Below are 130,755 nucleotides of genomic sequence, written 5' to 3'. Positions count from 1 at the left end.
TACTATAAAGCAATTATCCTTCAGCTAAAAATAAATAAAAATTTTAAAAGTTTAAGGTAGTAAATTTCATGTTATGTGTATTTTAGTACTATTAAACTTTTCTTAATTAAGAAAAAAATCCACTTGCATTTGAATTGACTATTCCTATTATTCAAATTGAGTTATTTCTACTGTTCTTTTTTCAAGTTCATTGAGTCTTTCCTTTCTCATCTTCATTCTGCTGTTGAGCCCTATATTTACCAGGGCTGCCATAACAAACTACCGTAACCTGGGCAACTTAAAATAACAGAAATTTGTTGGCCTAAGTTTAAAGTTTGGCTAGAAGTTTGAAATCAATGTGTTGATAGTCATACCACCTCTGAAACTTGTAGGGGAGAATTTCTTCCATGTTTCTTTTAGCTTCTGGTGTTTACCAGTAATCCTTGGTGTTGCTTGGCTTGTAAGACGCATCACTCCAATCTCTGCCTGTGGTCACATGGCTGTCTTCTTTGTGTATCTTTGTCCTTTTCTTATAAGTGCATCAGTCATATTGGATTGGGCTTCCCTGGTGGGTCAGTGGTAAAGAAACTGCCTGCCCACACAGGAGACGCAGGTTCGATTCCTGGTTCAGGAAGATCCCCTGGAGAAGGAGACGGCACCCCATTCCAGTATTCTTGCCTAGGAAATGCCATGGACAGAGGAGCCTGGCAGGCTGCAGGCTACAGATTATGGGGTCACAAAAGAGTTGGACACGCCGTAGCAACTAAACAACAACAGCACACTGGATTAGGGGCTCATCCTACTCCAGTCTGATCTCAATCTTAACTAATTATATTTGCAAATACAGTCACATTCTGAGGTGCAATGAGTTAGGACTTCAGATACCTTTTGGGAAGAACATATGTTAACCCATAATAAACCTATACATTGAATCTTATATTTTGGTCATTGTATTTTTATTTATAAAATATCCATTTGGTTCTTCTTTATAACATCTATTTTTTGCTGAGATTTTCCACTTTTTCTTTTGTTTAAATCACTCTTTAAATTACTTGCTTAATTTCTCATCAAAGCAGTTTTATGAAGGCTGCTTCTAGGGTCCTCGTCAGATAATTCCAACATGTTAAGTCATCTCTGTGTTGGTGTCGATTGTCCTTTCTCCTTTAAGTAGAGATTTTCCTGGTTATTGGTATGACAACTGATTTTCAGTTATATCCTGGACATTTTGGTCATTATGAGACTCTGGATCTTATTTAAATCTCTGTCTTAGCAGGTCTTCTCTGACACAGGGCCAGTGGGGGAGGGTGAAAGTGCCCACTTGCTGTTGCAGGTGGAAGTGAAGGGTTCTGTTTTCTGGCTCAGTCTCTGCTGACAGCCTAGGGGAGGAGGATCTCCTAGTGACTGCTGGATAGAGTGGGCGTTCAGGCTCCCCAGTTGGCTTCCACTGACATCATGCTGGTGGACACAGGGAGGGGAATCTTGTAACTCCCTCTTATGTGGCCTCCACCGACACTTCAGAGGGAGGTTTCACTGTCACCTAGCAGGAATGAAAGTCTTGGTTTTCTTTGACACCACCTTCGTGATTGGTGGAGATGACTCATTATAGTTGGGTAGGGGGACAAGTCCAAGCAACCCACATGGCCTCCAGTGACATCGTGGGGAGGGCTGCACCTCAATGCAGCTGGGCAAGAGTGGAAGTCTAAACTCTACTCTGCCTTTGCTGACAGGGGTGAATTGGAGTCAGTTTTTTTCTGTGGTGTTTGAAGTAGAGCTGCTGCTGCTGCTGCTAAGTCATTTCAGTCGTGTCTGACTCTGTGCGACCCCATAGACGGTAGCCCACTAGGCTCCCCCGTCCCTGGGATTCTCTAGGCAAGAACACTGCAGTGGATTGCCATTTCCTTCTCCAATGCATGAAAATGAAAAGTGAAAGTGAAGTCACTCAGTCGTGTCTGACTCTTAGTGACCCCATGGACTGCAGCCTACCAGGCTCCTCCATCCATGGGATTTTCCAGGCAAGAGTACTGGAGTGGGGTGCCATTGCCTTCTCTGTAAAGTAGAGGAGTTTTTGTCTAATAAGAGTTTTCTGTCTTGCTGCCCATTTTTCTGGCCCTTGGCTGGAGAAAAACGACTTTTTGTTCTTTTTTGTCCGTGGCCTTTGATGTCTCTGAATTGCCAGCTTCAGCAGTACCCAGTCTGTTATAGGCAATGTAAAAAGAAAACAAGGGAATTTATTGCTGTGCATTCTTTGGGGTGTGAGGTCCCTAACTGGTCCGGGCTCTTCCCTCCATCTTTTATGTGTAATATCCAGAGTTTTTTTTAAAGCTGTTCAGTTCAGTTCAGTTTCTCAGTCGAGTCCGACTCTTTGCGACCACATGAATCGCAGCATGCCAGGCCTCCCTGTCCATCTTAGTAGTATTCTTGGGCTACCCTGGTGGCTCAGCTGGTAAAGAATCCGCCTGCATGCAAGAGACCTGGGTTCAACCCCTGGGTTGGGAAGATCCCCTGGAGGAGGGCATGGCAACCCACTCCAGTAAGTATTCTTGCCTGGAGAATCCTCATGGACAGAGGAGCCTCGAAGGCTACAGTCCATGGGGTCACAAAGAGCCAGACACAACTGAGCGACTAAGCACAGCACAGTAGGAAGAATAGGCAGGAGTGTGACTACGTCATGTTGTTCCTGCCTCTCCTGATATTTGAAGCACCTATGATAACATAGAATATTTAAGATCCTACCATTACACCTTACAAAATGAGACCAATTATGAAAGAAGGTAAGTATGGTTATTGTGGGAACAAAGCTGGTTGGTTCTTTCCAGGTCATAGCCTTAAGTTCAATGTATTAGTCTTTACCTCTGTCCTCTCTAAGTAGAAATTTAGATTGGAAAATTCACTGGAGACAGACATTATTCTTGCTAATATTTCATGTTCATATTTGATTATACATGTTGTGATTAAAGTAATGAAAATGAAATCATTTGTTAACTTGGAAATTACTGAATCTTATCAAGACCCTGATGAGAATGTTGAAAAGTAGCCATAGGGAAAATTGTGTTTGAAGACCTTCTTCACACTTTCCATGAGTTAATTATAGTCCCTAATTTTCATATGTACACAATGTGTACATCTCTTCAATATTAATGTGTTAGCCGCTCAGTCTTATGTGACCCCATGGACTGTAACGCACCAGGCTCCTCTGTCCATGGAATTCTCCAGGCAAGAATACTGGAGTGGGTAGCCATTCCCTTCTCCAGGGGATCTTCCTGAACCAGGGAGCGAACCCATGTCTCCAGCATTGCAGGCAGATTCTTTACTGTCTGAGCCACAAGGGAAGCAAATAAATTTGCACAAGTTTATATGCTCAGTTCAGTTCAGTTCAGTTGCTCAGTTGTGTCCTACGTTTGTGACCCCATGGACTGCAGCACTCCAGGCTTCCCTGTCCATCACCAACTCCCGGAGCTTACTCAAACTCATGTCCATCACATCAGTGATGCTGTTCAACCACCTCATCTTCTGTCATCCCCTTCTCCCACCTTCAATCTTTCCTAGCATCAGGATCTTTTCCAATAAGTCAGGTTTTCCCTTCAGGTGGCCAAAGTATTGGAGTTTCAGCTTCAGCATCAGTCCTTCCAATGAATATTCAGGACTGATTTCCTTTAGGATGGACTAGTTGGATCTCCTTGCAATCCAAAGGACTCTCAAGAATCTTCTCCAACACCACAGTTCAAATGTAAACACCACAGTTTACATGCTATAAATGGGCAAAGCTGGGATTTGAACCTACGCAATCTGGCTCCAGTCTTTGTGCTTAACTGTAACACTATATGCTGTGCTAAGAAGATGAGATAAACATTTAAAAACAGGTTGTAATGTGATCATGAACAGTGTTCCACCATGTGATAAGGTCACCAGTTGGCCATAGCACTGTGTCACATGGTCACTTTAGCTGAATTCCTGTTGAGGTTGGGGGAGGCATTCTGCATGGTGGAATTGTATCTGATGTTCCAATAATGTAAGTTGATTTTAGAGTTGTATTAGAAAATGGAAAATGTTATAAAAGTGCAAAGTATAAATCAGAATTGCTAACATTGCAAACATTTCAAAGTTACAAGGTAAGGCAGTGATTATCTGAATTTTCATTTCCTGAATGATGTGAAGGATGAAACAGAAGCAGAGAAACAGAATACTGCTGGGTTTACTGCGTTGCGTAAAAAATGTTCAGAAACTAATTATGAATATTTGCTGCCTTAAGCCATATGCTCATAGACTAACTTGTATTTTTCATTACTGATAAATATATTATTTAGAGTCTAGAGTTACTGAAATGCCCTGTGTTTGACTGTAAAATTTAATATGTAAAAGATAATGGGCTGTCTCTAAAATACATTTTAAAAAACATTCTTATTCAGAGAAAGGACTTCATAGATATGGCCTTTTCTCACAATAAGCAAAGAAAAATTGTTTCTTTACTTTTGTAATAATATCACTGAAACCTCCAGGCAAAAGTAATAAGAACATACTGAAGGCAGAGAAATTAATCTGATTATTAAGATTTGCTTAAATGTTGTAAAACCAGTGTTGATTACAAATGATATATTAAATAGATATTATAGCTTCTAAACAAAGCAGGAGGAAATGAAAATCTGATGCTTTGAACTGTGATGGGCGATTGGGGAGGAGCTTTATGCTTTGCCACAGGTGTAATTTCAAAGAACTGCATACTCAAAGAAGGACCAAAGCTCAGCATTCCTTTTTTATTCTCTATTTACTAACATAAAAAAGAGTCGCTGTAAAATTGCCTCACTGAGACTTTGGGATCTTGAAATTTCAATTTTAGCATCAAAAGTGTTTCGTGTATGCACCACACTTCCCTTCTGAGTTTGAAAAATTGACAAAAGAAATGTGATCATTACATGACTACAACAGTCTGCTTGTTTGATGATAACCTGGGGTCAACACTATCAAATATCAGCCTATACAGATTCCTTTACCTACTTTTCAAATGCTTTTGTGACTGATGAGGATATTCAAGAAACTTTAAATGCTGAGATTACAATGAGAAAAAAACAAGTCTTCACGTCTGCTGCTGCTGCTGCTGCTAAGTCGCTTCAGTCGTGTCTGACTCTGTGCGACCCCAGAGACGGCAGCCCACCAGGCTGCCCCGTCCCTGGGATTCTCCAGGCAAGAACACTGGAGAGGGTTGCCATTTCCTTCTCCAATGCATGAAAGTGAAAAAGAAAGTCAAGTCGCTCAGTCGTGTCCGACTCTTCGCAACCCCATGGACTGCAGCCTACCAGGCTCCTCCGCCCATGGGGTTTTCCAGGCAAGAGTACTGGAGTGCGGTGCCATTGCCTTCTCTGAAGTCTTCACTAGTCACAGTTCAATCAGAGAATGGGGCCTGTATTAGTTATCCCATTTTGTGCAACAAATTGTCCCCAAAATTAACTGCTTAAATGACAAATATTTATTATCTCGCACAGTTTCTGAGGATTGGGAATCTGGGAGATGCCTAGAGGGTGTTTCTCATGCAGAGTCGCTCAAACGGATGCAGACAGGCTATCAGTCAGGGCGGCAGTCATCTGAGAGCCCATATGGGGAGGGATCAATTTCGAAGCTTACTTTTGTGACTGTCTACAGGCTTCTGATCCCTGCCAGCTGTGGACTGGAGTCTTGGTTCCTTACCACATGGACCTCTCCATGGGTTGAGTGTTTGACTATCCTCACAACATGACAGCTATCTTCTCCCAAGTGAGTAATCTGAAGGAATCCAAAGATGGAAGCCATAGTCATTTATAATATAATCCTAGAAGTGACGCGTCATTACTTCTGCTTTATTCTATGGGTCACCCAGATGAACTGTGGTAGAGTGTGGGAGGGGCAAACACAAGGTCTTGAATACCAGGAAGTAAGGAATTTTGGGGGCCGTCTTGGAAGCTGGCTATCACAGGTTCAGAGCAGATTTGCAGCCTGGATTCACCTGGAATGTAGGTTAAAGTATATCTCCTCTATTTTATTTTCTTAAAAAAAATTTTTTTTTAATTGAAGGATAATTGCTCTACAGAATTTTGTTGCTTTCTGTCAAACCTCTACATGAATCAGCCATAGGTATACATATATCCTCTCCCTTTTGAGCCTCCCTCCCATCTCCCACCCCATCCCACCCCTCTAGATTGATACAGAGCACCAGTTTGAGTTTCCTGACCCATACGGAAAATTCCCTCTGGCTATCTATTCTACATATGGTGATGTAAGTTTCCATGTTAAAGTATACCTTCTCTAAAAACCATTGTCTACTGTTGGGAAGAAACTACATCTCAGTCTATTAGTGACCAGGCAAACAGACCCTCAGGGGCAAATGGAAAGCTACTGACATCTCTCTGCTAAAGTTACATAACCTCTCTGCAACCTGAGTCCACTAAATATACTAAGAAATAACAGTTCAACATAGTCACTTTTTATGAGGAGCTAAAGTTGAAAGCTTCTATGAAAACCTACGAGACCTTTTAGAACTAACACCCAAAAAAGATGTCCTTTTCATTATAGGGGACTTGAATGCAAAAGTAGGAAGTCAAGAAACATCTGGAGTAACAGGCAAATTTGGCCTTGGAGTACAGAATGGAGCAGGGCAAAGGCTAATAGAGTTTTGCCGAGAGAATGCACTGGTCATAGCAAACACCCTCTTCCAACAACACAAGAACCTACACATGGACATCACCAGATGGTCAACACCGAAATCAGACTGATTATATTCTATGCAGCCAAAGATGGAGACGCTCTATACAGTCAGCAAAAACAAGACCAGGAATAAGACTGTGGCTCAGAGCATGAACTCCTTATTGCCAAATTCAGACTTAAATTGAAGAAAGTAGAGAAAATCACTAGACCATTCAGGTATCAGTTCAGTTCAGTTCAGTCGCTCAGTCATGTATGACTCTTTGCGACCCCATGAACTGCAGCACATCAGGCCTCCCTGTCCATCAACAACTTCAAATCACTTATGATTATACAGTGGAAGTGACAAATATATTTAAGGGACTATATCTGATAGAGTGCCTGATGAACTATGGACGGAGGTTCATGACATTGTACAGGAGACAGGGATCAAGACCATCCCCAAGAAAAAGAAATGCAAAAAGGCAAAATGGTTGTCTGAGGAGGCCTTACAAATAGCTGTGAAAAGAAGAGAAGTGAAAAGCAAAGGAGAAAAGGAAAGAAATACCCATTTGAATGCAGAGTTCCAAAGAATAGCAAGGAGAGATAAGAAAGCCTTCCTCAATGATCAGTGCAAAGAAATAGAGGAAAACAATAGAATGGGAAAGACTAGAGATCTCTTCAAGAAAATTAGAGATACCAAGGGAACATTTCATGCAAAGATAGGCTCGATAAAGGACAGAAATGGTCGGGACCTAACAGAAGCAGAAGATATTAAGAAGAGGTGGCAAGAATACACAGAAGAACTGTACAAAAAAGATCTTCATGACCCAGATAATCACGATGGTGTGATCACTCACCTAAAGCCAGACATCCTGGAATGTGAAGTCAAGTGGGCCTTAGGAAGCATCACTACGAACAAAGCTAGTGGAGGTGATAGAATTCCAGTTGAGCTATTTCAAATCCTAAAAGATGATGCTGTGAAAGTGCTGCACTCAATATGCCAGCAAATTTGGAAAATTCAGCAGTGGCCACGGGACTGGATAAGGTCAGTTTTCATTCCAATACCAAAGAAAGGCAACACCAAAGAATGCTCAAACTACCGCAAATTGTACTCATCTCACATGCTAGCAAAATAATGTTCAAAATTCTCCAAGCCAGGCTTAAGTAATACGTGAACTGTGAACTTCCAGATGTTCAAGCTGGTTTTAGAAAAGGCAGAGGAACCAGAGATCAAATTGCCAACATTTGCTGGATCATGGAAAAAGGAAGAGAGTTTCAGAAAAACATCTATTTCTGCTTTATTGACTATGCCAAAGCCTTTGACTGTGTGGATCACAACAAACTGTGGAAAATTCTGAAAGAGATGGGAATACCAGACCACCTGACCTGCCTCTTGAGAAATCTGTATGCAGGTCAGGAAGCAACAGTTAGAACTGGACATGGAACAACAGACTGGTTCCAAATAGGAAAAGGAGTACATCAAGGCTGTATATTGTCACCCTGCTTATTTAACTTCTATGCAGAGTACATTATGAGAAATGCTGGGCTGGAGGAAGTACAAGCTGGAATCAAGATTGCCAGGAGAAATATCAATAACTTCAGATATGCAGATGACAGCACCCTTATGGGAGAAGGCAATGGCACCCCACTCCAGTACTCTTGCCTGGAAAATCCCAGGGATGGAGGAGCCTGGTAGGCTGCAGTCCATGGGGTCACTGAGTCGGATTCGACTGAGCGGCTTCACTTTCACTTTTCACTTTCATGCTTTGGAGAAGGAAATGGCAACCCTCTCCAGTGTTCTTGCCTGGAGAATCCCAGGGACGGGGGAGCCTGGTAGGCTGCTGTCTCTGGGGTCACACAGAGTCAGACATGACTGAAGCGACTTAGCAGCAGCAGCACCCTTATGACAGAAAGTGAGGAAGAAGTAAAGAGCCTCTTGATGAAAGTGAAAGAGGAGAGTGAAAAAGTTGGTTTAAAGCTCAACATTCAGAAAACTAAGATCATGGCATCCAGTCCTATCATTTCATGGCAAATAGATGGGGAAACAGTGGAAACAGTGGCTGACTTTATATTTTTGGGCTCCAAAATCACTGCATATGGTGACTGCAGCCATGAAATGAAAAAGACACTTACTCCTTGGAAGGAAAGCTATGACCAACCTAGACAGCATAATAAAAAGCAGAGATGTTACTTTGTCAACAAAGGTCCGTCTAGTTAAGGCTATGGTTTTTCCAGTAGTCGTGTATGGATGTGAGAGTTGTACTATAAAGAAAGCTGAGCGCCAAAGAATTGATGCTTTTGAACTGTGGTGTTGGAGAGGACTCTTGAGAGTCCTTGGGTTGTAAGGAGATCCAACCAGTCCATTCTAAAGGAGATTAATCCTGAGTGTTCATTGGAAGGACTGATGCTGAAGCTGAAACTCTAATACTTTGGCCACCTGATGCGAACAACTGACTGCTTGGAAAAGACCCTGATGCTGGGAAAGATTGAAGGCAGGAGGAGAAAGGGATGACAGAGGATGAGATGGTTGGATGGCATCACTGACTCAATGGACATGAATTTGGGTAAACTCTGGGAGTTGGTGATGGACAGGGAGGCCTGGCGTGCTGTGGTCCATGGGGTCGCAAAGAGTCAGACACGACTGAACAACTAAACTGAACTGAACTGATGAGTACCAAGGTCCACATTTAATTTCAAAAGTATGTATGTTCATCTGAGAAGGAGAGAACATATAATGAAGTCTCTTGCATGGTAGGCAGATTCTTTACCTGCTGAACCATCAGGGAAGACCCAATATAAGATTGTATGCTATCACAGAAAGTTAAGTGATTACCAATTCTACGCATTTAGGAATCAAGTTTTAAAATTTGACTGTGAAAAAGATGATAAACAAGAGACCTTTCAGCTTATTTCCCAGGTTGAATAATTTAATTGGATATTTTGATATCAGCAGGAATCAATAACTGCTTCTAGCTTTTCTATTTCAGGTGTAAGATGTCACTTTGAATAATTCTGGTGGTAAATTGCCAGGTAGAGACACAATCATTAAAAATTATTATATAAAATTCTTGACTTTTTGAGAAAGAAATTTCAGATAGTTTTCATTGTAGGAAAATCTTCTAAAGAGCCTCATATAAATCAGCTTCTTGAAACTCCTCCACCATAAGGTACCTGACCCAGGCAAAGCAAATACAGAATGGTTGGGCATAAGTAGCTCTACTGAATTTACATGCACAAATACTCAATTTTAAACCTGATAGGATTTTTAATCATTAACTAATTTAAGTCTTCTGGTTAGGTCAGGACCTATCTGATAGGATAGAAAGTCTTCTTTGAAAGGCAGAGTACTGGCAATAGATGACTTCTTCCTTTATCTAACCCTCCAGGTTATCTGTGCTTACATCTGCCCTCAGCCCCAGGCAAGCTGTGCCCCTGGATGCTTTACCCTTCAAGGGAAGGAGGAAATTATTACAGGTCAAGAGACTGTGATTTCTGCCTGAGGAGGAAAAGGAGCCTGGGTGGTATTGGGATGCTGACTTTATTTTAGCAGTGGTTCTCCACCTTGGCTGCATAAGATAGAATCAGATTCTCTAGGGGAGAGACCCAGGTGCCAAACCTTTAATAATCTCTGCAGGTGATTTCAGTGTACAGACAAAGTTGAGAATCTTAGTTTTGGGACACCAAGTCTTATTTAAGTGCCCATCAGAATCACGTGGAGAGAATGTTAAAGTTACAGAAGGCTAGGTCTCCACCTCTGGAGTTTCAGACTCAGGAAATCTGGCTGTGCTGTGCTGTGCTTAGTCGCTCAGTTGTGTCCAGCTCTTTGTAACCCCATGGACTGTAGCTCGCCAGCCTCCTCTGTCCATGGGGATTCTCCAGGCAAGAATACAGGAGTGGGTTGCCACGCCCTTCTCCAGAGGATCTTCCCAACCCAGGGATTGAACCCAGGTCTCCCGCATCGCAAGCGGATTCTTTACTGTCTGAGCCACCAGGAAAGCCCAAGAATACTGGAGGGGCAGCCCAACTCTTTTCCAGGGGATCTTCCCAACCCAGGAATCGAACTGAGTTCTCCTGCATTGCAGGTGGATTCTTTACCAGCTGAGCTACCAAGGAAGCCCAGTAAAGTCTGGGGTGGGACCCAATAATTTGCATTTTTAACAGCTTCCCAGATGAAGCGGTTGCTGCTGTCCCACACTTTGAGAACCCATCTTAGAAGAGTTAGATTCTTGTTACATACTGGAGTTCAGCTGTGAGTGGGGCCTAAGGAGAGGAATGAAAATTATAGAAGGAGAAGACAGACACCTCTAATTCCTTTCTTTTCAAAGGTAAAGTGAGCTGGGATCTACCACTGCATTGCTCATCCCCTATTTTCGTAGCCTTTATTTTACAACTTGAGAAAATAAAGGCTTTTTAAGGGTCATGTGAACAGCCCAAGGCTAATTACACCGGAATTAACCATCCCACTTTAGCTGGTTTCTTTGTCCCAGCAGACCAACCTCTCCCCTGCATCAGCACCGAATCTCCAGTTAACCCTGATCGATTTATTAACCTTCTCTCCTCCCCTGCCCCGCCCGCAGCGCCCTGACGTAGTTGCACGGACAACGTGCACCCACATTCAAAGCCCACAGGGGGCGGTCCTTGGCGAGGCACCGCGTGCTGCGCAGGCGCAGGCGCAAGCAGCAAGGTGCTGGAGCCGGTGTCATGGATTGCGTCAACGTCAACGGGGTGGTAAGTGAGGACCATCAGCATGGCCTCTTGGCCTGCGCCCCGCGGGGAGGGAGTGTGAGCCTGGGGTCATGGCAGCGGAGCTCCCCACACCACTTTTTTTCCTCCTGGCCCTTCACAGACATTCAGAGGCCCTCTCCCGTAGGGGCTTCGGCTGTTCTTCGCCTCCGTGTTGGAGGACACGGATTAGAGCCAGTAACTCACCTGGAAGTTGGATCTGGCTCCCATCAGAAGAGCAGATGCCCCTCCTCTTCTCCTTCTGGCTTCTCATCCAAACTCAGGTCCTCCAGAATACGGATGTGAGATGGTGGTTAGAGGTGGAATGCACCTGAGCCCTGCCAGTTTCCTGTGTGTTTAGAATTACTAAGTTCAGTTGCACTTTTAATTGTAGCCCTTAATTTTAGTATGGCCGCTGTTGATTCTAAGCTGTATTAGTTACCTGATACAACAGGTAATGTGATACTTTGTTACCCCACCACATATTTTTAGAGGTCTCCCTCGTCCTTCCATTTTCCCATCCATAAGTACAGTTGAAATTGATAAACGGAGACACTGCTCTCCTACTGCTATGGAGTACCTAAACCTCACATGAGAATTGATAGGCTAAATGGCCTTGTGAGACCTTCTATCAATCTTAAAAACCTGAATTAAAGGTAAAGTTAAGGAGTCATGTTGATTTTCAGTTCAAGTTAGAAGTTCACATTTGGTAAAAGGCAATGTAGCTTGTCTAGATGTGTGGTATTTTATGGGTTTCACCTATACATACACAGCATAAAAGGGTTCATGTCTTGAGAAAAGTTATTATCTTAATGTGTATCCATTGTCTGATTTTAGTATGTTTTAAGATATGTAAAGTAATTATACTTGAATTTACCATGTATACCATTTGATTATAATGAAGATAAAATCTAACTGTAGTCCTAGAAGAGAAAGTACGTTCAGCTCCTACTTTGCTTTTGAAATTTTGTGTGGTAATGGGTCATTTTCGATGGCTGCTGTTACATTCTGAGGGTAGATCTTAAAAGATGTGTTTATCCCTAGGAGTTTTTCCCTCTTGCTTTAAATGTGATCACACTAGCTGAGACCAACACTGAAGCCTCAGTTTAGCACCTTTATCAGGGTAAACTGTTTTACAAGAAGCGACTAATCTAGAGCACCTAATCTTACTGTTATACTTGTGAATACATATTACTTAAAATATTACTAATTGGCTTATTTATAGTCTTACTCTTGGTCTTCAAAGGATAAATGTAAAGCCTAACTACTCTTGCCATGAACGTATTTATTTACTGAGTAGTAAGAAAAAGCAGTCCTTGAATAATAGAATTTTCAATTTGGCCTGTTAATTGCTGAAATAAGAGCAATTCAACTACATTCCTATTTTGTCATTTCTTATCAGTCCACTAGGTCAGGTCAGTACTTAGCGTGGCTCTTTTTTTTTTGCATTTAGTAATTTTAAAATTTTATTTATTTTTATATTTTATTTTATTTTTTGGCCACGTCGTATGACTTGCAGTGAATCTTCGTACCTTGACCAGAGATTGAACTCGTGCCCCCAGTAGTGAAAGCATTGAGTCTTAACCACTGGACTTGCCAGGATTATGGTGGAAATGAAGCACAATTTACATAGATTTGAAGGACTGAGTTTATTTCACAGGGCTATTTTTCTATTGATATTGACCAATTTTTAATCTGGTAAAAATCTGCTTTTAGGATGTTACTTACTCTCTGCAGGCTATGGAAGGGTAAGGTTCATTTAGTTTCTTAGTTTCTGTCCTTAGTTTCTCTTAGGAAATCCTTTTTGTTGCAGTTTACTTGACCATGGTTCAAGATATCTTTTGGATTACATGTGCTTTGAAAGTGGGAAGCACTTTGGTGACTATTGTAAATGGCTGCCCCAAACTTATGAGGTGGAATTTATTTACATTAGTGGAAATAATAAACTCTAAAAACGCTCTTTTGATCTGTTTGAGAAAAGAGTAAACTGAAAACAAAAGGTTCATTTCCACCTGCCTTAAATTAGTTTCCTTTTAAAAAGGACTGGGGAGGTTAAATACTGACACAGAAGTCAGGGAACATAAAAACAAGCATACATCTTGATGAGATTTGTATCTCATATTTTCTTGTAGTATTGTGATTCAGGGCTTCCCTGATGGCTCAGCAGGTAAAGAATCTCCTGCAATGCAGGAGACACAGGAGATGCCAGTTTAATCCCTGGGCTGGGAGGAAGAAAGTGGCAGCCCACTCCAGTATTCCTGTCTGAAATATCCCTTGTACAGAGGAACCTGGCAGACTATAGTCCCTGGGGTCACAAAAGAGTCAGACTTGACTGAGCAACCTACACGCTCATTGTGATTCAGCCTTATAGATAGACTGAGACTATGGATCTGAAATTAACACAATTTATGAAAAGCTAAGACTATACTGGGAATAGGATGCATTTAGTGAAAATCCTTGTGGTGGCTTTTCTTTAAATATAAGATTAGAAAAGTGTACATTTCATGTTTTTAAAGGCTGAGCACACTCAAACTTGAATGTAAAACTTTTAACAATTGCTTTTATGTAGGCTAAACTTTACAGATCTGTAATTGAAGATGTGATTGAAGGAGTGAGGGATCTCTTTGCTGAAGAAGGTGTAGAAGAACAAGTCTTAAAAGACTTGAAACAGGTTTGTAGACAGTAAAAGTTTCTCTTTTGTTTTTTCAGCTTAAAAAATGGCTAAACTATAATTCAGACCTCTTAATTAGCATTTAACACTTACCCATTTATTGAGATTTCAGTTGACAATTTAAAAGTTAAAAGAATAGCAGTAACTATCCTAATTTTTTTTTTTTAAAGCAAACATTTTGTTTCTCTCTGCAGCTCTGGGAAACAAAGGTTTTGCAATCTAAAGCCACAGAAGACTTCTTCAGAAATAGTGTTCATTCACCTCTGTTCACACTTCAGTTGCCACACAGCTTGCACCAAACATTGCAATCATCAGCAGGTTGGATACAGTTAGTAAATTAGTAGTATTTGTCTTTGTAACAAATTCTTCTTTGGTGGTGGTTTTGAATTAGGGTAATATTCTTAAGGTAAGAGGGCTTGGACTTCAAAAATTGTTAAATAAATGAATGCAGGATAACTCATCACTGCCATGTAATTATTGATAAGAAAATTAGGTTGTTTAAACTATTTTTTAAAAAAATGCTATAGTCCCAAAAGGTGACAAAGCCATACTTCAGAAGAACAAGTTGTATAGTTCATGGGCTGTTGGGAGTACCCTCTGGTTATTTCAGAAAATTTAATTGGCTGTAGTCAAGGAGTCATCCAACCATTGTTGGTAAAGAAGCAGAGGGAAAGATGGGTACTTGCAAGCTTGTGCACTCTTTCTTCTTGCTGTCTGTATGTATTATAAATTTGTCATTGAATTGGAAGCAAAATGGAGCTTTTGTGAACAATCACTTTTATAAACAGGGATATGGATGTTATTCAGGCTGCTTCACAGTTTTGGATATAAAATGATGGCTAGAAATGGACCTTACATGTATTGTCACTAATCTTGGTCCTACTGAATCTAGATCTCTGCTTTTAAGGGAAATATTTGTCCCTAATATGTCTATTAGTTTACACTGGAAAAGATTAGCGGTTAGCAATACTATTATGTCTTTCTAGCCTTTATTTCTTTTTTCTCCCCTGTATTTCTTTATTTCTTTTATTCTTATGATCATTATGCTGTCCTGATATGTGTATGTGTATACATCTGCTTGTTGATACACAGAGACGCAGGCAGATAGAGACACTGACAGACGCAGAGGCATACACCAGCAGACACATCTAGATACAGACATGCCCAGACAGACAGACAGACAGACACGCACACACACACACACACACACACACACACACACACACACACACACACACACAAAGTAGGTTTTATTTGATTTAGCTGGAATTCAGTAGATTAATGTCTGCAAGGCTAGATTAAATTGTCAATACAAACTGGATCATTCATGGTATACTTGGGAAAATTCACATGAGTATATGTGGGCCAAGGGACAATAGTAAGGAGGCTTGTACCTCCTCTATAATAAGATGAGAGAATTTGTGTGGCAGCAATTGTAACTTATAAAAATGAAACCAACAGAGAATGTTGGGTTACCAAACAGCTTTTATCTAATGCTGTGCTTAAAATGTAGAATATTGCAGTGTAAGAATTAGCCATAGCAGTTTTAATTACTTAGTTGACACACTGAAACATTTTCCATCAAATTTTGTGTTTTTCTGGCTATGCTTTCATTTTTCATTTTGTTGTTTTATTGGGGCATTCCTTTTATTTCTGCATTTAAATAACATTCTTTTACTCTTTTTTTTCATCATTAAAGAACTTTAAAGATTTTTTTCCTTAGGAGTGGCTTGGAGTGTGGTCAATGTGGAGGAGTAAAATACTTGACTGAATTTTATCAAAAGCATAGTTCTTGAAAAAAGAATAGCCAGAACACTTCCACTTTCTGTCATTCAAAATTGCAATACTAGATTTTGCCGCAAGATGGTAATATTACCAATGATTTAAATCACAAAATAGTCTTGCAACTAATATATCTAGCTGACTTTCACTCAACACTTCATTCTAATTTCTTTCTTAGAGGTTAGAATAATAGAAATAATTACATTTAAATAAGATAGTTTTTCTTATTCTCTTCTGCGTCATTCATAATGAAGTGAAGAGGAAGCACGTGTATCCTGTAAAACTGCACTATAGGCCTTATTGCCTTCCATCTTCATTTCTAGGTACTCTAGTACCTAGTAAATAACCTCATAAAATTGGAAGTGCTTTTTATGTCTTCTCATTGTATGCTTTTAAAAGCCTGATTAAGATAACCGAAGCTTATGCAACCTTTTCATCTCTTGATAACAAGTTCTAATTAAATCTACAACGGAATAAGTCATTTTCCTTTGTCTGTTCCACACATTTTATTATGTTTTCTTTGATTGTATTATCCATTTGTTTAATAATTTGCTGTATCTTCAATTGTCAGCTTTTTCTCTTTTTTTGGTGGGGGGCGCCTCAGGACCGCTTTACACTTTAAAATCGAGAACCTCAAAGTACTTTTCTTTTGGGTTATAGATACCTGTCATATTAGAAATTAAAGCTGAGACATTTTTAAAATGTTGATTTATTAATTTAAAAAGTAATTGTATGTTAATATATATTTGTTTAAAATAACTATTTTCTAGAGCAAAAAGTATTTAGTGAGAAGATTGGTATTGTTTCACTTTTCTGCAATTCTAGTTAATATCTGGCTTAATTCAAGACAGCTGGATTCTCATATCTATTTCTAAATTTAATCTGTTGTGATATGTAGTTTTAGCAAAACTGCATATAAGAAGAAAATCTAATATTCCACGGTGAGATAATTGAAAAAGCAGGAGTATTTTAATAGCTTTTTCAGGTAATTTGGTACTAAGCTAAAACTCAACAAGTGGTAGCTTCTGAGAGATTAGGTGCAAAGTAGAATCAATATCCGGAGAAGGCAATGGCATCCCACTCCAGCCAGTACTCTTGCCTGGAAAATCCTATGGACGGAGGAGCCTGGTAGGCTGCAGTCCATGGGATCGCTAAGAGTCGGATACGACTGAGCGACTTCACTTTCACTTTTCACTTTCATGCATTGGAGAAGGAAATGGCAAGTCCCAGGGATGGGGGAGCCTGGTGGGCTGCCGTCTATGGGGTCGCACAGGGTCGGACACGACTGAAGTGACTTAGCAGACAGGCAGGCAGAATCAATATCAGTGGACTTTTTGTTAAAGTTCCCTGGTATATCTTGCACTTTGAATGATTCTCTAACCTATGTGTAATTTTGTAACATATGTTGATGACATGGAAAATGTTGGTTCACTGAGTTAAATATTTGACATGTTGTTCATGATACAGGATGAAAAGTCATTATCATCTCCTCACATCTCATCAGAAAAGTGTTCTAAGTATCAGAAAGCAATGAAGCTCACTGTTGTGGATATAGAGTTTCCAAAATTCTAATTTTTGCTTGAAAACTTGAATTTTATCCTTCCTAAACAAACATTGTCAGTTTGCTTTTCTTTGAAGTGATGGGCGCACTTAGTTCATCTTCAGAAAACTGCCATATACCCAACTTTGAAGAACCATGGTTACTGTCAGTTTTTCTTTCAAGTAAAACTAGTGTTTCTTGAAAAAAAGAAATTAGCTATGTCAGCTCCCAACTTAAAGAACAGCACCATTGCATCTCGTTGCACTTCCTTGTACTTCTGTATGCTCCAGAAATGCTTTATATGTTCTTCCAGTTTCCTCATACAGAATATTAAAAGGAAGTATACTTGAGGGTTGACATTTAGTAAAAATAATTATTTATAGTTACATTAAGGAACGTCTTAAGTGAAACAGTTTTGTTGTTGCTGGTTTTATTATTATTTTTTAGTTGTGAGTAAATAGCAATGGAGAGTAAACACAGTGAACACTAGTAGGGTTTGGTGCTTACAGGCTTAATTCATGTGACGGTGCCTTCAGTTTTAACCATTGTGGCTTTGTGCCACAGTGCAGATGTCAACAATACCCTGCCCCAAATGCTTAGTGAGAAATGAAAAAGGCATAAATTGCCTTGATACCCTGGTGGCTCGGATGGTAAAGAATCTGCCTGCACTGCAGAAGGCCTGAGTTCTATTTCTGGGTTGGGAAGATCCCCTGGAGGAGGGCATGGGAACCCATTCCGGTATTTTTGCCTGGAGAATCTGCATGGACAGGGGAGGCTGGTGGGCTACAGTCCATGGGGTCACAAAAGTCAGACATGACTTAGTGACTAAATGACCACCGTTCTATACTTATATATCATTTATAGTCTTTTTAAAAAATAATTAATTTTAAAGAGCATCTTTAGATTCACAGCAGACTTGAGAGAAATTTCCCATGTACTGCTTGCTCCCTACGCAAGCATAACCTCTTTATTTATCAGCATCCCTCAGGAGGCTGGTGTATTTGTTATAATTTATGAACCTGCATTGATATGTAAAGTCACAGTTTACATGATCACTTTTGGTGTTCTACATTCTGTGGGGTTGGCCAGGTGCATAATGATTTGAATCCATTGTAATAGTTTGATACAGAGTATTTCCATTGCCCCCAGTACTTCTGTGCTCCTTTTTGTCAGTTCCCCTCACACCAGTCCTTGGCAACCTCTGATCTTTTTACTACTAATATCTCTATAGTTTTGCCTTTTCCAGGTTGTCATATGTTTGGGATACTATAGTATATAGCCTTTTCAGGTTGGCTTCTTTCCGTTAGTAATATGACTTTAAGATCGTTCCATGTCTTTTCATGGCTTGATAGCTCCTTTTGTTTCAGCACTAAATAATATCCCATTGTCTGGAGCTACTGCAGTTAATATATCACTCAGCCCCTGAACAATAACTGATTGGGCTCTGAATTTGGCAATTATGAATAAAACTTCGTAACAATGAGTGTGCAGGTTTTTGTGTAAAAGTAAGTTTTCAACTCCTTTGGGTATAAATACCAAAGAATGTGATTGCTGGGTCACATGATAAGAGTATATTTCGTTTGGTAAGAAAGTGCCAAACTTTCCAAAGTGGCTGAACCGTGAGAGTTTGTTGCTCTGCATATTTGTCAGCATATTGGTGTTATGTCTGCCATCTGTATATCTTCTTCGGTGGAGTGTTTATTTAGGTGCTTAATTTATTTTTTAATTTGATTATTTTGTTGTTGTTAAGTTTTAAGAGTTCTTTGTATATTTTTGATAAGTCTCTTATCAGGTATATCTTTTGCAAATATCTTCTCCCACACTGTGGCGTGTCTTCTCATTCTCCTGACTTGTCTTTCACAAAGCAGTTTTTAATTTTAATGAAGTCCAAATTATCAGTTATTTCTTTCATGGATTGTGCTTTTGGTGTTGTATCAAAAAATTCATTGCCATGTTTAAGTCATCTAGATTTTCTCCTGTGTTATTTTATAGGAGTTTTATGGTTTTGCATTTTACATTTAGGTCTATGAGCTATTTTGAGTTAGTCTTTGTGAAGAGTGTAGGGTTTGTATCTAGGTTCCTTTCTCTTTTTTTGCATTGTAGGTTCAGTTTCAGCACTTTTTGTGGAAGAGGCTGTCTTCGCTCCCTCGTATTGCTTATGCTCCTTTTGTCAAGGGTCAACTGATTATATTTATGGGGGCTCTCTCTGGGCTCTTTGTTCTGTTCCACTGGTCTTTTTGTCTATTTTTGTTTTGCCATATGACACTGTCTTGATTACTGTAGCTTTATAGTAAGTCTTGAATTTGGGCAGTATTAGTAGTTCATTTTTTTCTCCTTGAATATCATATTGGCTATTCTGGGTCTTTTGCTTATAATGCACTTTTGAGAGAGAAATGGGATTCTATGGATAATAACCTCAGAATAATAGGTGTGAAGTAGGACTGTCTTGAGCACACTGGGGTGTGTCGTCAGTCTGCCTCTGATTGCCGTATTCCTAGGGCAGTTCCAATCACCATCTGATTTTTGGTCTTCATGTCACATAGTCTTTTTGATGCAACCATCAGTCACTGTGGGAAGAAGATAAGGAAGAACCAGGAACATTGAGAGATTTGTTGGCTTTCAGCTTTGAGCATTGAAACTCTTATTAAACTTCAGGTAAAAACTGTATGTCCAGTTGTTCTTGAACTTGGATCTGTTGAAAGTTTAAACACTGCTGTTGTCTCTTGAGATGATTTGAATTAGAATATTCAGTTTGGTAATCAGGAGACAGCCATGTGCTAAACAGTAGTCACAAAGAAGAAATTTACCAGTCTTTGCACCTCTTGAATAACGTGACTTGGATATTAAAATTTGGAATGGTTCAGAATGGACCCAAGTTTGTTAAGCTGCCTTACTATATTAAGTGCTTCCCTGGTGGCTCAGAGGTTAAAGCGTCTGCCTGCAATGCAGGAGACCTAGTTTCAATCCCTGGGTCGGGAAGATCCCCTGGAGAAGGAAATGGCAACCCACTCCAGAATTCTTGCCTGGAGAATCCCATGGACGGAGGAGCCTGGTGGGCTACAGTCCACGGGGTCGCAAAGAGTCAGACACGACTGAGTGACTTCACTTTCACTTTCAATGTATTAAAGACTTTTTGGTGTGTAGGGAAAAACACACTTATAACTGGGAATGTTGCTATGCTGTATTATATAATTGTATAATATATATTATGCTATCTTTTTATAAAATTCATTAAATTATATTTGGCAGATTTAATTCTGTCTCTATTCTAAAGCTTATTGTTTGTGAAATTTGCTATTTCTAGAGTATGAACGAACATCAAAATTCTGACTCTTCCAGTTCGAGTAAAAACATGTATTCAGTTAAAACTTAATTGGCTATCAAAACTGTCTTGAGTATTTTAAAAAATACGTTTCAGGCACATATAATTTGTGAATGTGTATGAATGGTGAATTTAACTTGTGAATTTAGTATCAAAATTAAGTAGGAACTGCGTGAAACTTTACTATAAAATTTTGTTAGTTCAGTTCTTTTGATGACTATAAAGAAACTCTTAAAACTCTCTTATAGCTCTGTTTGATTTATATGAGTAGAGAGAATTATCCTCTGGGATTTATTTCAGAGTATTTAAAAGGGGAGAATTATTGTTATTTCTCCTCAAGAAATTCTTTTAATTGCTGCAGACAGTATGTTAACAGATTTTTGTTTCCTCTCAGGCTATGACTTAAGCTGTACCAACCTAAGCTTTGCTCACTTCAGCTAATTAAGACTAATACCATTGTGTTCCTGCCACTCCAATTCTTTCTAATTTAGCCTTTCTAAAAGAATGCCTGTTAATAAGCAAAGCCATAGATGGCAGAAGATAAAAATAATTTTGTACCTCATTAACTATCAATCTCTGTAGCTTCACTTCTGTTGTCTTAATGTGACAAGAATGGTTAGTTAAAAAAATTTGCTCTTCTGAGCTGTTTGTTGTATGTGATGGAGCCACTCTAGTGTCAGAAATGGATCTTGGGGAAGTGAAAGGGAAGTCGCTCAGTCATGTCCGACTCTGTGCGACCCCGTGGGCTGCAGCCTACCAGGCTCCTCCGTCCATGGGATTATTCCAGGCAAGAGTACTGGAGTGGGTAGCCATTTCCAAGTCTTCCTTAACACAGTATGTGAAAAAAAATGCCATAAAAATATTGTATTTAATACATACATGCTGCTTAAACATGCAAAAATGTTTTTTATTTCATTAAAGAAAAGAGATGGTCTTCTAACAGTCAGGTTCAAGTAGATAAAATGAACCTTGAGGTAAGGTTTAAGGTTATATTGGTCAACCAGAATCCTTCTAGTAATTATTTGTTTATTAGACTGATGTTTAAATAAATTTTATTGAAGCATAGTAGATTGAAAATGTGTTAGTTTCTGCTGTACAACAAAGTGAATCAGTTATAAATATACATATATCCACTCTTTTTTAGATGCTTTTGCCGTATAGCAGAGAAGGCAATGGCAACCCACTCCAGTACTCTTGCCTGGAAAATCCCATGGACGGAGGGGCCTGGTTGGCTGCAGTCCATGGGGTCGCAAAGAGTTGGACACGACTGAGCGACTTCACTTTGACTTTTCACTTTCATGCACTGGAGAAGGAAATGGCAACCCACTCCAGTGTTCTTGCCTGGAGAATCCCAGGGATGGGGGAGCCTGGTGGGCTGCCATCTATGGGGTTGCACAGAGTCGGACACGACTGAAGCGACAGCAGCACCACCTTTTCCCACCCTAGTAACTGTAAGCTTGTTTTCCCCATCTGTGACTGATTTTGTAAATAAGTTCATTTGTACCATTTTTTTTATTCCATATATAAATATTACATATTTGTTTTTCTCTGACTTCACTCAGTATGACAGTCTCTAGTTTCCACGTTGCTGCAAATGACATTATGTTGTTCTATTTTAGACTTATTTTTAAACAACTGCATTTAAAACCATTTGGGCAACCTTTTAGATGTACAATAACCAAAGGGACAGTTAGCACAGGAAATTGGTGCAAATAAAGATAAATGAGATGATAGGTTTAATGCAGGTTGAGTTGGTGTTCTCCTAAGAATTTATTGTCATATTTTTCTTCGCAGTTTACCTGAAGTCCTGCAGAGACTTCAGGAGACATGTTCTTTTAGATTTACTCTTAAAACTGTGTATCTGTGTTTGCTTAATTACTTGACTAAAGTACTATAAATAAATTTTCATGAAATAAATGAATTGAAATTTATTTTGAACCTATTAAAACTTAGAATGGTTTATAGTAGTTTACATTTTTGTTTTTTTTTTTTTTTTGCTCAAAGTATGCTTGGAAACATGCCATAAAATTACTTTTTTCTGTTATGGAAAGTTGTGATGGAGGTACACTGACTTCCTAAAGATAACCTAGCTGTTTCCTTATGGACTTCTATATTCTATAGTACAATATACTTGATTGCAATGGGATTTTGTTTTGGTACTGAAAATAGTTGTAAAGTCTTTATCTGAAATTGTTGGGAAAAGATATGATTAACCATTTTTACCTCACTTGGAATCAGAAAGTATAGAATTTATCATGGTTGAAATGTTAGTGATGGAAAGCATTAAAAAAAATAAGGTATACTTAGAGCAATTTTACTAAATTGGTAAAATCTAATGACTGTGTGATGTTTATTTTGTTTTCTCTACAGCATCGTTAGTTATTCCTGCTGGTAGAACTCGTCCCAGTTTTAGCGCAGCAGAACTGGTATGTAGCTTATTTAAGATATATTTTTAAAAGAGATGCCCCAGTTTTACTGAATGGTGGCCGAAGGCTGGGCAGAGATGGAATTTGTAAAACTTTAGTTGAATGAGGAAAGATGTCATAAGGGATGGGAAGACAAAAATAGCTTCTATAACATAGGTGTTGGAAAAATTCAGTAGTTTCAGATGTAATATTTTCTCACCAGCTTTTCCTGTCTTCCAGAGCCATTGTTAGCATCTGCCAAGACTGTACCTACAAGATTAGGAAATTTCTAAAGTTACATTGTATGGCGTTTTACTACACGGTTTAATGTTATATGCTTACATGTTGGTTCCTAAGTAGATGATTTTGATATGCTGCATTTTCTGATTTTTTCACCCCTAGCGTTGAGGCACATCGTAGTTCTTCCTTTTATTTAAGTGGAATATTTTGGTTATTTTTTATCTTTGTGTAATAGAGGTCAGTTTTGCCCCTAGGATTTGGGAGCATGAGATAAATTTAAAACTTACATATAGAAAATTGAGTAGTTTTCAGGTGGGGAAAAATAGAACTATTTCTCTCTCTTTTTTTTATAAGGTTTCCCTGGTGGCTTAGTGGTAAGAAATCCACTGTGAAGAAGGCTGAGTGCCGAAGAATTGATGCTTTTGAACTGTGGTGTTGGAGAAGACTCTTGAGAGTCCCTTGGACTGCAAGGAGATCCAACCAGTCCATTCTGAAGGAGATCAGCCCTGGGATTTCTTTGGAAGGAATGATGCTAAAGCTGAAACTCCAATACTTTGGCCACCTCATGAGAAGAGTTGACTCATTGGAAAAGAGTCTGATGCTGGGAGGGATTAGGGGCAGGAGGAGAAGGGGAGGACAGAGGATGAGATGGCTGGATGGCAACACGGACTCGATGGACATGAGTCTGAGTGAACTCCGGGAGTTGGTGATGGACAGGGAGGCCTGGCGTGCTGCGATTCATGGGGTCACAAAGAGTCGGACACGACTGACTGACTGAACTGAATGCAGGAAATGCAGATTCCATCCCTGGATCAGGGACATCCCCTGGGGAAGGAAGTGGCAACCCATTCTAGTATTCTTGCCTGGAGAATCCCATAGACAATGGAGCCTAGTGGGCTACAGTCCACGGGGTCACAGAATTGGACACGACTTAGCAACTGAACAACAACAAAAGATGATATATGATCCACTAACTGTTCTTCCTTTTCTTTCAGCCCATGAGTTACCTTTCTGAGGTACAAGAATTTTGTTGTTTAGTCGCTAAGTTGTGTCTGACTCTTGTGACTCCTTGGACTGTAGCTCTCCAGGCTCCTCTGTCCTTGGGATTCTCCAGGCAAGAATACTGGAGTGGGTTGCCATTTCCTTCTCCAGGGGATCTACCCCACCCAGGTATAGAACCCGTGTCTCCTGCATTGGCAGGCAGGTGCTTTACAGCTGAGTCACTTCGGTTGGTTCGGTTCAGTCGGTCAGTCGTGTCTGACTCTTTGCGACCCCATGAATCGCAGCACGCCAGGCCTCCCTGTCCATCACCAACTCCCGGAGTTCACTCAGACTCACGTCCATCGAGTCCGTGATGCCATCCAGCCATCTCATCCTCGGTCGTCCCCTTCTCCTCCTGCCCCTAATCCCTCCCAGCATCAGACTCTTTTCCAATGAGTCAACTCTTCTCATGAGGTGGCCAAAGTATTGGAGTTTCAGCTTTAGCATCATTCCTTCCAAAGAAATCCCAGGGCTGATCTCCTTCAGAATGGATTGGTTGGATCTCCTTGCAGTCCAAGGGACTCTCAAGAGTCTTCTCCAACACCACAGTTCAAAAGCATCAATTCTTTGGCACTCAGCCTTCTTCACAGTCCAACTCTCACATCCATACATGACCACAGGAAAAACCATAGCCTTGACTAGACGGACCTTAGGTGGCAAAGTAATGTCCCTGCTTTTGAATATACTATCTAGGTTGGTCATAACTTTTCTTCCAAGGAGTAAGTGTCTTTTAATTTCATGGCTGCAGTCACCATCTGCAGTGATTTTGGAGTCACTTAGTGGACCATTTATTTCTGTTTCTTCATTAAAAACAAAAATCATAGTCCTTACCACAATTTTTAGAAAGAATGTTGCTGCTTTTGATAGGAAACCAGTGAAGAAATATTTCTATCTTTGGAATTCTTGGAAATAAGTTCTCATTAATGATGATCTTCCTTGCTGCCTCAAATGGTAAAGAATCTGCCTACAGTGCAGGAGACTCAGGTTCATTCCTTGGATCGGGAATATCCTCTAGAGAAAGGAATGGCTACCCACTCCAGTATTCTTGCCTGAAGAATTCAATGGACAGAGGAGATTGGTGGGCTACAGGCCATAGGGTCACAAAGATTTGGACCTGACTGGAGCAACTAACACACATACAAAAAGTAAAATCAGATTCAGAAAGTAAAAAGTGATAGGGCCCTATAGGATTATATCCCAAAGGTAGCTGTTTTAACTGTATGATATACATCCATTTAGACTTCTTCATTGGAGAAGGCAATGGCACCCCACTCCAGTACTCTTGCCTGGAAAATCCCATGGACGGAGGAGCCTGGTAGGCTGCAGTCCATGGGGTCACTGAGGGTCGGACACAACTGAGCGACTTCACTTTCAGTTTTCACTTTCATTTATTGGAGAAGGAAATGGCAATCCACTCCAGTGTTCTTGCCTGGAGAATCCCAGGGACTGGGGAGCCTGGTGGGCTGCCATCTCTGGGGTTGCACAGAGTCAGACACGACTGAAGTGACTTAGCATAGCAGCAGACTTCATTAAAGAAAGTTATATTAATTTTCACAGTAAAAGTAGGATCATTCTCTGGACTATTTCTGTAATTTCTTTTTCTAAACTTAGTAATATAGATGGCCCTTTTCAATGCTAGGTTAATATTGATTAGCCTTAGTGGATTTATCATAGTTTAATTAACCAGTCTTTTGTTTATGGACATTTAAATTATTGTTAGTCTTTTTCTAATATAGCATTACATTGGTGATACTTGTAGATAATGTTTTGGTGTGTTTGTGATAATCAGGTAATTGGGATAAATTTCTAGAAATAGAATTTCTGGGTCAAAGATAATGCATGTTTTTAGTTTTGGCATATACTGCAAAATTGCCCTCCAAAAGGATTGTACCATATATGCTCATATAAGCGGTGGTGTGAGAGAATAAGATTTTTATCATATTCTTAACAACAGTGGGTAATATTAATAAGTCTTTAAAATTTTTGCATGTCATATAGGCAAACATGTTTCCTTATCTTTTCAAAAATTTTTAAACCCTAAGGTCTAATTATTCTAAAATAAAAGTGATACCACTTTTATCTGCTTTAAAATAATATTAGTGATTAACTTACAGACTAGAGGACTCCTACAAACAACTGTGGTTCTTATATTTGACATCTTGAGGATCAGTGCCCATTTAAAAGCTATGTTGTGGGCAGATTTTATGAGTCAGTCTTCATGTTATTTATGAAGACTTACTGACTTCGTTGCTAATAGCCGTAGGATGAAATTCCTTTTATTTTTAATGAGATGATCTACATCAAATATTAAAAAGCTGTTTACTCAAGAGTACTCAGCCCTAATGCTGGGTTACTATTGTCATGTTGACCTTAATCAGATTTTTTTGTATCCTCTATGAGATCAGGAAAAAAGTTTCAAGTAAAGCCTCTTTCTAAGTTTCTAATATAAAATTTTCATATCTAGGGCACCTCAAACTCCAGTGCAAGCTTCACTTTTCCTGGTTATCCTATTCATGTACCAGTGGGTGTGACACAACAGACTGCATCTGGTAAGAGTATAGTCTTAGGAATATTTTGTTTTTAGCATTGGTACTGACTTCTGGGTATTAACTTCCACAATTGTAAATTAACTATACCACAGGTCATGGAAGTTATAGGCACTTTTGATAAACCTTACTTAAAAGTAATAATAAATAGTAGTTGTTATGAAAGCAGTCTACCACAAAAAACACTAAGCCTCTCTATTAAGACAGGCACTAAGCTTGTCCCCACATTTTACTTCCAGTACTCTTTCCCAACATTGTATAAGATGCTTTGTGTAGGTTTTCTCTAGTTTAAACTGGTTCCCTGAATTGTTATACACAAGTCCCAGCTAGGTCTAATCAAAAAAACCTAAAGATTAGATTTATCAACATTTGCCTCCTTTCGATTGTATCAGAATATTTGAAAAATTTGGAGGTTTAACTTGTGTCTGCTTTTCAGAGAACTGTTTCTTTATTTGAAAGAGAATCATACCTTTTTTTTTTTTTTGGTCATTACAGAGTTTAAGCAAAGCACCTGACTCGGTGCTCAAAAAGTAAATTTCTTTCTTCTTTTTAGTATTATTTTAAGGAAAGAAGGGGAAAATTTGTTAACTTTTGAAATTATTAAACCCTTTTTAGACAGCCTTGTCTTATAGTTGTTCTATGGTATCTTATATCTAAAGTATACATTCTCCAGACTAGGTTTCTTAAAAATCCCAATTTAGGTTATTAACACTGTAATTTATTACACAGTGGGAAAGGCTCATGGAATAAATATTGGTGGCCTGTGTATGTTTCCAAATATGCCATATAAGCAATAGTGGGAAAAGGCTAGAGTTAAAGCAAGATATGTTTAATTTTTCAAAATAAGAGTAATACATTATTATGGTTGACACACAAAAAATACTGAAAAAAAAAAAGAACTCCTAGAGATAACCACTGTTAACCTATTGATATATTTCTTCCTGGCCTCCTGTGCATGAGATTGTTTTTTTTAAAGGAGATTAGGATTCTGTTATACTTACAATTTTGTTTTCTCCTTTTAAAGCTCACCTTTATAAAGTTAGTGTACCATTTATGGTGACACAGACTTCTGAAAGAGCAAGTATTCTTCAGCCTCCAGTTCAGCAAGTGTTTCAGCTGCTTGGGCAGCCGTCAATAATACAGACCAGTATTCCACAATTAAACCCATGTTTTCTTCAAGCAACTACTGAAAAATCACTGAGAATGGAAACTATGCTCCAGCAACCTATAGCTCTTCCTTCTGAGACAGTGGATAGGAAACATTTAGAAAACACTGGAAATGAGCATAAAATCATATCTGAAGCCTTATTGAATCAGCTGGTAAGCTCTCAGTACATCAGCTTTCCAGGTGTTGTATTTACTCCACAAGCCTCTCAAGCAGGTACCAATGTGGAGCCAGTGCTCTGGGTTTCAGCTCGCATGACTCAAAATCTGCATGGGCCCCTTTCCACTAGCCCTCAGGGAGCTCAGCAGCAGCATGTGCCTGAGGCTCAGCCTCGTGTTCTTAAAAACAAGATGTGTGGATGTGATTCTGTAAAGCAGCCAAGAAATACAGAGGAACCCAGCAGCCTACCTGTCTCAGAGAAGTACTGTGTTTAACTTATTGGTATTAACAGATACACAGTAGCCAGTGATTAGATGTCCTGAGTGGCTTTTTTTAAAAAACTGTAACATTACTCAAAAGTATGCTTTACTTTTTCCTTTAGAAGATTGTTTCTTTATTTTCTTTAAACACACCTAACAGTTTTAAAAAGTATTCATGCTCAGCATTTCTAAACTTATAGTTTTCATGAATGAATTAGAATATTTCTTTGGAGAAAATGCATTTGTTTTAAGCTTCCCTGGTGGTTCAGCTGGTAAAGAATCTGCCTGCAGTGTGGGAGATCTAGGTTCGATCCCTGGTTTGGGAAGATCCTCTGGAGAAGAGAACAGCTACCCACTCCAGTATTCTGACCTGGAGAATTCCATGGACTGCATAGTCCATGGGGTCGCAAAGAGCTGGACGTGACTGAGCGACCTTCACTTTTCAGTCTATTTTATGTTTCCCTTACATTGTGAGGATTGTTTTTGTGTGCAGATAAAGTTTAAGATTCAGAAGTGCATCCTAGTAATTAAATGAGTATTTTGAGGTAATTCATTAAATGTTCAAAAGAGATCCAAAGTCTTATTTCTTGTTCTACCTTTGTGCTTAGTCACTCTGTTTACATAATTTTCCTAAATTTCCATATGAAAGTTTTCTCTCCATGAGGAAGTACCTTTCTGGTAGATATTTTGTTTCTCTGTTTGCTAAAATACTAATTTCTTTTAGAATTCAAACCACTAAAAAATAGCTCCTAATTAACTTTCCATATTAAAAATAGGTTCATGTTACTAATTTCCAAGGAATTCATAGTGATTGCAGAAAGATTCATGGAGAATTTTGCATGGTAAAATTAAAAAATCTTGTGTTATCTTTTTACAAATGTAAAATGTCTTACAGCTAATTCCACTTATACAATTTAGTGACATATGACAAATAATTGACAACTTGTGTCTCTGACTAATGATTTAGTAGTCCTTTAGAATTGCTGTACAAATCTGTAGCAATATAGTAGTTAACTGCAACCTTAATACTTTACTAGATAAAAGGGAAGGGTATAGTATAAGGTTTACTATGAAAGAGGAAGTCACTCAGTCATGTCTGACTCTTTGTGACCCCGTGGACTGTAGCCTGCCAGACTCCTTTGTCCATGGAATTCTCCAGCAAGAATATTGGAGTGGGTTCAGTTCAGTTCAGTCGCTCAGTCGCGTCTGAATCACAGCACACTAGGCCTCCCTGTCCATCACCAACTTCCAGAGTTTACCCAAACTCATGTCCATTGAGTCAGTGGTGCCATCCAATCATCTCATCCTCAGTCGTCCCCTTCTCCTCCTGCCCCCAATCCCTCCCAGCATCAGGGTCTTTTCCAAGGAGTCAACTCTTCGCATGAGGTGGCCGAAGTACTGGAGTTTCAGCTTTAGCATCATTCCTTCCAATGAACACCCAGGACTGTTCTCCTTTAGGATGGACTGGTTGGATCTCCTTGCAGTCCGAGGGACTCTCAAGAGTCTTCTCCAACACCACAGTTCAAAAGCATCAATTCTTCGGCGCTCAGCTTTCTTCACAGTCCAACTCTCACATCCATACATGACCACTGGAAAAACCATAGCCTTGACTAGACGGACCTTAGTTGGCAAAGTAATGTCTCTGCTTTTCAATATGCTATCTAGGTTGGTCATAACTTTTCTTCCAAGAAGTGAGCGTCTTTTAATTTCATGGTTGCAGTCACCATCTGCAGTGATTTTGGAGCCCCCCAAAATAAAGTCTGACACTGTTTCCACTGTTTCCCCATTTATTTGCCATGAAGTGATGGGACCAGATGCCATGATCTTAGCTTTCTGAATGTTGAGCTTTAAGCCAACTTTTTCACTCTCCTCTTTCACTTTCATCAAGAGGCTCTTTAGTTCCTCTTCACTTTCTGCCATAAGAGTGGTGTCATCTGTGTATCTGAGATTATTGATGCGTATCTGAGATTATTGATACTTCTCCCGGCAATCTTGATTCCAGCTTGTGCTTCCTCCAGCCCAGCGTTTCTCATGATGTACTCTGCATATAAGTTAAATAAGCAGGGTGACAGTATACAGCCTTGACGTACTCCTTTTCCTATTTGGAACCAGTCTGTTGTTCCATGTCCAGTTCTAACTGTTGCTTCCTGACCTGCATACGGGTTTCTCAAGAGGCAGGTCAGGTGGTCTGGTATTCCCATCTCTTTCAGAATTTTCCAGTTTATTGTGATCCACACAGTCAAAGGCTTTGGCATCGTCAATAAAGCAGATGTTTTTCTGGAACTCTGTTCCTTTTTCTATGATCCAGTGGATGTTGGCCATTTGATCTCTGGTTCCTCTGCCTTTTCTAAAACCAGCTTGAACATCTGGAAGTTCACAGTTCACATATTGCTGAAGCCAGGCTTGGAGAATTCTGAGCATTACTTTACTAACGTGTGAGATGAGTGCAACTGTGAGGTAGTTTGAGCATTCTTTGGCATTGCCTTTCTTTGGGATTGGAATGAAAACTGACCCTTTCCTGTCCTATGGCCACTGCTGAGTTTTCCAAATTTGCTGGCATACTGAGTGCAGCACTTACACAGCATCATCTTTCAGGATTTGAAAGAGCTCAACTGGAATTCCATCCCCTCCTTTAGCTTTGTTCATAGTGATGCTTCCTAAGGCCCACTTGACTTCACATTCCAGGATGTCTGGCTCTAGGTGAGTGATCATACCATCATGATTATCTGGGTCGTGAAGATCTTTTTCATACAGTTCTTCTGTGTGTTCTTGCCACCTCTTCTTATATCTTCTGCTTCTGTTAGGTCCATACCATTTCTGTCCTTTATCGAGCCCATCTTTGCATGAAATGTTCCCTTGATATCTCTAATTTTCTTGAAGATATTTCTAGTCTTTCCCATTCTGTTGTTTTCCTCTATTTCTTTGCATTAATCACTGAGGAAAGCTTTCTTATCTCTCTTTGCTATTCTTTGGAACTCTGCATTCAAATGGGAATATCTTTCCTTTTCTCCTTTGCTTTTCGCTTCTCTTCTTTTCACAGCTATTTGTAAGGCCTCCTCAGACAGCCATTTTGCTTTTTTGCATTTCTTTTCCATGGGGATGGTCTTGATCCCTGTCTCCTGTACAGTGTCACTAACCTCCATCCATAGTTCATCAGGCACTCTGTGTGTCAGATCTAGTCTGGAGTGGGTAGCCGTTCCCTTCTCCAGAGGATCTTCCCAACCCAGGGATCAAACCCAGGTCTCTTGCATTGCAGCCGGATTCTTTATTGTCTGAGCCACCAGGGAAGCCCAAGGTATACTGTAGGGTACAGTGAAGGATAACGAACAAATAACATGTTTATCAGAAACCATTCGACTTATTCAGATGTTTGATGAACCCTGTTTAAAATCTCTTAGCAAGTGTTTTTAGTTTAGTTTGGTATAATGTATTAAGGGCTTCTCTAGTGACTCAGATGGTAAAGAATTCACATGCAATGCAGCAGACCTGAGTTTGATCCCTGGGTTGGGAGGATTCCCTGGAGGAGGGAATGACAACCCGCTCCAGTTTTCTTGCCTGGAGAATCCCCGCGGACAAAGGAATCTGGCGGACTACAGTCCATAGGGTTGCAAAGAGTCATACATAAACTGAGTGACTAAGTACTCACACTAAGGGTAAAATACTTTTTGAGCATTTTTTATCATATTTTCACAAACCATATAAAATTTAAGAAATGTAGGATAAATTCCTAATTATGAAACAGATGATTTTGAGAGAAAATGACTGTAAGTGTTTTCATCACTTATAATTTTAGAGGCATTTTCCTCCTGGACTCTGAACTTTAAAGATTTCTGGAGTGATGATTCAAGGACTTATTCTACTGTCACCTGTTAGATGTCATCTTGTACTTTGTTCTGATATGGAGAAGTAGATCAGTTAAGGAAGATTAAGCGAGGATTGTTTAGAGGGTAGTGGTTAAGAGCTTAAGCTTTAGAGGCACAACAGGTTCAAATTCCAGGTTTGCCTTTTAAAAGCAAACTATGTAATATTGCTCTTTAAAATTCAGTGATTGTCTGTAAACTGGGCATAAAACCAGCCTCATAATTTTTAGAGTTATCAGAGATGTATATGGAGTTTTTAATAGCTTCTGTCACCATAAGATTTAGGTTAGTGCTGTTATGCTTTATGGGCATGTGACATATTGGATAATGGTTCATACAACTTGTTGGTTGATTTAAAAATAGATCTGTATTTAAAACACAAACATTGAAAGGAATTTAATTTATATTAAAAATTTTTTCCATAGGATATCTTAAAATAGTAATCTGGTGAAATTTATACTAATATAATTTTCAAAAAAGTTTATAAATAACTCTTTATAAGTAGCTTTCAGAAATTCTTATTGCTGAAAACAAGTTACAGTTAGCCCTTCGTGTACAATTAGCCTGCTTTTCCTGTGTAGACTACCAAAGATCTTAAGTTTTTATGTAGGTTTAACATCATTACTGTTGCATAAAATATATTCCTGACAGTGTTTGACATGCTCCTATTTTAAGGTGTATATTATTGTATATTACTATGTTAAGTTTTTCCTCAGTGGAAGAATTTTGTTTTCTAATCTTACAATGCTATAGAAAATTAGGAACTCGGATTTTCATTGTAACTCCCAAAAGTAGAAGGAGAGAACTGGGTATGATGGTGTATCTTCCCCAGCTCCTTTTCATCTCTTGCTTCTCTCCCCACCATCTTCATTGTCCCTCTCCCAAATATTATTTCTGCTACCTTCTCTTTAAAATATTTACCTTTCTAACTGCTTCTTCTTATCTCCTTCATGATTCCTCTTTATCTGCCCTTCCTGTTTCCTACAGGTTCTATCCTCAGCTCATTCCTTAGTTCATGTTTTCTGTGGGCAGTCCCATGCAATATCATGGTTTTAACTAGGATCTTTGTATTGATAACTGCATTTCCAATCCTGTTATTCTCTTGAGCTTCAGTCTCCAACTCGATGGACATGAATTTGAGTAAACTCTGGAAGTTGCTGATGGACAGGGAAGCCCGGCATGCTGCAGTCCATGGGGTCGCAGAGTTGGACACGACTGAGTGACTGAACTGAACTAAAAGTATTGAAATCATATAGAGTCTGTTCTCTTATCATACAGTGGACTCTTAAACAGCAGAGGGGTTAGGGACCCTGAGCTCTCTGCAGTGAAAAATCTACGTATAAGTTTATAGTCAGCCCTCTGTATCCGTGAAAGTGAAAGCCACTCAGTTATGTCTGACTCTACTGGAGTGGGTACTCTTTCCCTTCTCCAGGGGATCTTCCCAACCCAGGGATCGAACCCAGATCTCCCTCATTGCAGGCAGATTCTTTACCAGCTGAGCCACAAGGGAAGCCCTCTGTATCCATGGATTCAACCAATCACAGATCTTGTAGTACATATTTATTGAAAAAGATCCATGTGTAATGGACCTGCACATTTCAAACATATATTGGTCAAGGGTCCACTGTATAACACATGATTTACTATCTTAACCATTTTTTAGGTGTACTGTTCAGTGGCATTAAGTATGTTTCATTGTTGTGCGACCGTCACTACTGTGCATCTCTCGAACATTCTCATCATCCCCCAAATGAAGTTCTGTACCCATTAGAAAATAACTACCCATTACCCTCTCCATTCAGCTACTGGTAACTTCTACTTTCTGTTTCTATGAATTTGATTATTCTAGGTACCTTGTGAATGGTATCATACAATATTTGTGCTTTTGTGACAGGTTTATTTTACTTAGCACATTTTTAAGGTTCATTCATGTTGTAGCATATATAGGAATTTCATTCCTTTTAAAGACTGAATCATGATTTTTGACATCTTTTAAAACCAAGTATTTCTGGAATATATTCCCTCTTCTCCATCCATTACCCTAATTGTCTCTCACTTGGGATAATATAGTTTCCAACTAATTACTAGCCTTATAGTCTCTATGGGTTCTTATTCCACTCTTCCCAGTCCACCCATCCTAGAGGTTAAAAGATCCAGGGATGAGAAATGTTTTGGATTCCTTTTATATCCCTTAATAACTATGTGAGTTGGGCAAGTTACTATATCCTCATTTGTAAATAAAGATAATCGTATCTACCATAGAATTGTGATGGTGGGAAGATTATGTGAGAAAATCAGTGTGAAGTGCTCAGCAGCATACTTCCTAGCACATGGTAAGAACTCAGTGCACGTTAGCTATGATCTCTGCTCCTCTTGGCTGCCATAGACTTACCCAGCACACAGCCCGCTTGCCATGTCACTGACTGCCCATCAAGCTACAGGATAAAATTTAAACTCCTTGTGAAAAAATATTAATAGAAACCTCAATTAGATACAGTTGGGAGACCTGCAGGGGGCACTCTTCACACCCAGTGACAATGGCAGAGCCCAGTTAGAAGAAAGACCCCTCATGTTTACTGACAACAACTTAACCAATGAAAAGCAGTGGGATCTCTGTTTACTGTAGCTTTCCCAACTTCCTTCTTTCTGTAAGCTTTCTGCCCTCAGGGGGATGTGCGCATAGCCTCCCATGGTTGCACACCCTACATCTCTGCTGATCCTGAGTAGCCCTGTCTTTGCTGAGAAATATCTGGCAGTCTCCTACTAGGCCAGCACTCAGTGTGGCACATAAGGACCCCCGTGTTGTTGTCTGCGTTTCTTTCTTACTCTTCCTTCATTTCATACCTATTGCTTTACTGGGAGCAACAAACCGCAAGCAAGTAGCTGTGTTGACTTTGTTGTTTCCTACCTCTCTTTGGTTTTGCTGTCCCCTCAGCTTTGTGCCTGGATTTTTCTCCCACCATCCTTTCTTATGGTTAATTCCTACTTAGCCATTTATTACTTTCTCCAGAAATTTTATTTTAATACCTTTCTGTCTCCCAACTCCCCTTTTATTATTAGTTTGGATGTATCTCTTCTGTGTCATTATAGCCCCTTAAGCCTGTATCTGTCATAATGTAGTTAAAAGATATGTTACAATGACCTCTGTGCACTGAGAGGTATATTTGATTAATATCTGTGTACCCAATACCTGAAGGGGAAAAATATATATGTATATTAGAATATAAACTTTAAAAGGGAGGGTCTGTGACTAGTTTATTTGGCTCAATAATTCTCAACTCTGGGTAAATATTAGAATTATTGTGTGCATGCACGCTAAGTTGCTTCAGTCGTGTCTGACTCTTTGTGACCCTCTGGACTGTAGTCTGCCAGGCTCCTCTGTAGTTGGGATTCTCCAGGCAAGAATACTGCAGTGGGTCACCATGCCCTCCTCCTGGGGATCTTCCTGACCCAGGGGTGGAACCCGCGTCTCTTACCTCTCCCACCCTAGTGCCACTTGGGACACCCATTAGAATTACTGGGACATTAAAAAATTCCAAATCCATTCTGATATTCCTCTAAGATAAATTATCATACTGATAGTTATTTGAATTGATGATTTAGTTAATTGAGCACATATTTTTTGAGTTACTATATGATACTTCTAAATGAATATCTCTTAATCAGATTTTAAAACTCAGCAGTGGCCACAGGACTGGGAAAGGTCAGTTTTCATTCCAGTCCCAAAGAAAGGCAATGCCAGAGAATGTTCAAACTACCGCACAATTGCACTCATCTCACACACTAGCAAAATAATGCTCAAAATTCTCCAAGCCAGGCTTCAACAGTACATGAACCATGAACTTCCAGATGTTAAAGCTGGATTTAGGAAAGGCAGAGAAACCAGAGATCAAATTGCCAACATCGAAAAAGCAAGAGAGTTCCAGAAAAATCTCTACTTCTGCTATATAGAGTATGCCAAAGCCTTTGACTGCGTGGATCACAACAAACTGTGGAAAATTCTTTAAAAGATAGGAATACCAGACCACCTGGCCTGTCTCCTGAGAAATCTGTATGCAGGTCAAGAAACAACAGTTACAACTGGACATGGAACAACAGACTGGTTCTAAATAGGAAAAGGAGTACATCAAGGCTGTATGTTGTCACCCTGCTTATTCCACTTCTATGCAGAGTACATCATGAGAAACGCTGGGCTGGAGGAAGCACAAGTTGGAATCAAGATTGCCAGGAGAAATATCAATAATCTCAGATATGCAGATGACACCACCCTTATGGCAGAAAGTGAAGAGGAACTAAAAAGCCTCTTGATGAAAGTGAAAGAGAGTGCAAAAGTTGGCTTAAAGTTCAACATTCAGAAAATGAAGATCATGGCATCTGGTCCCATCACTTCATGGGAAATAGATGGGGAAACAGTGGAAACGGTGACAGACTTTACTTTTGGGGCTCCAAAATCACTGCAGATGGTGACTGCAGCCATGAAATTAAAAGATGCTTACTCCTTGGAAGGAAAGTTATGACCAAACTAGACAGCATATTAAAAAGCAGAGACATTTTTTTGCCAACAAATTTCCATCTAGTCAAGGCTATGGTTTTTCCAGTAGTCATGTATGGATGTGAGAGGTGGATTATAAGGAAAGCTGAGCACTGAAGAATTGATGCTTTTGAACTGAACTGTGATGTTGGAGAAGATTCTTGAGAGTCCCTTGTACAGCAAGGAGATCCAACCAGTCCATCCTAAAGGAGATCAGTCCTGAATATTGATTGGAAGGACTGATGCTGAAGCTCAGACTCCACACTTTGACCACCTGATGTGAAGAACTGACTCATTTGAAAAGATTCTGATGCTGGGAAAGATTGAAGGCGGGAAGAGAAGGTGAGGACAGGATGAGATGGTTGGATGGCATCACCGACTCAACGGACATGAGTTTGAGTAATCTCTGGGGCTGGTGATGGACAGGGAGGCCTGGCATGCTACACTCCATGGGGTTGCAAAGTTGGATATGACTCAGTGACTGAACTGACCGGATGTGATGTTTTTATTTCTTTATAGGAAAAAGCAAATTTAACAAAATATTGTATTTTGTATTTGTCAAAATATGTTGAGATATATTTCACCCCAGCTAAGAGTAGAGTGGCATGGGGTGATCTTTACATAGCTAGGTAATAAATAATCATTGCAGTTGCTTTATGGGAGATACTTAGATTCAATTACTGTTAAGAATTAAAGAAGATGTACCCTGCCATTATGATTATTGTTGTTCAATCGCTAAGTTGTGTCTGACTCTTTGGGACCCCATGAACTCCAGCATGCCAGGCTTCCCTGTTCTTCACTATCTCCTTTGTTCAAACTCATGTCCATTGAGTCAGTGATGCCATCCAACCATCTCATCCTCTGTCGTCCCCTTCTCCTCCCGCCTTCAATCTTTCCCAGCATCAGGATCTTTTCTAATGAGTTGGCTTTTCACATCAGGCAGCCAAAGTATTGGAGTTTGCGCTTCAGCATCAGTCCTTCCAAAGAATATTCAGGACTGATTTCCTTTAGGATGAGTTGGTTGGCTCTCCTTGCTGTCCAAGGAACTCTCAAGAGTCTTCTCCAACACCACAGGTCAAAAGCATCAATTTTTTGGCTCTCAGCTTTGTTTATGGTCTAACTCTCACATTCATACATGACTACTGGAAAAACCATAGCTTTGACTAGACTGACCTTTGTTGGCAAAGTAATGTCTTTGCTTTTTAATATGCTGTCTATGTTGGTTATAGCTTTTCTTCCAAGGACCAAGCGTCTTTTAATTTCATGGCTGCAGTCACTATCTGCGGTGATTTTGGAGCCCCAAAAAATAAAGTCTGGCACTGTTTCCGCTGTTTCCCCATCTATGTGCCATGAAGTGATGGGACCAGATGCCATGATCTTAGTTTTCTGAATGTTGAGTTTTAAGCCAACTTTTTCACTCTCCTCTTTCACTTTCAGCAAGAGGCTCTTCAGTTCCTCTTGCTTTTGACTGTAAGGGTGATGTCATCTGCATATCTGAGGTTATTGATATTTCTCCCAGCAGCTTTGTTTCCAGCTTGTGCTTCATCCAGCCTGTTGTTCAGTGTAGAGTTTTTAAAATATGTTCTGTATATGAAATCTGTTTCAGATACATAATTTGCAAATATTTGCTCCTATTTTGTGGGTTTCTGCTTCACTTTGTTGATAGTATCCTTTGATACACAAAGGTTTTAATTTTGATGAAGTCTGTTTTATCTTTTTTTTCTTTTTGCCTGTGCTTTTGGTATCATATCTAAGAAATCATTCCCAAATTCACTGTCATGAAGATCCTCCTCTGTGATTTTTTTCTGAGTCTTGCGGTTTTAGGTCTTACGTTTTAGTTTTTAATCCATTTTGGGTTAATTTTTGTATATGGTGTAAGGTAAGGGTTCAGCTTCTTTCCTTTGCATGTAGATATTTACTTTTCTTAGCATTTGTTGAAAAGACTGTTGTTTCCTTGTTTAACATTCTTGTTATTTTTATTGAAAATCATTTGACCATACATGTGAGAGTTTATTTCTGGGTTCCCTGTTTCACTGGTCTTTTTTCTGTTTTTATGCAGGTATACCGTTTTTGACTACTGTAGTTTTATATTAAGCTTTGAAGTCAGGATATATGGGACCTCCAGCTTATATTTTCTTTTTCAAGACTGTTTTTCTTATTCAACATCCTTTGAGGTTCCATATGAATTTCAAGATGGATTATTCCATTCACACCAAAAATGTCATTTCGATTTTGATAGGAATCGCATTGAATCTTAACCTTTGCATGCATGCTAAGTCGCTTCAGCTGTGTCCGACTCTGTGCAACCCCATGGACAGCAGCCCACCATGTTCCTCTGTCCCCGGGATTCTCTAGGGAAGAACACTGGAGTGGGTTGCCATTTCCTTTTCCACTTAGATGCCTTTGGGTAATATTCAATATTAACTCTTCTAATCCATGAATGAGGAATTTATTCCCATTTAGTAGTGTCATTTTCGACTTCTTTGCAGTGTTTTGTATTTTTTAGTGACAAGTCATTTTCCTCTTTGGTTGTGTTTACTCCTTAGCATTCTATTTGATGGTATTGTAAATGGAATTGCTTGCTTTGTGTTCAGGTTGTTAATGCATAGAAATGCAACTAATTTTCTTTTTTTTTTTTTTTGTATGCTGTACCTCTTGCTGAATTTGTTCTAACATTGTATGTGTGTGTATATGTGTGTGAGAATGAAACTTTTGGGGTTTTGTACATAATAAGATGTCATCTGCAAACAGAACTGGTTTTACTTCTTCCTTTTCAATTTGGATGCCTTTTATTTCTTTATCCTCCTTGGTTGTCCTAGCTAGAATATATTGAATAGAAGTAGCAAGAGTGGGCAGGGTACCTTGGATGAAAAGGAAAAGCTTTGTGTGTATATTTTCTCTTTCTTCATGATTCAGTCTTGGCAGGTTGTGTGTTTTTAGGAATTAGTTCATTTCATTTAGGATATCCAGCTTGTTGGCATGCAATTAGTCATAGTATTCTGTTATAATTCTTATTATTTCTGTAAAATCAGTAGTAAATTTTCATTACTTCTGATTGTAGTTTTCTTTATCAGTTGAGTCATATATTTATCAATTTTATTGATCTTTTTGAAGAAATAACTCCTGATTTTATCTTCTCTATTGTTTTCTTTTTCTTTATCTTTGCTTTACTTGGTATTATTTCCTTCCTTCTACTAGCTTTGGGCTTTATTTGTTCTTCTTTTTCTCAGTTCATTTCAGTTCAGTTCAGTTGCTCAGTCGTGTCCGACTCTTTGCGACCCCATGAATCGTAGCACGCCAGGCCTCCCTGTTCATCACCATCTCCCAGAGTTCACTCAGACTCAGGTCCATCGAGTCCGTGATGCCATCCAGCCATCTCATCCTCGGTCGTCCCCTTCTCCTCCTGCCCCCAATCCCTCCCAGCATCAGACTCTTTTCCAATGAGTCAACTCTTCTCATGAGGTGGCCAAAGTACTGGAGTTTCAGCTTTAGCATCATTCCATCCAAAGAAATCCCAGGGCTGATCTTCAGAATGGACTGGTTGGATCTCCTTGCAGTCCAAGGGACTCTCAAGAGTCTTCTCCAACACCACAGTTCAAAAGCATCAATTATTTTTGATAATTTGAGATCTTTCTTCTTTTTTTAATGCAAACATTTACAGCTATCAATTTCCCTCTGAGCACTGTTTTGCAGCATCCCATAGGTTTTGGTGTGTTGTGTTTTCATTTGTCTGAAGATATATTTTATCTTTTGCAAAAGATTCTGATTCCTTTGATTTCCTCTTTGATCCATTGATTTTTTTTTTTTTAGACTGTTGTTTAACTTCTGTGTCTTGTAGATTTTCTTGGTTTCCTTCTGCTTTTATTTCTGTTTTCATTCCATTGTGATCAAAAAAGATACTTTGTATGATTTCAGTTTTTTTGTGGCCTAACTTACCAGCCTGTCCTGGAGAATGTTCTGTGTGAACTTAAGAAAAATGTGTGTCCAGCTGTTTTGCAAATTTTGTTTATGTTTGTTAGGTGTAATTAGTCTGTCATGTTCAAGTTTTTTACTTCCTTATTGATATTCTGTCTGGTGTTCTATTCATTATTGAAAGTGGAGTATTGAAATGTCCTACTACTATTGCAGAGCTATTTCTCCCTTTTTGTTGCATACATTTAGGAGCTCTGATGTTTGGTGCATGTATGATGAATTGATCCTTTTGTCATAATTTCTTTGTTCTTAACAGTGTTTGACTTAAAGTCTATTTTGTCTGATATTAGCATAGTTTCCCCAACCCTTGTGGTTACTATTTGCATGGAATATCTTTTTCCATAGTTTTACTTTTGACCTGTGTGTGTCCTTTGATTTAAGGTGAGTCTCTTGTAGACAGCATATTGCTGGGTACTGTTTATCCATTCTGCCAAACTGTTACTTTTGATTAGGGAGTTTAATCTGTGTACATTTAAAGTAATTATGGATAGGGGAGGAGTTATTCTTGCTATTTTGTTACTTTCTGTGTGTCTTTTAGCTTTTTTGACCTTCATTTCTTCCCTTTTTATATTCTTTTGTGTGTAGTTGATTTTTTGTAATGACACGTTTTGATTCTTTTCTCATTTCTCTTGTGTGTATTCCATGTTTTCTTTGTGGTTAAAGTTGTTAACAGCCTGTTTTGAACTGATATCAACTTTAATTTCATGTAAAAACTCTGCTCCTTTTTATTATTTCCCTGTTTGCTATGAGCTTAATTTGGCCTTCTCATTTTAGTTTCTTACAGTGGAATTTTAGGTCACCGATTTGAGACTTGCTTAGGCTGCAGTCCATGGGGTCGTGAAGAGTCGGACATGACTGAGCGACTTCACTTTCACTTTCTTTTCTTATATAATCATTTAATGCTATAAAATTCCCTCTAGGCACTGCTTTAGGTTCAGAAGGCAATGGCAACCCACTCCAGTACTCTTGCCTGGAGAATCCCATGGATGGAGGAGCCTGGTGGGCTGAAGTCCATGGGGTCGCAAAGAGTCGGACGTGACTGAGCAACTTCACTTTCACTTTCAAGTTTTAAAATGTCGTGGTTTTGTTTGCGTTCAGTTAAAATTATGTTTTAATTTTCCTTGTGACTTATTCTTTGACCCATGGGTATTTAGAAGTGTGTTGTTTAGTTTGTAAATATTTGAGGATTTTCCAGATCTTTCTGTTACTGATTTCTGGTATAATTCCTTTTGCTAAGTGAACATATACTTTCTGTGTGTTACATTTGTCAGGATTTGTTTGATGGTTCAGAATATGATACATTTTGTGAACATTCTATGTGCTCTTGGAAAGAATGTGCGTTTAGCTCTTTGGGAGTAGAGTTTTCTGTAAATGCCAGTTAGGTTATGTTGGTTCATTGTGTTGTTCAAGTTTTCTACATTCTTACTGAATTTCATTCTGCTTTTTAAATTGATTACTATGGAGAGAAATGTTGAATTCTCCAACTATGATTGTGGATTTGTCTGTTAATGTTTTCATTTGTGTCAGTTTCTATTTATATTTTCTTTTAGTGGTTGGCTTATTCTAGTTAGTACAGTCCTTTATATTTTTTATTTATCCATTAAACGTGATGTCACTTGTCCTTTCTACTTCATTGTTGTTTAAAGTAAAACAGTTAAAACTTTAGAGATATTATTTAATTTTAAATTAGTTTGTATCAAAGCTGATACTTTTTTTTCTGGGCTTTCTTTTTTTAAAAAATTTATTTTAAATGAAACAAAGATGAATATTTTTAATAATAAAAGGTACAGTTCACTGAGAAGATAGACATCATAAACCACTAGAAAATCAGAAGAAATATAAGGGAAAAGAAAAAAATATATAATCATAGTGAGATATATGAACATTTCTCTGAGAATATTTTATCAAATGCAGAAAAAATAAGAATAAGCATCTTGAAATGATGTCATTTATAATTTAAATGTAATAGATTTATATTTATATTAATCATATCCTATACAAAGTATTTAAAATTTTGTATCTCATAGGTTGTTATTAGATGTCAATAGTACATTTAGAAAAACTGGCAAAAAGAAAGTAGAATTCTTTTTTGTGTATGTGACACATGTTATACGTATAAACATGTTAATTTGAAATTATTTTCCGTTATAGGTTATCATAAGATACTGACTATAGTTCCCTGTGCTATACAGTTAACCTCTGTTGCTTGTTGCGTATCTTTTTTTTAATTAGAAAGGTATAAAAACTGATAAATATTACCTGAAAGCAGACAACTGATTTCTGTCTATGTATGACTGCAAGTTTATTTACAATTTAAATATCAATTTATCCCCATATTACATAGAAATGCTGCTGCTGCTGCTGCTGCTAAGTCGCTTCAGTCGTGTCCGACTCTGTGCAACCCCGGAGACGGCAGCCCACCAGGCTCCCCCTATAGCAGTGTTCTAAAATTCAAAATGAGGGAACATCACCTGACCAGGGAGAAATATATTTTAAGAAGCCACTTATGAAATGTTTAGATAATTTTATATTTTGCTGATTCAGTGTTTTGTATACTTCTTTTGTATTCTTTCCTTTTCTATTGACTTTTGTATTCTTTCCTTTTATACTGATTTACGAAACTTTATTGCATTTCTTTCTGTTTTTAGGATTCCAGTTCTCAGATGGATCTGAGCATTCAGGTAACTGATGGCGACATTAATGAGATAATTCAAATAGGTGGAACTGGAGATACATCTTCCAATGATGAAATAGGAAATACAAGACATGTAGATGAGAATGGATTGCTCGGGATTATTGGTGCAGGAGACCTGAAGGTACCTGAAGAAGAAACTGGCAGTGTATCAAATGAAGATTCAAGTGTGAACAGCAGTGATAATGAAGACCCTGAGATAGACCTTGTGGAAGAAGTAAGGATTATTTTTGAGTTGAAAGTTTTAAAAATTTATAGCATTTGTGCTCTAATATACTTTGGAACCAAGAGGAATAACAGTTCAGATCAATGCTGTCTTTAGTCTTTAAAATGAGACTTTCTTGTGTTTGTACTTGTATTTAAGCTTTTGACCTTAAGCTGCAATGTAAATCAGTATTAAGTATTTAGGAATCAGTTACTATATTTGTTAGTCTTAACTAGAGATAGTGGGAGTTTGAAGGGATGGGAGTGAAGTGAAAGAAGGCATCCAGGCATAATGTATCTGCTCTAATCCTAATTATGCCATTAAATCTTTGTGGACTGTGATAATTAAGAAGCATACGTGTTATTAGCTATCATTTATGGTGGCCTTACATATGTCTCTGGAGAAGGAAATGGCACCCCACTCCAGTACTCTTTTGCCTAGAAAATTCCATGGATGGAGGAGCCTGGTGGGCTACAGTCCATGGGGTCGCAAAGAGTCGGAGACGATGGAGCGACTTCGCCTTCGCCTACATATGTGCCGGGTACTATACTACATTGTATTGCCTTTTGTTATTTAACATTCCACTGCCCTATGGCTCTTATTACTGTTCTCATTTTGCAAATGAGAAAACTGAGATATGAGGAGTTTTAATAGCTTGCCAAAAAGGTCAGTCTTGTGCTTGTTGAGTGGCCAAACTGGGAGTCAAACTGAGGCTGTTTGACTTTTAAGTACAGTACTGTTCTTTGCACTTGGAGAGACAGAATATGTCCCTCTATCTTTAAAAAATTCAGAGTATCATAAAATTCATTAATGTGACTATCTTTCATCTTTAGGACCCTTTAAATTCTGGAGATGATGTTAGTGAGCAAGATGTGCCAGACCTGTTTGATATGGATAATGTAATTGTCTGTCAGTATGATAAGGTACTGTACTCACCTTTTAGACTGTGGATTGATTAATTGCATTTATAGGAGAAAGTAAGCAAAATGATAGGAAATACTATGATGAGTTTTTATTCAGTTAAATTAATCTCAAACAGATAGTTAATTCTATAAATTTGAGGGGTATTTTGAGTCTAACACCGTACTCTGTGGTCTCAGTGATACCAAAAAAGTGATAGTCCTTGTCTTAAAGAGGTGACAATCTTATTGAAGCAAGATGTTTCTGTATGGAATAATAGAATGGCATACAATAAGATGGTAGGTAAATCAAAAGCTAAAATATATGACAGATAAGTCAAATACTAAAATACATGACAGATAAATCAAATACTAAAATACATGGCATATAAATGAAATACCAAGATGAGTGGCATGTAAATCAAATGCTAAGATAAGTGGCACAGACAGTTAAGTCCTAGGAGTGGCTAGGAAATGCAAGAAATCATTTGTAGTTGGAGTTCTCCACAAATCCTTTCTGGGTGATGTGGGGCTTTTAAATAGGTCTTGAATGATTTGTAGGATATAGATAAGTGAGGAGAGTAGGCCTTCAGGAGAGTAGAATAGCCTAATAAAAGGCAGAGAAATGAATGCATGTAGAATTATAAGAAAGAGTGAAGAGACAACTCTGCCTTGAATAAAGTGTTTTCCTTTTCAATATTTTAGGAAATGAGGCTGGGTGGGGGACAGAGGTTGAAGCAGATTGGAAAACCCAGAATCCTGGTAGGGAAAAATTCAAACTTGATTTGGTGGACATTAGCCCTCTAAGGATGATATTGAGAAAATTTCAATTGGGTTCTAAAACTGGCTTTGTTAATTTGGAAGTGGCAAATAGTAAGAAGAACAGGGATAGTACATAAAATAACAGAGCCCAGACTAAAGATGGCAGCATAGAACATAGAAGAATTAGAGATTATGATGGAAGAATCACTGGACTTTCAATACTATGTTGAAGAGAAGTGGTGAGAGTGGGCATCTTTGTCTTGTTCTAGATTTTAGCAGGAAGGATTTCAGCTTTTCACTGTAGAGTATTCTATGGGCTGTGGGTTTGTCATAAATAGCTTTCATTATATTGAGATTTGTTCCCTCTATACCCCCTTTCATAAGGTTTTTTTTTTTTTTTGGTCATGAATGGATGTTGAATTTTATCAGATGCTTTTTCTGCGTCTGTTGAGAGGATCGCATGGTTTTTGTCCTTTCTTTTGTTAATGTGGTATATCGTATTGATTGGTGTGTATTGAACCATCCTTGTGCACCTGGGATGAATCCAGCTTAGTTGTGGTGTATGAACTTTTTTTATGTGTTATTGGATTTTGTTTGCTAATATTTTGTTGAGAATTTTTGTGTCTGCATTCATCTAAAATATTGGCCTGCAGTTTTCCTTTTTTGGTAGTATCTTTGTCTTGTTTTGGTATCAGTGTGATGGTGGCTTCATAGAATGTTTTGGGAAATATTTCTTTCTTTTCAGTCTTTTGGAAGAGTTAGAGAAGGATGGGTGTAAGTTCTTCTTTGTGTGTTTGGTAAAATATACAATAAGGAAAAGACAGTCTCTTCAGCAAGTAGTGCTGGGAAAGTCGGACAGTTGCATGTGTATCCGTGAAGTTAGAACACACCCTCACACCATATACAAAAGTAAATTCAAAATGGATTAAAGGCCTAAATATAAGATAAGACACCATTAAACTCCTAGAAGAGAACAGAGGCAAAGCATTCTCTGACATTAGTTTTCTTAGGTCAGTCTTCCAAGACAATAGAAATGGGGCCTAGTCAAACTTACAAGCTTTTGCACAGCAAAGGAAACCATAAATAAAATGAAAAGCTAAACAACAAGATCCTACTGTATAGGTCAGGGAACTGGTTTCAATATTCTGTCATAAAGCACAGTGGAAAAGAATATTTAAAAAAAAGTCTGTGTGTGCATAACTGAATCACTTTGCTGTACAGCAGAGATTGGCACAACATTGTAAATCTATACTTCAATAAAAATGTAAAATTAAGTAAAAAAAAAAAAAACTAACAAGGGCTTAATTTTCAGAATAACAAAACAGCTCATACAACTGAACAACAACAAAACAATGCAATCCAAAGATGGGCAGAAGACCTAAATAGATATTTCTCCAAAGAAGACATACAGATGGCAGCGAGGAACATGAAAAGATGATCAGCATCACTAATTAAATTAGAGAAATACAAATCAAAGCTATGGTGAGGTACCACCTCACACCAATCAGAATGACCATCATTAAAAAGTCTACAACTAACAATTGCTGGAGAGGATGTGGAGAAAAAAACCCTCCTACCCTGTTGGTGGGAATGTAAATTGGTATAGCCACTATGGAAGACAGTATGGCGGTTCCTCAAAAAACTAAAATTAGAGTTGCCATATGATTCAGCAATCCCACTCTTGGGCCCTTATCTGGACAAAACTAATTTGAAAAGATACATGCACCCCAGTGTTTATAGCAACACTGTTTACAACACAATAGCCCAGCACATGGAAACAAGCTAAATGTGCATCTACCAATGAATGGACAAAGAAGACGTGGTACATATGCACAGTGGAGTCTTACTCAGCCGTAAAAAGATGAAATAATGCCATTGGCAGCAGCATGGATGGACCCCAAGAGTGCCATACTGAGTGAAGTAAGTCAGAGAAAGAAATACCATATAACACCACTTATGTATGGAATCTAAAATACAACACAAATCAACAGACCTGTGAAATGAAAACAGACTCACAGATGCAGAGAGCAGACTTGTTGCCAAGGAGTGGGGGTAGTGGAGGGAAGGATTGGAAGTTTGGGATTAACAGAGATAGAATACTATACATAGGATGGATAAATGACAAGGTCCTATTGTATAGCACAGGGAACCATATTCAGTATCCTGTGACAAACTATAATGGGAAAGAATATGAAAATGAATATATATGTATGTGTGTATAAACTGAGTCACTTTGCTGTACAGAAGAAATTAGCACAGCACTGTAAATGAGCTATACTTCAGTAAAATTAAGAAAAAGAAAAAAGAATCATTGGGATCTAGTAATTAGCTGGATATGAGAGAGGGATTGACAAGGGAGAGTTGAAGATGCCTTATGCTGCTGCTGCTAAGTCGCTTCAGTCGTGTCCGACTCTGTGCGACCCCATAGACGGCAGCCCACCAGGCTCCCCCGTCCCTGGGATTCTCCAGGCAAGAACACCGGAGTGGGTTGCCATTTCCTTCTCCAATGCATGAAAGTGAAAAGTGAAAGTGAAGTCACTCAGTCGTGTCCGACTCTTAGTGACCCCATGGACTGCAGCCTACCAGGCTCCTCCATCCCTGGGATTTTCCAGGCAAGAGTACTGGAGTGGGGTGCCATTGCCTTCTCTGAAGATGCCCTATACACTTTACCTATTTAAAGTGTACAATTCAGTGATTTTTAGTATATTTATGGATATGTGTAACCATTGTTATCGTTGAGTTGCTCAGTTGTGTCTGACATTTTGTGACCCCATGGACTGTAGCACATCAGGCTTCCCTGTCCTTCACTGTCTCCAGAGTTTGCTAAAACTCATGTCCGTTGAGTCAGTGATGCCATCCAACCTTCTTATCCTCTGTCACCCCCTTCTCCTTCTGCCTTCAACCTTTTCCAGCATCAGGGTCTTATTCAGTGAATCAGCTCTTCGCATCAGGTGGTCAAAATATTGGAGCTTCAGCATCAGTCTTTCCAATAAATATTCAGGGTTGATTTCCTTTAGGATTGACTGGTTTGATCTTGCTGTCCAAGGGACTCTCAAGAGTTTTCTCTAGCACCACAGTTTGAAACTGTTAACACAGTCAATTTGAGAAACTTTTCATCACCTGAGAGAGAAAGCCTGTTCCCTTTAGTTCTCACTCCCATAACTGCTCCGTTTCTTCCCGTCCTCAGTAGTAAGGCACTGCTAATGTCACTGTAGATTTCCTCATTCTGGAGTTTTATATGAAAATAGTTTATAATAGGTGATATTTTATAACTCATTTCTCCTACCACACACAGTGTTTCAAGATTGATCCATACCATGGCTTGTGACAGTTCTTCATTCCTTCTGGTTGATGTGTATTGGTTCTTTGAATGGATATACCACAATTTGCTTATCCGTTCATCTGCTGAGTGACATTTGAATTTTTTCTAACTTTTGGCTATTATGAAGAATTTTGCTATAAATAGTCAAGTTTTTTTTTTTTTGTGAATATATATTTTCATTTCTCTTGGTATATACCTAGGAGTGGAATTCCTGGGTCATACAGTAATAATGTAAGGCACTATCAGACTATTTTCCAAGATGGCTGTACTGTTTTTTCATTCCTGTGAATAGTGTATGAGGGTTTAGATTGCTTCACATTCTCACTAACACTTGTTATCTGACTTTTTGATTCTAGCCATCCTAGTGAGTATAAAGTGGTGTCTTGTGGTTTTGAGTTTCATTTCCCTGATGACTAATGCATATTTACACCTTTCACTTTTTTTCAGTAACAATTTCAATATACTCAGGTCAAACAGAAGATGATATTTTGAATTGCTGTAAAAGTAAATCATTTTCTCTAAAAATAGGATCTTCTCTCCTATAACATTTTATATAGATAGAAAATGGCAATTTATATGCTAGTAAACATAAACATAAGAAGGAAAAGGTAATAGAAAAGGAACTGGTCTTGGTTTGAAACTGTTTAGATTCTTCTTCTTATAAATAGTATATTGCATTCTATAAACAGTGTGATGCCTTATATAAGGCATTAGATTATATTTGCATTCCATAGAGTCACAAATAGTTATCTAGACCATTATGGATATAGTATCCTCAGTGGTACTGCACTGTGGAAAATGGCTTGCAGTTAATTAACACAGTGCTTTATATTTTTCAAAGTATTTTTAAAAAATATTTATTTGTTTGTTTGAGGTATTAGTTGTGGCTTGCAGGATTTCTCTTCATCATGTGAGATCTTTCATGCATTGGAGAAGGAAATGGCAACCCACTCCAGTGTTCTTGCCTGGGGAATCCTAGGGACAGGGGAGCCTGGTGGGCTGCCGTCTATGGGGTCGCACAGAGTCGGACATGACTGAAGCGACTTAGCAGCAGCAGCAGCAGCATGGACTCAGTAGTTGTGGTACCAGGTTAGTTGCTCCGTGGCAGGTGTAATCTTAGCTCCCCTACCAAGGATTGAACCCATGTCCCCTCCACTGCAAGGTGGATTCTTAACCACTAGTCCACCAGGGAAGTCCCCAAAGTATTTTCTTATACACTGTCTTTTGCTTCTCGCAACAACCTGTGAGGCAGACAGAAAGAGTGGTGTTGGATATTTTGTGTTACCAGGTGGCACAGTGGTAAAGAGTGTTCCTGCCAGTGCAGAAGATGCAGATTTGATCCCTGGGTCAGGAAGATCCCCTGGAGTAGGAAATTGCAACTTGGTCCAGTATTCTTTCCTGAAGAATTCCATGGACAGAGGAGCCTGGCAGGCTGCTCAGTCCATGGAGTTGCAGAGTCAGACACGACTGAGGATGTTGCATGTTAGTAAATCTGGTTTTCTGAGGGCACTCTAACTAGTGGATATTTTAAGAACAATACAAAAGCAAGACATTGGGGAACTACGGAAAATTTTTTGAAAAGGAAGTGAGAAGGTCAGAAGATAGCTAGCAAAGAGAATGTATCTACAATCAAAGTGGGGTGGGAGAAACCACTGTTTCAGTGAATTTTTATGAAAGACTGACTTCCAAGTTCTGGTCACTAGTTGTCTTATTTGAAGAAGTATTGAATGTAACCAAACTCAAGTAAATTGAAAACTTCAGTAATAGTCTTGTAAGAGCTTTACTGCTTAGGGTGTTTTGAAGGCCAGTAGTATCAGTTCCCCTGGGAGAGTGTTAAAAAGAAGGAATTTTGAGTCTTATCCTAGAGTACTGGATCAAAAAGTGCATTTTAACAAGACTCCCAGGTGATTTTCATGTTCATTAAACTTTGAGAAGAGTTGGGGTTTTTGTTTGCTTTTCAGTATATTTTATCTGACTTTGATTATCATATGAGATTTAACTTTAAAATTTATAAGCTAACAGTCAAGGGAAAAACTTTGAGATGAAGATGTGCAGTGAAAAAGGGTTAAATGAAGGTCACTGATAAACATGCTGAGTGAAAGTTATGGACATACTATTTCCGAGGCAGAATGAACAAGATTAATATAAAGATTAAAATCATAAAGATATTATAGGGAAGATTAATGGTGAAATGAAACATTTTACTATAGTTAGGAGTGTTCTGTGCTATAAATAGGATACTATTAATAGTGGAATGTGAAACTATTTAAATATGTTCCATTTTCATTTAACAGTTTAGCTGACTTTGTCCCTTAGATGCTAGTATTACAGTGGGTAATTACTAGGTGTGTAGCACAGTATCTCTCTCTCTCTTTTGTTTTTTGAATAGATATTGCATACACATTATTAAAATATCTAAATACTATAAAAGGTATACCATCAGGACTCTGGTACCCAGTCCTTCACCATCTGGTCTTCCTACCAGTTGCTCCCTGTCACTGCCTTCAGTGCAAATAAGTAACCAGTTACATTAATTTCTTTATATATTTAGTCTCTTTATTCAAGTAGAGCCTAAAGGGGTAGGATCAGTTCAGTTCAGTCGCTCAGTTGTGTCCGACTCTTTGCGACCCCATGGATTGCAGCATGCCAGGCCTCCCTGTTCACTACCAACTCCCGGAGTTCACTCAGACTCATGTCCATCGAGTCAGTGATGCCATCCAGCCATCTCATCCTCGGTCGTCCCCTTCTCCTCCTGCCCCCAATCCCTCCCAGCATCAGAGTCTTTTCCAATGAGTCAACTCTTCGCATGAGGTGGCCAAAGTACTGGAGTTTCAGCTTTAGCATCAGTCCTTCCAAAGAACACCCAGGACTGATGTCCTTCAGAATGGACTGGTTGGATCTCCTTGCAGTCCAAGGGACTCTCAAGAGTCTTCTTCAACACCACAGTTCAAAAGCATCAATTCTTTGGCGCTCAGCTTTCTTCACAGTCCAACTCTCACATCTATACATGACCACTGGAAAAACCATAGCCTTGACTATAGACAAAACTATATTTTGCACCTTGTCTTTGAAGAGATTAACAATATATCTTAGAAATCTTTATCTGGATATTTTTATAACTGTGTAATATTCCATTGTAGAATTATTAAAACTTATTTAACTCATCTCTTATTTGAGCTATTTTTTAGTTGTTTGCTATTGAATGACCATGTACATAAAACATTTCATATGTGGGCAGTTTTATCTGTTAAATAAATCTCTATAAGTGGAATTACTGGGTTAAAGGGCAAATCTATTTGGTTAGATATTGCCAGAATGCTCTCCTGGAGGTTATTCCAGTATATATGCCTATTACAGAGTTTGAGAGTCCTCCTTTTTCTACAGCCTTGCCAATGGAATGTAATGAGACATTTGGATCTTTGTTATTATGAAAGGTGAAAAATGATACTTTGGTGACATTTTTAACTTTTTGTGTGTTATGAACCATTTATATTTAATTTTATGTGAACTGCTTGTTCATAACCTTTGTCTGTTTTATTTTTATTTATTTTTAATTGGAGGATAATTGCTTTACAATGTTGTGTTGGTTTCTGCTGTGCAACAATGTGAATCAGCCGTGAGTATACATGTATACCCTCCCTCTTGAGCCTCCCGTTCACCCCTTTTAGGTTGTCATAAAGCACTGAGCTGACCTCCCTGTGTTATACAGCAAATTCCCATTAGATATCTGTTTTACATATGGTAATGTATATATTTCAATGCTACTCTCTCAATTCGTCCCACCCTCTATGTTTTAAAAAATTAAATTATTAGTCAGTTTATTGATTCCTAAGAGTTCTGTATTATTTTGGGAGAGATTAGCTCTTGGTATGTGCAAAAATACTTTTTCCTCAGTTATTTGCTTTCAATGCTTTTTCTTCCATTCAAGCAGATGTTGAACTTGTCAACCTTTATTTTATTGGCTTCTGAATTTTGAGTCATGAATAGAAAGTTCTTTTTTACCTCAGGATTTTAAAGGGATTCACCCATGTTTTTCTTTAGTATTTCTTTGGTTTCTTTTAAAAAAGGTAAGTCTTGACTGATAGAGCCATTTTTCTTGGTGTGACAGGTGATTATAAATTTTTTCCCAGATAGCTACCCAGTTTTCTTAATATTGCTTATTGATAAGGCTATTTTGTCTCCACTTAAAAGAGAATGATTTCTTTATCATCTACTGAAGTTCAGTATTTTGAATTTACTTCTTGATTTTCTGTTTTGTCTCATTGGGTTGTCCATTAACCTCTGCTACATTGCTTTAATTGTTTTGAGGTTTTTAATATCTTTATTTTATTTTTTTTAATTTACTTATTTTAATTGGAGGCTAATTAGTTTACAATATTGTAGTGGTTTTTGCCATACATTGACATGAATCAGCTATGGGTGTACATGTGTTCCCCATCCTGAATCCCCTTCCCACCTCCCTCCCCATCCCATCCCTCAGGGTCTGGGATCCCAGTGCACCAGCCCTGAGCACCCTGTCTCATGCATCAAACCTGGACTGGTAATCTGTTTCACATATGATAATATACATGTTTCAGTGCTATTCTCTCAGATCATCCCACCCTTGCCTTCTGCCACAGAGTCCAAAAGACTGTTCTATACATCTGTGTCTTTTTTGCTGTCTTGCATATAGGGTCATCGTTACCATCTTTCTAAATTCCATATATATACATTGATACACTGTATTGGTGTTTTTCTTTCTAACTTCACTCTGTATTTCAGTATCTCCAGTTTCATCCACCTCATTAGAACTGATTCAAATGCATTCTTTTCAATGGCTGAGTAATATTCCATTGTGTATATGTACCACCGCTTTAATATCTTGTAGGGCTGGTATCTTTTCATCTTCTTTTCCAGAGTTTTGCTGGACATTCTTGTTTATTTCTCTATATTGACTTAAGAATCAGCTTCTCTGGTTAAAAAAACAAAAACCAAAAACCTGTTGATATTTTCACTGAGATCACATTAATAGAATTTGGTATTTCAGTAATATTAAGGAGGAGTGGGTTTCAGTTTAGGATGCGATGTCCAGGGGAGGCTTTACTGACAACGTGATAGGGTAAAGATCGAAAGAATGTAAGAGAATGAGCCATGAGGATATTTGGATATAATCATTTCAGACAGAGGGAGCAACAAATACGTAAGTCCTGAGGTGGAAGAATACCTGTGTGTTCCGGGAACAGTGAGGAGACCAGAGCATTAAGTGAGGGGAGGAACGTTAAGTGAGGGGAATGACCTTATAGGCCATTTTAAGGACTTTATTTTTGAGTGAGAAGTCATTGGAGAGTTTGAGCATAGAAATGATATCTGATTTATGTTTTAACAGGGCCACTCTGGCTACCATTTTTAGAGTAGACTTAGTGGGGGAGAGGGTGAAAATAGGGAAACTAGTTGTGGAGCGTATCAGCCCAGGTGAGAGGACGGTAGCTGAAACAAGAGTAATAGACATGGAGGAGGCGGAAATGGCTGGAATGTGAATATGGCTTGCAGGTGGAACTAGCATTTACTGACGGACCTGGATGTGAGGTGTGAGCAAGAAGGGTAAAGATTATCTCCAAGATTTCTTGTCTGAATGAGTGGCCATTCCCCACTGAGATGGGGAAGACTGTGAAGTTCAGGGGAGAATATATATCAGTGTCCTTGTTTTTAACTTGCTTGAGATGTTTATTGGACATTCAGGAAGATGTGTTGAAGCAGTTGAATGAGAATCAGTTTTAAGGGAGACGTGTGAGCTGGGGATATAAATTGCGGGAGTCATTAGTTGATATTTAAAACCATGAGATTAGATAAGATCACCAAGGGAGTGATATAAACAGGAAGAAGAGGCCTGGTACATTCTAAAAGTGAGGTGAGGGAGAGAAGGAGAAATCAGGACAGAAAACAAAGGAATGGTTAAAGAAATGGAATAGAAAGAAGTGGAAAACCAGGAACATTCTGGAAGCCAAATGAGGAAAATATTTCAAAAAGGAGAATGTATTTAATGGTGCCGGTAGTCAAGTATTGTAAAATGTATTCCTAACTAAGCTATGTCTTTTTTTGCTACAGAAAACAGACTCTTTCTTTATAACTGTTGCTTGTATGTGTGAAAGCTATGAATTTCTATATATTAATTTTGTACCAATACTGAATTCTTGTTTAGTCATTTTTAATTGATTATCTTAGATTTTTCAGATATCCGGTCATTGTGTCTGCAAATTTGTTTCATCTCTTTCAGTTTTTATATCTCTTCAGTTCAGTTCAGTTTAGTCGCTCAGTCGTGTCCAACTCTTTGCAACCCCATGAGTCACAGCACGCCAGACCTCCCTGTCCATCACCAACTCCCAGTGTTCACCCAGACTCACGTCCATCGAGTTGGTGATGCCATCCAGCCATCTCATCCTCTGTCATCCCCTTCTCCTCCTGCCCCCATCCATCTAATTATGCTGTCCAGTACCGGTTGTACTCTCCTTTTGTCTCCTGTATTGGCTAGTACCTCTAGAGTGAAAAGTTAGATAATTGTTTTCTTGTCTGTGTTCTGACTTGAGTGGGAATATTTTAAGGATTTTCCTCACTAAGCACTAAGTCACAGCTTCTGGGTTGAGGTAGGGGGGAGAGAGAGAAAGAGAGAGAGAGAGAGAGAGTATTTGTAGGACATAGTCTGTCTTAAAATGCTTGAGTTTTATCAAAAGCTTTTTCAACATCATTGGGGATGATTATATTATTTATCTCCTTAGGTCTAGTAATACAGGTTTTCATACTGATAAGTTCCTAATGTTGAACCATGGTTGCATTTCTAGAATAAATATAGAAAATAATTAATAAATATAGTCACTTGATAAAGGTAATGGGCAGAGTTGTTGCTGCTTCTGCTATTTTTGTTTTCCCAATATTGGTCAGATTTTATCATTTCTGTTAAGGATTCTGTTGTCATGGTTGTGTTCCCTGAGGCCAAAGATAAGTGCATATGAAAATTAGAGTCAAAACTCAGAGAAGAAATTTTCCATCATTAGGACATTTCCCCCCTCCCCACACAAATGGTGGATTTATCCTTTGTATTTTCCTGTGCCTCCCAAAATGCATCTGAATACTAGACACAGGGTTTTCTTCCTCAGTTTGACTATTTGCAGTCAACAACTAGGTTTAATTTTTACTCTTGATTTCAGATCATGTATTTCTAAGCTTTTTAAATAGTCACTTGTAATTTACCCAGAAATAACAATAATTGTATGATTTCTTACCTATTAAGTTGGTAGGATTTTCTAGTTTTTATTTTGTATCAGCCTGGTTTACTGAATCTAAAGAATAGCCAGTAGAATCTGACAGATTATAAGCTATATTTTCTGACCTTGCTCAGTGTGTTCTTTAGGACTATTGACTTTCTTCTTCAAAATGAAACACAACTATTTTTTTCATTCTTGATATTAACTGCATCCTCTCTATTCCTTTGCAGATATAGTGACCTCTGCTGTTCTTGAGCAATCCAGGCATGCCCCTCTCAGGACTTCTGTTCTCTATGCCTATAATGCTCTCTAGTCAGCATATTCTTTTTCAGTCTTTGCTCAGATGTTACCTCAAGCTCCCACTGATGCTTCTACTTAAAATTGTAATCCCATCTCTGTGTTTGTGATACTCTTTTCTCCTGATCTATTTTTCATAACACTTCCCAGGTGGTCCTAGTGGTAAAGAACCTGCTTGTCAATGCAGGAGACATAAGAGACATGGGTTCGATCCCTGGTCGGGAAGATCCCCAGGAGGAGGGCATGGCAACCCACTCCAATATTCTTGCCTGGAGAATCCCATGGACAGAGGGACCTGGCAGGCTACAGCCCATAGGGTCACAGAGAGTCAGATGCGACTGAAGCGGCTTAGCTTGCATGCACACTACTTTTTAATAGTCTATGGAGTTTATGGTTTTATCGGCTTTGTTTCTCCAATCCTTAGTAAAATGTAAACTCTTCAAAGACAGGAATTTTTCTCCTGTTCAAAAAAAAATTATTTATTTTCCTTTTTAAAAAAAACTAATAAATCTCTAGTGCTTAAAGCAATACCTGATACATAGGAGCTCAGCAAATATTTGCTGAATGAGTGAATAAACTATCCTAAAGAGATTTTATTTATAAAGAACTCCCTGGTGGTCCAGTACTTAAGAATTTGCCTTCCAATACAGGGGATGTGGGTTCTATCCCTGGTCAGGGAACTAAGATCCCATATGCTGTGGAGTAGCTAAGCCCACACATCTCAACTAGAGAACCCACATGCCACCACTGTTGAAACCCACATGCTCTGGAGCCTGCACAGCACAACTGCTAAGCCTGTGAGCCACAGCTGGAGAATTCCTGCATTGCAGCAGGGGATCCTGCATGCCACAATAAAGATCCTGCATGCCACAGCTAAGACCCAAGGCAACCAAATAAGTAAATAAATAAATATTTTTTAAAAAAGAACTCATATTTAGGGTCAGAATAATCCCATGGGATATGCAAAGGAATGTAAATAATCCTTTAACTTCTTACTTTGATTAATTTAGACTATTTTTCTCCCTCCAGATTCATCGAAGCAAGGACAAATGGAAATTCTATCTGAAAGATGGTGTTATGTGTTTTGGAGGGAGAGACTATGTATTTGCAAAAGCCATTGGTGATGCAGAGTGGTAAAACTTATGAGCTCAGTACATCATAAACATCAGAGGGACTATATCACATATTGTTCACTGTATGGAATTTAATAAAATTATAATTCAGATGCAGATACAAATATACAATGTTACATTTCTTTCATTTTATATTTCAAACTGTTTAACAGGTTTTTATTTTTTAATTATCTGTACCATTACAAAGCACAGATGTATTAGGTGTGATGTAGCATGAAGAAATTTCATATTTCTTAAATTCTGAAGTAAAATTTAAGTCAGACTCCAATTCCCCATCATGGCAAAGTCAGTATCAGTTATGAGACTGGGGCTGGTGTTCCTCCCACTGCTCAGCAAACCATGTTACAAAATATCCTGGAGAGTCTTGTGAGTACCTAGATATTCAGGAAGGCGTCTCTAGATAAAACTAGTCTACGTTTATCACTAACAGTACACTGATTGTGCAAGCCCAGATGGGTCCTTGGAGACAGATGCCTCAGTTGAGCCTGCACTAAAACATGAAAATCTTTGTTGATGCTAGGATCCCTAGAGCCAAGTATTAGCCTCTGGTTTATCTTGTGGCCAGACCATTCTTATTTGTACCTGATATTTCCCTGGGGAATTCTAGGGAGTGGGTTAGGTTCCCATTTTAATTCATAGAACTTTATATCTCTGTCTTCTTCCCTCATCTCTAATTTTTTTCTATTTTTCTTACAGTGGAAGACTCCTTTGCAAAGTCTTGTAACATCAAACATATTGTCTCTCTTCATTTCTCCTAATAGGGAATTCCCTCATTGAGTTTAGGCTTTCTAAATCAAAAGTCAAGAAGAGATGTTCTCTTTAGGAACCTTCTATTTTGGTGAGACAATCTCATTTGAAAACAGAAGACCTAGATAATTCTTAAAATCAGATAGCAGAAACAAAATAGCTCTCATTTTCTTAACACCAATGAAAACAGACCAAAATATTTCAGTGAACTATTCTGTAATATTCTCTTCCTTAGTAACACATTCAAATTCCTTAAAGGAAACTTTCCCCCATCATACTGGTTCTTTTAGTGGATGGAGTGTGTGTGTATGTGTGTGTGTGTGTGTGTGTTACTCAGTTGTGTCTAACTCTTTTCAAACCTATGGACTGCCATAGGTTTGGACATAGGAGACTGCCAGGCTCCTCTGTCCATGGGATTCTCCAGGCAAGAATACTGGAGTGGGTAGCCATTCTTCTCCAGGTGATCCTCCTGACTCAGGGATTGAACCCAAGCCTCCTGCATTGCAGGCAGATTCTTTACCATCTGAGCCACCAGAGAAACATGGTCTCTAAGTCTAGGATCCCTGCTTTTGGCCCTGAATAGTGTTCTCCGCTCAGGCTTCCCTTGTGACTCAGCTGGTAAAGAATCTGCCTGCAATGAGGGAAATCTGGGTTCGATCCCTGGGTTGGGAAGATCCCCTGGAGAAGGGAAAGGCTACCCACTCCAGTATTGTGGCCTGGAGAATTCCATGGACTCTATAGTCCATGAGGTCTCAAAGAGTTGGACACGACTGAGCGACTCTCACTTACTCACTAGTATTCTCCAGGGCAGTAATTCTTTAACAAAAAAGAAGTTCTGAGATGGAATGGGCAAAAAGCTCCTTGAGGATTAGATTCCTGCATCTGGCTGGTCACAGGGTGAATTCCCCATCTCTTTTTCAGGGCATCCCTCCTGAGTTTAAATTATTTCAGTGCTTGTTCTGTTCTACCCAAGTGACTCAGCTACTGTTAGGTCTTTTGAGATATTTGGGTAAATCTCATCTGGACCGTGGATGACATGAGTGAGACACTGTCTTTGGGCTCAAGTTGGCAGCTGCATGAGGATTCAGTTAGTACTAGTTGGGTGGGCTGGCTGGTGCCTTCTTCGTGCTCAGGCTCACTGTCCTTTTCACCACCACCTCTGCTGTTTCACATCCTGCTCTGGCTCCTGAGAACTTCCAGGAGCTATGGATTCTTCACGGAGGTTTCCTACCAAGAAATGTTCATCTTTTCCCTTCATGGATGTTACCCACCAGGAAATGTTCCTCTTCTCTACATGGAAGGCAGAAAGAGGGCACTTATCCTCTGTGTCATTTCTGAAATGTACTCCCCCACCCACACCCAGTGTTGAGGAGGACACTTTCTAGACTTCAGGTGCTCTCAGTCACCCTGTATTAAGTGCTGAATTTATCGACAAGGTGTGTTCACCTGGAAATTGGGCTTTAATGTGTTGCTTTAAGTGTTTGGGAGAGATGATAATAGTTGTTTCTAAAATTCCTTTCCTCTTTTCCGTGGTGAATTTTAAATTCTTACTTTGCTTCAGTGATTTTTAAAAAAATTATATTACAAATACTATGTTGTCCTCTTTATTTATGGGGTTCATTTTATCAGAGAAAAAGGTCATTGTCTCATTTGTGTCTTTCCATGCCCTCATGCCTCTTATTCTTTAAAAATGTAAAAACATCCATTTAAAATAGACTTAGCACAAAACGAAACAAGCTCCATAATGATTACCTTTGCACAATAGTGTAAATGATGATAGTTTGGGTGGTGAATGCACAGAGAACTAAGAGTCCCCAAATTATTGTGGATCTAGGTGCCCTTTTATCAGTCTCAAATAGTACTAGAAAAGAGTCCTGAGTCTTGAAAAGTCGTGTAAATTAATGGTTTAAAAGTTATTTTGGCCAGTGCCACACTAAGAAATGGGCTCCCCTGGTGGCTCAGATGGTAAAGAATCCGCCTGCAATGCAGGAGACTGGGTTTGGTCTCTGGGTTGGGAAGATCCCCTGGACGAGTGCATGGCAACCCACTCCAGTATTCCTGCCTGGAGAATCCCCATGGACAGAGGAGCCTGGTGGGCCACGGTCCATGGGGTTGCAAAGAGTTGGACACGGCTTTGAGTGACTAAGCGCCCACTAAGAAGTAAACTTTAGCAACTAGTGTGTGTTTGCATGTACATAGATACATATAGCACAAATAAAAGTATCAGAAAATCATATTTGCTTTTAACATGATGGCCTCCTATATTGGATTCTATTCTGTTCATTAGAAAAAAATTTTTGATGGTATTGGCCCTATAAGTTGGTTTCACTACCTACTGATGAGTCATATTAAAAAAATTTTTTTTAACCCATTTGTTAAAATGAAACATATTAATCTATTTTGAAAGAGAAGATTATTCTCTAAGTCCTATAAGTTGTGAGTGTATCTGGGACTTGGCTTTAATATGGTATTGCATAGGAACCTCTTTATCATGTCCAAGCTTAATATTTCTTGTTGCACATTTTAACAAAATGTCATAAAGTGGGTTACATGTTCTTGTAAATACCATCCTACACCCTTTTATAGATGGTGAATATGTCCCTAGTAAAGAGGTTACAGTTTATTGTGTTATGTGAAATCCACGTATCATGTATAGCAATTCCTAACCCAGACTTTTTCTCATGTATGCATCCCATAGGGCTTTTTTTTTTTTTTACATACTTTCCACCTTTCCCTGTCGACTGCGAAGATCTTGAGTTTGTATAGTTAGTCTCTTAGGGACTGACCAGCTGACCTTGCCTGGATTACCTTCTTTACCTGTTTCATTCAATGTGCTATAATATGTGTAAAAAAGTCATCTGTATAGCTCAGACTTCATAGGGCAATGAGATGCCAGTTCTGGCTGAGGAACTCAGTTGAAGTCATTTAAGTTGTGTAGCAAAACTAGTAACTTTAGAATGAATAGCAGTGGTTAAATGGGTGGTGAGTAGGGGAATTTAGGGGGGGAATTTATTTTGACTTTTGTTAGCAGGTTAATACAGTGCCGTTTGTCTGTAAATATACTCTGAGCTAGTTGGAAATTTTATAATTTGTAACTAGAAAGCTAAATTATAAACAGCTCCTGGTAGTAACTCTTAGGAAGTAACTTGATATTAATAAAAATGTACATTATGAAACAACATTTTCCAGTTGTGAACATGTTTATTGAAATCTTCGTGGCATAAAGATTCTTAATTTGCATGTGAACTTAGTACATTTTTGAAAAACTAAAACCAGGCCCTTTATCACAAATGTTTTGACTTTTGGACAAAATGCCTTTTAAAAATATTTTGTAAGTTTAGATGAATTACTCCAAATTGATTACATCTTTTTAGTCATTCTGCAGCGTACATCAAACATGGTAATAAAAAAAATGCAAGATAGAAATATAAATTTCTTGAGCATTTGATGTTTTATGTATGAGAGATTATGTAGATTAGGAACATACACTTTCTATGAGACCATCTTGTAAGGAAAATGCTCCTTAACAAGGATTTTTTTCTTTTAAGGATTGTTTTATATTTCAGTTATGCAAGTGAACCAGCTAAAAATATTAATTGCCTTACATGTAAGACTAGGATAGATATAGTGGGAGAAACAAAGAAGTAGGTGAGAAATTACCAAAGGAATTTATAGTGTGTGTGAAATAAGAGATATACATGTAAGATGATAATACCATCAGTGCAGAACAAAAAACAAGTGATACAGATGATAGGTGCTAAAGAAGCTTAAAGAGAGAAACCATTGTGGATTACATATTTATTATTTATTCCCTGCTCTATTTGAAGTAAAGACAGTGTCTTGACTTTAGTGGATTGGGGAGGGAATTTTTAATTTTTGGTAGGTATATAATAAGATGAGATAGGACTTTAGGAAGGTTAATCAGTGGTGGAAGAACTTTTATTTGGAATAAAAGTTATGACCAACCTAGACAGCATGTTAAAAGGCAGAGACGTTACTTTGCCAAGAAAGGTCCATCTAGTCAAAGCTTTGGTTTTTCCAGTAGTCATGTGTGGATGTGAGAGTTGGACTATAAAGAAAGCTGAGTGCCGAAGAATTGATGCTTTTGAACTGTGGTGTATAAAGAAAGCTGAGGACTGAAGAATTGATGCTTTTGAACTGTGGAGAAGACTCTTGAGAGTCCCTTGGACAGCAAGGAGATCCAAGGAGTCCTTCCTAAAGGAAATCAGTCTTGAATATTCATTGGAAGGACTGATGCTGACGCTAAAACTCCAATACTTTGGCCACCTGATGAGAAGAACTGACTCATTGGAAAAGACCCTGATGCTGGGAAAGATTGAAGGCAGGAGGAAAAGGGGACAACAGAGGATGAGATGGTTGGATGGCATCACCGACTCAATGAACATGAGTTTGAGTGAACTTCAGGAGTTGGTGATGGACAGGGAAGCCTGTCCATGAGATGCTGCAGTCCATGGGGTCGCAAGGAGTTGGGCACAACTGAGCGACTGAACTGAAGTAAACCGAGTCAGTGGTGGTGGGTTGTGCGTATGGCCATAGGAAAGGTTAGATACGAATAAAAATGAGGGAGGAGTAGAAATACTCTCGAGGTAAGAGGAAATGGCCTGAGATGCGTGGAAGACAATTTGAAGGGAATAACTGATGAATGAAAGGATGTGAGGATGAGGAAGATAGTACACTATGACTCTGTGTGTTAAAACTTAAATTATAATGTAGAAAGTAAAGATCAGTATTTGTGGGAAAGGCTGTAAAAGTTGTTTTCAGAGTATAGGTGCAAGTAAGGCTAAAACAATAAAGGTATAATTCATAATTTAAAGTTTATAAGGATATATTTTATTTTTTCTTTCTGCTGTTTTGCTTGCTTAGTTGTTTTGGTTCTGTGATTTATTATCAATCAAAAAGTTTATTGTGTGTGTGTGTGTATATAGCAACATGACTAATTAGCATTCTTTCATCATTGAGACAAATTCTAGAACACTTGCTTACAAGAGAGAGAACGGCATCTGAATAAAGACAAGCAACTAGTTGTGGAGTAGAAATATGAAATTTCAGGAATATGAAAAACATTATAGAAAAGAGATATTTTATAAAGTTTATACTTTTTTATAATCTACTTTGAAATACTTTGCAAAATGGCATAATGATTGAAAGGAGACTAAATGTGTGGAGAGTCTAGTTGTGACTTTACATTTATTTAAGAAATGCCAAAGAAGAGCAAAAAACTGAAAATAAACCAGATATCCATTGATAAGAAAACAGAAAACAGTTATATTCATACAAGTGGATACTATTCAGCACTGAAAAGGAATGGACTATTGATTCAAGCAGCAGCAGCAGCGATGAATAGCAAAAACACTGTGTTGAGTCAAAGAGCTTTATACAGAAGAAAATTAATGTATGATTCTATTTATATGAAACTCTGGAGCAGACAAAAACTCGTCTCTTAGGAAAAAAATCATAACCACTATTATCCTGGGCTTCCCAGATGGTGGTAGTGGTAAAGAACCCTCCTGTTGATGCAGGAGACACAAGAGCCTCTGGAGGAGGACATGGTAACCCACGCCAGTATTCTTGCCTGGAGAATTTCATGGACAGAAGAGCCTGTAGGGCTACAGTCCGTGGGGTTCCTACCCACAAGGAGTTTACAGTCTACTATTTAATGCTTCATTGCTCTTTAGAGACTAAACGCCAGACCAACAGGATGAAATATGCCTTTAGATGCTTACTTTACATTAATTTTAAATAGCATAATTTAAAATTTTAACAATCATTAAATCTAGAATCTAGATATGGGATAAATAAATGTCTTGGACAGTACTGTCCAATAGAAATTTCTGTGATGATGAAACTGTTCTGTATATGTGTTGTTCAATATAGTAAGCACGGGTCATATATGGGTATTGAGCACTTGAAATGTGCCTAGTGCAATTGAGAAGACACATTTTTAATTTAGCTTAATTTAGCTGCATGTGTCTGGTGGGTACCAGATTGGACAGTGCATCTCCAGAGTCTATATTTCTCAAACTGTCTGAGGAAAAGGACTAGTTATTTCAAATTTCAAGTCTCTTATGGACTAATATTTTTGTAAAAATGCAATAAAAATTACTGCAAGGATGAAGTGAAAAAAATTACAGTCATGCAAAACACCATCTCATTTTTGAAATAGTAGATACAGCAGACATAAAACTAATCTGTCAAAATTGCTGTAAGAGTTTCTAAACACTCTGTATTATCATGTGCCAGTGACAAATAGTTTTTAGACCGCCTGTGGTCATGGACCACATTTTGAGCTAGGTAGAGCCTTTTTTTTGCCTGATGTGCCTAACACATAATTTCCTGAAACCAACTCTTTGTTGATATTACTGGTAGAGATAATTTTTTTACATATTTAAGTATAATTCAGTAATGTGGTTACTGATACCACAGTTAACACTCCTTGCAGCAAGTCTTGTCCAGGACAGCTGAATATTGACATTGTAATGTAGTCAACTTGAAGGTGGACCGGGAGGGCTTATTTGATCCAGTGAAGCCATTTTTGCAGTTGGAGATATAAGCTGAAAAATCCTTCCTCCTATAAAGTTCAGCTCGATATTTACAGCAGCCAAATTTGCTCAGCAACAGAAAGAAATCCCTTCGGAATGCCTTCGTGAAAATTGCATACAGAAACGGATTGGCGCATGAATTGACAGGATAAAAGAGAACCAGTAGAACCTTTGAGTTGGTTACTGTAATAAGGGGCACTTTGAAGGCAGCTGAGATGGCAAAGAAAGAGATTGGTGCCATGCAGGTGAAATCGGTGAAGATGAGGACTGCCATTTTCTTAGCAATCTTTGTATCTTTGTTGGTAGCCATCAGCTCTGGATTTTGAACTGCAAAATAAATTTTTATGTAGCAAGCACAAATGATGATGAAGGCCATCACGTTGAGAATCAGGATGGTTAAGATGTAGACCTGTGAGAGAGTGGTTTCCACATCCATGGGGAGGCAAATGCTGACCTTCATGTAACTGCTGACACCCACAAGAGGCAGCATGGCGATGAGAGTAGAAAAGAGCCATCCTCCGAGCATGACTGGGATGGCGTGTTTCAGCCGCAGCTTTTGGTCCGGTTGAATAGCATAGGTGATAGTGTGCCATCTTTCCAGTGTGATGACTGTGAGGGTGTAGACAGAGAGTTCACTTGCAAAAACAGTGAAAAAGCCAGCCGCACTGCATCCACTCCCTGTCTGCCAGTCTATGGCATGGTTATAATACTGGCCTTTGGTTTGGGCATCAACTGAGGCAATGAGTAGCAGGTAGAGCCCCATGCAAAAGTCTGCAAAGGAGAGATTGCACATGAGAAAGCGGGGCACTGTCAGTTTATAACGACTGGTCAGGAGAACAAAGAGGACAGTCACATTTCCCGTGATGGCTAGGATATTAATCAGCCAAATCAGGACTCTAAGGAAGTCATAGCCCATAATGTCTTCACAGGGATTGAAAGCATCTGGTTCAGGAGCACATTGGAGTATCTTGGGTAAGCAGAAACCATAGTCATAATCCCAGCCACTCAGTTCACTCTCAGCAAAGATGGCGGAATAACTGTAAGAAGAATATTGTGACTCAGTGTAAACTTACGAGATTTCCTGTGATTCTGGGTATTGAAAAAAATTAAGAAATCGTCCCTAGTGGTTTTTTGTTTTCTTTTTTTAAGGAGAGCAGACTAAAGGAAACAAAGTCAAAACAGCCTCAATCTTATATTTATTTGTTATCTGAGAACTCTGAATTGGCATAGGAGTTCCTTCAGAAGGGAATGAAAAGCCATTTAGATTTTTTTTTTTTTAATGCAGATTTTACACAGTGATGCAAGGGTTTAATGAAGCTGTTTACAGAGCATTCTTTTCTTTGGAAAACAAATTTAGAGACATAATCTATGCTTGCTCAATCTAAAAAAACTTTCTTGACATTTTCTTAGCTATTTATCTCCTTTAGTTGCTAACCAAACTGCTATCAAGCTGTTTGTCTGCAGTAGAACATAAATGGGATTGGAAGGCTCACACTGTTGAAGACTATCAGCTTTGGGAGGACATGCTGAAGTCCTTGGCTAATCAAGTAGCCCAGTTGAGAAATGGAACCAAGGTTAGGTTACTCAGAAGAAATTTAGGAGCAGAGGAAGAACAGAGTCACGAACAATAGAAAGAAATGGTTGAAAATAGACAATTCTTAGGATCTGAGTCGGATTCAGAGAGTGGACTGACTGAAGAGGGACTGTGTCCCTAGTGAAGGAGTGGTCCCACTCCGGCACTCCCTTTCTCCCAACCCCACTGCCACTGCTTTAGTTAGATTTTCATTCTTTCTAATGGGACAGTACATTAGTTTTCTTCTTGGCATCCTTCCCCCAATTTTAGCCCTCTCCTAGTCCATCTGTATATTCCTACTGGAATGGCCTGTCTTACACACAATACATTAATTCAAACATTTCGTAGTTTCTCATTGGCTATGGGGTAAACTCCAGACTCCTTGTGAAGACCTCTAAGTCTCTCCTTGATCTGCATTCTGTCTCCTTTCCTAACCTCATCTCTAAGAAGCTGTGTGTGCGTGCGTGCATGCATACCCAGTCGTGTCTGACTCTTTGCGACCCCATAGACTGTAGCCCACCAAGCTCCTCTGTCCATGGAATTTTCCAGGCAAGAATACTGGAGTGGGCTGCCATTTCCTATTCCAGGGGATTTTCTTAAACCAGGGATCAAACCTGCATCTCTTCTGCCTTCTGCATTGGCAGACCTGTTCTGTACATGTAACTCACCTGGGAAGCCCTTAAGAAGCAGTACTTCTGTACCTGTGGAGCAAGACTGCCTGGGTTCCAGCTTTTACACAGCTTTTACCAGCTGTGTAAACTGGTTCCAGCTTTTGCCAGCTGGGAGAGTTATTTAACATCTCTGTTCTTCAGTTCTTCATTTGCTGAATAAGGATAGCAATCACACCCCCCTCACTGGATTGTGCTAAAGGATTAAATGCATTAAAACACGTACAATTTTTGGGATAATGCCTGATACCTAGTAAGTACACGGTGTCTGTTAGAGATCCTTATAATTATCTCTTGCAAATCCTTTGTGCAACCCTTTCATCACATGAAAAGACTTGTGCCTCTCAGAACAGGTTTTAGTGTTTTTTTCCTTCGTCTTTGAATGTGTTGTTTTTTCTTCCCCCTTCTCCCTCATTTCTCTGGAGAATTCCTCCTCATCTTTAAAGATAGTCATCTCTATGAAGCCTTTCTTGATGCTACACCTCTAAGGAGTTTATCACCCCTCCTCTAAGCTGCATTTACTATTGTAATTCTCAAACTAACATGGCCATTATGTGATGATACGTGTCTTATTTAATAGTATATGAAACTATTCTTTAATAACCATGAAGGCAGGGGATCTTCCCAACCCAAAGACTGAACCCACATCTCCTGCCTTGGCAGGCGGATTCTTTACCACCTGGGAAGCCCCATGATGCATGTAGGCTTAACAAATTTTCTCTTTGCCCACAGTCAGATAATATAATCTTGAAAGGTGGAGAAATGGACATAATTTTTCTGTGGGGCCGTTACAAATATATATTTCACCCCAGAGTTTCTCATACATTAAAAGAGCATTTTTCTCTACTCTCAAAACTTAACTTCTCATTTTCTGTAGAAGGGAGTGTGTACCTAATACTGTTACTGGATAAAATGATATATTTGAGCAACACAATTACCTAAGGGAAAGAACATAGATTTCCAAAAAAAGGGAAAAAGAAATCTATGACCTGGGACACCAAAAAATGTGCTAGAATGTCATAGAAACCAAACTGAAACTGGAAAATTACTACTGCCACTCACAGGAGACTGCATAGGAAACTCACTTGTTTTATTATTAAATATATCTAGCATATTTGTTTGTACTCATCCCATGCACATCAGTATAACTGCCTAAGTTTTAAATCTTTAAAGAGATAATGGTGGTTATCAGAACGATGAAGGACCTGGGAAAAACCCTTCACTTTATTGGTAAGGAGACCAAGATTAAAGGAGGTAAGTGCCTTGCTCCAGGCCCCTCAGCACTGGCCACTAGTGGCAAGAGGAGGTCTTCATATGCCTAGTCCATGGGACTTTCTTCTACTTCACCATCTCTCAGGGTTTTTCAGAGTGTGGACCTTGGGCCACTTCCATCGGAATCACTAGAGTGTTCATTACAATGCAGATTCCTTGGCTTCACTTCAGACCCAGAATCAAACTCTCTGGGGACAGAGCCTAGGAATCTGCATTGTAAGCAAGTTCTCTGGATGATTCCTATGAAATAATAACCTTTATTACATCACATGAGAAGTTTCCAACTATTGTTGCCTTAGTTTCCTTTAGTACATTCCCCTTATCAAAATAACTCCAGCTGCGACTAGAACCACTGATTTCAAGATATTAACAATTCTGCTATGGTTTCTAAATAAACTTACATCACTAAGAGGTCAAACAGGTTTCCTTTTCCACTTCCCTGGTCCCTCGCTCTTTCTTTTTTTGCCCTACTGGGCATATGTCTAGGTTTTTCTCCCTGGTGATTTGTCTTCGGACTGAATAGCTATCTGCTGCTACTTACATTTGTGCCCTGGGATGACTCCTGAGGGCATCAACATGCTTATTGACAAAACCCTGCATGGAGCTGTCTTTAGTACTGAGGCTGTGCAGAGAGTGTGAATGGACTTGGGTGGGCTTAACAATATTGAGTCAGAGGAAGGAGAAACAGTAGCACCACTGCTCCAGCCACAATCAGTAGATGGAAAAAAGACAGGGGTTTTAGGAGGACAGTGGGGCCAACCATAGCAGTAAGGACATCATAATATCTCAGGGAGAGCAGATAAGACTCAGTGGCTGCCTCTAGAATTTCTGAACTCCAGGGACTCAGGAATAGCAATCTGGTGGAAAGGGAAGGAAGGGGATTTATCACAAGAAATGTTTTCACAGGAAGCACAGTCTTTTTACTTAGATAATGTGTTAATTTTAGGTAGTTTTGAGGGATGCTGAAGACTGCTGCTGCTGCTGCTGCTGCTGCTAGGTCACTTCAGTCGTGTCTGACTCTGTGCTACCCCATAGACAGCAGCCCACCAGGCTCCCCCGGCCCTGGGATTCTCCAGGCAAGAACACTGGAGTGAGTTGCCATTTCTTTCTCCAATGCATGGAAGGAAAAGTGAAAGTGAAGCCACTCAGTCATGTCCGACTCTTTGCGACCTCATGGACTGCAGCCTACCAGGCTCTTTGGTCCGTGGGATTTTCCAGGCAAGAGTACTGGAGTGGGGTGCCACTGCCTTCTCCAACGCTGAAGACTAGAGGACTTGCAGTGTTAGCATAGCAGACTCAAGATTGGATGCTTACTTTGGAAGGCGTGGAGTGGTAGGGGCTGATGGTTATTGACACTGAGCTAAAGTCTCCCCTCCCTCTAAAACACCCCTTGATGGTACCACAGACTATACCCAAAAGTGGTTTCCTACTGATGAAAAAAACCCATATGATTGCAAAAGTGTTAGGTGGAAGGTGACAATGGAGAGAGTATTAAGAGAGAAGAGTGGGAAGGATGAGGAAAGGGAATGCTGGAGGATAGATGGTGTCAGACCTAAATGCAAGGGAAAAGTAAAGAAGAATAGAGACTATAATACAAGGTACCCTAGCTGTCACAGTCTTAAGAAACTCCCTTTACTCTCATGCTTCTGAAAGCCAAATGATGTTTTTATTGTCCTTTACAGTTGAGGAAAAACGTCTCAGAAAAGATAAGTATTGTCAAGGGAAACCTAATGTGACAGGAACATTAGTGCCAAGAATTCATATCCAAGTCTGAGGCGCTCCAGAGCCCAGGGTCCTCCAATCATACCACCCTGTGCCTCTATATATCTTGCAGATTGATAGGGAAAAGAGAGAAAAGACAAAAAGACGTAGAAGAGAGAATGCAGATTGGTAGGGTACCTTAGAAGGGCATCTGGTTTGGCCTTGTAGCCTGAGGGGCATGGGGGGGGATGGGAGTGGAAGGGAAGTGATAACACTTGCAAACCACAGCAAATGTGGCATCGGGACACTTTTGAGGTGCGCGCCTTTACCGCTGCACCAAAGTGTCATGCCTTTGGGTGAAATTTCCCCCAAAAGAACCATCATATTAAGTTATAATTTATAGCCTTTTCTATTTTAATGTGCCTTGACTTACTGAGCCTCATTCTAGTATCAGTGGGCTTCCCTGGTGGCTCAGATGGTAAAGTGTCTGCCCGTAATGCGGGAGACCTGGGTTCGATCCCTGGGTTGGGAAGATCCCTTGGAGAAGGAAATGGCAACCCACTCTGGTAGTCTTGCTTGGAAAATTCCATGGATGGAGGAGAGAGTCAGACATGACCGAACAACTTCACTGGCTCCTTTACAGTTGAAGGTATATGAAACGCCAAGGCAGTAGAAAAATGTTTTGTTTTTTTTTTTAAATCAGGGGCTTCCCTGGTGGCTCAGTGGTTAAGAATCTGCCTTCCAATGCAGGGGACACAGGTTTGATCCCTTTCTGGGAAGATCCCTCATGCCACAGAGGAACTAAGCCTGTGTGCCACAACTCTTGAGCCTGTGCTCCAGAGCCTGGGCGCTGCAACTGCTGAGCCCATGCACCATAACTACTGAAGCTGGTGCATCTGAGCGCCCGCACCCTGCAACAAGAGAAGCCACCACAGTGAGAAGCCTGCCTGCTACGAGAAGGGTAGGCCCCGTTCATCACAACTAGAGAAAGCCCGAGTAGCAGCGAAGACCCAGGACAGCCCAAAGTAAATAAATCTTTTAAAAAATGTCAGTCAGTAGAATAGAAATGGAGCTCCCATCCAGTATGTGTCAGCGATAGTGTAAGTCTAAATAATTTTAAGCTCTAGAGCATAATGATCAAGGTGGCCTAAGTCTCTCCGAAGGGAAGTGGCTGCTTCTAGAAGCTGTCTACAATCAGTTAATCTTTGTGGAATGCTGACCCCATGACTCGTGAAAAATCCTTACAAATGAGGCTATCATTAAACAAGTCCTTAGTGACATCAGGATACCTGCAAATAAAATTTTAATTTTGGAAGAGAATTTAATATGACTGTAAAATGAATATGTAGGTATGTTTTTACAAGTATTTTTGTAACCAGTTGAAGAGATAATTGATCTCCTGGAATGCCTTGTTAAAAACACACACACACACACACACTCGCCCCATTTTAAAGCTATTAAAATATGCTTTGCAAACATGGCCCCATCCAAGACTTTTATCAAAAGAAAATCGTTGGCACTGATAATGATAAAGTGCCCACAGAATGAGACATGGCTTCCCGAGTTCCCTTACAGCAAATACTTACAGTGTTTCATTATTTGGTCTCCTTGCTGTGCTTTCACATTGTTTGGAAAAGTTTTTAAAAATGGAAAATGAAAAATTCTGCCTGAAAGAGGTAAAAAAACAAACAAACAAAACTAGTTGAGCTTTTGGTCTTTAAACCTGATCATGTCTGTTTATGCTTTGTTCATCCAAATTCTTTCCCTATTACAGCAGCGTCGTGTTCTGTACCATTGTCCTAACTGAAACACTTCCAGGGGAGAGAGTGAAGGCTTCTGAGTTGTCATTAGAGTGCTTCCAGCTTAGATAAAATGCTTCTGAATGCTAAGTGTTTTGTGTGGGCTCTAGAGATGAAAAAACTTAAATTTGTCGCATTGAATCATGGATTTTTCAGTGCTCATTAAAAGATAACTTTGTGGTATATTAAGGTTTTCTACTCGCCACTCTCCTCCCCACATCGGCCTTGATGAACAAATAATCATTCAGAGTTCATGGCTTTGAATTATCACTGGGAATCTCTCTTGTAAAGATTTGAAGATTCTGGACCTGGCTTTAAAATGATGTGAATTTTCAGCCTTTTTGGCTTATGTGCAGAGATATAATGTGGTCGCTCCCTATTCCTCCATCTTCCCCTCTAAGAAATTTAGCCCGTGGAAAGGGGTAAATGTCAAGAAATTAAAAGAAGGTTATACTTATATTCCTAAGATGAAACCACAGAGAGGCACAAAGGAAAACTGGATGCAGAAACAGAGAGAAGAAGAGCAGGCTGTGCGAATTCCAGCCTTTCCTGAGGAGGAAAGAGAAATGAGGTAATTCAAGATGGATGTTTCTATTTATTATTCTTCAACATTAACAGGTCTTCTCAAGTGGCACTAGTGGTAAAGAACCCTCCTGCCAATTTGATCCCTGGGTTGGGAAGATCCCCTAGAGGACAGCGTGGTAACCCACTTCAGTAGTCTTGCCTGGAAAAGGCCGTGGACAGAGGAGCCTACAATTGTAGCCTACAGGTGGGCTGCAATCCACAGGCTGATACAGTCGGACAGGACTGAAGCGACTTAGCACGTTAGCAATATTAACAAGACAATCCCTTGTAGGAATGACTTTGTGTAAAAGCAGGATGGTGGAGAATATGTAAGGACTATTTGACCTACTGGACTCACTTTCAGAAGTTACTCAGCTTATTATTTCGCTTGTGAAAGAAAGCGGGAGTGAGAAAGAGATTGTGTGTGTGTTTGATGCTGACTCTGCATCTGATACTTAGAGGTACTCCACATGAACCAGTCTACAATGAACAGGAAATGTGGTTGTTCTTGGCCTTCAGCTCTGTCTACTCTCTCTCTTTTGGAATTTTAATCAGAGACACCAAGGAGAGTTTGGGGGCCATCTGCCTAGGCAGCTGCGTGGGTTATCCAGGCTCCGCAGCTGCAGGGCAGAGGGCTGACCCAGAGTTTGCACAAACATCCACTGGCCCAGCTTCACGCTCTCCATCCTCACTAGCATCCAAGGTTTCTGACTTCAGGGATAGAGAGGGAGTCAGTTGAAACTTGTCATCCTAATCAAGACAACTGCTGTGTGACTGCATTACCCTCTCACTTAGTGCTGGCCTGCAGCTGTGTAATGTCCCCCCAGCTTTTGTTTTAACCCAGTGGTGGTAGAAGTCTCTTCTTTCATCTGCTGGAATAAAACACCCCTGAACTAAAGCTTTAACACGTCAGTAACTTCCGAAGGGATGCAGCCTCCTTTCCCACAAAAGTGGAAAAGTGCAGAATCAGCTTTATCCCAAACCAGCTTCTGTGCTGCGTGTGGTCCTGGTTGTTCTCTCACCAGCTCTGCTCACTTACAGCCCAGAGTGCTACTTTACGGAAGCAAATCCGAGTGATTCTGTTCTGAGTTCCCCAGTGGTTCCTCATCCTCTCAGCGACTTGGCCTTACACTCAGAGCCCCTCATAGCTCACCTCTCCTTGGTCTCCTCTGCTCACTCATCCTCCTCTCTGTAACCATAAGTTGTCTTATTCCGGTTTTTCTGAATGACTTTCATTCCATGGCCTCTTGCCTTTGTGCCTTCACAAAAGCTATTCCATCTTCTTGGCATGCTTTCTGTCACACCTGTCTAGCTAATTGCTACCTGTTCTTCAGAGCTCAGCAGAAGTCACTTCCTGGGGAAGTCTTCCATAAGCCCTGTTGCCATTTAGAAATTCTCCCTCTGTTCTCCCAAAGTACTGTTTTCTCTTCTCAGCTCTATCATAACATTTGCTGTACTGCACCTAAGTATTGGCTGTCTTTTGTGTTGTTCCCAAATAGCTGCTCGTGGCTCTGATGGTTGGGATGAGCTCCTACTTATCTTTGTAGCTTCAGATTTTTGTACAGTGTTTTTCTGAAACATGGTGAATACTCAACCAATGTTCTCTGAAGCTCAGTTAGTGGCACACAGCTTTCTGAGCACAGTGAATGGCCTGTCTTCTTGGTTACCCCCAAAACTTCAGGTAGATCCATACCTCCCTATCTATGCGAGGTATGAAATGGGTGTACGATGATAACATGTGCTGGTTGATTGATTGTAAATAGGTTGATTCCAAAAACAGTTGTATCCTAGTGACACTCTCTTAATGCCTCATTTAATTAATTGTTTGAGGATCTTCTTAGGCTGTATAATATTCTTTTAGGGCAATGTTTTTCCAGCTGTGAGTTGTGACCCATTAGTGGGTCATGAAAGCAATAAGGTGAATCAAGACTAGCGTTGAAAGCAGCCAAACATGAAATAAAATAGACAAGAGAACATCAGTGTATGCTGGATAACCAGCATAACCAACAAGGACCTCCTGTATGGCACATGGAACTCTGCTCAATGTTATGTAGCAGCCCGAATGGGAGGGGTTTGGGGGGAGAATGGATACATGGATATGTGTGGCTGAGTCCCTTCACTGTTCACCCAAAACTGTCGCAGCATTGTTTGTCAATCAGCTATACCCCAATATAGAACAAAAAGTTAAAAAAAATTATGGAAAAGAAAGAAAAACGAGAATATCAGTGTATCACATGTAAAATAGTTAAGTAGTGCTCTGTTTTATTTCAGTTACATGTGTTGTGTTTACTGGGTTGCAATATAAAAAAAAGGACTTCTTTGTATGCATTACAGTGGGAAAAAAAAATCTGGAAGAGAGTGCTTTAAGGAAAGAATAAAATCCTTCATACCCTGCCATTCCATTCTGGACTGAAGTGAATTAATTGAATCAGTAATACCACCCCACCTCCCCCAACCCACCACTGGTCACAAACCCACTAACCAGCCAGGAGCTTCTCCCTTTTCCATTCCCATACCAAGCTAATCCTTAGGGAGCTAGGATTCTGCTCTATAACAGAAGATAGTCTTCTGCTGGGAGAGAAATAGCTTTTAAAAAAAGGCAGTGAAAACCTTCTGTAGTGTTCTGTGTCTTTTTTTTTTTTTTTAACTAAAGATTAAGACATTAGGTAAAATTGACCTTATTGAGCTTAGTTCCCCCACTTCTTTAGAAATGATGCTCTTTGATAAGGATTAGAGCTAGCTGATCTTTGAGATACCAGTTTTGTAAGTCATTTTGCAACTGCAATTATAGCCTGATTTAAGGCTCTAATTGAATTAGCTCAGAATAAGTGACAAGGGTCTTTTAGCTGCAGGGTGAATCGACTCTTTGGAGTCAGTTTTCAGGAGGCACAGGACAGTTCATTTTCTTCTTGTCTGTCTGAGAGTGACCCCATGACTACGGGTGACTGTGGTGCTGGTTTAGATGGCCGGCGATAAAAGGGCAGGGAGCTGCTGACCAACTGACAGTTTTTCAGATCCGAGTTTCTGCCACAGCTTGGCAGGCTCTACCTTTTGTTTTTTTACTTACTCTTTTGTTGGCAAGTTTCTAAAAGCACAGCAGTGGCTGGGGTAAGTCAGTGTGGCATCCAGGAGATTGGTAAATTTTTCTCTCGATGGCAGTTTTTTCAGAGAATAGGATGATGTGGCAATTAGGGTTTGAATGGACTCTAGCCCATAGCTAGGCAGGGCCTGCAGTTTAGTGGAAGAAATATCCCTGAAAAGTAAAAAAAAAGAGAAAGGCTTACTTATTTATTTAATGTATTTGATTCATAGACTGAAACTTTGTCTCAACAATAGCATCATTCTAGGTTCTGAGGCATTGTTTTCTCCATCTTGCTTTCTCCCTGATTCTCCGTTTCAGTTACTCTCATTAAGATCTGAATTCAAAAAAGCTACATTGTGTTCTCCATATTCACCCCACTATCCATCCATTAGAATCCTCTTTCTCTCCTCTCCTGCTTTCGTTCTCCCTCCCTCTCCCTCCCTCCACTTAGCTGAAGTGAAATAGCCACTTGCTTTATGATAGAGCAGGCACGTGCAGTAACATCAGCTTTGTGCTCTACCCCAGGTGGAAGTATCTAGGGCTTCAGATGCCTCTCTCTGTTGATCAAGCTCCACAGAGTAGGTTTTCATGAAGCACAGGCTGCTTATGCTATTAAGAGCCACTATGTGGCATCGGCCATCATCTATCTACCTTCTCTAAAGGCAAACTGGATTCATCAGTCCAAAGCAAGCGAACACTCAGTCATGCAAGCAGAATTGTGTGGAAAGCTCAGGGTTTTTCAAACAAGGTCCTGAACCCCTTAGCTTTTCTAAACCCGAGGCAATGTGCAAGAAAACGCCAAACAAATTAAATGTGAGAAGGAAGAATAAGCGGGCATTTAAAAACTCTTCCCGTCTTCCTGCTGATACACTGTGAAGATTTTCAGGCAGCACAACCCCCTTCAGCACCCTGACCCAATACTTAGTGCCCAGCACACGGGACAGGATCAGTGGGTGATTGATGGACAGATGAACTTGACACCATGGCGTGATGACTAGGGTTGGTCCTTGGTGGAGTAATCAGGGTGGCAGAATTTGCCTCGGGGATGGCAGACTCTTACTGCTTTTCTGCCCTTATTGATTTAGGTAACCAGTGTTCTGTTTTACAGAGTTATTCTCTTAGATGTATTAGGAATTCAGTACCTGATTCTTTACAGGACTGGTGAATTTTTTTGTTTTTATTATTTTGGAGTGAAAGTAATATGTTTTAAGTTAGGATTCTATAAATGGCAAGGTCTCATTACAAAGGAGTAAATCTGTGATGATAGATTTTCAGTTTCACTGAGTGACTCGTGGGGGAAATATCTTGGGGGTACAGATGGGAGGAACGCTTATAGATATCACTTAAACCCTAAGGGTATAATGCGGATAATCATTTGGGTAGTAAGAGACCTAGGACTGGGCCTACTGTTCTGAAAAAGTCAATGTAAATGCCTGCAGGGCTCACAGTCACTTCTAAGCAGGCAGGCTGAGCAGCTTTTCAAGGGAAAACTGTCACGCTGAGTGTCTTACAACCCTACTCACTCATTCTTGTACCTGACCAAAGGCAACTCTCCTTAGCTGTTTGTTGCCCAAGTAGGTGGCTGGTTTGCTGTAAGAACTCTGCCTGTAGGGTGTGCTACCCTGGAGTACTTTGAATATAAGACCTGTAGACAGAGACCCCTATGGTAGTATGGCAGAAGCTGAGAGACAGCAGAGAAAGCAGTGAGCAGGAGCCACAAGGAAGTGGAAGCCACGAGGAAGCAGAAATCATGAGGTTGAGTGGAGAACAGAGAAGTAGGACAGATGATGCCAGAAGTTGGGGAGGGGAGAAAGTCGGGAGTTTTGGTGGCGGGAGTTAGGATGTCGAGAGACTCAGGATAATAGGAAATAAGTAGAGTCAGACTGGTGACAGGAGTTGATAGTGGTGGGAACTAGGAACCAAAGGAAGTCAGGAGTTGATAGGAGAGAGGCATTAGGGAGGAATCAGGAGTTGAGAGTGGCAGGGGCTAAGAAGTAGAGTTTGGGGCTTATAATGGGGGAATATAGAAAAGCAGACAAGATCATGAGTAGATACTGGCAGGAGCTGGGGTATAAAGCGTAACTGGGTCAGTTCATTCCTTCCTCTCATCAAAACCTTAGCACCTCCTCACCTCACTCAAAGAGTAGCCATAGGCCCCCTGACCTGGCTCTCACCACCTCTCTGCCCTGCTCTGGGCCCTTCCCTTGCTTGGCTCACTCGGCCATGCTATTCTCTTCTTTGTCCTTCTAACATGTGCAGATCCTGCCCAGTTTCCTCCAACTGGAATGCTCTTCCTGCTGATGCACACACAGCTTTGCTCCCTCCTTTCTTTCAGTGATTTGCTTAAATACCACTTTTTCAGGACAGTCTTCCCTGACCATCCTCCTGAAAATACTAACTCCCCATCCTGAGAACTCTCTTCGCCCAGCCAGCTAAGTTTCTCCACTCCACAACCATCTGGTGTAGCACATATTTTCTTTACTCGTTTGATCCTTGTCCGTCTTCCCCACTCTATGAAGGCAGAGACATTTGTCTTTTCTTACTCACTGCCGTTTCCCTGAAGCCTAATTCAGTGCCTGGCACATAGTATGGACTTACAGTTATTGGAAAAATCAATGAATAAACAGATGAACTATACTGCACTGCTCACTGTCTCTCTAGTGCTTTTCTCATTTTTAATAATTTATTTATTTTAAGTTGATTGATCATTGCTTTATAATATTGGTTTGATTCTGTCATACATCAACATGAATTAACCATAGATATACCTATGTCCCCTCCCTCTTGAAACTCCTACCCACCTCCCACCCTTTCCCACTCCTCTAGTTTAATACAGAACCCCAATTTGAGTTCCCTGAGTCATACAGCAAATTTCCATCGGCTCTCTATTTTACCTATGTTAGTGTAAATGCTTCCACGCTACTCTTCTCCATTCATCTTAATACTTTTCTCATTTTAAAGTCATGTGCCTGCTTATCACTTTGCCTGTTTATCATTCTTTCCCCTCCATAGTGTAATTTTTTTTTATAGGGCGTCAACCAGAGCCCACCACTGTCTCTGCAGCGTGGTGCCTGGTAAACAGGATGTGTTCGAGCTGTGCTTGAAGGCATTAGTGATGGGGTGCCGGAGTAGGAAGTGGTGGGCCGGCACCTCTGCGGAGAGGTGAGGCGGCCTCTGCTGTTAGAGCTGCGCCGTGTCTGGAGCCCTCTTGCATTTCTCCCTGAAGCCTGGCTGTAGCTGCAGTTGTTTTCTATAGGATGTTTCTGGCTTCCCAAGGCATTGGAAGGAGACTACTGGTTCAATCTCCTGTTCTTCTTAATGTTCCCATGTGTCCTTATGCTCAATGCCCATTAACTGAGGGAACCTGGCTCTGCTCCTTGCATCCTCAGAGAGCCTGACACAACAGGAGCTCACTCAACCTTAATTCTTATGAGGGGATCCCAGGGAACACTGGACCCCCTCTGCACGTGAAGAGGCCCGCCATATTTGATGCTGATTGAACTGTGTCTCACCTAAATTCATACGCTGAAGTCCTAACTCTCAGTACCTCAGAATGTGACCTTAATTGAAATAGGATCTTTCCAGAGGTAATCAGGTTACAATGAGATCATGAGGATGGGGCCTAATCCAATATGACTGGTATCTCTGTACAAAGGGAAATTTGGAGACAGAGAAACACATCGAATACCCTGTGAAGACGAGTTCTGCTGCCACAACCAAAGGGAGCTACCAGGAGCCAGGAGAGGTCTGGCAGAAGCCCTTCGCTCGCCACCCGTGGGAGGAAGCCGGCTTGCTGACAGCCTCGTTTCAGACTTGAGCCTCTAGAACTGCAGGACAGCACAGTTCTGTTGTTTCAATCCCTAGTGGGTGGTGCTTTGTTAGGGTAGTCCTTCCCCATGCAGAGACTGGTTCCCCCGCAAACCCAGCTGGAGATGATGTGACCGGACACCCTGAGCAGGCCTGTTGGGGTGCACCGGGCAGGGAGGGGAGGCGGCACCAGTGTACTCACAAAATGCTAGGCCCCGTGGCCCCCCGGAAGGCGTCCTTGTGCATCTTCTCCAGGCGTGCGTTTTCCTTTAGCTCCCTGAGGGGAAGGACAGTGCCTTTAGTGGGGTTTTCAGCTCATATGTAAACAGTTAAAGCTGTACACATGCACGTTTGGAGCAGCCCTTGTACGTGGTGCTCAGGGGTGGAGGTGACAAGAAGGGGCTGTAGGTAAAATGCAAAAACGGCATTCTTGTCTTTGGCACAACTGAAATCTTGGGTGTTTGGCTCTGCCCTTTCCCTGCAGTTTCCCCCTCTCTCAATGGAAACTTTTATCCTACCACTGAAAGCACTCCCACCGCTGCCCTGGAGCTGTGCACGTTTACTCCAGGCAGCTGGGCAGGGCAGAAATGCTGCTCCAGTGTTCAAGGCTGAAGGGTGCGAGTGCAGCGCACTTTGTACCAGGCTCGCAGCCATCGTGACCTTGGAGAGTTCAGTGCTCGTTAGTAGTAATATACTGATGTTTGCAAATCTTAAAAGAAAAGTAGCGTCCATTCAAAGCTACCCCCTTTCATCATGTTAATTGGACTTTTTCTTTCAGCTGTGTATTTCTCCTTGGGCTTCCCAGGTGGTGCTAGTGGTCAAGAACCTGGCTGCCAATGCAGGAGCCACAAGCGACTGGGGTTCGATCCCTGGGTCGGGAAGCTCCCCTGGACGAGGGCATGGCAACCCACTCCAGTATTCTTGCCTGGAGAATCCCATGGACAGAGGAGCCTGGCGGGCTACAGTCCATAGTGTCACGCAGAGTCAGACACGACTGAAGTGACTGAGCACGCGTGCATGGACATTTTTTCGGTGGGTGACAAAGTGGAGGAAGAACAGCCTGTACAGAAAATTGCCTCCTACCCCAGTCTGGGCTATGTGTCTGATCATCACTAGGTATGTGTGTTATAGGGAAAAAAGGGTCGAAGGCTACTGCTCTTAAGGAACTCAAGAGCTGCAATGGGAGTAGCCACCTGAGGGCTTCTGTTCCTTGTAGGGATCCCCTGGTAGCTCAGATGGGAAAGAATCTGCCTGTAATGCAGGAGACCCAAGTTCGATCCCTGGGTCAAGGAAGATCCCCTGGAGAACAGCTAGCCACTCCAGTATTCTTGCCTGCAGAATCCTACAGCCTAGAGTAAACTTCTCAGGACCAGCTTGGCCTGGCCCCACTGAGCAGCTCCCATCTGGGCCCTGACGGTGGTGTCTCCAAGCAGAGGCCCTTCTGGAGGGACAAGGGAGCTGGAAAAGGAGTCCCTGGGCTCAGACTTGCCAGCTTACTTTGGATCACTTTCTTCCTACAAGAGAAGGGTGGTATTTCAAAGAACTTTCTAGAAAACCCTGGACAATGGGCACAGTGTACATTCATTTCTGGCATGATGATTTTGAACACGGGACATGATTCTTCTAGTAGCACTGTTACAGTGGTGAAGAAATATACCAACACCCGCTGCCCCTCCCTTGCAAGATTCTTTGTAATTAGGCAGCTCATCTCGTAGCTTTACAACTTCTTTATCATCTTTCTGCAAGACTCCACATCACCCTTGCCATTTAAAAACTGCAAAAGCCCCTGCATTTCACCCATTGGTGGCTGTTTTCCATATGTTTCTACTAAGCATTTTCCTTGGGAAGCCTCAGCCCTTTCATCACAATGCACCTGTCCGTCTCACATCGTCCCATCCCCTGGGTATATTTCCACTTTCAAAGCGATGAGGTTGTCAGAGTCAATTGCTATTTAAAATCTAAATCAAAAGAAAATTTCCTTCCCAAACCTCCCTGGCTCTTCTTCCTGATTTGGTTTGTTTTAATTATGTTCAGTTGTGGTCATAAATCATTGAAACCAGGCTCTGTGAGCAAATAATCCTTGTGTCAGCCAGGTCAAATTAATTGTTCAAATTTTATGACAGCTTTTCGCATGTTTTATTAAAACTCGGATCTTTCTGTATAACAATAACTCTGCATTATGTAACTCAGCTAAAAAGAAATCAAATTTATCTACCACGTTTTCCTGCAGGTCCCTTTGGGAACTCTCCCGAGTGGCATGGCCATCTAGGCATGAGAGACACAGGCAGGCAGGATGACCTTTTGAGGTACAGTGGGAGAACCCCCAAATTCCAGCCAAGGCTTCCCTAATGGGGGTGCTCAGGGAATGGTAGGGAGGGACTCTGGGACCTCTGGCGGTATCTGAGGGTAACCTTTGAGGTTGCTCCCCTCCACCGTATCTGCCTTAGTAAGCAGCATAGTTGAGGACTTTGCAGTCCTCTGATGTCATTGTTCTGGACAGCTCTGGACAGGCCTCTACAGAAGGAAGGGGTCAGAAATGGGGCCGGATTGTATAGTTGGAACATTTTGCCCAGTTCTTTTGAAGACTATTCCCTCTGCCCTGCTCAAACCCTTCAGTGGGTCTCCTTCCCCTCAGAAGAGAATTCAGACCCCTTCCCATGGCCCCTCCGTCCTGAAGCCTTGCTCCTGACACATCTCCACGATGATCTCATCCAGTGTCCCTCTTGCTGATGGCCCTGCAGTCACACCAGCCTCCTCCCAAGTCTTGGAGCTTATCAACTTCTTTTCCTGCACAACTCAGGCCCTTTGCACACGCTGTTCCCTCTTTCTGTCATGTGCTTCCTCTCATGATTGCCAGGGCTGACCCCTTGTCATCCTTAAGACTCAGCCTAGATATTATATCCTTGGTGAGGGCTGTCCCTGAGCACCTAACCTGGAGTCAGTCTCCTCGCTGTGGTCTCTCCGATCTCAGTAATGAGTCATTTCCTTCACGGTATTTATCACTGCCAACAATGAGTTCATTCATTTTTCGCCTTTTGGTCCATCTCTTCTGCGAGAAACTTCATGAGGGCAGGGACTGTTTCCACTGTACCGCTGCAGACCCAGCCCTTAACACCGTGCCTCACATATTGGTGATGCTCAATAGATGTGGTGTGTTGAATGAATAAATGAATGAAATAGGTTTGTGTTCTTGGCAAACTGATTTGTGATCTTGGTTTCCTCTTTCTTGAAACTATGAGGTATGGGGCATTCATACTAATGGGACTTTGGGACCTTTTTAAGTCCACACGCGTTTCAGTGCCTCTAAAGGGGCTGACCGGGACCTCCCTCCTTATGCCCTGCTTTCCCTCACTGCCCAAAGCTGCGCCCTGCTGGCTGCCTTCTGACCTCTGACTTTGCTCTGGCTTCTTTTCCTCATCTATTGCTTTCCCTTAATTTTATACTCAGTCCTCTTATTTTTCTTCCTTGTGCAGGTGACCAGGGCCACAAAGGACTTCACGTATCCCCTCTGCTCAGGTACTTCTGACTTCTGTGTCTGCCCTGGTCTGCCCCTTCCCTCTGTCCTTCCAACCCTCTGCCCTTCCTGCTAACCCATCCACCAACTTTCCCTGAGCAGCCCTCTCATACTTTCTACCCCAGGACTTTCAAAGGCTTGTTTTCTACAGCAGAGGGTCCAAATTCTTTACCCCAGCATTGAAGGTCCTTCCTGCTTTGTCCTTGATCCACATCTAGGACTTTTTAAATGCTACTATTTTCTGTGCGAGGGGCACATCCCAAGCACCTTCCTCTGGGCTTTTCTTGTCCTCTGAACATAGCGCATTTTCCTTCTATCTCTGCTTGTCCAAGTTAAGCCCAGCTCAAGGTCTGCATCTCTCATGAGGCTTTCTCTAATTCCCTTCTCTTCTGCCCCTGAAATCCCAGAGGACTTTACCTCTCTCCGGCCAGGCGCTATACTTTGCCTTCTGTTTTAGTGACTACTTAGTGTACAGTTTACATACCATTTAGGAGCGTTTCTTCCTAGGCTGTAAACTCCTGCAGGGAAAACACCAGGGCTTAGTCATCTTTGTTTCATCTCAAAATATAGAAGGTTCCTTGAAACACAGCTGATGCCTGGCAAACACTTGTCAATACCAGTATGAGGCATCTGGGAGTGCTGTGCCTGGAGAGGCTAGGCCTCTGATTTTAATTCAGCAGAAACAGATTCAACTGGCGAGAGTGAAACCTGCATTGAATTCAAGTCCACAAGAAAATGAGGGAAAATCTACTCCATGATAGGAAGGACAGCTTTTTAAAAAGCTGCCATTTCTTGAGCACTTAGAATGTGCCAGACCTGTGTTAAGTGCATGAAAACATAATCATATTTAGTATCATTCATTCATAATTAATGAACTATGTAATGTGACAAATAATAAGTGAGCACCTACTCTATGCTACGCACGTGCTAAGTACTGAGGATACAACACAGAGCTTTTCATTTTGGTGGGGTATCCTCCAGACCTATTAGCAGCTCTACTTTATGGAGGAAACACTATGGTTTAGAGTGGTTAATAACTTGCTCAAGATTAAGGTGATAAATGATGGAATTGGAGTTTCAGTCCCAGTTAGTGACTTTTAGATCTGTTTTCTTAGCCACCAAGCTACATAACATGGTATCAATAGGGTCTTTAATTAATATTTATCATTAAAGTATGTAGTATACTATATATAGACTTATGCTACTCAACTTCAGACTGGCAGCATTAGCATCTCCAGGGAGCTTGGTAAAATTTCAGATTTTTAGGCCCCACCCTAGACCTACTGAATTACAATGTCTGGGGGAGGGGCCTGGGATCTGTGTGCCAACAATCTCCATGTTATTCTTATGTTTGTTAAAGTTGGAGAAGCACTGGTGAAGACCATGGTTTATACACAAAAAGTGAGAGCGTTAGTCACTCAGTTGTGTCTGACTCTTTGCGACCCCATGGACTGTAGCCCGCCAGGCTTCTCTGTGCATGGGATTCTCCAGGCAAGAATACTGGAGTGGATGCCTTTCCATCCCCAGGGATCTTCCCGACACAGGGATTGAACCTGGGTCTCCCACATTGCAGGCGGATTCTTTACCGTCTCAGCCACCAGGGGAACCCAAGTTTATACATATGACTTATTAATGATAAAAGCCTTTCCATCTGTTTGCTTTCCTCAACTTTGGCTTTAGTTGCGCCTTTCACGTGTTGTAAGGTTTTACTCTCGACAACTGTAAGGTGATGGTCATCTTACTTGGTACCTGTTATTGGTCAAGCAGCGCACCCCTCCCCGCCACCCCCGTACTGCAACCTTTGTGAATGAGCCACTTTTTTTAAGAAAGGGGCCACAGAAAGAAAGAGAGGCTGAGGACAATGAAGGAAGCAACAGGGATGCTTCTCTAGAGTTGAAGGCTGTTCACACTGGGCACCAGGGTAGGGTGTGGTGAAAATGCAGGGCTCCTTCACCTTGTGGAAAATGAGCTCCTTACCCACCCCTGCCCCCAGCCCCCGCAGTAGGGAGATGGGATTCTGTATGGGCCTGTTGAGGCTGATTAGGCTGGTAAATGGCCTTATCCAACATCTTTGCAGTGGGGCCAGGAGGAAGAATTTCTCCACTGAAATCGTGCTGCCTCTAACACACCATCGAGCCAAGTGAGGGGACTAGAGAGGCGGGGCTGTGAGACGGAGGAGCCTAAAGCAGGGTGTTGAATATTTCAGCAAACTGTCAACTTCAATGTATCCAGGCTGCATCTGTTTTTGATATCAGGGTGCTCTGGGGTTTCCAGTCAGCCAGTTGCCTAGTAACACGCATGCTACACTGAGGACCAGGCACTTGAAAGTTTATTTTTGTCCTGGGTTAGTTGCTGAAGATTGAATGTGATCTGGTAGCCAGAGTAATATTTCATTTTTATTCATGAGCTGGGGAAACAAGCACATACTTACAGGGAAATCAGCGTTGTCCCATTGAATGCATGACTTTGTATTTCTTCAAATCCATTTCCATATAGTTTTCTGAAGAGGGAGGAGAGAGATTTTAGAAATGAAAGAAACACAGTTTGGAATCACACATTCTCCTTTCTGTGACATTTATTACTAAGATAATTACTGGCATTTACAATATCTAGCTCAGTTTTTCTAACATTTTAGACCCTCAGGGCCTACTGAGATAAGACTCTTCCCTTGCTCTAGTTAACTTCCACCTCCGCCACCAGCACCACTACTAATTTGTTAAATGTTTATGCTGATGTTGATCAGCATAATGATCAATATCTGGCACTTAGTAAACACTTAGTAAAATATATGCAAAAAATTCTGCATATATTTTATGATTTAATCCTCATCGTCATTCCCACTATTTTGTCAGAAACCTAAGCCTTCATGTTGCTGCGTAGCTTGCTTAAGATCAGAGAAAACAGTGGCAGAACTGAAACTGGAGGCTTGAGCCATCTAACACTTAAGTCTTCTCTCTGGTTGTCCAGGCCAGTGTGGGTGTATGGCTTTCCGGATCGCTGAAAGCTGAGGGCAGAAGAAGGCTCCGGTACTGAGTTACTGTTTCTTTTTCTTAGATGAGTCTTTGGTGTTAGTGATGCCATATTTTGTTCCACAACCAAGATTTCAGTGTCTGTGCATAGTTATTTAAGACCCCTTCGATAGTGAAATCAATTTAGTTGGGTGCAATCAGCATTTAACAAAATGAAATAGAACAAACCAGAAAATATTAGAGTATGTTGCATGTAATCAGGGTAGTACTGTGTATGACATTTTGTGCCACCATTGTTTATGTTATGTACATGAAAGTATATGTATACATACATATATATTAGTCTGCCCAGACTAAGACTAAGACTTAGTGCAAGTCTTAGTTCTAAGAGGCCTTAGAACACAGATGCTGGGAAATGTTAGAGCCGGAAAAGAACTGGGAGAGGAGCAAGGCGCTTTCTTTCGCTTTACAAAGAAGGAACGAGGCTCAGAGAAGAAAGTGGCCTGTCTAAAGTCCACAGTTGGTAGAAATGAGACCAGAACACACTTTGACTGGGGCTGCTTCTAGCACATCACTTTTGCTGGTTGATGAGCCTTTTCTTCCCTGAAATATCCACATGGCCCCTCTTCCTCCTCCTATAGAGCTATGTTTAATGTTATGTTCTTGTTGTGGCCTCTCCTGACTGCCCTATTTACCACCCTTCCCTTCCCCAGCATTCCAGCATTCTCCCTCTCCCTTCTCTGATTTACTTTATCAGCATCTGACCCATGATTATATTGTTGTCTACCTCTCCCAGCAGAATGAAACCTTTATGAGAACAAGAATTCAAGTTTTTCTGTTCATTACAGGATTACCTGTATGTAGAACAGTGCCTGGGACCTGGGAGGATTACAGTGTATATATGTTCCATGAATTGAACGGACAAATGATGAATTTCTTAGTGTGAACCATAGCCAAACAAGTTTGAAAGCCGCAGTCTCAAATGGAAATGTTTGAGTATGTTCTCCATAAACAATGACTTAAGACTCAAGTAAGAAAGGGCTGTGATGTAAAATTAAGCTTCTGGATCTGGCAAGATGCTCTCTTTTATTTTCAGTGTTGCTGGCAGCTGCATGGGCTGTGTCAGGGACAGCCTCGAAGGGGTGACATGACAAACAGTCTCCACCTACTCCTCAGGTGGCTGCTGTCTGCAAGGTTTCCCTAGCCTTTGTTAAATAAAACTAGCACAGGATTTCACTTCATTGTATCTGTCTGTGTGTAATATGTATGTATATAGTGTGTGTGTGGAGGTGGGGAGGGTCCCTTCCTTTCCATCAACACAGCTGAAACAAACCAGCATATAATATAGGTGGGACTCAGTGTTGAAGCATGGTATTTAAGACTGAAATTCAGAAAATATAGAGATTACAAAATAATGAGTTCAGAGATTGCAAGGGATCATATTTAATTCATTTTGTAAACCTCCCAGATCTCTCATAATGCTATTATCTAGCAGGAGCTCAGTCAGCAGGCTGGTGGCAGCAGTAGCCTTGTCCTTCCACGGGAGAAAGAGCCTCGCCTGGCTGCCTCTGCTCTCACAGGCATTCTTCTATGTTTACAGTTTCACACACGTGCTCTTCACTGTATTCGGTAATGGATTACTGGATGCCATTTCTCAATAGTTTCCCTTCACCGTTTATCTTGTAGAATCTGAGGGGATTGATATTTAGATTATGTCTGTTGTCTTGTGCAATTACACACAACCTTCTTACCTCCTCCACACAATCCCACTAGAATCCTCTTTTTATTTTACACTTAGAATATTGTTCTTTGTCACCCGCTTGTCATCTTAGGGGCTGAATGCCTTTATAATAATCTCTTTTGGATGCAGAAATCATATCTGTCTCTTCTCTGAACTTTTGAAATTGGAGTCTAGTCTACTGTTCGTCAAATCAGTCTCCTCCATCCACTGACTCAGCATCATCTGGAGTTGCTGGCCAGAAATGCAGACTCAGACCTCCTGACGAGGTGCCCTGCAGACCTAGAGTCAGAACCTGGCCGTGGTAGCCAGTAACAGGCACATTTTTTGGAAATGCATGTTATTTTGTCATGAGTTACTTTCCTTTTTAACAAGTAATTATTTTTTGGCTGCACTGGGTCTTCGTTGCTGCGCACAGGCTTCCTCTAGGTGCAGCCAGCGGGGGCTGCTCTCTAGCTGTGGTGCACGGGCTTCTCGTCGCAGTGGCTTCTCTTGTGGAGCACAGGCATGCGGGCTTCAGTAGCTTTGGCGCCTGGGCTCTAGAGCACAGGCTCAATAGTTGTGGTGCACAGAATTAGTTGCTTCGCGGCATGTGGGATCTTCCCAGGTCGGGGATTGAACCCATGTCTCCAGCATTGGCAGGCGAATTCTTAACCACTGTGCCACCAGAGAAGTCTGCAAAGGCTCTTTCACAGCAAGCTCTCCCAGTGAGCTTTGGGCATGCTGCTTTGCGACCTCTTGCCCTAGGCTATATGTGATAGGGTGCTGCAGCTGTCATTGTTTTCATGGTGCAAATCAGATGGTCTGTTGGACAACACTAAGTCCAGAGTCTGGTCCTGCCTTCTTAGTGGTGGAGCTCCATTGTAGGAAAGGTAGTCCCTACTCTGCTTGCAAAGCAAAGCTGCCAGCGCTTGTCTGAATGCCCAGTCCTCACCACTGTTATATGATACCCTGATCCTACTTTTGATACATCTTAGATCTTCCAGTTGACTTTTTTGTGGGGCCTACAGTGCCATTGCTCTAAGCACAGCCTTGCAGGTAAGTCTGCAAGCCCTGAACCCAAGCCTTCCCCGGGCTCAAATCCTAGCTCTACTCCTTATGAACTGAGTTGCTTTAGGCAAGTTACTTAACCTCTCAGCATCTCAACTTCCTGATCTGAAAATAGGGATGATAATAATAGTCTTGAGCTCAAAAGACTGTTGTATAGATTAAAACAGTATACATACATTAAGTGCTTAGAACTAGGTTCTCGAACAAAGTAAATGCTTAGTGTGTTGCTCTTATGATGATTACTATTATCATATTTAACAGTGGCTTCCAGATCTCTGGCAGAACAGAGGGAAAGACGCCCCTTTCCATGCTCTGAACAGCCTGTCCTGAAATGCAGTGACCTGTTAAATTGAACTGTCATTCTCCTCTCCTGAGGTGGGGGCCTTTCTTCTCCTGGATGGAGTAGGTCAGCTCAAAGGCCTGGGCTGCTCCAAATGTACTCACTCCCTGGGGGCCCTCAACCACCTCTGGTCTATATTGGCATTGTTGCATTTTTGTATTTGAACATTTTTCCTGTCTTAAAAAAAATTTTTTTTTTTTATACTCTGGGTTCTGCTTCTTCCAACTTTCCAAATAATCAGGCTCACTATTTCCTTTTCAGCTGCTGTTCTTCAGCTCTGTTCTTAACATTTGCAGACAATAGAATGTGCTGCCTTGTTTTGATTAAATGAGTGGAGAAATTACAGATGTGAGTGGGAAACCTCATGCTGTCAGCCTGCAGAATGCTTTAAATGCCCTTTAAAACATCTGGAGAGTCACTTCAGATCGCTTTTCTCCAAAACATCATGGTGTCAGAATTAAATGAGGAGGGCTTCCTTTGCCTTGAGGATGCTGTCACAGGCATAGAAATGAATTTTTCTCTCTCTTCTATTACAATAACTGCACCTTACTTTAAAGCATTGTCTAGGTTCTCTATTCAAATGTCAGAAATTGTGACTCAGAGAGAGTGGCACCTTTTTATTTAAAATAAGATTCGGGCTTTAGAACTTCATCACAGATGACACTCTAATTCTGAATGCTGCCTTATAGCAAACCCCAACTATTCCTGGGGCTTTAAAAGTATTTCTGGGGTTATAGTAGCAGTCTCAAACATTCTGCCATAGTTCCCACTCAGATCATGTAGCCAACTTGTTTTTGAATGATTTCAAAGGAGAAAGCTTAGTTGAGGTTTATAGATGCTCAGGGTCTCAAAGAGTGCCCCCACTGAATGGGGAAGTATCACATACCTTAGGATCTGGGGTCCTCCCATGTCTTCATTGAGGGCACAAGATATGTAAGATCCAGTCACTGAGTCGTGTCTGGCTCTGCAATCCCATAGACTGTAGCCTGCCAGGCTCCTCTGTCCATGGAACTTCCCAGGCAAGAATACTGGAGTGGGTTGCTACTTCCTCCCCCATCCATGTCCTTGGGAGGATCATAATCTCAGTGAGTGAAAACATGAAGTAATGAAAGAATAATACAAACCAGGAGACATTCCCCATGAGCATGTGTGGTGTGCAGAAATGAGAAGTCTTGGAGAAGTTCTCTGGGGTTAGAGAAGTCAGAGAGGCTGCATGGTGGACTCAGACCTTGTGGAATCAGTAACACACTCTTCTAGAAAATCTGCCCTGTGGTAGTATATCTGTAAGCAAATTTTAATCAGATGCCCATGCAAACAGCATCCTAAAAAAGAGGGATCCTAAAATCACCCCTTTCTTCTTACAATACTTTGCTGAAATCCTTTTATATCTGAATACTTCTTCATGCATGAAGACGCTGCTTCAGTGGGTGCCCTGGCAGTGGTTGTGTGGATAACTGTCTGGTCACTGGTAGGTGCCGCCATGGCCCTGGTTTTGGGTGTTCATCAGAACTCCCCCATATTTGTGGGACTCACATTCTCTGTAGCAAGGAATTCCTCTCTCTGATATGAGCACACCTCTTGTTTTTCAGCACTACTGAGTTTTTATGTTTCCCTCCACTACAGCCAAGTTTGTGCCAGCTTACCATATGCAACAATAAAAAGGTGACATGCATTCAAAATAATAATGAGAGCAATGGAGAACAATACATTGAATAACATTTTTGAAAAATCCATGTTCCATAGTGATACTTAAAAAGAGAGAGAAAGAGAGGAGAATGAAGAAAAAGAGAAACCTTTTTTATACAGAAGAGTGCTGGCTGATAAATGTAAAGGAGTAATACATTTAAAATTACCATCCTATAGCTCTCTATAATAACTGAATAATGAATGAATGCTGAAACCACTGGGTGAAAGGTTGTTGGCCAATGGATAGTCACACGAACTCAAAGTATCCCATGATGGTTTGCTGAATTATGACAAAGGGAGAAACATGCCCTTACAATGAAGAGATCTGGCAGTATCTCTGCAGCCAAATGGCCAAGAAGTGGCATCGCGTGACATGATGCACCTCCTGGTCTGATGCAGAGGGAGACATTTAACATCTAATCAGGACCGTATAGTTGGAGGAGTCCAGACAACTGGCCTAAGCCCTCAAAGGAATTTGTGTTTTGCAGAGCAGAGGAAGACAGGAGGGCAGTTCCCAGGGGGGTGAGGTTGGGAGGACTAAGGGACATAACAGCAAAAAAGCTATGGATAATGTTTGAATTCTGAGTTTTAAAAAAATCTGTCAAAGACATTTTCATTAGAACACAGACTGTAAGTTGGATGATGTCATTAAATCCATGTTGATTTTCTTAGGTGTAATGGTGTTGTAGTTCCAGAGAATGTTTCTGTTTAGGGAAGTACATGCTGAAGTATTTGGGTAGGAAGTATCATGTCTACTAACTTCTTTTGGATGGTTTGGCAAAAGTGAAATATGTTGTGTATATTTACACATACAGAGATGGAGTGGATGTGGCAAGATGATGATAGTAGGTGAAACTAGGTAAGGTGTGCAAGGGTGTTCAGAGTGCTGTTCTTTCCTTCCATCAGTGGAAAGACAAATGAAAAGTGATTCTATTTGCCAGTTAAATTTTTCAAAACAAACAGAAAAGTATTTAAAAAGAGATGATGAGACACGTTTTCATGATGGTCTGAAATAATCGGCTTGCTGAATATGAGCTTTTAAGTGGTGATACAGTGTGGTTGACACAATGTGACTGAACTGAATTTGCACAAGGAGGTATGAATAGTCCCATTGGAAAGTTTGTTGCGGGTCTGTGACTTGGCTTAAACTGGGTGGACTTAGAGGCAGGACTAATGCCCAGGGTTTCTACTTCAGGGCCAACAGTCTCCCCACTGTGGCTCGTCACGGGTGCAGCCAGGGCTCTTGTCCTGCTTTGCCGGGCCACCCTTCTCTGAAGGGTCTTAGAGAATTGATTGCCATGACCTTTCCTTCTGTGTGAGGAGTTCAGATGTGAATCAAGGTCGACTCCTTTTTTGAGCCTGGTATGACAAGTCGTTTTGAACATTGTAAAGGTGGCGCAGCCAAATCCTGCTCATTCAGGGTGGGGGGCATTTCAGGGTAGCCTCTTGAGGAGATTTAATGAAAAGCCAAATGGCTTTAAAGGGACATAAGAGCATAATGCATAGTTTTAGCATTAGCCCCACTGAGCTTCTCCAGCATCAAGTGAAGTGTTTTGTTTTCATTAAAAGAGCTCACAGTTGGTAAAGATCTGGGCGGGGGAAGGGCAGGAAAGCTTCCATAAAAAGCGAAATCTCAACTACTACTACTAATGAGAAGAGAAGGCTTGCCTTCATTATTTTCTAATTAGAGAGTTGAACTTTATAGCTGAGGAAATAAGGTTTTCCTCTTTGAATGTTATACCCTTTTCCAGCGGGGTGCTCCACGTGATCCTTCATGTACAGAAAGGCCCATTCAGCTGAGAATAAGTGCCAAGCAAACGACTAATCACTCCCTTCCAGATGAAGGGCCAAGGGTGAGGAGGGAGATGGAGGCACAATCCCTCATGGGCTCCCCCGGGAGAGACGGAGCCGCAGTCCTCGTTAACTTCAGAAGTGGGGCAATTACGCCCTGCTGGTAGGCACTGTTGTTCTTAAAATCATAACTAAAATAAGTTAATGGCCCCTAATAAAAACACTGTGCAGCTCTGTGTACAAGATGCTGAAATGTGATGTGTGAGAAGAAATCGTTGGTTTCCCCTTGGGTTTGGTGGCGCGGCCCCATCGTGTGAACTCATAGACCCCCATGGCTTATCTCGACATTCATGTTCTTATTGGTCTTCTTCCACATCTTCGCTCTCCCTTCCCTTCTCGTTGCACTCCTCTCCCGTGGCTGCGCTTATATTTGGGAGGAGTGCTTGCTACTGTTTTCCTGATTACTTTCAGATTTAGGTCAGAATCAAAGGAAGTCTTGGCTATTTGTGATCTTTGAATAAAAGCTCTTCTACGGAGTGGTTTCTTCTTAATACTTTTTTTCAGGGTTATTTTTAAGCTGTTAGCCCCTTAACCCTGCATTGAAAACCCTCTACAATCTGGTGTTTCCTCCACCCCCAGCATTCATCTCAATGTCTTTTCCAACTGCCAATGGATATGCCTCATCCTCTTTTCCTCTTTCCCACCGCCATGCTTTTGCACATGTTCACTTGGAATGTTCACCCCCTTTTTGTCAGTATATAGTGAAGTGTAGTGTAGTGAAGTCGCTCAGTCGTGTCCGACTCTTTGCGATCCCGTGAACTGTAGCCCACAAGGCTCCTCCGTCCATGGGATTCTCCAGGCAAGAGTACTGGAGTGGAGTGCCATTTCCTTCTCCAGGGGATCTTCCCGACCCAGGGATTGAACCCAGGTCTCCCGCATCGTAGGCAGACGCTTTAACCTCTGAGCCACCAGGGAAGCCCCTAATGGTACCACATTAACGGTTATGACCATCACTCTGGAGCCAAGACTGTCTGAGACTAAAGTTTGACCTGGGCTGAATTACGTAACTTCTCAGTGTCTTGGTTTCCTCATCTAAACATGGGGTGGACAGTCTCTACCTTGTAGTGTTGCAAGATTTAAATGAGTTTTACAGAAAGTACTTTAAAACAGTGTAGGCACTTAATAAGTACTATATAAATATTAGCCACTTTTATCATATTTACTCATACAAGTGTTACTGATTCTGCAAGGTCTCACTCAGGTCTGCAGCCTGACTTCTACAGCCCAAGAGAACCTCTCAAAGACTTCTCATTTCTGTGTACCGCACACTCGCAGTGAATGTCTACTGGCTTGTATTATTCTTTCGTGTTTTTTTCCCATTGAGATTGTGAGCTTCCCAAAGACATGGATCTTATATGTCTTTTGTGTCCTTGGTAAAGACATAGAAAGACCCCAAATCCCAAGGCATGCAGTGCTCTGTAAATGCCCTGTTTCTGACAGGGGACATGATGAACGAGTAGCTCTTGATCCATAGGTGATGGTGAGTCAGAAAGGCTTTATGAACAGCTAGAAGGGCTACAGTACCTGAGGGAAGTGGAGGAGCAGAAAGACTGTAGAGAAGTTTTTCTAGGATCTAGTCTCCTTTCTGATGTGTAAGAGATGTAAGGTAAGAATTTGAGTTGTCTTGAAACTATTTTTGGTTGCCGCTCTGTATTCTTTTGATTGCAACACTCTTGAGTCCAGGCTATATTGGCTACAGCTTTGTAACATTATAACCGTATGTGTTGAATTATACTTACACACAGTAAAATTACTAATCAAGTGCAGTGTACCATTGATACCAATTTCTAGAATCCATTGTGTAAAAGACAATCCTCTGAGATGGTCTCTTGTTTCACAACTAGCTCCTCATCTCTGGGTCATCAGTACATGCTCTCTCTTTCTTTAAGGACATTTAAAGTCATTGATTGTCTTATCATGATCCTGCCATGGAATGTAACCAAAGCAGAATGAGTGAGAGGATGTGGATGTGGGAGCAGAATTGAACAGGGGTCACCGGGCTTTGGAGATAAATGAGACATGGTGCCCAGGATTCTGCCTCTGAATGGTGGAGCAAAGGAAGGTGGCTCATGTGAAGAGGGCAGGGATCTAACGGGAAGGAAGTCAGGCAGGTGTACAGTGAAGAGAATAAGTTGGGTTATCTTAGCATGATGCCCCTTGAACTTTAATGTGATGTGAATCACTTCGAATCTTATTAAAATGCAGATTCTGAGTCGGTAGGTCTGAGATGAGCCTGAGAATCTGCATTTCTTACCAGCTCTCAGAAGACACTATAGATGCTTGTCCATGGACCATATGTTTAGTAGCTAGGCCTTAGGAAAGAGCATGAAAGGGATAGGCTTGTGAGCCTGGTAACCTGATGAGTGACTACCAGATGAGAAGACATTATTTTCAAGTATGAAAGAATGTAGGGAATGGGCATAGTTGGTGTTCCTTCAGAAACAAAGTAAGCAGGTTCCAAGGAGAAGGTGAAAAATGACTGAGAGAGACAGAGAGAAAGAGAGAGAAAGAGCAGGGTCCTTTGATCAGCTACTCTACCTACTTGAAGAATATCCTTCCAACCTCTTCTCAGTTGAAACTTGAAATTTTTGTGCTCTCTTTTTATCAGGGCAGTCACTCCCCTCCAGGCTGTCTCTTTTTAGCTTTAAAGCAGTCCGTCGATGTGGTGAACAATTTCATCAGTTGGAAATTCGGTCACTATAAATCCTCAGGGCCCATTTGATTAATTTTGAACTTAATGGGTTGGTTGGTTGTCAAATGAACAGATGACCTAGCTGCCATCCCACACGACTCCTCTCACCTTTGGCATTTTAGGTCAGAAAGAATGTCAGTAGCGAGTTAGGAACATGATGAAAGACAAGAGAGCGCCCACCTCAAGCTAGAAGTGGGAATAGTAGGAGCTGCATGGCAGGGCCTGAATTTGCACATTTACTTACAGCGTTATGGATTCGTTATTCATCCCTTGAAAAGCATTTCCTGGTACGGTGGTTATGTGTAAGTTATCACAAATTTCCCTTGAGGAATGAAATGAGAAATATTTACTTTCTAAATTTCAGCTGCAAATAGGAAACTGTTATGCATAGCAATCAGCCTGGTACTTACAGAATGAAATTAAATTCAGAGGAGAAGATCTTCGTAACATCTGGAAGCTTGCGGATGCCTGTGTTACAGATGCTTCTGTGATTTGGGGCAGGATGGGAATGTGGGCAGAGTGAGTATAGGGGATTGTTACTAAGGAATAAAGATAAAAACAGTAGAAAGACACTGTGCAGATAACTATTTTCACATTTGATTTAAAAATGTGGAGCTTGGCTTTATCAGTAACACATCTGGCTGTTGAGGATCAGAATTTAAAAGCCCCTAACACTATGGGGGAAGATGCTCCTTTTAGAGATCTAGGGGATGGGGCCAGACTCTTCCGTCTCTTTCATTGGCATTTGTATTTCCAGCCTGTCTTTTTCCTATTTCCTATTGTATTGCATTCCATTTCCTTTTGCTATTTAGTGTATTCTGTGTTCTTAATGGTTCTAGAAAGCATCTCTCTACTTTAGAACAGGTTTTAACTCCAACACTTCAGGAAGATTAATCTCCATGTGAGAAATCATATCCTCATTATTAAAAGTCTCCCTTTATTTAGCTACCTTACAATTCAGGGAGTTCTTCCCTATATCTCACTGATCATGGAATATTCTTTTGGTTTTGGAGCTACTCAAGGCTCTTCCTCTTTTCCTCCCACCTTTTACTTAGCCTTCAAAGAGGAGTGAGACTTCAGTGATAGGTTAAATTGAAGGATATTTTATTACACAAGAATGGGACTCCTTGAGAGGAGTCCAGCATCTGGATCTTCCCAGCTGAGTTTTAAATTCATCAGTCATGGACTGTGGACAGCTGAACTGAACTGCCCGGCACTCTGGTGATGAGGAAAAGGAATCCAGGTTTCTCTTTTGGCTCTCTCTGGTTCTCTTCCTTACCTGTTACCCCAGATCACATGGAATCCTTGTCCTTTCTGTGACTGGTGAAGGCAGTGTGGGCTTGGACTGCAGTGTGTACTGGGTTGGGGGAATATTGTATTTTAGGGGTGAAGATGCTATTTAATAAAAGCAGTGATAACAAGGGGCTGCAGTGGTCAAATGTGGTTTTGGGATTTTCTTATGTTTTTCCAATGTATTTGATACTGCAGATGCTTATGCGTCCTGTAGATCCCTTGGAGGTCTGGAAAAGCAGCACACTTGGGTTAGGAATTGTCATCCAGAGTTAGAGTGGCCAAAGGGGCTATGCTCATGGCCCAGGGCAGGGCTGCTAGAGGTGGTGGACTTTGCGTCCTCTGGGGATTTTATGAAATTTAATTCATCAGGAAGAAGAGAGAATAGACATCTATATCAGAGGGTTAAATGTTCATTTTTTTTTCTCTGTGAATGATTACTTGATATGTGAGAAGATCCAGGGTGACTAATTTATAGATTTGTATCATGTTACAGGGATTCTTGTCTTGCTGGCAAGGTGATAAATCTGCTAGGCTATAGTGGTACTCAACTTATAATGCTAACTAGCAGGCTTAATAAGGTTTAATGGGCAATAGAAAATAATGATTTGGTTTATATGGCACAAGGCCTACCTCAAGGCAATATTTTAAAATTTGCTGAGTGAATGAATGAACACATGAGGGAAATGAGGTCAGGAATTTTTAACCATGGATGGGGGTCCAATCAGAATTGCCCCTCCCACTTTCACCTATGCCCTGTCTATATCACCACCTCACCTTAGAGATCCCGACTTACCCTTTTCAAAGTGTCCTGACCTCCCTGCCCTATGACCACCATCACTTTGAAAATCATTGCAAGGGGGTGATATCTTTCTTGGATGTTTGGGACAAAGAAAATGTCGGGAACCACTAACATGTATTCAAAAGCACCCAGCATAGTGGTTAATAGGAAATGCTGATTAGCTTTTAATCAGAAAGCTGAAGACAGACATGCAAATACTGCTAAGTATGTGGTTCAAAAATTCTTCCCAACCTTTCAATTGTTTAAGTTTTCATCAGATGCCCATATCCCCTGCCCCTATTGCTTAAAAAGGAAAATTCCTCACAGGTATTTTAACTGAGGGAGATTTGTAAATGCTCCAGCCTCAATGTACACCAGGTTTTTAGTGTTCTGGATCAGTCTGTAAAGAGAAATGGAAAAAGAGGCAGCAGTTTAATAGACGCGCTTTATTTGGACTGCACACGGCCCTGGTCACCAGGGGATGCTGGCTGAGAGTGGCATCAACAAAATCAAGTGACTTTCTTGCACTTGAGGGGTGCTCCTGAGACCCTCGGGATAGAAACGGGATGATGGGAGCCAGTTGGCTACTGCCAGGAAGTTCTGCTTTCAACCTCTTGCTGAGATAAGTGTAAGCATCATAGCTGGGAGTCTGTTCCATTCTCCCTGCTCTCCTTCCTGCCCCCGAGTAACAGCCAACATCCAGGGCTCCTGGCCAGCTAGGTCCTGCCCATGGAGCCAGCACACTGGGGGTGATGGGCAATTTCACTCTCAAGAGAAATGAACGAATTCGCTGTTTGCTCTTGGAGACAAACTGGTCATCTTCGTAGTGGCTGGCAGTCACACTGACCAGTTATTCAGATGGGCACTCAGCCTTTGGAATAGCCCAGGGCTGACACTAGGGGCTTGCATTGGGGGGTTTTTACATCCATTCTATAGATAATTAGTTGTGTGATGATGCCAGGCCTTCTAACGTCCCTGAGCTAGTGCTCCCTACTGTAAAATTAGAATAATAATAGCACTTCCTCTGCCTCACAGGTTGGTGGGGAGTGAGTAACATAATAGGTAGAGATAATACACAAGGCAGGGCTTGGCAAAATGTCAAAGTACAGCCACAGTCCTGCAGTGGCGTTATTGCCTTTCTTCCTAGTTCCCCAGTGACTTTGAAAAGCAGCTACATTTACTGAATTTTGTCTACTATGGATTCAATAAAAGGTCAGTAAATGCCTCTGGCTTTTTAAACCCAGGCAACAGCCACTGAAGGAAATGATAATTACTCTTGTTCTGTAGAGAAAATCTAGTGTATTGGTTAGGTGGATGGACTCCGGTGTCAGCTTGGTTTAACAGGCTGGTTTTACTGATTGTATGACCTTGGATGTATCACTTAAAGCTTGATTTCCTCGTAGACTGGGTTTTGAACAGTAAATATGTGTGTCTGGTTCACAGTAAGGCCTTCCAGTGTTGACAATAGTGGATGAAATCAGGAAGTTGAATGACTGGTCTCTAATCACAGAACTGAGAAGTAGCAGAACTTGGAGATGAACACAGCTTTTCCAACTCCAAGTCTAGTGTGTATTCCACCTTACTGTAGTTTCCCTTCATGGTGCTGATTTCTGTCCTTTATGTCCCTTTGATTCTTTAGAGGTGAGTGACTTTTTGTTGTAATTAACTTTACAACAACTAAGTCAAGCAGTCTTGGGCCATATAAAACATTAGGTAGGTAGGATGGAAAGAACTTCTATTTCTTAAGACTCTTTTGGAATCTGACCACCCATCCATCCACATTTATTGAGTACCTCCATGTGCCAGGCATTGTTCTAGGTGCTGGAGATCCAGCTGTAAACAAGGCAAAGAGAACTGTGGGGAGCTGACATTCTAATCTCAGGGCCTTCTTTCCCTTAGAGCACTTCATTTTTCTTTCTCTGTCAATAAATTGATACTTTATCTATCTATAAATTGATACTTTATCTATCTATAAATTGATACTTTATCTTTATATCTTAAATAAAACTGCTTTACATCATGAGCAGTTTTATTTATCTCAACCTGCTGTGGTTCAACATTGCTTGGGAAGTCTGTTAAAGCTGCAGATTTTCAGATTTCCAGGTCCAGGTAGGACTGATAATGGAGATGATGTAACAGAAATGACCTTCCCCTACCCCACTCCCACCATGAAATTCTACTTCACAGCGAAGTCCAGACGATACCTTTTGCACTTAAATGCCTGTTATGTTGGATTTCCCTCTGTTTGGTGAGTTAGTCTTCCTTCCCTGGTTACACTGTTGTCTCTTGGGGGAGATGTAAAGTTTACCTCCTCTGTATTCCAGGATCATTTGACCCTTAGTTGGACATGTGTACCCACATACTTATTAATTCCTTATCTTCCCTAGATGATTGCTAATTGGACCATTCATAGGGAGGCCTTGTGGTACAGTGGAAAATGCACACGCTTTGAAGACGTGGGCTGGGGTGAATTCCAGCCCTGGCATTGTCGAAGGTGCCACTTTGGCCAAGTTACCGACCCTTCTGAGCCTCCATTCCTTCCTGTGAACAAAAGGGATAATTACCCCACTTTGCAGGCCAGCTGCAAGGATTAAATGACACAACCTAGAGGAAATACAGGCTGAGCACAAGTGCTCAAAATATATTTGTTGCTGATATCTTTTCGGCTTTCTTAACTTTGGAAACTCCTCTGCTGATGCAGCTTGTAGACGTTCAGATTTGGGCCAAACTAGGCAGCAGTAAGAAGCCTGGTTTAGGAGTAACATGACCTGATTTCTAGTCTTATTAACTCTGGCGCTAACTTGCTGTGTGACATCTGAAAACTGAATCAAGCTAGTCTTCTCCCATTCCCCCTTTTCTTGTAAATTGGAAGAAAATGATAATTTGGAAAGGATTATTATTAAGAATCAGTTCAAAATCATCACAACAACAAATCCAACATACACATGTCAAACACTTTTACATGACAGGTTTCTAAGAACCATTGACTAAATAAATGAATATGCCCAAATAGTCCCAGTGAACTAATTCATGACCTCTAAGCTCCTTTCTAAATATTCCACCACCTCAAGGACTCCATACCCTTCCTTCCATAAGGTAAGAGCTACTTGGCAGGACTCCACAATGTCAATTTTAATTTCCCACTTTGTGTTGCAATGTATCAGAGTTTATACAGCTCCCAGGGAGAAGCAGTTGTCACCATGGCAACCTGCAGGACACTGCAGTGACAGAAATTAGTGCCTGCCCAGACCCAGTAATTGCTGTAGTCTTTTCCTCTTGGATTCCTAGCTATGGATGCTTGAATACAAATACTGAGTGGGCTCCAGCCAGCGAGGGTAATAGTGTACAGCAATAAACTATCTGTTAGCTGATGCTTACATTTCAGACAAATTGAGGAGGTTGTCAAAGGCATTAGCTTCTATCTTTTCCAGGGAATCACTCTGAGAGATTTCACTAGGGGAGAGAGAGAAAAGAAAAAGAAGCATGAAATAAATGATTGTTTCGGCATGATAATAAGCATGTGTGCTTGACCCAACAATGTGGGGGTGGGGGCTCCAGTGTGTCCTTTTAAAAAAGAACAGGGATGCCTTAAGTTGTCCTCACATCATAACGTGCTCACACCTCCCTCTAGGAGCACGAATGGGCACCTGCAACCCAGATGCAGTTGAAATGCAAGTTTCAGTATTTCCTGTTGGTGTGACAGTTTTGCTTATTTATCTATGGACTCAGAGTTACAGATTGTTGGAAGCAGACATGCCCTCTGGGGAAATCCAGTTGGATTCCCTTGTTTTATAGCTTTGGGCATTAGAACTGAGAGGAGAGGCAAATAGTGCTTAAAAAGAAGATTCGGGATCAGGATCAAAATGTCTGGGTTCCCAACTCCATCACTCTAGTGAGGTTTTAATTTAGGTTAGGAGTCCTGGTTTCTTAACTCTTTACCCCTCTCCCCAGTCCTGTTCTGAGGCAGCTGCAGAGTGATCAACTCCTACATGCAGTGTCCTTATTGGGTTGTGACTGTCTATTTGTATTTGACCATTTTCCTCACTCTGTTAGCAAACTAAGGACAGAGACTATGTCCTAGTCACTCCTGAATCCCTAGTGGCTTCATATAGCCTGGCATTTAGGGTATCAGTGAATGAATAGATAAGTGAATGAATTGATTTTTTTTTAAAAGAGACACAAAAATAAAGGAACCAACTTTGCCATATATTACCCCCAAGCATGTGGGTGATGTCAGTGTTACCCTAAAATCCCCATATAAGCTACCATTTGCTGCCAGCTGAGAAAAAAGTCTCAAATTCTAAGGTTAACATTCACTGAAGGTTTCAGACTTGATGAGCTTTATCCCACAGGAAGGCTGAGTCTAAGGCAGTTAAGGTCTTTTATGAACAACATAGTAGTGGGTAGTTCTAGGCTGATTCATGTTATTCCTACCTAATAGTTTTGCTTATTTAACTGTGGCTGCTTTTCTCACTCAGAGAAGGCGATGGCACCCCACTCCAGTACTCTCGCCTGGAAAATCCCATGGATGGAGGAGCCTGGTAGGTTGCAGTCCATGGGGTCGCAGTGAGTCGGACATGATTGAGCGACTTCGCTTTCATGTTTCACTTTCATGCATTGGAGAAGGACATGGCAACCCACTCCGGTGTTCTTGCCTGGAGAACCCCAGGGACAGGGGAGCCTGATGGGCTGCCATCTATGGGGTTGCACAGAGTCGGACACGAGAAGCGACTTAGCAGCAGCAGCAGCTTATCTCACTAGGAGGTCTTAAAGCGTTCAAAGTTTTCAAAACTTAACATTTAAAATTCTTGAGAGCAGAAGAGTAAAGGTTAGCCTCAGGCAAACTGACATTTCTATAACCTGCAATGAATTTCCTATAATATGCACTAATTCTTAACGAATTATTTTTAATGTTCCTATTGCTTGCTAATACCCTAAAGAGTAGTCAGAGCTTCCCCACAGAACCAGGACTGATGATGTAGCATCTTCAGAGATGCAGATCTGTTTTCAAAGCCCTGAAAATCGTTAAGCTGCTTTCTGTAAGCATCTAAATGGCCTCTGAGGCCCTGTGACTCAGACTGACATTAAGAGGGTGCTGGAATACTGGACTCTATACTCTCTTTCCATATGTGGGCTTTTGTGTCCTAGAAGCTGACCCAGGAACATAGGATTGAAGTTACACATTGCACGGAGAGCACACTGCATTATCAGGCTGCTTTACACGTTTGATAAATGCCTTTTATCTATATAGATACAAATGCTGTATTTGTCATGCACTTATTATTTAGATACAAAGATAATCTTCTGATGCACAATAAACTTTCAACACATTTTCTTCTATGCAGGTGTTATCTAAAAATGTGACATGAGGGAGCAGCCACTCTAGCAGAGGGAGATTTTTATGATTGGAATCTATCTTTTTTTTTCTACTGGAGTAGTTTATCATCACCTATCAAAATGCATTCAGTTTGTTGAGACAAGGTTAATTATCTGAATTTTAATGACTCTTGAAAATCATCCCTTTTCTTCAAAGGTCCCTGGATCTTATTTGTACTTTAAAGATAAAAATACTAGGGTTTCCTAAACACAGTTTCTCTCCTAGAAAAATTACTACTTTTCAACTGTGTGTTCTCTGAGAAAAAATTTTATTTCAATTATAAATGTCTTTTGATATGCAGTATCTTACTTACATTTTTATGACCTCATTAAGTCCTCTGAAAGCTTGAGATGGGATTACTTTGATAGGGAGATAGGTGAGTGATCTAGAAAAGAAAAAAGGAAAGCCAAGAGTTTAAGATTTAAGATTCGGTGCCTTTTAAGTTCATGAATGAAATGTGTGTGTATGTCTGTGACCGCAGAGTTCCCAATAGCTAGATTCAGGTTGAAAATTCTGACTTCTATCAATAAAGAAATGTGCCATGACTAATTCTTGGTCTTTATCAAAAAGTATGTAATTTCGTGGTTAAGATAGCGAACCTTGGGATCAGATGCACCCAGAGTCAAATCTCCACTCTTCTACTACTTGGCTACAGGACCCTAAGCATATTATTTAGATCCTCTATTTCAGGTCCTTTGTCTATAAAATTGAAATAATAATTCCGATTTCACAGGGTCATTGTGAAAATTAATCAAGATAACCTGTATAAAGAATCGGGCTTGGTACCAAGTAAACAGTTAACACATAGTTTTAGAGTGGACATATAGGCTTGTTGGGAGGATAGAAAAGAAGCTGTCTTCCTATAAATTTTATTTTATTTTATTTATTTATTTTAAAATTTTTTATTTTTACTTTATTTTACAATACTGTATTGGTTTTGCCATACATATTAGCGTTTGCTGGGTTTATTTTTCCCCATCCTTTTAATTTTAACCTATGTCATTATTTTAAGATTTCTTGTTGGCCTCATTATATGCCGTCAACAAGAAATCTTAAAATAATGACATAGGTTAAAATTAAAAAGATGGGGAAAAATAAACCCAGCAAACACTAATAATAAAAAAAAAAAAGACAAGAAAAGAAGCTGTCTTGGGTAGAGTGGAGAAATGGATGGTGAAAACACAATTGAAAACCAGGCAGGTAGGAGAAGGGAAGATTCACTAACAGCATGCTCCTATTTTGCTCTATACCATCTTCCCCAGGCAGCCTATTTTAATATTATCTCAACCAGACCACTTTGCTTCTATGGTTAATCAAATGCCACTTTGATTTAATGCCATTTAATCTCATGCCATTTGAGGGAAACATCTAAAGAGACTCCTTCAGGCTCTTACTTATATCCAGAAGAACAATCTGAGTGTTCTTGAATTGAGATTAAAGTTACGCGTTACAAAAAATTGAGAAAAGAGTGACCACTCAGCGAGAGCAAAACCAGAACAGGACAACATACGAGTGATAAAGGAACCTGGGTTAAGATAACTCAGGAGAAAGCATCTGCAAGGCAGAGATGAAGGCATTTATCAAGCATCTACACTGATTTAAGGATTTGGCCCAGGGACTGGAAGAGAAGAGGGGAGTGGACCAGGACATTTCAGGAGGGAAGTGAATATTACGAATGTGGAGAGCAGAAGTGGGAGATGCTGCCTTGCTTTCCTGTGTATGCAGCAGAGACTGGCTTCCCTGCTGGGAGAGAGCACCTCCTCCATGATGAGCAGATAAGAATCAGTGAGATGTCTTACAGGTCCAGAAAGGACTTGCTCCTGGGACTTGGAACGTGTTGTGTAAACTATGCACACCCACCTCTAACCTTATTTTATCCACTTAACAATGGTGTGGGGTGGGTATTTCCCTTCAATAGCAGAAGAAACTTGATCCCAAGAAAAGAAGTAACCTGGACCGGGTGACATGAGCAAGCTGACGGAGTCCAGACGTCCTTTCCACTGTGCGATACTGGGCTGAAGTAGACGGCTCCCAACCCACCCACTCCCTCTTGTTTTTCCCCAACTTTACTGAGGGATAATTGACAAATATAATTGTATATATTTAAAGGGTACAACATGATAATTAGACATATACAAATTAGAAATATACATACATTGTGGAATGATTACCAATATCAAGGTAATGAACGCATCCTGTTACCTCAACACATCCTATCACCTCAACACATCCTGTCACACCTCAGTTAACATGTATGTGTGAGTGTGTGTGTGGTAAGAGTATTCAGCTCAGCAAATTTTCAAATACACAATAGCCACCTATTCTTTTTAAAATTAATTAATTTATTTTAATTGGAGGCTAATTATTTTAAAATATTGTAGGGGTTTTTGCCATACACTGACATGAATCAGCCATGGGTGTACATGTGTTCCCCATCCTGAACACCCCCTCCCACATCCTTCCCCATCCCATCCCTCAGGGTCATCCCAGTGCACCAGCCCTGAGCGCCTTGTCTCATGCATGGAACCTGGACTGGCGATCTGTTTCACATATGATAATAATGTTTCAATGCCATTCTCTCAAATCATCCCACCCTTACCTTCTCCCACAGAGTTCAAAAGACTGTTCTTTACATCTGTGTCTCTTTTGAATAGCCACCTATTCTTAACTATAGCCACCTTGTGGTACATTAGATCCTCAGAACCTATTCTTATAACTGAATGTTTGTATCCTTTGACTTGTATCTCTTCATTTTCCCTTGCCCCCAGTCACTGGTGACCACCATGTCTAATTTCTGTTTCTATGAAATTGTTTTTTTCCCCCTAGATTTCAGAGAGAAATGATACCATATAGCATTTGTCTTTCTCTAGCTTATTTCACTTAGAATGCTTTCCAGTTTCATCCATGTTGCTGCAAATGGCAAATTTCCTTCTTGTTATGTCTGAAAAATATTCTGTTGTATATATATATACACACACAAGGTATATATATATACACACACACACACACCGTATTTTCTCTGTCCATTCATCTGTCAAATGACTTTAGGTTATTCCCATATCTTGGCTACTATGAATAATGCTGCCATGAATATGGGATGCAGATGTCTCCGAGAGTAGTGATTTCATTTCCTTCGGATGTATGCCAGGTCACTCACTCTTTCTCACTGAGCACAGTGAAAGGACAGGCACTGGACCCTCGCTCCTCTTGAGAAGAAGCATGTTACACTCTTGCTATTCCTCCTGCAAAGCAGCTTACCAGTAATTCCTCTCCAGGAGCTAATGCAAAGAAATTTCATTGCAGAAAAACACTTTCACTCAACAATCTCTTAGAGGTGTTACAACCTAAACTTGGTCCTGTAATTTTATTCCTGAAGACAGTCCCACCAAGCATATCCTTCAGTACCCAAACTTAGTTAACAGAACATCTGAGAAGAACAGGGACAGGACAGGGAGAACTCTTATGATGGCATGTTTGCTTCCTATATTTCTTCTGGAATCATGTCTGCTTGGCTTACTGATTAAAAACACAGTTTTATTGCTCTCTGCACTGCCAAGTCAATAAATTTCCAGAAGAGAAAGCTATATTCTACTGTACCCCATGCAACATCAATAAAACTGACAGCCAAATTCTGATTCCAGAATCTTTATTGCTGGGGATAATGCAGTGCAGAACATATTTTGGAGAGTGTTTACATAAAAGCTTCAACTGAACCCTTCAGAGCTGTTTATTCATGCAAATGCAGCTCAGAAGCTGAAGCCTCTTAGCAGGCAGCCTTCTCCTCTGAAAGGGAGCATGTGTGGCTCCCAGGAGAGCAGTTTGGCTCAGAGCTGACCCAGGGAGGACACCTGAGTGTTTGATTGATGAGGGGATGAGGGATAAGGAGCAAGGGTTGGACAGAAGTGAGAGAAGCTGTAGATCATCACTGGCTGCTCCCAGTGACTGTGCAACAGCCCGGGTGCAAGATGAAATTTTGTAGAGTTGATGTTGATGCTGCAGAGCGGGAAAGGCTAGTGATGAGAATGAAAACAAGAGTGCCTTCCGTAAAGGAGACACCGAGTGAACAGCAGGCAGGTGGCTGGCCCCAGAAAAGAGGCCTGGGGGTCAGAGGATGGAGAGAGAGAAGGGGTGAGACAGGTGCACCGAGCTTTTCACAGCAGAAGTATTGGCATGAAGTGATATGCGGAAGGTGGGCCTATGAATCCCAAACTGTTTCCCCCACTGACACATTTTTATTTTAGTGACATAATGTATTCCTTTCTGATTCATCTTCCAAGGGCAGCAGTTCTGAAGCATTCACCTGTCTGTCTCCTGTATTTAAATGTTTGTTCATGTGGCCCATGATTTGTTAATAACCATCTCAAGGTACTCCCTTTGGAGGTGATCCTTTTCCTGTTTGATGCTTCTGTGATTCTACCCATGAAGCCAGAAGCTCTTAGCAATGTGAACAATTGTCCCAATAACGCTGCAGTTCTACTCCTGTTTACATCCCAGAGAAGTTCTCACACTGATACGTGAGGAAACCTGCACAAAGATTTTCTTTATAGCATCGAGGGTGTGGAAGGCAACCTGAGTGTCTCCTCCTGAGTGAAGGAATAGTGAAATGTGCACACCTACCTAATGGGTCAGCAGGGAGGAGCAAGAGTGTAAAGGTACACGGAGCAGCGTGTACGGGTCTTAGAATCATGGTATTAAGAGAAATGCCTAAGAAATTAATGATATATATGCACAATACCACTTGCAGAATTAAAATACACGCACACCAGACATTAGAAAACATATGAACATATGGCTGCCTATGGTGCACCTTAGTACCTGGAACTACGCTCCCCCTGTACTGGTACTTATTTTGGCCTTGATTCCTTATCCTGTACCCTGCCTGGTCTCCCCAAAGTCCATCCAGAAGGAAAGCCTCTGACCTTCCATTCTGCCAATCACCAGATCTTGAGCCCTGTATCTCTGCCTCTTGGAAGACACTGCTGACCTGGATAGGTTCTTAGGTGCTATCTGGTTCAGCTCAGTTCAGTCACTCAGTCGTGTCTGACTCTGCAACCCCATGGACTGCAGCATGCCAGGCTTCCCTGTCCATTACCAACTCCCAGAGCTTGCTCAAACTCATGTCCATCGAGTTGGTGATGCCATCCAACCATCTCATCCTCTGCTATCTGGTTAGGATCACTATAATATCTCTCACTGCTGGGTTCTCACTTGCAAACTGGGTCTCATGCCATAGATGCTGACCCTGTGCTGGGGCCACGCAGTGCAGCTGGGTTAATTCCTCTAGGGGATGCTGTGGTAGGCTGCCACAGTCTTCTTTTAGGACTGAGGTACTCTTTGGGACGTGATAAAGAATCCACCTGCAATGCAGGAGACATGGAGACATGGGTTCTATCCCTTGGTCAGGAAGACCCCTTGGAGAAGGAAATGGTGATCCACTCCTGTATTCTTGCCTGGAAAATCCCACGGACAGAGGAGCCTGGCGGACTTCAGTCCATGGGGCTGCAAAAGAGTTGGACGTGACTGAGTGACTGAGCACAGCACCCATTCCTCCAGCTATTGGGAGAGTCAGCAACTGAAGTTCTCAGCTGAGTTGCCCTCCTGGAATTCCTGTCAGCCTTACATTGCCACTTCCCTCAATATTAGGTCTTCTTTCCTGGGTATCCTGCATCCAGTGACTGGTCATGCCCATGCTTAGTTGTGCCTGACTCTTTGCAACCCCATGGACTATATAGCCTGGCAGGCTTCTCTGTCCATGGGATTTTTCAGGCAAGAATACTGGAGTGGGTGCCATTTCCTCCTCCAGGGGATCTTCCCGACCCAGGGATCAAACCTGCATCTCCTGCATTTGCAGGCAGAATCTACCTGCTAAGCCGCTGGGGAAGCCTGGATGCGTAGACTAAAGGTCCAGCCCTTTGGTCTTGCCTAATGTGGAACTGCTCAAGAGAGCCATCCTGCTTTCAGACTTCCTTTACATCAACTCTCTCACCTGGGCCCCGAATCAATGCCCTTCCTAGCCAGCCCCGATTGTCAAGGCACCAGCTTACCTTCTGTCCGAGCCCAACAACAGATACACAAATAACATTCAGATGAACCTAATCCCCTTCAAGAAGATGCTGCCACATTACCAGGTCCTCATTAATTGTTCCTAATGTCTCTTTGAGGGCACAAGGATGGGGCTTGGGCCCCTCTTATTTTTTTTTTTTCTTCTAAGTTTAATAATACAGATGACCTTGGAAGAAGCCAGTTTGTCCAGCTCACTGGCTTGTTAATGAACCTTCAACATAATGTTACCAGGAGAGTTTCAGAATCAGGAGTTTCTTTTTCCCCCTTTAAAGAAGCCCAAGATTTAGAAATCCTTGCTTATAAAAACCTGTCCATTGGGAGACATTTGCATTATTAAAGAGTTCTTTGTTCTACAGGAGGATCTGATGAAAGGTTCCTTTAAATAGCAAACTCCCTAGGTGAATGAAAAATATGGTTTTACTGACACACTCTCCTTTTAAAGATAGGTATTGCCTCAAACCAATTACAACTGTAGGTTCCCCCACTTCCCCCCGTGTTTTAAGAGCTTGGAGTGCACAGATGCTTTCCAGGGTGGGACCACCTGCTGAAGCCCACAGGCTGAGCAGGACCAGAGGAAGACAAGAGCCAGGAAAGAAATCCCATGCTAATCTGGAGTCCTCAAAGCCTGGATGGGGTCTTGTTCACCTTGCTGGAGCCTTCACCTCTTTTGCTCAGAATGGCAAATATGAAATGCTTTTATTCACTTCCCTTTAATCGTTCAGAAAAGCCATCTGTATTACCGATTTAAGAAAGCTACGGACATCTAGCCATCTTGCATAGCTACACACCCTGAATTTTAAAACACTGAAAAATCAGAGGAAGAGAAAAAGACAAACCAGGGATGGTCAAAGATATGTTTGCAAATGAACTCAGAAATGGGAGCATTAAACACTGACTTGTTCAACTTTAAAAGAATGTTAATGTTTTTGTATTTATTACATAAGACCTTGTTCTACATTGAACAGAGACTTGAGAATTCCTGTGTTCTTTTCAAAGTCAGTCATTATAATAAACTTACTTTCATCTTGGAATGAAATAAAAATGGCTTTTCCCTTCACAAATGATTTTAAACCTTTATGCTTTCAAATGCATTGATCTATTTGGTAACTTCATTACTGAGTATGTCTTCCTTTATTGGCCTCTTGTCTTTAGCATTTACCTGGAGGAAACTGAGATGTAAATGTTAACTGAAATATGAAGTCAGTATAGATGGACATCCAATATTTTAAAGTTTTATATCAGAAAATTTTGGAATACACTTTTAAGCACTTCCTGCATTAGATTCAGTGAATCAGAATAAACAGGATTGCTTGCAAGTGGTTTGGTCCAACCCCTCACTTTAGATGAAGAATCTTAAGCGAGGAAAAGTGAAATGACTTCCCTGAAACCAAAAGGCAGTTCAGCAGCAGATCTGGACCAGAACATAGGTTACTTTGTTCCTGGTCCAGTGCTATGTCCTGCATTAGTCAAATCACAACAGTCCTGTTCCTTAGGGGTGTGTTGATACACCCCACTACACAGTCCTCTGATTCTTCTGCAAAAACCTTGCTTCTGTTAGAGCCACCAGCTTCTTGAGGGTGTGTGCTCACAGTCTTTAACTTCAAAGGGTAAGTCATTCAGTCATGTCCGACTCTTGGCGACCCCATGGATGGTAGCCCACTAGACGCCTCTGTCCATGGAGTTCTCTAGGCAAGAATACTGGAGTGGATAGCCATTCTCTTCTCCAGGGGATGGTCCCAACCCAGGGATCGAGCCCAGGTCTCCTGCACTGCAGGCAGGTCTTTACCAGCTGAGCCACCAGGGCAGCCCCCTAACCTCCTGTTCTCCCGTGAAGCTTTTAGGGCCTACCAGGTGCTCTTTCTTCCTCCCCCCCGTCCTCCTCAGCACTAATGACCACATTAAGAATAGTGTCTCTTTTTCTGCACTGTTCTTTGAGAATTCATCAGGTGTTTTGTATGGATGTCTCCTCTGTTCCCCACTGAATTCCCAGTGTCGGCTGGATTCTACCTTCAGACCATGAAGGCAGAATCCAGCTTCACGGCCCCTTTCTTCTTTCCCCACTGTCATTCTCCTTGGCCATTCTTCACCTTGACTGCTCCATAGTCCACATATTGGGTTCTCTTCACTCCATCCTGAGTTTCCTCTGCCCAGTATGGCCTTTCCTGATAACTCCCACCACATCACTCTAATGCTCAGATTCTTCTGTCCCTCCTCTTGACCCGTCTACTTTTACACAAATGTCTCCGCCTTGCATTCAAGGCCCCTGAAACAAAGGCTGAAGCTTCATTTGCCAGTCCTATCACCCACATTCCCCTCATATAACCAATACACTAAACTTGTACTGTCTAAAGATACAGCCACCAGCCACATATGGATATTGAGCACTTGAAAGATGTCCAGGCCAAACAGAGATACACTCAAAATTTCAAATACACACCAGACATCAAAGACGTGGCAAAACAAAATAAAGTATCTCATTAATAATTTTTATATTGATCGATGTTGAGATGTTTGTGGCTGAACCACCGACTCTGTTTTTCTCAGCTCTCTCTTAGGCCCACAGTCTCACCCCTCTCCTTTCTGCATGGCTGACCTCTAGCGCACTCACAAGGAATGCATCCAAATTGGATGAATTTCCTGTCACCTTTTACCCTTGTCTTCATCCAAAATGAAAACTGGAAGAATGCCTCCTGCTGATGCAGATGATTAATGGTCATGAAACCCCCAAGTGGAAGGAAAAACCCCTGGTTCCCATCTGGTGTGGACCTGCTTCTCCATGGCAGTCAGGTTCTATTTTCAGCTCTGGCCCTTGTAAAGCCCCCGTGTACCCTTTTCCACACCCTGCAGTATGGAGTGCAACTGTCCATGTTGTCCACTTAATCCCACCTGTATATAAATTACCCTCAATAAGCTTCATAGTTGCACTTCATGAAGGTGCCTGTTTTGTTTTTCAATCTCAAGTTTAGAAGACATTATTTAATATAATAATTTTGCCTTCCAACAAAAATTCAGTATTGAATATTCAAAATTCAATATTCAATTTTGCCTTCCAACAAAAATGATTTGTACATTTGTATTAAATAAAATATTTTACCAACCTAGACAGCATATTAAAAAGCAGAGACATTACTTTGTCAACAAAGGTCCGTCTAGTCAAGGCTATGGTTTTTCCAGTAGTCATGTATGGATGTGAGAGTTTGACTGTGAAGAAAGCTGAGCCCCGAAGAATTGATGTTTTTGAACTGTGGTGTTGGAGAAGACTCTTGAGAGTCCCTTGGACTGCAAGGAGATCCAGCCAGTCCATCCTAAAGAAGATCAGTCCTGGTTGTTCACTGGAAGGACTGATGTTGAAGCTGAAACTCCAATACTTTGGCCACCTCATGCAAAGAGCTGACTCATTGGAAAAGACCTTGATGCTGGGAAAGATTGAGGGCAGGAGGAGAAGGGGACAACAGAGGATGAGATGGTTGGATGGCATCACCAACTCAATGGACATGGGTTTGGGTAGACTCTGGTGGTTGGTGATGGACAAGAAGGCCTGACATGCTGCAGTTCATAGGGTTGCAAAGAGTCAGACACAACTGAGTGACTGAACTGAACTGAAACTTTGTTTCACCTTTTTAAACCTTTTAAAATGTGGCTATTAAAAATTAAAAGGACACTTGTGATTAACATATTTCTACTGGACAGTGCCTCCCTAGACAAATCAGACGTTCGTGTTTCCTGAATTTGCCTCATATTGTCCTGCCTTCTGGAGAAGGAGATAGCACCCACTCCAGTACTCTTGCCTGGAAAATCCCATGGACAGAGGAGCCTGGAAGGCTGCAGCCCATGGGGTCGCTAAGAGTTGGACACGACTGAGTGACTTCACTTTCACTTTTCACTTTCATGCATTGGAGAAAGAAATGGCAACTCACTCCAGTGTTCTTGCCTGGAGAATCCCAGGGACGGGGGAGCCTGGTGGGCTGCCGTCTATAGAGTCGCACAGAGTCGGACACGACTGAAGCGACTTAGCAGCAGCAGCAGTCCTGCCTTCATTCACACTGTTTCTGCCAGCTGGCACATCCACCCTTCTCTGCTGGTTGGATCCTACCCTTGGTTAAGGTCTGTCTCGGGTGCTGTGTACTTTATGGAATGTGTCTTCATTGCCATTTGCATGTGCCCTCTCTGGATGACAGCATGGTGGGAAAGTGAGACTCAGGAGCCAGATTGCCTGGGTGCATTTCACACGTGTGAAGTGATGATGATACTAACAACTGCACAGATTTTTGAGATTCAGTAAGAAAATATTTATGTAATATTAATATAGCATTTCTCACAAGATTAGAGCTCAATAAGTACTTTTAATTCCTAGCTGCGTGCTGTGAAGGGTTCAAGCTACCCCAGCCATGCCTCATGGCAACTCTGCCTCCTTGCTGGGGATGGGGTAGGGAGGACTCAGTACTGTGGAATGGATTCTTCTATTTGTCCAACCCTTACATTGACAAAGTGCCTGTGACTTTTCTCCAACTCTTTACTCTGCTGATTATACATAGGACAACTGAGAGAGAGGGTGGACATTCCCACTTGGCACCTTTCTGTTGAGCTCAGGTATTCCTTATAGACTGTTTCTGATAGCCTTTTAAAGAAATGATAAGGAAATGATAAAGAACAACCTTCCATTAAATATTTCAACTCTAGGGAGCCACTCTGGAGAGTTCTCATTTGCTCATTGATTCTAAAAAGTGTGGTCAGTTGCAACTCTCCCACTGGAAAGTACAATTTGAGTGACTCTTCTTTAAGACAGCCTTTGCAAAGCACCCAAGAAACTTGAGGAGTTTATGAATTACAATGTGAACCAAGAGTTTCAAGAAGATTCCCTGGGTAATGGATTTTCCAAATCATTTGTACAACAACTAAATTAAAAATGTAAAGCCTTAGAGAAAAATGGTCAACACATCTAAGCCCTTCCTCAAGACCTATCTAAAGTTTTCTAAAGACACAAAGCAAAATAAGCCAATCTCTACCTCCGAACTCGAATTCTTCTAGCAATAATATAACATGACAAGAATAACTCTGGTAAATAAAACTACATGTTGAACCTTCCCCAGGGAAGGTGTGCATTTTCTGTAATGATTTCTCAAAAATATTTCTTAGAAGCAGAGAACTTTATGTTGTCAGGGCAGTCACATTGCAGCTATGCTTCAGGAGCCTCTCTCATTACAAGCTTCTGTTTCCAGACACTTTTTAATTTTTTTGGTGAGCCTGTGAAAGCTGGATGCAACTGATATACTACATGCTTTTAATTAATTTGATGGAATGGGTTTGAATTGCCTGAAATTATTGGCATGTGTACCTTCCCTTTTCACTAGCTCCTTAGATCTGGTTGACACCAGTTTGTGTGGTTGCCTGGTTCAAAAAGGCCCCTTCTCTGGAAGCATCTCAGTGCTGCTTGCAACAGTGTGGAAGCATCTTGTTGTCTGTGCTCTGGTCTCAGCAGTGGGATGGGGCACCATCAGATTCTCCCTCTAGGAATTTGAAACTTGTGATAGGTCTTTGGAGCTGATTCATTATAAAGGTGGAATCTAGAGAAAAGTTCCCTGACCTCTTGCTGCTAAAATGCCAAATTCTCTCTAGATCTTGCTCATATCCTTCCAGCTCCTTATTCTTCTGTTAAGTTAATCTCTTATGATTAAATCTGTCACAGTTGATTTCTGGTGCCTGCAAATAAGAAAAGCCTTCATCAGAACCACACCCATTGTTTCCAGGTGGAAATCATCCAGTCTCATTGATGATCCATAACACAGACAGGGCACATGCCTGGTGGTCCATGAGAGAGCAGAAAGCTTTGAACAGTGATTCCCTGGTGGCCTCACTAAGCTGATTTCAAAGGCCAGGATGGAGCCTGTGGGATAACCATGTTATCCAACTGCCCCTGCAGAGAGTGAGGCTTAAAGAACTACAGTTCAACAATTGTTTCACCAAGGTGTCTTTGTTACTCTGGCTAGAAGGGACAGAATCTTTCTCTGAAATCTCACTAGACTGTGTGTGTAACCTTCATCTGGCTTTTAACATCTTCCGCATTGCCGTGAGTTACCTGAGAATGAGTCCTCTCCCTCCTGTGGCTGGAAGACTGTAAGCTCTTGGGGGGCAGAGGCTGGTCTGTGGATCCTGCGCATTGCCCTATACATGTCAGTACCTAGCTCCTGAGTGGTCAGCAAGTCTGACCTGAAGGTTTTCTGTGTGTCAGGCTTAGGGAAGGGGAAAGGACCCAGAATAGGCTTGGATGCTCTAGCTGGACAGGTAGGACTGGCCCAGTTGAATGATAGAAAACAAGAGTATAATCACGTATTATGTGACATGTTTGAGAGGCCGCTCAGCCAGTGCTGAAAAGACCAGCATATATGAGTTCCAGGCAATAATGAGCTCTGGTGTTTCAGGATTCTAACTTATTTACCTTCCAGGCTGAAAAGACCCCGTGGGTCATTTTCTCTAATTAACACCTCACAGGAGCAAAACTATTCTATCAGGCTTCCCCCTTGGATGATAGATATTTACTGTTCAACTTCCTATACAGGCTGTGGGTTTTTCAGGTCTTCTCTGCATCATCAGATTATTACAATAATCCTTTGCAGTTATGGAAAACCTTTATTTCCAAGTACTTTTGGCCCTGCTGTCTTGGTTATCTTCACCACAGTCAACCCCACTCAGGGGTAAGAATCATGATGCTCCTTTTACAGACAGCACAGAGGTTTTCTTGCTGCCCTGAGCCCACACTGCAAATTAGAGCAAGGGGGACCTGGTGCTAGGACTCACGTCTGCCTGGTCTATGTCCTGTTGATTGATTCAGATAATTTGGGGGATGCGCTGGGCCTTACCCTGTCGTACTAGCATGTCTTCAGCCCTGTGGGCTCAGAAATGTTCTCTACTGCTGCTCCCGAGGTAGAGTTAGGAACCCAGGAGTCACCTCATTTTATCAGCATCAAGGACAAACTTAACAGCAGCAAGGGATAAAGCTTTCCTGCTGAAAGTTGAGTTTTACTTGTAGATTGGACTTTTCGGACTCTGGCTCAGGTGGCATTCAAGACTCGTGGTTCAGGGCCACCAGAGAACAGCTGTGAGTGGTGTGCCAGCATGGAGGGGGCGGCATCTCCTAGTGAGGCAGAAGCTGAGAGTAAATGAGGACCATGTGGGGAAGCAGCTAGAAGCTTCCCACTAAGTCAGGGAGCCCACCTGCCTGGTGGGTGGGATTATTTTAATTTCCTTCTAAAAAAAAAAAAAAAAGAACTGGTGTAAAATTTGTTAAAATCTGCATTAAATGTGACTTTTTTGTACATTAAGGGGAGCTGCCAGAATGGAACACATATGCTCCCATGGAGCCAGCCCTCTTGGGTCTGGTTGGAGAGCAGCAGGGCCTCTCTCCACCACCATGACCCTCTGGCTTTAAAATTCCACGTGTAAGATCAAAGTTACACGTGGCCAAGACACTGTCTGGTGCAGCCAACCTGGGAGATTATATTTTGGAAAGAAAGCTTTTGTGTCTCATTTTTTTTAAGACATGAAAAGTAGGCAAATTGAGGAGATTAGAAAGAAGGTAGAGGTGGGGAAAGGAGCAGCACTGGAGCCCTGAATTAATCTAATACACTGCTTTTGAAATAAGAAAAAGGATAATGTAGAGAAAATCCAAGGAATTATTGCTCCGCAAAGGGAAGGCTGGATCCAATGCCAAAGGGATCTGTGTGTGAGCTTTTTGGCTCCACACTTCCACTGAGACTCTGGGAGCTCTGCTGCTTGCATTTTAGTGTCCTTCTAGGGGCCATCATTCACTTTCCCCAAAAGGATGATTTCTAAACTAATAAAATCTGGCCCTTGCAAAGCTTCTCCCAGGGAGTCTGTTTATAGGCACAGCCAGGTTTAAGAATTGTCTTGAAGATAATAACTGGGAGAGCTGAGTCAGAACTGAAGTTCAAGATCAACCTCTATCTTGGGCCTTTCTGTTTTTGTGGGAGTAAGGTAGGAAGGTGGAACATGAGCTTTCAGAATTCTGAGATTTTTTTTTTTTTTTTTTTTAGTCTGGTTCAGCTCAGGGAAGCTGAAGGTAGGGCCAAGCTGTCTTACTTGAAAGAGTTTAGTAGGCTTCCCTCTGTCCTATGGACTCTTACCTGGTGCCCTGACCTGGGAACCAGTAGGTCTCAATTCACGTTGCCCTGGTGGTTGTTTTGTTTTCATGGGTCCTGGGCTGGGGATTGATTTTTTTCTAGTGAATGAATTAAAACAAATTGACAACAAAAATTAGAACAATCTATGGGACTGTTGGGATATACAATCAATAATATAGGTAAGCTTCCAGTCTTGCTTCTCTGGATAGTCCTTTTAAAGGACAGGTTGGCGTAGCCTGCAAAATCTGGGACCTGGATGTTGGTATAATGCAAAGAGCCCCCTCTGATACCCATAGCACCTCACCTTTCCATTTTCTAGGATGGAGATATTTTTTTCATGTATTTAATTGGAGGATAATTGCTCTATAATGTTGTGTTGATTGCTGTCATATACCAGTGTGAATCAGCCATAAGTACACATATGTCTCCTCCCTCTTGAGCCTTCCTGCCACCCCCCACCCCATCCCAACCTTCCAGGCTGTCACAGAGCACTGGGTTGTGCTCCCTGCATTATACAGTAACTTCCCACTGGCCATCTGTTTGCACATGGTGATATGTGCGTCTCAGTGCTGCTTTCTCAATTCACCCCACCTCCTTCCCCTGCTGTGCCCACAAGTCTGTTCTCTATGTCTGCGTCTCTATTCCTGCCTTGTAAATAGGCCCATCAGTACCGTATTTCTAGATTCCATATATATGCATTGATATATGATGTTTGTTTTTCTCCTTCTGACTTACTTCACTCCTTATAACAGGCTCTAGATTAATCCACCTCACTAGGACCGATTCAAATTTGTTCCTTTTTATGGCTGAGTAATATTCCATTGTGTATATGTACCATAACTTTTTATCCATTCATCCACAGGTGGATATCTACATTGTTTCCATGTCCTAGCTGTTGTAAATGTGCTGCTATAAATACTGGGGCACATGTGTCTTTTAAAATTATTGTTTTATCAGGGTATGTGCCTAGTGGTGGGATTGCTAGATCATATGGTAGTTTTATTCCTAGTTTTTTGCTTTTTAACAAGTCTCTAGGATGGAGACTTTAAAGTAATCGTTAGGTGTGGTACATGCTTTCCTTTTGCACTGGTTCATTGTTCCTGTTCAGCTCAAGTTGATCATCATATAGTTCAACAGACACTTTAATCGTACTCCCTGTGAACTTTTGGAAATCCTGAGTGGAATAAGACCCTTCAGGTGCTTCTCACTTTAGCACAGTGATTCAAAACCATGGTGGGGTAAAGTGGAGACTCCCACTCCCCACCCCAACACATACTCTCACCAGGGGCATCTGACTAGCATCTAGAGAAAGTTTTGTTTGTCATCATCTGAGAGGGTAGTGCTACTGGCATATAGCAGGTGGAGGACAGGGATGTGCCTGACACTCTACAGTGTACCAAACAGCTGCCCACAACAAATGATGATCTGGCCCCAGAGAACCGCTGTGCCGAGGTTGAGGAAGCCTGCTGTTGCAGAGGAGGTCCACGTGGAATAAACAGTTTATGTGGGAGATATGCAAAAGCAGATGTAAGTACGAGGTAGCAAAGCAAGTGTGTGTATATGGGAGAGAAGAGCCATGGGGAAAACTCGTTGGGAAGCGACTTCAAATCATGATTTTTATTTAATGGCTTTATAATCAACTATCCAGCAATGACTCTGAAAGTTTATTAGTCGAGAACTACATATTGGGAAATTTTTTTTTTCTTTTTGCACAACTCTGGGTCATTTAATCAAACATTTCTGATAACTTTATATTTCCCCTTACAAAAAAATTTCCCCAAAGAACCAGGAAGAGGTATAAATAGGGAAGAACATTCAACCTTATTCTTGGCTTCTCAGCAAGGAAATCTCTGGTGCACTCTCCACTGTGCTTTTCTTTCACCTAGACTCTCCTTTCCTTCTCTCCTTCAAGGTTTAGCATCATAACCCTTAGTCCATGACGCTTTCCCTTGGAGATTTCAGTGCATAGGGAGTGGTCTATTCCCTGAACTCCTCAGAGCCTGGTTGCCTACACTTCTCCTGGGTGTGAGTGTGTTTCTGCCTAGACTGTGGGCTCCTCAAGGACAGGGACCACGCCCTCCACTGGTATATCCCTCTACAGCACAGAACATGCTCTGGATCCCAATTTATACTCAAAGTAGAAGGAGAAAGACATCCAGCAAAGATGTTCAGAAAATTAAAATCTTCCTGTGACACTGGACTGACAGATAAAGCACATTTTCTCCTTCTAAAGTCTCTGGATTGTATCTTATAATAAAGTCTAAAAGTTTAATCTCTGTTTAGTAGGCACAACATGCAAAAAATAAACTGTCATTATTATTATTAGCAGTTTCTTACTAACAGATTTTTCAGAAGCTGTTTCCACAGAAGCAGACCAACCTTTCTGTTGTCATAGAGACAAAGATCTTTATATAACCATAGGCAAGGTGAGATTTTTTTTTTTCCTTCCTCTCCTTCTACTTGTCTGGAACTAATAAGAAAAGGAAAAGGAAATTTTTAAAATTAATTCTTTTAGATTTTTTTTCTCCAGTTAAAATGAGTGAACACATGAGAGGCTTTTTTTTTTGTAGTATTACATTTTAGATTTTAAATACTTAAGTTTTTAATAAAATACTGTTGGGCTAGAAAGATCTGAACAACAGAATGATGCCATTTTCAAAATTTGCAAGCAGTGGGCTTATTAATGATAAGCAATTATTATCTATGTTCCCTTTTTTTTTTTTTAAACCAAATAGTGGACTTCAGATGGAAGTCTTATAAGGCAGGAATGCTGCTGTTGCTGCTGTCGCTTCAGTCATGTCCGACTCTGCAACCCCATAGATGGCAGCCCACCAGGCTCCCCCGTCCCTGGGATTCTCCAGGCAAGAACACTGGAGTGGGTTGCCATTTCCTTCTCCAATGCATGAAAGTGAAAAGTGAAAGTGAAGTCGCTCAGTCGTGTCTGACTCTTCGCGACCCCATGGACTGCAGCCTACCAGGCTCCTCCATCCATGGGATTCTCCAGGCGAGAGTACTGGAGTGGGGTGCCATCGCCTTCTCTGAAGGCAGGACTCCCAAGGCCTGAAACAACTGAGACATAAACCAGCATCTACTGATGGACCAGGGATGAATTCTAAGGTGCTCTGTGGTATCACCTGTCCAACTCCCAGAACTGAGATAGCCACCCTTCACTCCACAGAATCAAACACTGTGGATGACTTAGTGCAAGACTGCATCCTTCTTACCCTTTATCTCATAATTTCAATTCTCTTCTTTTTATGAACTCCCAATAACTTGTTATTCGTGTCATTTCCTGTCTCATAATTACTGTTTACCACTTCATTGATCATTAAGAAAAGAGGATTTCAGCATGAACCCATTCACTTTTTCTTTCCTTTGCCTCAGTGTTAAATTACATCTTTATCCATCTGTCTTCTTCCCTCAGGACTCAGAAGTATCCCCCTGTTTTAAGAATTACCCCTTCCCCTTTGATCTGATGCCAGTGCCTTCCTCCCAGTCACACTGACATCTTAGACCATCATTCCTTGCATCTTCAATCTGTCCTTCTCCATAGATTCCTTCCTCTACTCCTTTTTGAAGACAAGACCAGAAAAATAAAACAAAAAACTTTTCTTAATCATGTTTATTTTTCCATATGTCTCAGACTTTGAGGTTTTAATCTGATCACAACTGCCTTTTTTTTTTTTTTTTTTTTTGCAGTAAATAGGTATTGTCTATGTATGTGTGTGTGTGCTGGAGTGGATGTTGGAGGAGATGGAGAAGAGAAGATTATGGCACATAGAAGTTCTAAACATTCTTCTTGCTTTCCGGTAGATCATATCCTCCATGGAGGGCAACTGGGACTTCCCAGGTGGTGCTAGTTGTAGAACCTGCCTGCCAATGCAGGAGATACAAAGGATATGGTTCTCAACCCCTGGGTTGGTAAGATCCCTTGGAGTAGGAAATGGGCAACCCACTCCAGTATTCTTGCCTGGAAAATTCTATGGACAGTGGATTCTGGTGGACTGCAGTTCACGAGGTCGCAAGAGTTGGATGTGACTGAGTGACTGAGTGCTGGCGAGCAATACCTCGATGCTCAAACTTTAGCATCTATCAGAATCTCTTAGGGAGGTTGTTCAAATGCAGACTGCTGGACTATACCCTTGGAGTTTCTGATGTAGTAGATTGGGGCTGGGGCCTGAGAGCAGGCATTTCTAACATTTTCCAGGTGATGTTTATGCTGCTCGTCTGAGGAACATTGTCTTAAAGAAGCTACACTCCTATTAATTCTTATGCAACTCTCTTGTCATATGCATGTTTAAATCACCTTATCATGCTGAGAAACTTATCCCCTTTTGGCCTTTATAGGCTCCACCTCCATAGGGTTCTCCCTTGAAGGATAAAGTCATCTCTCAATTATCTGATCCTCGGGAAGCCTGGCCTTGTGAGGGTCAAAATGTGTGCTGAACTAAGGGGTTTAAAAGTCGAGGAGAAGCTGCTGCTGGTGTGTATGACAAAATAGTGCATGTGAAGGGAGGAAGGTCAAGGATTCTGTAGCATTCCCCGGGGATGGTAAGGGCTTCAGAGCCTGGGAAGTTGGCTCCTTTTGGGGGAATTCGACTAGGACTAGCAAGCCCCGGCATGCTAAGAGTGCTTATACTGTGCTTGCTTCCCACCTTCATCCCCAAACCCAGTCAACCTTATAAATTTTTCTGAGGGGTTTGAGGCTTCTCTAAACTGTGCTGTGGGGCAGTGAGAGAATCTGTTGAGTTTTAGTCTTTTCACTTCAGCCTACTCCAGGGAAGAGGTACCACCTTCCTGAAACCAGTGTGGTGTGGCAGCAGGAACTGTTGAGAGAGCTCAGTGAAAAGTTGAATCTGAAAGGAGCTGGGACTTGACTCTCTCATTCCTGTCTTCCGCCAGGAGGTTCTCTGTGTGTGTGTGCTCACTCACTTCAGTTGTGTCTGACTCTTTACAACCCTATGGTCTGTAGTCCGCTGGGCTCCTCTGTCCATGAGATTTTCCAGGCAAGAAAACTGGAGAGGGTTGCCATGCCCCACTCCAGGGAATCTTCCTGAACCAGGGATCAAACCCATGACTCCTGTGTCTCCTGCTTTGCAGGCGGATTCTTTACCACGGAGCCATGAAGGAAACCCACAGGAGGTTCTCTACTCAATGCCAATTTGGCAAAACTGAGAACTTTTTTTTTTTAAGGAAGGGGTAGTTTTCTTACAAAAATGAGAAAATATTAACAGCAAGTTAAGGCCTATCCTTGCAACTCAGTAGCTATGCGACCTTGGGGAGGTTTTTCTACCTCTTTGGATCTCAGTTTCTTATAACCTGTATGGTAAGTAATGTGTGAGTAAGAAAGGCACAGTGTTAGTGGCACAGTCATCCATAAAAGCAAGATGGGAGGCTTGTCAGGGAAGGACCAGGGCTGGGACTTGGAAGGCAGTTTCCATGGATTTATTTATTGATTGAAACAAATTCTATCAGCATGGTCCTTACCTTCAGGGAATTGAGCTGACAAGATAATTAATGGAAACCAATTAATATAAACTCTTCAACCTTTACACTGTATCTCTCAACCACAAATATTCTCCAAAGGCCACTAACTCTTCCATAGCAGAAGCTCAGCCCCTCAAGAGCCTGAGGGGCTGAGCTTGGGAGTGGGCTCCTCACAGACTTCTGGGAGCCCATGGAAATGGGGTAGGGGGATCTCTTTCCTCCCCCAGCATGGAATTCCATTACAGCTATTGGTTAGAACAGAACCAAGGCCTCCACCAGCCTGGTGCCTTTGGTATACTTTTATAGTCCTCTTCTTTCTCTTTCCTTTTCTCTTTTATCACCTCTCCCAAGATGTAATTTATATACAATACAATTCACCTATTTTAATTGTACAATGCAATGTTTTTTAGTTTGTTCAGGGAGTTGTGCAACCATGACCACCATCAGATTTTAGATAATTTTCATCACCTCAAAAAGCAACAGCCGTTAGCAGTCACTGGGCCTTCACTCCAGCCGGATGGCTACTAATCTCCTTTCTGTTTATCTGGACATGTCATATAAATAGAACCATGTACCTTGTGCTACCTTTCTCCCAAATCAAAAGAGTCTGCTGACACTCTGATACACTTGTACACTTGTCTCCTCTTTACCCCATTAAGTCTTTACCCCAGCTTCCCCTGCCTGCCTGCCAATGTGTCCAGCTCCCTAAGGGGTGGTGGTGTGCCAGAGCTGGGACTCAGGGCGTCTCACTGGTTAGGCAACCAGAATGAAATGCAAGCACATCTGGTCAGACAAACAGGCTGAAACCCGAGTACCTCTGAGGCTGGGGTGGAGCAGTGGTTGGTGTGCTCACAGAGTTGTGGGTGGGCCTGGTGGGCCAGCAGACCTCATTGAGTGACCAGGTCACCTCTGGCCATTAGGTCCGAACACCCCGTTTCTGGGGTACCAGAACTCACAGGAACCTTCGCCAGCCTGGCTGGCCCAAGGCTCAAAGACCACGCAAGACTTCTCATGTCTGACGCCCCGTCCCCTTTCAGCAGTTGCAGGGAGAGGCCTTCCCATGTGGCCTGTGGGCAGCTCCACGTCCCTGGCCACTGTCCCAACCAGGGTGAAAGAGTGGGTCTGGGGCCGCCAGGGGCTGGAGGGTGCACGGGTCCAGGCGCGGGAGAGGGTGGCAAGGACAGCTCCCAAGCTTGGGGTTCTCATCACCCTGAGAGGTGGTGGAGCGCGACAGGCACCGCGTCTTTATCCAAGCATCCAGGTAAAGGGGGTCAAAGAGCAGGGAGGCCAGGCGGCCGGAGGGTGCCTGGGCGGGGGCGCCGCGTACTCACAGTCGGCTGAGGCCGGCCCGCGGGCCGGGGCAGCGCAGGGCGCCGTCGGGCGGGCAGCTGCAGGGCTCCGGGCAGGGCGCCGGGCGCAGCGCCCGGAGCAACGGCGCTGGCGGCAGCAGCAGCAGCGCCAGCAGCAGCCGCAGCGCGAGGGACGGCCGTCCCATGGCCCGGAGCCTGAGCGCGGGCTCCTGCCGCAGGGCGGGCCGCCGCCCCAACAAGTGCGGCCCGCGCCCCTCTCCCCGCCCCCTGGCCTGCCCTCCCTCCTCCCACGCCGGCCCGCCCCGGCCCCCCGCCCCCTCGACTCGCGACGGTGGCCAGAGGGACTCCATCACCTCCTTTCTGCTCTGTTCCCTGGCCCATCCTGTCCGTCTGCAAGTGGCCCTAGGTACGGGAGGCAGCATGTGGAAATGGTGAATGCTTTGGATAAGGAAAGAGGACCGAGTTCTGAATTCTCCTGGCTCTGCGGTAACTGTGTGTGAAGTCCAGGGAGAACCTCTCATTTCATCTGTGAGAGGAGCACACTGATAGTCCATACCAGCTCTGTCCACCTCAGAAGCGGAGAAAGTGCCCAGCTCAGACGCTCCTCCTCCTGTCTTTCATTCTCAGCCCCCAAATCCGTTCCCCTTTTCTCCCACCAACTCCCTCACCCTATGGTTAATCTGTGTCCTCCCAACATGGCCAGTAATGTCTCTGTATTTCTCTCAGTAGTAACCACTTTCCTCCTTATAGTATAGGCATTTGAGTGTGTTCTCTATCTTCTCTATAGATTGTGAAGTCCAGTTTGGGTTTATTTTATATTTCTGGTTTCTACACGGAAATTCCTCAGTAAAGATTTGCTGAATGAATGAAACGGCTATAATAATGAACAGAAGCTGCCCCAGTGGGAGGCCCAGGATAGGCTAGACCCTGTGACAGACTCTCTTCCTCACATCATGGCTAAGTTTCACCATAAGCAGGAAGGGTGTTTGCAACGAGCAAAATGATGTCCTGAGAGGTGACGTGACTTCCTTGAAGTCACACATCTCTTAAGTGGTGGAAACGTGTTTGAACTCATGTCTATCACCTACTTTATCTTGCCAATAAAGAAAATTAAGTGTATGATCTGCATACCAAGGACTGGGAAAGGAGACATTTTATGGTTAACTGCCATGATGTAAAATTTCCCCTATTTAATTTCATCATTAGAACCCTTGACCTTTTCTCTTTCCTAGGACTCTGGACTCTGAAAAGAGGTAGACTTTGAGAGCTGGGAAGATGTCTAAGACTACAGACAGGAAATAAAAAACGGAGTTCTTTCTGACTTGAAGCTAACTCTGAAGGTCAGACTGGCTAAGTCACTAATCTGCATCTCTTGTGAGTCTCTTGCCTGGGGAAGGTAGATTTTTTTTTTTTTTAATTAAAAAAAATCGTTTGGCTTTGTTCACATTGTGCTGGATGGCATGAAAAAACAAAGCTTCTGTCTATAATATTGGGTCCCTCTCTTTTACTGCTTACCTGATCTCCTCACCCTTTCATACTACTGTATATGCTATTCATTTACCTGGAATGCTTTTCTCTTCCTTTTCCATATTCTATTAGGTAAACTTCTGGCTGTCCTTCAAAATTCAGCCCGAAGTCATTTCTACCATAACACCTTCTTGAACCCAACCTAGCTGAGTACTTGTACCCATAGCCCTTGATCTTATAGCCCATAATATAACACTCTGTAAGATCCCCTGGAGAAAGGAAATGGCAACCCACTCCAATATGCTTGCCTGGGAAATCCCATGGACAGAGAACCTGGTGAACTACAGTCCATGGGGTCACAAAAGAGTCAGATATGACTTAGTGACTAAACAACAACAACAATAACACGTATTGCTTTAGTTTTGCTTCCCCCTGACTATTCATCTTAGTATTGTTAGGACGTGTCATAGTTTCTAGCTCCTAGTAGGTGCTGCTCAGTATGTATCTGTTGAATAACAGAATGAATAAATGAAACCCAAGCACAAATCTATAGTAGATGTTTAGTAGATAATCTGAGATGAACTTAACAGACTTGCTTGATTAATTCTCAACCATTATGGATCTCTCTGGTAAGTACAAAGTATGCTCATGTCTGGGGCTTCCCAGGAGACCCTAGTGGTAAAGAACCTGCCTGGCAATGCAGGAGATGAAAGAGATGTGGGTTTGATCCCTGAGTTGGGAAGATCCCTTGGAGGAGGGCATGGCAACCCACTCCAGTATTCTTGCCTGGGAAATCCCATGGACAGGGGAGCCTGACAGGCTATAGTCTACAGAGTCACACAGAGTCAGAATGACTGAAACGACTTAGCAAGCATGCATGAACTGATGACTACTTTGAGATCACATTTCCTCGCTTCTAATTTGCCAGATTTTGGTAAGGGAGTTGGGGTAGCACTGGATTTTTCAAAGGTTTCCACCATGTAGCCTGAATTAAGGAGAGAAGAAATGAATAACTCAAGGTGGCCAAGTGGCATTTGTTTCAAGTCTTATGTTTTATGTGGCTTTTTCTCTTTTTTTACTTCAAAGCACATCTGTTATGTAAAATGAACAGCTGTTCCCACCCACCCACCCATGAAGAGTCATTTGATTCTGTGCTTGGATATCCTTGGGACTTCTTGCATTCCAGTAGGAGAAGTCTTTGGCGGTCAGGATATCCTGACTGTCATCACTAGTGTGTCTTGGTCTCACTCATCTGTAGGAGTGTGACTAGTGTCATCACTAGTGTGACTTGGTCTCACTCATCTTGGACTTCCTCCTCTGTAGGAGAAGGGGTTGGAGTTCACAGTCCCAAAGTCTCTTCCAGCTTTGAAGCGCAAAGACTGCGGTTAGCACTCTGTACTGGTGGTGGAAGGAGTTGGATTGTGTACACTGACTTCTTATTGCTTGTCTTGGATTGGAAATACAATCCTGTTTGTGAAGAGGTGCAATTGTTTATTTGAAAGAAAACTCACAACTATAACGAGTTTTCATAGAATGTTTCTATCTCTGATTAATTTCAGTTGAATCTTAATCATCACATTAGTTCTTGCAATGTACTTATTATAACAAAATCTTGTGGAATTGTTTGCTGTAATCGTGAAAGTTTGTTACAATGGAATTTACCTGTCCTGCTCATTAATATGTGACCTATTTAGAGTGAATATTTTTAAATCTGAAGGACTTCTGTGTCATATAACTCTGCTCATAGTTACTTTTGTCATAGAACTTCAAAAGAGCATGACCCACAAGGATTGCTAATTATATTTTGCTGACAAACTAAAGTTCATGAAATTCATAAGCATTTTAATTCTATCTTAGAGATATAAAAATATCTGACACTACAACTCAGAAATCCTAGTAAAGCTCTCCAGAACGATAACAGAACTTCTCATAATGTGCAGAAGTACAGAAGTACATTTGGGAAGTTTTAAAAACAAAGGTCCCTGGTACACTATCTAAAAAGATTCTGAATCTATTGGTATAGACTGGGGCCTGGAGTCTGCATTTTAACAAGCACATTATGTAATTTTGATGCATGGAGTCCCCACAGCACAATTCATGAAACTCCAAAATGGAAATTCTAGAATTGCTAGAGAAGACAAAGTTCAAGAATCTTTACTAAGAACTCTGAGTGAAGCCTAAGAATTGTGATGCATTGTTAAAGAAACCTGGTATAACATGCATGCAAATAGTATTGTCTGTGTGTGAGTGCATGTGCGCAAAACTGCTCAATTCGTTGTAATGCTGAAGATTTTTTCCTTTTAAGTAGCAATCGGTTTAAGTGTTTTCTTTTTTGGTGAAAGTGAGCAATTTTAGAAGATCATGGACCCTGTTTTTCTCCATGTCTTACTAGATTAACTCAACAGCACTTAATGTCATACTAAGACACTGGAGTTGGAAGAAGTCAGCAAAAAAAAAAACCACCAAAAACCCAAAAAACGAAAAACCCCAAAACACCTCAGGTAGAATAGGCAAGATTTTGTGACTTTTGAACACACACCCATTAGTACCATAACTTGTACTTCTTCCTCTTAAAAGCAGTGGTGTTAACCTTTTCCTCAGAAGAAAGGTGAATGTAAGGGCAGAGGAAGGAAAAAAAATGCGTAAGAAAAGAAAAAATATAGAACGGTGTCTGTGAGTTGTCCACCCTTGCTACTTGAGATGAAAATCAAAACAATGAAAATGTTAAAAGGTGACCCCTGAAAGTTATACTCTGAAGCTTTGTGCAACCTCTTTGTCGCTTGCTCAGAAACTTCATCACTGCCTGTGTGGTGTGAAAACAGAGATGTGGTCAGCTGTTTGTCACCTCCCGGGTGGCCCTGGCGTTCCTTGAGACGAACTCAGAACTACAGGCTGATGAGCACCTGGGCCCTGGTCCTAGTGATGGATCTGGAAATAGAGGGTGAAGGCTGATCTGGGACATGAGAATCCTTCTCCGGAGCTAACAGACAGAGAGAGAGCGAGAGTGAGAGAAGGGGCCTTGCTTTTATGATTATGTTGCTGGAAGACTGAATAAATTGAGAACTGCTATTTTTCTTGTCTCTTGGCAAAAGCCTGTCTTTTCTAGCCATGACTCAAGCTGCAGAGAGAAAAACAGAGATGAAAGACAGATGGGGCAAGCGGACCTGAGGCTAGCACCTCCGTTGGACTTGCCAGTGTAATAAGCCAACACATCCCCTCTTTTGCTTAAAAGCTAATTGAAATAGCATCTCTCTCATTTGCAGTCAAAATTCCTAATCTCCACTGTCAGCCTTGCCATGACCTTTATTTGAACTGCACGCTTCCACCACCCTTTCTCAGTTGGGAAAGAAATAGGACTTTTCTCTTTTTATATCTGTCATAGGACTCATCACAAACACCAGTGAATTTCCCCCCTTTACACTGGCAGAACTTATCACAGGGCTTCTGGGAATAAATGAGTGGAGTGAGTGAGTAAGTGACCAAATGAATGAATGATGAATGAGTGAACAAAGTGGTAGTGACATAGAACCACATTATTATTTCTAGAGAAGCTGCATTTGGCTAAAGAATTCACAAAGCATTCTTTGCATTTTAGGCAATGCCTCCTAGCAAATTGTGACCTTGGTTTAGGAATTAAATTTCAATCTTAAATATTAGCTAGAGTCTATATAAGGAAGGAGAGAAAACTTTCTGAGATGATGAAATAAATCCACAAGGAAACAGGATTTGATTTTTTGAAAGCAGACGTAGAAATAATCAAATTGTGTACTATAGGATACTAGTTGCCTGCAATGCTCCTTGGAAATATTTAGGGGAAATGTGTCAAAGTTCAAGAAATTTGGTAAAAATTGGATTAAAAAGTTAAATAAGGTTCTTTGCTAGACAGTTTCTCAGAACTTCTAACATGCATTCTAAATCTCCAAGAGGGTCATAGTATATGGCCCAGTGACTGTGGAACATATTTTGAGAATGTAGATTTGGGAAAACAGGTTGAGAAAACTGATTTATTCAGAAATGTTCAGGCACCTGACTTTCATGGCAAAGAATCCCTTCACTGAACTAGAAGCCAGAGCTGACATTAGGATGGATAGGGCCTACTAACGTGCGGCTTTGGTGGTGAAAGGCAAGGTTGCCTGGATCCCTCTTCTCCCTTTGATGTGGATACTCAAGGTCTAGAAATCCCACTGATATCAATGTATTATTTTAGGTTAAGCATCACCTTCCCCAGGCCTCTTTTAAAAATGAAAACACAGCACAGGGTGAGAGCATATTGATTTGATTGTATCTTCACCTGAATTATTAATTTTCAAGACTACTCTTTTATGGAGAGTGTAGGGGGTAGATACACTTCGCTAGCAGAGAGGGAAGAGTTCGCAGAAAGCTTCTTCCCATCAGAGCTGTGTCAAGAACCCGGACTCTGATCTGCCTTCAGATGCACTTAAAACACAGAGATCAGGGCTGGAGGGTGAAGAAAACCTCTGTTTTGCTCCCAGCTGCTCTGTGTGGAGGAGGTGGCCCTCTTCTCTCATGCCTCTGCTCACATCCTGTCCTGGGCGGGCATGGTGATGGGCTGGCAGGCTCACTGAGAGAGCGCTTCCTAGGATGCAGCTCTCTTAGAGATGCACAGAGAGCCACCCCATCTGTCTGCCTGCTGCTGCTATCTGTCACATTGAGTTATGCTTTCTGAACATGATGTGGCATGCAGACAAACAGAAAGGCCAGTCATTACCCTAGGGTCTCCCAGGCCTTTATCCAAAGAAGAATCACCTTCAAAGAATAGTTTGGAAATGGCCGTCAGTTTTGAACTGTGCACGTGGGGCCCAAGACTGGAAGAGTGGTGGTTCTGTTTTCATCAAAAGGGAATACAGCGGGAGCTGATCTGCGGAGGGTGCCTGTGAGAGAAGAGCCAGGCTGCAGACGAGCAGTGCTATTAGGATGTGCGGAGTTTGAGGCCACATCAGGCTGGAGAGACCCAGGAGGCCACTGAACCGCACTGGTGCAGAGCAAAGAAAATGCTGAAACGGGAGAGAGAAATTTGGGTGTCCTACATCAGTGGTTGTCCGTTTCAGAATCACTTCTGAGAAGTTGCTTAAAAGGCAGAATCAGGGAGCTTCTGCTTCTGTGCGTTTGGCATCAGGCCAGGAAATGTGTGCTTTGAAGGTGTCTCAAGTGGCTTTTTTGGGAGAAGGGACCTTGTTCTACTCTCTGAGAAACATTGCTCCAGAGTAATTAGTGAAACCCTGGGAGAGATTGCTGGAAGAAAAAAGCGGTGGGCTCAGGATAGCATGGTGGGATCCCTACCAGGAAGGAGGAGGAATCAAAGGCACTCTTGGAGCCAGCTCTGCAGCAGAGAACAGATGATCCATGCAGGCGCAGAGAACAGGCGGTCCATACAGGGACTGAGACAAATTATAGACAAACATGAAGGGAGAGGCTTTCTACCTTGAATTTAAAGATACCAAAAAACAAAGAAAATCCTGTGCATGACTTTATTTCTGCTAAACTAGTCAAGAGAAAGGTCAGTTAAAGGAAACACCAAATGATGGAGAAATAACTGTAAAACAGATATACTCCTGCATTTAAAATGGTTTAAGCCTTTTGGAAAGCAACATGGTAATTCTCATCTCACTTCAGTTCAGTTCAGTTGCTCAGTCGTGGCCGACTCTGCAACCCCATGAACCGCAGCACACCAGGCCTCCCTGTCCATCACCAACTCCCGGAGTTCACCCAAACCCATGTCCATTGAGTCGGTGATGCCATCCAGCCATCTCATCCTCTGTCGTCCCCTTTTCCTCCTGCCGTCAATCTTTCCCAGCATCAGGATCTTTTCAAATG

At 41.3% G+C, this 130,755-nt stretch overlaps 2 protein-coding genes across 2 annotated transcripts; one reads left to right on the top strand and one right to left on the bottom strand.

Moving 5' to 3' along the window:
- The first annotated feature begins 11,331 nt into the window (after positions 1 to 11,331).
- On the top strand, positions 11,332 to 57,398 carry GTF2A1L (general transcription factor IIA subunit 1 like). The gene is made up of 9 exons (XM_068963756.1): positions 11,332 to 11,358; positions 13,922 to 14,023; positions 14,218 to 14,341; positions 23,038 to 23,093; positions 26,818 to 26,902; positions 27,924 to 28,219; positions 43,495 to 43,755; positions 44,577 to 44,666; positions 57,291 to 57,398. The coding sequence occupies exons 1-9, from the start codon at positions 11,332 to 11,334 to the stop codon at positions 57,396 to 57,398; spliced, it is 1,149 nt and encodes a 382-aa protein (XP_068819857.1).
- A 7,187-nt stretch (positions 57,399 to 64,585) lies between these two features.
- LHCGR (luteinizing hormone/choriogonadotropin receptor) lies at positions 64,586 to 123,638 on the bottom strand. The gene is made up of 11 exons (XM_068974184.1): positions 123,475 to 123,638; positions 102,769 to 102,840; positions 100,457 to 100,531; positions 97,404 to 97,478; positions 95,418 to 95,492; positions 95,252 to 95,329; positions 85,113 to 85,181; positions 79,370 to 79,444; positions 75,346 to 75,531; positions 71,502 to 71,582; positions 64,586 to 65,738 (listed from the first exon to the last, which is right to left on the bottom strand). Exons 1-11 carry the CDS (start codon positions 123,636 to 123,638, stop codon positions 64,586 to 64,588), a joined length of 2,103 nt encoding a protein of 700 aa, XP_068830285.1.
- Positions 123,639 to 130,755: the final 7,117 nt, after the last annotated feature.

This window comes from Capricornis sumatraensis, chromosome 1 (genome assembly GCF_032405125.1).
Source record: "Capricornis sumatraensis isolate serow.1 chromosome 1, serow.2, whole genome shotgun sequence".
Taxonomy (NCBI): domain Eukaryota; kingdom Metazoa; phylum Chordata; class Mammalia; order Artiodactyla; family Bovidae; genus Capricornis; species Capricornis sumatraensis.
The sequence above is the reverse complement of the archived record's forward strand: the minus strand, read 5'-3'. Positions and strand labels throughout refer to the sequence as shown.

Bases quoted from the DNA above. Each gene is read 5' to 3' on its own strand.
- GTF2A1L (XM_068963756.1), top strand. From the start codon at position 11,332: ATGGATTGCGTCAACGTCAACGGGGTG. The intron at 14,024-14,217 runs GTTTGTAGACAG...TTCTCTCTGCAG, and splicing joins TCTTAAAAGACTTGAAACAG to CTCTGGGAAACAAAGGTTTT. The intron at 28,220-43,494 runs GTAAGCTCTCAG...TTCTGTTTTTAG, and splicing joins AAGCCTTATTGAATCAGCTG to GATTCCAGTTCTCAGATGGA.
- LHCGR (XM_068974184.1), bottom strand. From the start codon at position 123,638: ATGGGACGGCCGTCCCTCGCGCTGCGGCTGCTGCTGGCGCTGCTGCTG. The intron at 100,532-102,768 runs GTAAGTAAGATA...TCTCTCCCCTAG, and splicing joins CTTAATGAGGTCATAAAAAT to TGAAATCTCTCAGAGTGATT. The intron at 95,493-97,403 runs GTGAGGAATTTT...CCCAAATCACAG, and splicing joins CTCCCTCAGTTAAAATACCT to AAGCATCTGTAACACAGGCA.